Here is a 144,179-nt window from a genome sequence, read left to right as displayed (position 1 = left end):
ACATAGATTCATTTTAAGAATAGGTTGAATTAAAAGAACTCTAAAAAAAAGAGTACTCAATACATAATTCCACTTATGTGAGGTTCAAGAATAAGCAGACTTATCTAAAACTGGCTATTATTAGTAGATCAGTATTCTGTTGAATCTGACCTGTATTCCCCTCCACAGAAGCTGAGGCAAGAGAGTTTCTAATTCAAGGCCTGACTGGGCTCCAAAGTGAGTTCAAGGCCAACCAGAGTAATTTAGAAAGTTCCTGGTACAAAATTTTAAGAAGGCATGAGGCTGTAACTCCAGGGTTGAGTTATATGCATAAAATCCTGGGTTTAATATCCAGTGCTGCAAACATAAATAAATACACGAATAAATAAGCAAAAACACTTCCTGCCCTGTGGGTAGAACTGATCAGAAAGAGAGTGAGAGATAATTCTAGGAGGTGAAAATATTCTATATTCTCAACTGGTTCATGGTCGTGTGGCATTACATACTTATTAAAGTTCTCTATACTGTATACATAAGATTTTGTGCATTTTAATGAATGTAAATTAGACCTCAATAATATAAGAAAATATCTGGATTTTGACAGAAAGAAAGCAGACAAGGGTGCTTCTAATCTGGTCAAACCCATCTGTCCAGCTTCATACAAGGAAGCAATACCAGCCTCCATGTTTCCATGTTGCCCATAGGTTCATATACTGGGCTGATTACACACAGAAATGATGAAGCTTGCATACACAATGCCCCAAAGAGAAAATCCTTCTGTTCCCTGAAGATTTCTACTATACAGAGAGGCATTAAATGCTACCAGACAAGAGAAATGACTTTACTAATATGCATTAAAATTCCAACTCCCCCAAACATTAGCTGAATGACCTTGTGCAAATTACTGTTCTAGGTCTCCTATATCGTATAAAATGGTATATGAGGCTGGGCAGTGGTATGCACCTTTAATCCCAGCACTGAGGAGGCAGAGAAAGGCAGATCTCTGAGTTCGAGGCCAGCCCGGACTATAAAGTGAATTCAAGGACAGCCAGGACTACACAGAGAAACCCTGTCTCTAAACATCAAAATTAATTAATGAAATAGCATCTGAGTCCTTTACATGAGGCCCAGGATTATGGGCAGGGTTGGTGTCTTAAGTTCTTTTCATGTTGTGGTAAAATATCCTGACAAAAGCAAGTTAAGGGAAAAAGAGCTTATTCTACATCACAGGTCAAGGGTACAGTCCATCATGGTGGGGAAGACAAGTCAGGAGGTGCTGAAAGCAGCTAGTGGAGAAGCAGGGAGCACTGGATATATGCAAAGCTCACATTCTCCTTATATTGTACTGTGTAGGAGCTGAACCTGCAGAATAGTTCTAACCACAGTGGCAGGTCCTTCACTTCAATTAACCTAATCAAGATAATCTTTCACAGGCATGCCCAGAGGCTATCCTAAATAACCTTCCAGTGTGCCTAGAGATTTGTCCCCTACATAGTTCTGGATCCTGTCAAGTTGACAATTAACACTCAATATCAGATCTGACCTGGAGATGGAAAGATGTAAGGAAATTTTATAATAGTTATAATAACAATCTGTTTGAAGCATTATCATGAGGGGGTCATATACTAGCACAGCAACATGCACAGATTGAAATATTCAATATATTTTAGCATTGCACCTTTTAGTTATATAGGGACAAAATGTCCAGACATCTCCCATTTAAAACTTTTCTACTGCCATATTCTTAAATATCCTTTCACCAATGTGAGAGCTCTTGGAAGAGTAGCATACTGAGTTGGCACGTGCGTGCGTGCGTGCGTGCGTGCGTGCATGCATGCGCGTGTGTGCCTGTACATGCAAAAACTATTAGTGAAAAAAGAAGCTATGAGTTTGAAGGATAGTGGGGAGGCATTTGTTGGAGGATTTGAAGGAAAGAAAGAGAAGAGAGATGTGTTGTAATATAATTTGAAGAATAAAACAAGAAATGAAAAAACATTGAGCAATTTACATTTACCAATACATGATATCCTTAGAGATAAGCAAGATGGAGAGGTTATAGGGTGATTTACTTAGGGGGATCTAGGAGAAAGCATTGCTAAAGGAGGACATGTCACACAGGGGTCCCTTTTAGCAAGTAAATAGAAGAAAAATATTTTGCTTAACTGAAGATAGGAGTTTAGAAAATCAGATGCCTTAGGGCTTCTATTCTGTGATGAAACACCATGACCAGAAGAAATGTGGGGAGGAAAAGGTTTATTTCAGCTTACCATTCCACATCACAGTCCACTATGGAAGGAAATCAGGGCAGGAACTCAAACAGGGCAGAAACCTGGAGGCAGGAGCTGAAGCAGAGGCCATGAAGGGGTGCTGCTTACTGGCTTGCTTCCCATGGCTTGCTCAGCCTGCTTTCTTATAGAACCCAGGACCACCAGCCCAGGGATGGCACCACCCACAATGGGCTGGGCACTCCCAAAGTGATTACTAATTAAGAAAATACCCTAAGGGCTTGTGTGCCTACAGCCTGATCTTCCGGAGGCATGTTCTCAATTGAGGCTCCCTCTTCTAACTTGTGTTCAATTGACATAAAACTGGTTAGCACATCAGGAATAGCTTCTGTCAAATCCAAGTAACTCTCTAGGCCTAATGTGCAGAATTCATAGTCACCAAATCAAAGCAGGAAACAACTAATGAGTGTGTTGTCTTCAGGTTGTCTCTTTGCATCAATTGCTCCAGATTCCAGTTCCTCCAGTCTCAGCTTTCCAAGTGGAAAAGACCAGATAGATGCCTTTGCCTTCCACGGGATCAAACAGGAACCTAGAATTAGAAGTATCTTACAGAGTCTATCGAATAGACTTCACACTCTGAGGGAGAGGTAGTTCTCAAGGAAACTTGGGAAATAGAAGTGGGTAACACCCAGCTGAAAAATAGCAAAAATCGACTGAAGAGAACCCAGGGCAGAGTAGCACAGGGCTACAAAATGCTTCTTTTCTCCTTATTAGGTTCAGAAGTGACTTTGTATTTGGAGCTCAGTGACCTTTTCTGTGATCCCATTATTAAGTTCCTCTCAACAGCATCTCAGGGCAGCAGAGAGGGAATATCAATTCATTTCCTCATCACTGACCTCTTCTGTCTTGTGCTGTATTTCTCAATAGCCCCTGCATTTTCTGTGGAAGTCAGCAGGAAGCTAGAGCAGATTCTTAAGGACATCGTTCTGTGATACATTTTTTTTTCACTTATAAAAGTTAAGAGATAAGACTGGCTTCTTGAAAAAAATGTGGAAAAGCAACTGTTATCTCAAGAAACACATAGGAGTCATTAAGACACTGAATAGCAGAACTGCCACAAAAAAAGTGTACTTGGACATAACATCACCTTGCTGGGGAAGAAGGAGGACCGAATACCAATGTGAAAATTGTTACATGCCTCAAGTTGATTTTTGAAATTTGCCAGTCTCTCCTATATGTAGCTTCCCTAAGTTTGAAAGAAAATATATATTTCTATATTCAATATCAATGTTATCACAAAAGACTTTTTTTAAATATTTCATCTAATTTCTTTGCATACAGTCCTTGTAAATTTTGACAATTGCCTTTTTCTATTTTGATTTATATCTTTGGAAATCAGGGTGTTGTTTGTTGTTTGGGTTTTTGAGACAAGGAACTAGCTCTGTACACTGGCTTCAACTCATAGAGATCTGCCGGCCACCACTGCCCAACTGGAAATCAGTTTTTTAATCATGTTTGCCTGTCAATCAGTTCCAAATATTCTTCTGCTGTATACACATCTTTATCCAGTAAAATTCAAACAAAAGCCTTTGTTTTTGCCATGGCACTGTGCTTGTACAAAAGTTATTTTTATGTTATATCATAAAACAACTGTATCCTCAATGGTGACCTTCTCAGTTGAATTTTATAGGATTAATAGTAATATTGTATATTCCTTTTGACAGATGAACTTCTAATGACTTCATAGTGAGACTATGAATTGGGCACAAATAAAATTAAGTAATCATTGAGATTAACAAATGTTTCCCTTATTTGAAGGATCCAATGTAGCTTATATAAAATCTATTTTATTTATTGTTTTGTGATATCCTTCTGCTGATGGGTTAAATATGTACATATAAAAAGTTTGGAATAAAAGTAGAATTATATTAATTTTTGGAAAATGATCATTCTCTCTAAATTAAAGGCTATACTTTAAATTGGCCTTTACAAACACATCTATAATCTCAACACTTAGGAGTCTGAAGCAGGAGGATATGAAATTCAGGCTATCCTAGGCTACCTAGCAAGTTCTAGGCTTTCCCAGGCTCCACAAGACCTTGTCTCAAAAAAAGCTAAACAAAAACAAAACAGGTTTCTCTTTCTTTTCCTCTTCTTTGCTTGCTTTCTTTCTTTCTTTCTTTCTTTCTTTCTTTCTTTCTTTCTTTCTTTCTTTCTTTCTTTCTTTCTTTTTTTCTTTCTTTCTTTCTTTCTTCCTTCCTTCCTTCCTTCCTTCCTTCCTTCCTTCCTTCCTTCCTTCCTTCCTTCCTTCCTTCCTTCCTTCTTTCTTTCTTTCTTTCTTTCTTTCTTTCTTTCTTTCTTTCTTTCTTTTACTGAGGGACCTCTAAATACACCTTCTGAACATACATATGTTAAACTGTTGTCATCAGACATAAGTTATTAAGATTAATAAGTTCAAACTATGCGCTGCTCATGCATCTGCTCATTGTATTTCTTTATTATCAGTTAATGCCATTAGTTTGACTCCCAAAGCAGATGGTAAATGTCTCTAAAATTTTTGTTCAAATGACAAATTCATAAGTAACTTTCATAAGAAATGGAACATGGGTAATTTGTTAATAATCATGCATTTAGTTTTTAGCTTGTGGTGAAAGGGTTCTATGAAAAACAAATGTATTATAAACAATAAAACTATTGGGCATTCACATCCTATAATAAGTGACAAAATGACACCAGCAAGAACATTCAAGCTACTCTCCACATGGAGGACTGGCAACCTACTGTCATCAGGCCAAGTTTTATTGGAGCACTCACATTCTCTTCATGAGTATTGTCTATGGTTGCAACAGAAACCACACAGCCCACAAAACCTAAAATATTTCCATGTGGCACAGCAATTATTTAAATATTATTAAAGACATTGTTCACTAAACCTTGCTCCACAGGCAATGTAACAAGGCTTTGGAGGCCTTCCTTTTCAGCACATAATTTATAAACCCAGCTTTCACCACAGCACTACTGATACTTTGGGCCTGGTACTTTTTATATCAGAGGAACTGGCCCATGCACTGAGCAATGCTTATCAGCATCTGTGTTCTTTATTCACCAGGTACCAGGTTTATCCTCTCATGTGCAATGACCAAAAGCATCTGTGGATATTGCCAAGTACCTCTTCTGGGCAAAATTACCTCTAGCTGAGGATCACTTACCTAATTTTTAATTCCCCACTATCTCATATATTGTGGCTCTTTAAGATTTTGTTATTTTATAATTATATATCTTTGGGTATATTTGAGTGTGGTTAGGGGTTACCTGTGGAGGAAGAAGACAGCTTGAGATCCATTGAAGCTGGAGTTACTGTTAGTTGTGAGCCACTTTGGTTCCCACGGGTGCAGGGAACCAAACTCTTAAAGAACAGGAAAGATTCTTAATCACTGAGCCATCTCTCTCTAGCGCCAATTCTATGCATCTTGAGGCTGTGACTTAATGCTCTCTGAGTTCAGTGATCAGGAGGGATGAGAGTCTTTGAGGAAAAGCATAAAGTTCCTGTTGCTTGTTTTTATCTTGAGACAAGATATTAAGACTTTCAGGTTGCTTTTCTCTTTTAACTGAGTGGCCAACGTTCTTAGTTAGGGTTTCTATTGCTGTGACTAAACACAATGACCAAAAGCAACTTGGGGGAGGAAAGGGTTTATTTGGCTTACACTTCCACACATAGTCCATCACTGAAGGAACTCAAACAGGGCAGGAACCTGGAGGCAGGAGCTGATGCAGAGGCCATGGAGGGGTGCTGCCTCCTGGATTGCTCCACATGGCTTGCTCAACCTGCTTTCTTCTAGAACCAAGGACCACCATCACCACGTACACAACAGGCCGGGCCCACAAATATCAATCGTTAATTAAGAAAATGCCCTACAGTCTTGCCTACGGCCTGATCTTAAGGAGGCATTTTCTTAATTGGAGGCTCCCTCCTTTCAGATGACTTTAACTTGTGTCAACTTGCCATAAAACTGTCCAGCACACCAAGTTCAGCTAAAAGCAACCAAATTATACTTAAAATTTTCAATTCTTTAATTCTTTAAACCTTTCATAGTATTGTGGTTTGGATATGAAGTGTCTCCCCACAAGGCTCATATGTCAAAGACTTGGTTGTCAGCCAGTGGGCCATGGGAAAAACTGAGTCATAAGGGCTCTGAGTGAGTCAGTGGGTTAATCCACTGATGTTTTCACTTGATGGCATTGCTGGGAAGTGGTGGGCACTCTTAGAGGTGGAGCACATTTGGAGGAAGTAGATGTTGGAGTGTGTCCTTGGAGGATATATTTATTTCCAAGCTCTTTTCTGTCTCTCTCTTCTTCCCACGCAACCACACTCCTGCCATGTGTTCTGTCTCTCACAGACTTGGAATCACTGGAGCCAGCCAACCACGGATAATAACCTCTGAAAACATAAGACAAAATAAATCCTTCCTCCTTTAGGTTATTGTCTCAGGTATTTGTTCAAATCGATGAAAATCTAGCTAACCTACCGCGGTGGTTTGAAAGTAATTGGCCCATGAAATCTCATAGGAGGTGTGGCTTTGTTGGAGGTGTGGCTTTGTTGGAGGTGTGGCTTTGTTGGAGTGAGATTTCCAGTGCTCAAGATACCACCCAGTGTCTCAGTTGACATCCTGTTGCCTGTAAGACTTAGCACTCTCAGCTCCAGCACCATGTCTGTCTGCATGCCACCGTGCTCCCCACAATGATGATAATGGACTGAACCTCTGAAACTGTGAGAGAGCCCCAACTAAATGTTTTTCTTTATCAGAGTTGCTGTGGTCATCGTGTCTCTTCACAGCAACAGAAACCCTAAGATACCCACATATTATTCTATGACAATTATCAATAGATCCTTTAGAGCCTTGCCCCAAACAAACACACTACTTCTGTGGAGCATAGATTATAATTTAATTGCTGTTTCGTTGATTGATGCTTGTCTTGGACTACGTCTGTACCACTTGGAATTTTAGAGGCATGGAAAACCATTTGAAGTGATAATATGAGATTCTCCTCTATTTTCATGGGGATCTGTTGCTTGCAACCACTTCTACCACCAATTTTTTGATGAGATTGATTGTTGAGAAAAGTAATTCATAGATAGTTCTTATGATTACTCATTGGGCTTGAGAATTTGGCTTGAAACTAAAGTTCCAGGAGCATAAATCAAAACGATTTCTTAAAACAGACTTGATGAATTATTGCCAGTAATTACTAGAGGAAGCTCACAGTGCCAATATCCTGCATGGCAGTAACCCAGTTTCGTAGTCACTGGGAAGCTGCTGTCATTATCATGAATCTTACAGAGGACAGCATCTCATTCACAGGAATTAGGCATTTTTGCACAGTAGCCCGGAACAGTGCTACTAGTGCATTCTTACTTTCAATTTGGAATGCTGGAATCAGATGTGGAGATTTTCTTACCCCTGTTTAAGGTGTTTAGAAATCCACCTTAAAATACTTTATTGTCTGAAAACAATGTTTATTTTACTCCTAAAGATGACATTGGGGAGTATTGGCAAGATTCAGAAAGGACTCTGATTTTGTGTTTCATTATTGGCATCACTTCAGTAAGATTCTCCCCCCCCCCTTTCCTTTTCTCTATAGCCCTAGACAGCCTGAAATTCACTCTATGCCTTAAATTTGCAGCAATCCTCCGGCCTCGGCCCTCCAAGTGCTGGAATTACAGTCATGAGTTACCACATCCAGCTGTTATTCCCCTTTCTTTTAGTCTGTAAAGTTTCTCCCAGTCTGCACCATAAATTTTATGTTATCAGTAGCATAATTACCACTAATTAATTGGCTTTGCTCATGGAAAACACCGAATTTGAGGCTGATTGGATTAAATGAGAAAATTCTGATTGGCAGCTCTTTTCAAAGTTTGAAGTTGAAGCCGGGTAGTGGTGGCACACACCTTTAATCCCAGCACTTGGGAGGCAGAGGCAGGCAGATCTCTGAGTTTGAGGCCAGCCTGATCTCCAGAGCCAGTTCCAGGACAGCTAAGGTCACACAGAGAAACCTTGTTTTGAAAAGAAAAAAAAAGTTTGAGGTTGATGAAAGGACAGTTAGAGTTTGCCAACAGGCTTTAATAATTTGAGGGCTGGAGATATGGCTCAGCAGTTAAGAGGGCCTGCTATTCTTCCAGAGGACAGGCACCGAGCACCCACAGGAGGCAGCTTATACCTCCCTGTAATTCTATCTCCAGAGCATCCAACTCCTTTTTCTAGCATGGGTGTGCAAATGCATGTGGGCACACACCAGAAAAATAAAAATAAAACAAATATATTTCTAAAGTTTTCATCATTTATTTTAGAAGTCTTCTGAAATGATATTTTTACCTTATGCATTAAGTCATGGGAAAAATTAAAGAAACAATATCCAATAAATTGAACATAATCCTGAAACACATACATTTAAGGCATGTCTACCGCTGATTTTAATTTCAGTTGCAATGAAAATGATTTTGCCTTATTAAAGAATTGGAAATCAAAACATAAAAATATATTTTACAAAATTATAAACCATTTCAGACAAGCATTTCTCATTTGAAGAGGAAAGTAGTAGTTGTGGATTTTAATTTTACAACTGGGATGTAAATCATTTTTAACATTTTATCTACAAGAGGCTGGTTTCATCACCATGAAATAAAGCAGGTGGTTCAATTCAGCAAGCGTTTATGGGACATCTATGAAATGCATGCCTGTGCTAGGTGTGATAATGAATAGAGATAGAACAATCGTAGGTTTGTGCTTCACTAAATGAAATAACCAATAACCTAAGAATATGAATTGCTACTGGTAAGCTCAAGTTCATGTTCTGCTAACCAAGAGAAAAATGTTGTAAGAGGATATGAAAAAGAAATGTGCTTTGTCTCAGTTTCTAGCTACGTCTCCATGGTGGTTAAAAAAAATAGTAAAATTAAAACAACTACACATGTCTAAATGAGGCACTGGAATACTTGCAAAGATGACAAGAAATGGTAATGTTTTTCAATTATTATGTATTTTGAAGATATCAAGTCAGGTGCACACAGAGCTACTTTTAGAGAGAAAGCTGAAAGGAAGTTACCATGGCCATGGTGATCCTGTTAGCTATGTGAAAGAAGACTACATTGGAATTGAAATGTGCCTTCCTCTTTATGAGGCAGTGGACAAAAGTATGTGCATTTTCCCAAGGGCTGATGGAAGCATGAGGTGGTATTCTGTTTTGTTTATTTTCTTTATTCTAGAGCCTTTCCACACTTCTGTCTGGAAGCTGAGCCTGCCGCTTTTCAAGTTGTACCATTAAGTGGACAGTAAGTACATTCTCTCTTTCTCCAACCTTCCAGGGGCCAATGAGTCACAACTGCTAGTACGTTTTGATATTTATAAGTGGTATTAGTTACTTCTCTTAATGCTGTGACAAAATACCAGCAAGAAGCAACTTAAGGGAAGACGTGTTTACTTTGGTTTATAGTTTGAGGGGACGTTGTCCACCACGGCAGGGAAGGCATGGTCTCAGGACCTAAAGGCTGCTGGTCTCACTACACCCAGAATCAGGAAGCAGAGAGTGAACAGGAAGTGGGGCCACGCTATGAAACATCAAGGTCTGCCCCCAGTGGCCCACTTCCTCCAGTAAGGGGCCACTTCAAGCTTCTTACAACCTTCCCAAATAGTACCACCAGCTAGAGAGCAGAAATGAAACATATGGGGGGATTTCATGTTCAAACCACAAAAATAAGCGTATCAGCAAAAATAATGCCTAAACTTATCATTAGAGCAGGCTGTTGTCCAAACATCCTGGCAGTCACTTCCATCATCTTCAGTGCCTCCCTGGAGTATCCCTGGTTAATAAAGTTTACTCATAATCTAATGGGTATATTTCTATATATTTCTCAGGGCATTGCCTGCTTCCAGAAATTTACAAAGTATGATGCATAGCTTATTCTGTCAAGGTGTGGAGGAGATTTTGAAACTTCTTGTAGATATCAAAATCACCATCTCCTTGTTTTAACATTCCTGATTCTTGAATTTTTTGTCTGTTAAAATGGGTTCCACTGGGACTTTCCCTGCCCAACATTGTATTTCCCCACTTAGCAATTCTATTCAGTCCCTTTCCCCCTTTATGTGCAGTTCAGTTATTTTTCTCATTACTTTGACAAGAAGCATGACAGAAGCAGTATAAATGGAGACGAATTTATTTAGGCTGGTATTTTTAGAGGGCTACAGTCCATTATGGCACGGAAGGCCCATGCTTCAGGAGAAGATCTGTCTGTGGCATCCAGAGCATGGCAAAGGTTCTTCATATGGGCAGGCAGGAAACAGAGAAAGCAAACTGTAAGCAGAATCCAGTAAAATCTCCAAAGGGCCTATTCCCTTCAACCAAGCCCCACTTCCTAAAGGCTCCACACGTTCCAAAGGAGTGCCACTAGCTAGGGACCAAATATTCAAAACCAGAGCCTGTGGGAGACACTTCAAATACATGGACACAACCATGGGAGGGGCAAAGCCTTCCTAGGATGAGACTCAGAAGGATAGCAATGACTTCCTCTGGTTCGAGCGCAAACGATGATAGTGTGTGCAGAATTTGTTTATCGCACCTTTCTGTGTATTGGTATTTTTGATAACTATTAACATTTACTTTCCATTGAAAATGTATCTACATTTGTTTTTTTTACAGAGGTGGGCATAGTTTTCGAAGTACTTAGGATTTTTTAAATTTTTTTTTTATTTAAGAAAAGATTTTCTTTCGTTTTATATACCAATGCCAGTCTCCTCTCTGTCCACTTCTACCTCTCCTCACCCCACCTCTCCTTATCCCACCCTCCCCCATCCACTTCTCTGAGAGGATAAGGCCTTCCTTGGGGAGTCATCAAAGTCTGGCATACTAAGTTGAAGTGGGACCAAGCCCCTCCCCCCTGTATCAAGGCTGAGCAAGGAATCCCTAGGGAATGGGTTCCAAGAAGCCATTTCATGCACCCAGGATAAGTCCTGGTCTCACTACCAGGGGCTCCCCAAACAGATCTAGCCACATAACTGCCACCCACATTCAGAGGGCCTACTTAGGTCCCATGCACGTTCCCCAACTGACAGGGGGAGTCCATGAGCACCCACCAGCTTGGGTCAGCTGTCTCTGTGGTTTGCCCCATGATGATCTTGACCTCACTTGCTCCTATGATCCCTCCTCCTTCTCTTCAACTGAAGTCTAGGAGCTCAGCCCAGTACTTGGTTGTGGATCACTGCATCTGCTTCCATCGGTTACTGGATGTAGGTTCTATGATGACAATTAGGCTAGTCGCTAATCTGATTATAGGGGAGGGTGATTTTATACTCAGGCTTTTTAAACAAACAACCTATCTAACTAAAAATCAATCAAATAGACAATCAAAACCCCCAATTTTTTTGGTTTTTTGACACAGGGTTTCTCTGTGTAGCTTTGCACCTTTCCTGAATCTCACTCTGTAGACCAGGCTGGCCTCGAACTCACAGAGATCCGCCTGCCTCTGCCTCCTGAGTGCTGGGATTAAAGGCATGTACCACCACCACCACCACCAGGCTAAAACCCCTAATTCTTATTCACTCACATAGAATCAAGATTTCTTCCCTTCCAACTCTCCCCACCCTGTCTATCAGTCTCCCTTGCCTGAACAATTTTATTCTTAGAGTTTGCAAACAAGTTCACCTATGTATAAATAGCTTTTTGTTAAAAACACAACAAAACAAAAAAACTATGGTTTTTAAATTAGTACATTTTGAGAAATGTTTTCGTTGGTTGATTTCTAGTAAAAGTTCTGCTTAAATAACATATTTCTTTTCAACTATTACTCCTTAAAATTTTGAAATATTTGATCCAACAGGTCAGAGAGGTTGTAAGTTCCAATGGTTAAATAGGCTGATGTCAATATATACTATAAAATGAATTAATTTCTTTACACAATGAATAAGGGTCTTTGGGTTAACCATCATCTTATTTACTATTATTATCAGGAGTTCTCCTCGGCAGGGACACCATGACTGTGGCAACTTTTAGGAGGAAAACATTTAATTGGGGTGGCTTGCTTACAGTTTCAGAGGGTCATCACGACTGGGAGTGTGGTAGCGTGCAGACAGACAAGGTGCTAGAGAAACAACTGAGAGTTCTGTATCTTGTAGACAACAGGAAATAGACTGTGAAACTGAGCAAAGCTTAAGCAAAAGAGACCTCAAGGCCTGTGCCCACAGTGACACACTTCCTTCAACAAGGCCACACCTCCTGACAGTACCACCCCTGAGCTTATGGGGGCCAATTACATTGAAACTACCACAATCAGTTATGTATTTCATGTCAATGAAATATTTATTATAAGTATTGTAATCTGTGTTAAAGCATAACACATAATAAAAGACCCTCAGTAATCCCAGATTCATATGCCTTTAGAATGAATTAGTTATAATTGGATATAATAAGATATATACATCCAGAGGATGTTTATCTGATTGTTGTCTGGTAAGGAGGCAAGGGGGCTTGAAACAGAGCTGACAGGGGAAAATGTTGGAGGTTCCACTTCAGATAGTACTATGAATTATAGGATAATAGGAATAGCTGTAACCTAACCTGGAATACTATTAGCATGGAGAAAGCCATCTTCTCAGGCCACTTACTTTTTAAAAAAGAAACTATGGTTTTAAAAATATTTGCTTAAAAGAGAGTTACAGAGGGTTTTATGGCTCCCCCAAATCAAATATCAGTGCAGACGTTCTGGAGATAATCACAAAAACCAGATCTTTTCTGATTATAAAAAAAATCACATGCTCAAAAACTATTTAGAAAATGTAAAAATAAAGGCTGATAATAAAAGACAAAAATCCTAAAATGGTGAAGGATTTTCTACTAATAATCATGCACACACACTGGAGTTATACTATAGATACTTTGTTGTTTCTTTTTTTTTTTTTACTTATAAATAGGATTTTAGATATTAAAAAACCACCATGCCATGCATTTAATGGTTGTATAGAATTCCATTCTGAGGACATAATATGTGTGAATGAATTTCCAGTCAGGCAAGCAGAAACCAATTTATAGATTTGATGCAGGAAAGGACTTGATGTTAGTGATTTGCCACAAAGATATAAAGTCTCAGAAGATTAGACAAGGGTTTATATCGGTTAGTTATTAGCTTGTAACAAACCATCCAAAACTTACTGAGGTGTAACAAACTTACTTAAAACCAACACATTTATCTAAGAGACAGTTCTGAGGTCAGAAGTGTCTGCTGAGCTCTTTTGGACAGTTCTCCGGTCTCCCTTGAGCTCTCTCCTTCATCTGTGGTTGAGGAGATGTTGGTTTTGCTGATCTAGGATAGGCCCCTTCCCTATCTGAAGCATCCCCTGCTGCACACAGTGAAGTCATTCTCTACAAGGCTGTCCTGTGCTTCTTCTCATAGGGTTGGGAGACAGTGGGCAGAAGCGCCTGAGTTTTCTGAAGGCCTTAGCTTGGCAGTCCCACAATGTCACTTTCATTACATTCAGTGATTCAAAATAAGGAACAAAGCCATCCCCGATTCAAAGAGAGAAAAAATAGATCTCACTTTTATGGAAATGCCTTTATCATCACCGTGGAAACACATCATGAAAGCGGGGAGGGAGTAATAATCTGGGAGGCAGAAGGGAACCCGTAACCAGAGGTCAAAGGGAATACAGGAGGGCCATGGGGGAGGGGAGTGAATGAGGAAAAAATATGATGACATATACATATGAAAGTGAAGAATGAAATCCATTATTTTGTGTGCCAACTTGAAAATGTTTTTAATTGACACAGAGAGAAATAATTTTCTAGTTTTGTAAGCAATTGAGCACAGTGTATATTGCCGAGAGAGCAGAAAGCTATACCACTACTGTGCTGGGGCCCACTAGGCTGTATTAAATGGTGCTGTGGCTACTCCTTTTAGAGGCAACTGTTAGCACTGAGTGGGAGCCCCGGGATCTAAAGGCTTCACTGTTGTTAAAACTGCCACAGATGCTGTGGAGAATAAAGAGCTCCCTGTAGTCTTGCTGTTGCTTCTGTTGGAAGGACCCCAGAGATGGGAGAAGAGGCGTCTTTTCCCCCCCATACTATAGTCTGTCTACCAGTGCTTCTCATTGGCAAACCTAACAGGAAGCTAGTTGGGAAGGGAGCCAGAAAAATGTACTGTGTAGGTTTCTTTATTTCTGTAATACTGAAAAGAGTATCAAAAGTAATAGTTGAGAGCCAAGTGAGATTCGACTATGAAATAATATCATTTTTAAACTGATCCTCTATTGCTAGATATTTAGATGGCTTCTTTAGAGATACAACATAAATACAGACAGCAAACACATCAATGGGAGTTTCCAAACGCACTGAACAATGACACCTCGGTTCTGAGAAATGCATTTAAGCATAGTCATGTCCTCCTTGACCACAGCAAGAAACGGATAATGGAAAAAGCAGGGCAGCCCACCTGGATTGGTGCTCATTTTCAAGGCCAAAGCACTGGCGTCCTGCCCATTTGGGGTTCCAAAGGCTCCGAGTTTACCTCACAAACTCTATCCACACGTCCTTTGTCCCATAAACCATGCTTGAAATAAAAGATGTCTATAATAATTTTTAAAGAAGGAAAATAATTTTATTACAAATGCAATGCAACTTAAAAATATCAAATGAGTATTTTACACAGGTAAAATTTCCTCCTAAGAACATTGACTTATGCACACTAATAAATTTCATGACTGTAGTCACTGAAGCACAGTTTATATTTTTCCACTCTAACATCTGTAGAAATTATTTTTGGTATATTTCATCTTAATAAGCCTTTATATACAACTAAATATTTAAAACAATGAGTCCTTGCATTATACATTCTATAGTATGTATACATTAAAATTTACTCCTCTGTTTTTCTTCCCAAATGGAGGGTAAACTCCCCAAGGATAGGGATCTTGTTTATTTGACTCTTAGTTATAATCTCTTGTAGTTACTCACAGATAGTGCATACTTTTGTAGAATGAATAAATGTACCTAAAGTCATGATTGACAGATATTTTTTAAAGATGGGGTCTGCTTATGTAGCCCTAGCTGGTTCACACTCAAAATCCCCATCTCTGCCTCCTGAGTCCTGGGATTATGGGTATGCATCACAACACTTGGCTTTATGGGTTGTTAGTTCCAGTATTCCATAATGAATTCTGAAATTGGGATTCTTATAAATACATTTTGTACATGTGTTTACTTTTGTACCACAAAATCATAGAAGAAGAGTTGATGGATCAAAAATCAAAAACAAGAGCTGGAGAGATGGCTGAGCAATTTTTGCTCTTCCAGAGGACTAAGATTTGATTCCCAGCATACAACTGGTGGCTCACAACCATCCAGTTCCAGGTAGTCCAACACTCTCTTCTGACCTCTGAGGTTCCCAGTCACATACATGGTACACATGCATATATTTGGGCAAAACACTTCCATATATAAAATAAATTAAATTTAAAAACCCAAAAGATACACACACACACATACACACACACACACACACACACACACACACACAGAATCAGAAACCAAAACTGAAGAACTTCTCTCTCAAATTCCTTCCCAAGTATTCAGGAAGTCCCTGGTATGCAGAGAGGTGACACTGTATTTTCAATCCTGTCTCCCTAGCTATCAGCGACTACTCTCATTCTGAGTCTCAAGATTAGAGCCCTCTCAGTGCTGTTGGCTTTGTACTTCTGTTAGGTTTGTTCAGTCTTGAGGAAGTTGAGTCTCTTACCTTCCCAGCCATGTTCAGAGCCATTCAACTGTCATTCTGGTCAAATGAGAACAGTATCTTCTGTCCTGCTGTTTTGTTGTTAAGCGGGCTATATTTGGTACAACCCTTTCTGTGCTTCCAGTATCTTCATGACTTTTTTTAAATGTAGGCTTTAAAATACTTCCTTTCTCCTCTAAGTTCATGAGAAGCCTGTGGAGGAAAAGTGAGGGCCTGCATTCCATGTCTGTGTCAAGCCTTTGTCTGTACAACTGTACCATCTGATATGTTTACCATGTCCCCTTGAACCAAGTTTCCCAAGCTTCATCTCCCATGCTCTTTGGTTGAATGCTTTCCTGGGTGCTTTGTGCAAGAAGACCCAGTTTGTCCTGAAGACATTTCTGAATTCCAGGGTAAAAGTCATTTGGGAAGCTCAGGTAGGGACCCTGGAGACACACAGATAACAGTAATATAGAAATGTAGATAAATGAGCATATATTGGTAGGTTGTGTGTGTGTGTGTGTGTGTGTGTGTGTGTGTGTGTGTGTGTGTGACACAACCTAGAGTCAGCTTGGGAGGGGGTTCTCAGTTTAGAAAATGCTACCATCAGGTTGGCCTGGGGGCATTTTCTTGATTAATGGTTAATGAGGGAGGACCCAACCCACTGTGGGCAGTGATACTTCAGGGCAAGTGGTATTTGGGGATGTATAAGAAAAATAGTGTACATGGGTCTGAGGGTAACCCAGTAAGTAATGTTCCTCCATGCCCTCTGCTTCAATTCCTGCCTTCAGGTTCCTGCCTTGAGTTCCCTCAGTAAAGGATTCTAACCTGTAAGATAAAATAAACTCTCTCCGCCCTAAGTTGGGTTTGGCCAACATCTTATCACAGCAATAGAAAGCAAACTAAGAAAGAAAATATGTTCAAAGTTCACATAAGAAACTTTGCAAAGCAGTTAAAAGATTTCTCCCTTGAAGTCCTGAAACTATAATACTGTAATCTGTTCAGCAGTGGCTTCTTTTATAAAATATTATTTTCTGATTACAAATATAAAATTTGGGAAACTAAAAAAAAACATTTTAAAATGTGTAAAGTACCTATAACCACAACTCTGAAAAATACATATACACACTTTGTTTTAGGTACAAGGTTTTGCTACATAGCCTAGGATTATCTCATACTACACAGTGGTGTAGTCCAGGCTGGCCTCAAATTTGGGGCAATACTCCTGCCTCAACATCTCAAGTATGGAGATTAATAGGCATGCATCAGCATGCTTAGCTCATTATGCACTTTCTTCTAGTATGCTTCCAACAAGTCATTATACAGATAGTTGAGATGATATTGCATATACTTTACTGTTGTTTCTCAATAGTATACTAACAATTTCCATTTAAGACTAAAAAAGTTCATTTGTGTATTTCCAAATGACTGTCTGCTAGTTCATTGTTGGCATCTATGATATGCTATGGTTGCATGTGTTAAAATCTGACCTCCAAGTTTACTCAGACTAGAGGTCAATCATATTTTCTACCATCATCCAGATATTTTCAATTCTCAGAGATATCTATTGGATGTCAAGACAGTTTCTTGCTAGCCCAAAGGGTTTCAATGCCACAAAAAAGCAACTGGGGAGTGTAGCTAGAGTTTTCCTGCCTTGCCCACAGTCAGGACAAATCTTTGTCACCCACCAGTCCCACAGCCGCTCAGACCCAACCAAGTAAACACAGAGACTTATATTGCTTACAAACTGTATGGCTGTGGCAGGCTTCTTGCTAACTTTTCTTATATCTTATATCTTAAATTAATCCATTTCCATAAATCTATACCTTGCCACATGGCTCGTGGCTTACTGGCATCTTCACATGCTGCTTGTCATGGCGGCGGCTGGCAGTGACTCCTTCTGCCTTCTTGTTCTTTCTTTTCTCCTCTCTGTTAGTCCAGCCTATACTTCCTGCCTAGCCACTGGCCAATCAGTGTTTTATTTATTGACCAATCAGAGTAAATTGACATATAGACCATCCCACAGCAAGGGAGCTTTCTAAAATAACGGCCAGTACCCATCCCCAAACCAAAATGATCAGAATCTGAGAGAGGAAGCCCATGCTTCATAAATTCCTGAGTTCCCAGTGAAGTCTAATGGAGTTGGATTTTTTTCTTACTTGTTGGGTGCCTGATACCCAGCTCCCAAACAAACACATGGAGACTTATTCTTACTTATGAACGCCTGTCCTTAGTTTGGCTTGTTTCTAGCCAGCCTTTATAACTCAAATTATCCGGTTTCTCTTTAACTATGCTTTGCTTCTGGGCTTTTTACCTGTCTTTATTCTATATATCTTTCTTTCTTCCTTATTCTGTGGCTTGCTGTGTGGCTGGGTGGCTGGCCCCTGGAGTCCTCCTCTCCTTACTCCTCAATCTTCTCTTCCCAGATTTCTATTTATTCTTTCTGCCTGTCAGCCCTGCCTATTTCTCTCTCCTGCCTAGCTATTTGCTGTTCAGCTCTTTATTAGAGCAATCAGGTGTTTTAGACAGGCAAAGTAGCACAGCTTTACAGAGTTAAACAAATGCAACATAAAAGAATGCAACACATCTTTGCATCATTAAACAAATGTTCCACAACATAAACAAATGTAACACATCTTTAACTAATATTCCACAACAGTCAAATGCAGGCAGAACTGAGAAAATGCTCCAACCTGTTCTTCCCAGCCCTGCTACCATTTCCTTAGGTCCAGACCTTCTCTGCTTTCAGACAGACTGGGTTTTTTTTTTGTTGTTTGTTTGTTTGTTTTTTCGAGACAGGTTTGCTCTATGTAGCTTTGCGTCTTTCCTGGAACTCACCCAGGCTGGCCTCGAACTCATAGAGATCCACCTGCCTGTGCCTTCCGAGTGCTGGGATTAAAAGCGAGCACCAATACGGCCGGCCAGTCAAGCTGTTATAATTACCTCCCTACTCCTCTCCCGCTTCTGCTCTTTTCTTTTGTTAACTTCTCATCCTTCATAGTGCTTCCCAAATTACTGCCCCAAACCATGTCAGATTAAGTCATGCCACTAAGGGACTGCTCCACTGCTCCGAGTGCCTGCACCAGATCTAACTCAGAGCCTTAGCCAGAGGGAGGCCCACTGCCACCACAGCAAAGCCAACTTCTTTTGCCTTCCCTGGGTCCTCTAGCTACCTTGTTACTTCTCGGAGTGAGCTGTTTGCTTTTGTTCAAGCTGCCTTTGTAGCTGCTTTTGTAATCCTCAAAATAATAATCATCCCCCACAATTATGTCATTGATGCTTCAAGACCCATTTCAAATGTTACACCTTTATTCAACCAGTCAACAATTATCTATTGAGTCACTACCATGCACCATCCATTTATTTAGCAATTTCCATTGCTTTCCCACTGTATCTATGTGCTGAGGATACACCGGTGAACAAAACACACAAATTCAGACCTAAAACCCAAATCAAACATGTAAACAAGAAAATGTTACAGAAATATTATGTAAAGAAATAAAACAGAAAATGACTAGGGTGACTGTTTTCAACCAGAATAGCCTCTCCGAGGAGGTGACATTTGTATTGAGATTAAATGACAGGAAGAAAGGGACTAACCATTCAGGTGTGTGTGTGTGTGTGTGTGTGTGTGTGTGAGAGAGAGAGAGAGAGGGGGGGGGGAGGGAGAGAGAGAGTGTGAGAGAGAGAGAGAGAGAGAGAGAGAGAGAGAGAGAGAGAGAGAGAGAGAGAGAGAGAGAGAGAGAGAGAGAATGCTTAGATAGTGGGAAAAGCCCCTGGGTTGGGTATGAAGAAATCATACCACTTTGTTTATGTGAAAGCAGCTGAAACACAGGGCTGATGAGAGAGCAGTAGCAGATAAAGTTGGAGCCAGCTCAGTTATGTTTTCCAAGCTGAGGTAAAGTGACAGAAAGCCTTTGGAGGCTTTTAGAAGGCAAGAGAGTGACATGCTAAGGGTTGTGTTTGAAGGTTCTGCTGCAATGTTACCTAGTCAACAGACTGAAGAGATGGCAGTAGGAGCAGGGACCAGAAAGGGGCTTTGGTGGTGGTAGTGCTCTTCACCTTCAAGTACTTGCCCAGTTTTGACATAACAAAAAGGAAAAGCTTCTGTCATTTTTAGATAAACAGAGAACATTCTTATTATCGTGTTAAAAGGCCTGGAGAAACTGACTCCTCTCTAGCCTCCTACACTCCCCTTTGCTTCCAGAAGGTCTTTCCATTCTCCTAACACACCCTTTCTTCAGGTGGCAGAACCTTTGGACTCGCTGTGGTTATATATTATTTCTGTATATGGTAAAGTAAATACAACATAAACGCTACCACTTTACCTATTATAAAGTACAATTTATCACATGAATGGGATAATGAAATCTGTGGCCCTTGTGTCTGGTTTCTTTCACTTACATAAAGTTTTCAAGGTTCACCCACGTTTTCACATATAGCAGGTTATCTATTCCTCTTTATGAGTGAATAACATTCCATTGTATACATACGCTACGTTTTGTTTATCCATTCATGATCTGATGAAACACTTGGGCTATTGTGAATAGTGCTAATGTGAACATTCATATGCAACTGTTTGTGTAAATGCCTGCTTTCAATTCTTTTTGATGTGTACCTAAGGGTGGGTTATATTTTCTTTGGCTGCCACCAGAAAGCATGACAAACTATGTATCTTTTTTAAAAGATTATTTTATGTTTAATTATGTGTATGTGAATGTGAGTGTAGGTGCCCAGAAGAGGGCATTGATACCATGTAGCTAGAGTTACAACAAGTTGTGAGCTACCCAATGTGGGTACTGGGAATTGAACTTCCTTCTTCTGCCAGAGCAGTAGGTACTCTCAATCACTGAGCCATCTCTCCAGCCCCCAAACTGGGTACCTTAAAGCAATAGACATACTTTCTCTCACAGGTGTGAAGGCTAGAAGCATGAGACTAAAGGGTCAGAAGAGCCTGCTCTTGCTGATACTTTGGGATGAATCATTACTGTCCTCCTCATAGCTTATGTAGATGACCATTGATCCTTAATGTTCTTTGTCTAGAAGTTGCATTACTCTCATGTCTGCTTCTGTTGCCAGATGGCCTTTTCCGTGTGACTCAGTCTTTACATGGACTTACCTATTTATCATTGTTTTCAAGGACCCAGTCATTGTTGATTAAAGGCCCCCAATAGTTTAATATGACCCCATATTGACTTAATAATCATATTTGCAACCAAGGTATTTGAAATGAAGTCACATTCTGAGGTCATGGAGTTAGAACTTCACTATGCCTTTTGGAAGTATACAGTTCATCAGTGACGCCCTGCCAGACGCTTCTGTGTAGCTAAATCCTGGCAATTTTACCACAGAATTGCAATGTGGCCTTGAGGTTTCACATTTTGAACAGACCCTCCTAATGGTGCTAATGCTACTAGTTTAGGGATAGGGTTGACACCAGATGGCAGGATCTGACATTGGGCCATAGTTTGCAAATAAGACAGGCAAAGCTTTATTAGGACACAGGTCCAACATCACCTGTAACTGGAGGCAGACCACAATGATCAAGAGGAGAGCCAAACTGCTGCTTGTTGGACAAACAAGAGCATCAACTTTCATATATTTAGTGAGGGAAGGGATAGAATTTGGTAACTGTCCATTAGTCATGGGCAGAGTTTCAAGAGATATTTCCTGTCTTGGGCATTGACATCCTCGATTTGTACTTGGTGGGCTAAGGGTCAGGGGGCTCATTCAGGAAGAAGTGAGCTGCAAGTGCTATCATCATGCCACATAAATATTCTTGCTTTATGACAGAAGTGAAGGATTCCCAGCACTTGAGCTGCTGAGAAATCACAAGGGCAGAACAGAAAAAGTCTGTCTGCCCCAAGAATCAATAGGTTGAGTTAACTCTGTATTACAGTCTTGGACAAAAAGCTTCTCAATTAGTCAACATGTCCACATGCAGAACTGAGCAGAGTCTGATGCACAGGCTGAGGCAGCAAAGGTAAGAGAATGATATGGAGACAGAATTACCAAGCTTATCATCCCACTCCCATGGGATATATGTGGGCTCTTTTAAGGAATCAGTTTTTTAGCAAAGTGTTTGTGAGTTGACCTAGCCAACTGTTAAAATTCACATTCCAGATGTGTTATCTCCAGCAAGTCAGTGGAAGCTTTTATATGAAAAACATGTATTCAACCTCTGAAATCAGTGCTATTTAGATCAACTAAGAAAATGAAACCAGAGGGCTTAGTTAGATTTGTCCTCAGTGACAGTTCCTTCTTATCTTTGTTTTTATTTGTGTTGCTATCTCAGACCACACTAATTTTAGCTTGGTTCAGTCTTAAGGGGCTCATAGTTTGTAAACATTCTGGCCTTCTGGCCTCTGACAGAAGAAAGTTGTTGACAAAGTAGGAAGAAAAAGGCAGAAGAGAATAGACGATAAGTTAATGGCCCTGAGACTGTCTGCCTTTTGTCCCTATCTGTTTCATCAAGACCAGCTTGTCCTCTTTTGGGCAAGACTTTTCTGGATTTAGCAATGAAATTTGTGGATGCAAGGAAATTCCTCAGTCCTTGTAAAACTAGAATGATCTTTTTAACCCCAAATCGCAAATCACAATTTTTAGCAAGGCTGGCTACAAAATATTTTAATTTACTTATTAGCTATGTTACTTATTAGATATGTATATATTTACCTCTACATTTAAATAGTTTATTTGGGGTAGAATAATCTAAGTTTTCAAGAAATTAGATTTAATTAGACATTCCAAAATAGAGCTCCAAATTGAAATGATGAGTTAGTTTAAGATGATGTTTTTCATCCATAAATATCCTCTAGTCTGTATAAACTCATCAAATTATCCTTGAGGGGATGTTAAGATTTTTTGACTTTGTAGAGTCACTTATACATGGCCAAGGTACTTTTCAGCTATGAGCTTGAAGTCATTAGAAGCAGATAGGGCCAGAGAGTTGTAGGAATCAGTCTGCAACCTCTCAAGGTGAAGAAGGAATCTCTTTTGTCAAGATGAATTTAATTTCATCACAGCAAGAACAATGGCCTTCAACTCTTGCTTAGTATTAGAACCACATGAAGGGCTTTACAGACTCTGAGCCTCCAATTCATACCAAATCATTCAGACTAGCTAGGACTGGGCTTGGGCATTTGCTGTCTCTTTTAAGCTCTGCAGGTGGTACAAATGAACAGCAATCATTGAGAATTGCTGCAAATCTCCTGTTCTTTCACTGAATGGTGTTTCTTATGAATTGGCCAATTTATTCACCAAGTCTTCTTTCTCATATTTGTTTCTTGTTTGTACAATGTCCTTTACTGACCTGCAACCATGTCTAATTGATTGCAGGTAGTAATTATACTAGCCACATCTGTTCTTGAAAGGCTTTGCCAAGCTTTATTGACTCTATTATTTTACTCTTTCACAGAATGTATTCTTAACAATGTCCACATGGAGTTAGCCTGTGATGATGTTGCTTCCTATTGTTACTGTCTCTGGGGAATAATATTAAATCTCTGGCAGAATCTATACTATGTGTTCCTCTTTGAACTAGATACAGGAAATCTAGGTATAGTGCATATTATTTTCTATTCTGAAATAAATCACATGCCATAAGGGTCATTCATTGGTTTTTACTATTCTCACTAAACCATGCAACCACCACATTATGTAATTCTGCAACCTTCGTCACTCCAAAAATCAAAGCAACCCCTCAAGCCATCAATAGTTACTCCTTATGGAGTGAGATTGTCTGTGCTCACTAGGTGAGGCAAATGATTTTCTGGTAGTTTAAGGGATTTTTGTTGTTGTCTGTTATGTGTATAAATGTTGCTACATCTTGTGATTTAGTTTTGTCATTTCCAAATATGAGGAAATCTAAAACTATGGAGTTCAAAGGGAACTTAGAGATACCAGTGAAGTAGCACGGATTTGGGGGTCTCTGAGCTCTCTGGTTCCTTACTATCTTTCCAGCTGTCTCTCTGGGTGTCACAGTCTGTTCCTGGCACCGACAAGGTGTGCTTATTGCCAAGGACATGACTCCTGAGTGTCCAAACGCAGCAATACACTACACAATCTTTATGTAGCCAGGGGCAGGCCCTGCTTCTTACAAAGCCGAAATCTTAGTGCTTGGATGGTCTGAAAAACGTTGCCCTCACTTCCGACCGGGCCTCTAGGCTCTCGGGTTCCTTTGGTCCAGGACCCACTACAGCCTCCACCTTGGCTGGGGGTCTGGGCCCGCTCAGGAGTGCAGGCTTGGGCTGCATTTTCAACATGCAATCAATCGCCACCCGGCCTGCTCCTTCTGCCCAAGCCCGCAGGGCGCGCGCTAATGCACGCGCGTCTCCCAGCCTGCGCGCGCACGGGAAGCTCGGGGAGCACGCGCCCCCCGCGCCCCGCCTCCCTTGGCCCCGCCTCCTCCCCCTCCCGCGCGCCCGCCCCGCCGCCCGCCGCCACTGCCGCCGCCGGAGCTCTGTAGTATGGCATCGAGGAGAATGGAGACCAAACCTGTGATAACCTGTCTCAAAACCCTCCTCATCATCTACTCCTTCGTCTTCTGGGTGAGTGCCCATGCCTGGCTGCTGGCCGGACCACGGTCCATCAGACCGTGTGATGATGCTCTTAGAAAGAAAGGTGGAAGGAAAACCCAAACCCTAAACCCAGTCTTAGCCAGTGGATAAGGAGACAGGCACAGAGTGCTAAGTCGGGGCTGCGGGATGGTGGGGTGCAGGTCTGGGTTGCTGCGACCCTCGATTTTACCTGACGAAAGCTGTAGTGATCTCCGTGGTGTCGGTGGTTGCAGATTTTTGACCCTTCCAAAAAAAAAATTTTTTTTTTAAATGCATTGATTTCTTAAGCTTCTAGGACAGGGTCAGCCCCTGGGGAAAGTTGTGAATTCGTCTGTTTTCTCTTCTGGACTCCTCTCTCTACCTTAACAGCCAGTTTTGGAGGCCTGTTGGATCTAACCTGTGGCGGGCTGGGAGCGGGCGCAGGACGGCGGGATCTGATCCCCATATTCTGACTTAGTCCCAACCCGGTGGGGCTGTGGGAGAGAGTTGCCGTGAGCCTGCCTGGACAAGGACGATCAGTCTCCCAAGCGCACTAATGCGGGACAGGCGCCGCCACCGCGTGGAGGCGCATGGAGAGGGTCTTACATAAGCCAGGGGTATCTTTGAGCTTACTCAGCGACTGGGTCTTACGACCCCTTTTTGGTTCCTTTCCACCCTTTTCTGTTTCCATTCGGTCATTGTGTTTACTGCGTGAACCCAAACTGCAGTGCCTAAGAGGAGGACCCCTACCACCTGGTGGCTGCGGTGGCGCCCCAACTCTCTTCCCCACCTAATTGGTACTGCTACTAGTCCTTGAGCTCAATGCAGAAAGGTGACGTCAGTCCTTCAGCCCCGGCCGGCGATGGGCTGCATGGTGCACCTCGCTGAGGGATGCGCCCTTCTGTGCGCAGGAAGAGGGAAAAAAGGGGAGGAGGGGGCTCCGGGCTTATGCCTTACCTCATCCTGTTTGGCAATTCATGGAATCAGTGCAGGGCTGACACTGCAGTGATTCATTTGCAGAGGTGGGTGGTACCTAAAGACCATTCCCAGTTCTTTCTCTCACCACGTAGATGCCCCCCCCACACCACCAGATCCCTCTTCCCACCTTAAGCCACAGCCACCCTGCAAAGGAATGAATACGTGCCCCCCAACCCCACCCCCCCATAATCTGGGTCATTCCAGCTTCCAACGCAGTCATTTTGAAATGACTCTGTTGAAAAAAAAAATCTTGCCTTTGGTTGTTTCTTTCTTGCTTTTCCCACCCCAATATTAGGTCTGTTTTTGCTTCAAATGTGGAACACAGTATTGAATGGGGTACCTATATTCGGACTGATGGTAAACTGGATTGTTTGCAATAGCCAAGACAGGAGCTGAGATTTATCATGTATTGAAAAACATCCCGAATGTGTCTAGGCTTTTCTTTGCCACTGACATTGGTGATACTTCAGGTCTGGAAAACCATGGAGTGTGGCGACAACACATAGCAGGGCTCTGCAATGAGATAAGAGTAGCATGATCGAGACAGCCCACCATGTAAGAGAAACATAGGAGCTGACGTCTTATGGATTGGAAATGACACAGGTTGAATCATCTCAGTAGTGGAATTGTGGGCTAGCTATACATTCAAGGATCTTGTTATGTATGCCTGGAAAAAGCAGTACTGCTTGGTGACTGTCCAACTTTGCAGTAGCCATTGCTGGGGACTGGTTTAGCTCTTTATATATCTCCTTCAATCTGTTTTTGTTTTGCTTTTTGATGTACACACTTCCTATTTGTTTCTGGAGTAAATCCATGGATGATTATCTTAGGCTCCTGAAAAAGAAGGTTTATGGTGCATGGGAAGTAAGAAAGGTTGTTTTCTGAGCATCTCTGAAGCCTGGTAAAGAAGGGGTTGTTCCAGGCTTCCACTTTTCATCTGGATTATTTAACTCTTTTTGTTTCACAGCACCCCCACCCCCACCCCCGCACGCCTCCATGAACCCAATTGCTTCCTGCCTTCGAAAACATCTTAAATGATCACTGTGCTTTCTGAAAGTTCCTCATGCTGGCATTTAATTTTATATTTTGTACTTTCAAGATTTTCATATTCTTAAGTATTTACCCAGAGTATTTTCAGTAGTTTAAATAGGATTTAATGATCATTTCCTACTTTACAATAAAAAGAATGAGCTTTCTCCAGATAATAGGTCATTTTAAAGATGTTTTTCTTAATAAGCCGTAATCCAAATGCTGAGTTTTTTTTAAACTGTACCTTGAATGCTATTTTAAACAAAGCAGCTTTATTCAGACGTAATTCATATGATGTCACCCATTTAAAGTATGCTGTATAAATATATAATTAACATGTAAATAGTTTGCATTTTAGTGTGTTTGTTATCATTCATTTTAGTGTTTTCACGGATACAGTCATTACTACAGTTAATTTTCGATCGTTTCATCATTGAAAATGATGAGAAGGAACCCTGTTCTGTCCTTTAGCTCCCATTTTCTCTCCCACTTGTCCCTCTCCTGGTGCCAGCCCTAGGCAACCACGAATCTACTTTCAATTGCTATAGATTTTACTATTCTCAACATTTCATATATGTGAGCTCATGTATTTGCCCTTCTGTGACTGATAGGTTTCAGTTAGCATGAGATCTTCATGATTCATCCATGTTGTTTGTGTGTGTCAGTACTTCAGTTTTATGGTCAAATAGAATTTCATTTTGTGAATATACTATATTTTTGTTTATCCATTGATGAATATTTGGGCCATTTGACTCTTATGGATGATGAAGTTATAATGATTTATGTGCTATTTGTTTGTGTGTGTGTGCCTATATTTTCATTTTTCTTGGTTATATACCTGGGGGTCTGTATGAAATTACTAGGTCATATAACTCTATGGTTAATTGTTTGAAGAATGGCCATACTGTCTTTCAGAGCAAGTGTTCCATTTTATATTCCCTTCGACAGTTAGGGTTCCAGTTTCCCCATATGCTTGCCAGCATTTGTTACTACCTGGCTATTTAATTGTTACCATCCTTGTACTTGTGTATTTATATATCTTACTGTGATTCTGATTTGAATTTCCTTAATGAATGCTAATGTTGAATATTTTAAAATGCTTAATGCTCATTGGTCATCTCTTTGTATACTCATATTCTTTGATCATTTTATTTGGGCTATTTATCTTTTTATTACCACATTATTAACCACTCATATATTCTAGGTAAAATCTCCTGTCAGTATGAAAATTTTGCAAACATTTTTTCCCATTCTGTGGCTTCCCTTCTTCTTAGCTGTCTTTTGAACTGTGAACATCTATATAATATATATATATATATTAATGAAGTGCAAATGGATTGGCTTTTCATTTGTTGCATTGTTCATGCTTTTGATCTCATATGGAAGAATCCTTTGCTAAAGATCACAAGAATAACCTGTTAAAAACTGTTTATAAGAGTTATTTCTCAATTCAGTAAATATAATTGATATATGACTTTTTTGAATACCAAGTACTATGTCTGGCACATGGTAAGTACTCCATTTTTTTTTTGCATTTCTGGAGTCATGCCATGTAATATAGAAAAGGATGACCTTGCACTCTTTTAAGGGGAATGTGGAGAGATGACTATTCAGAATTATTTCCATCATGTTCCTGGTGAATTGTTTTAATTGGACTTCTTTTACTTCAATTTAGGTTTAGGAGTAGAAGGTGTTTCATCTTAAAATGGTGATAGGTTAGTAGCATCAAGAAGTGCTTTGACCTATACCAAACCAGAAGACTACTGTTATGAAAAAGAGATCAATGTTTTTATTTGTATTTTTTTGTTTTCAACCACTCTCCCTGGCTGCCATATTTTGCTAAAGTTCTGATTCTCAACAGGGGACAATTTCTGCATATTTGGCCATGTCTAAAGACTTTTTTTTTGTTACATCTGAGGTGGGTTCCACAGGCATTTAGTGGGTAGAGACCACAGTGTTGCTAAGCAGCTACCTGACAGCTGATGACTCTTTGTTGGGCTTGAGCCCTGCCCAATATCTGGCTCAAAGGTTAATAGTGCCAGTAACCTTTACTGTATTGAAACTGAGCGGTAGTAAGTGCTGTGAAGAGAAGGAGAGCCTGATGTGAAATTCACTGTATTTACCATACCACAGCATGCTCAACACAATTACCTGTCAGAAGAAAAACATTCGCTATGATGTGCCATAATTGTTTGTTTGAAGATTAAAGGTAAGTGACTCTTTACAGATTGTGTTCTAATGGATACTTCAATGACGTCACCTGAGTGCTAATAACCCATTCTTATTTCCCCTGATTTGTATGTTTTATTTTCAGGTTTGGAGTTAGAGGGAAATAAACACCTAGGAGTAAGTTCTCCTGTGTGTGCTTTCAAGACTAGAAACAGTATTCCATGGTAGTTTACTTGGGAAATATTTATATTCTTAATAAAGGAATGAAAACTGAAATTTAGTGATTACTCCTAGCTTAATTATTTAACACAGCACAGAGGAGTAGAGCTTTCAAAGGGGTACTATTTTCAGTCTATCTGTGGTGGATTAAATGTGTTCTTCCTATTCACATGTTGGTAGATGACCAGGGGTCTTAAAAACAACTGGCTTACAATAAAGACTGTTAAATCATTATATCTTTGTGATTTCTTTTGTCAGATATTTTAGTGAATTGTAATTTATCTTAGATTTGCATAAAATATGTCTCTTGATCTATATATATAAAACGAAGGTTCTAATTTTCATGAGAAATGTAATTCAGAAGCAAACAAGAAAACCTGAATATGTTACTTACGAAAAAAATGTTTTGTTTTATAAATTTTTATGGACTTTAAGTACTCATCTGTAAGTACTCATAAGTATGCATTTCAAGGTAAGATTTAAGTTGACTACTTCTGAACAGTATTTGTAGAGAAACATCCTTTGCTTCATTCTAGTGAATATTGAATTTGATTATTTTATTGTATAAGAATGTAATTAGCTTACTAATAGTATTGTTAAATCTTTTTATGGTGAAATACCAATGATTTCTCTTTTCCTTTGTAAAACATCATTAATCATTTGGGTGTAATTAAAAAATAATATTTTTCTCTCTTTTCAGCTGGGAACTTTCAGGGATTAGGTTTAATAAAGAGGAGAAAATCTAACATTTACAGTGTTTTGAGAAAGGCACATATTCCTGCCAGATTTTTTCATATGTCAGTTCAGTTCAACAAACATTTATTGAATACCTGTCATATACCAGGTATCATTTATTCTGTAAGATATTATCTGCTCACTGCATGCTGCATTTGACATCTTAGTTGGATTTATCAGTAATAGCCACTTTCAAATTGTTCATTTTTAGGTATTATCTAATTGTTGTCATACTATAAAAAATGAAAATGTGGTTTCTTTGTGTGTATGTGTGTGTTTTCAATACAGGGTTTCTCTGTGTAGTTTTGGAGCCTGTCCTGGAACTCTCTTTGTAGACCAGGCTGGCTTTGAACTCACAGAGATCCGGCTGCCTCTGCCTCCCAAGTGCTGGCATTAAAGGCATGCGCCACCACCGCCCGGCGGAAATGTGGTTTCTTTGAACTCTTCTTTTTCTCCCAGTTTATCACACATCATTTTGTGTAAGCAGTGGGCTGTGATGAGCTGACTAAGAAAGTCTCTTTATAGTAGAGCCATGTAGTATGGATATTATGAATACTTATTCAAAATTTTGTTTTCCCTGTAGTTAGCAACTACATTGTTTTTTCTTTCGCTTTTAGTATATTTAATAAACTTCATTTCCATATTCTTTTCAAGAATTATACGTCTTTGTTCAGTGTATTAAAGCACTGCATGTATTGTTTATGTGGCCTAGTGTTAGAGACATTTGTCTTACATCATTTTGACTTTCAACTTGGACTAATGTTCTCTGGCCTTCTGCTATGCTGAATCCTCAAAGTTCCTAGATGTTTGTTTCTTCTCTTTCTTAATTTTTTTCTCTTCATTTTGGTAGAGCAAACTTTCAAGTAGTTTTCTTTCTGGAAAAGGGTATATGGGAAGTCATATAGTGAAGCCTTTACAAATTCAGAACTCTTATTTGATGATTAGCTTGATAGTTTGGCTGAATATGTAATTGTAGTTTAGAAAGCATTTGCCCTCAAATTTTTACTATCTACTTTCTACCAAAGGCTTCTTGTTATTAATGTTGAAAAATTAGATATTACTATGATTCTTCTTGAATCCTGTTTTTTCCCCCTCTGGGAGTTTTTTTCCTTGCATATTTACAATGCTCTGAAATTTTTCTCTGAAGATATTAGAATTTTTTAAAAGTTTTTCTTTATTTCTTCATTGTTTCTTCCAAACAGATGTCTGGGTGTTTTCTGCTAATTGTTTTACATATATTAAAGGGGGGGTCATTTAAAACAGATTTGGGAGCTGTTAGCATAAGCTATTCCTATGTTTGTTGGTTATAAGTTGTGTGACTAGATGATCTTTAGAACCAAGATCAAGATTTTTATGCCTTTGATTTTTCTGTTGGGCTGATCATATGACCTACAGAAAAATCCTTTCCTTTCTCTCTGAACAAGAAGGTAAGGACACGAAAGAGACACCACGTGCAGTATACAAATATCCATTGCACTCCTGTCCTGCTTCAGAGATGTTCTGCTTTACTCTCCAGAGAATACATCTCTGAACCTATGGTAGAATGAGAGAAACCAGACACAGGAAGTTGGAGGTTTCCTAAGTGCTCTTCAAAACGTGTTTTACTAGCTCCTTCTTATTTCATCCTCCTCTAACTTCAGCTGTCTATGTCTTCTGGAGGTGCTTGAGTGTAAATACTTTATTCTAGGCTTTTCCAAAGCTGCTGCCATAGTTTTTGTTAGCCCTCAGGATATTAATATGGCTGTCTTTTCCACTCTCTTTATTATTGTGGCTTTTAAAAAGATCCTTTTAGTGTCATGTTGGTGGAATTTTGGGAGTTAGCCAAGATAAATGGATATGTTCAATCCATCATCTTTAACTACAAGTCCTTTCTATCTATATCTCTACTTTGCATGCTATTAAATAAGCAGTTGATTCTGAGTGATTGTATAGAAAATCTAAAATGGTAATAGTTGGATTATCATAGTAAGTATTGGTATAAACACACACACACATGTGCACACACACACACACACAGAGAGAGAGAGAGAGAGAGAGAGAGAGAGAGAGAGAGAGAGAGAGAGAGAGAGAGAGAGAGAGAAACTGAACCTAGAGTTTTAGGCATGCTAGGCAAGCACTTTATCCTATTAATGTATTTGGGGAAAAAAATCCTTTTGGATGACAAGGAAAATATTCTGTGTTGGGATAGGCTTACTAAAGCACATCCTCTAAAAGGTCATCTGGTTATCAGGGACAGAACAAATAGGGATGAAGCCCTGAAGGTTTCTGGTATTTTGTCTTCACGTCTCATTTCTTCCTACTAGGAAACAACTCAATGTGGTGTTTTCTGACTTAATTCAGACTCTACTTGACTAAATTAATGTGCTTGCATAAGAGTTTAGCATATGATATGTGTGTGGTTGGAGACTTGATGTTAAATCACTATTTTTATGCTATTATGGTTATGGGGCATGCATATGATAATCTGGAATCTTCTCTTTTTTAGTCAACTTATTTCCTGTATACAATGTTAAGTTAGGACATGTGTATTATCTTCTATACCATTTGGGGAACATTAAGCCATTTTTACCTAGTAGTTGCTCAGAAACTAGCTGAATTTTTATCAAAACCAAATGAAATTCATTTCATTTTAATCCCAGCAAGAGTTATTGATTTGACCTCATTGTGTGAGACATTATGATGACTCATTGGCTCTTCAGCATTATATCCTGTTTTAAGTAAGTATCCCAGAAGGTGCTGAGAACTGGAAGTCATTGTGACTGTTTCTTTGTTTAAACACATTAAACCCTTGAGATCGATGACTAATGTACTGCCAAACCAACTGGAAATACACTTTAAAAATATATTCTTAAATTTTTCCCCTTTGATTCCATTACAGCAGGTTCTGATATGAGTTATCATCTCATGGTAGAAAGTAGATCATTGGACTGATGTGTAAATTCCTGCTGTGACAGAATGCTTTTCATTCTTGGCAGAGCATTTTATTCTTTTTTATATAGTGCTTTAATATTCATCAAGAAGTGGATGAAGGAGAGGAGAAATAGAAGAGGAGTTTTTCCTTTTTATTGTTTTCCATTTGGTTTTTTTTGATCAGTTGAATATGTAAGCATTTTAAACAATCTAATGATAAACTCAAGGATCCTATTCTGCCTTGATATATTTTCTGTAATGATTTTAGAAGGTGAGTATTTCCCATCATAATCATCTATTTTATTTTAGGAGAAGTTTGTAGGTGTTCATATTGAGATGATTGGTTGGGTTTGGAATAGATACTAATTAAACAAACTTAAATCGGTGACTCTTAACACATTTTGTCAACCAGAAGATTTGCCTTAAGTTTCCCTAAAATAAATGTCTAAACTACATCCTAAAACACCATGATTCGGTTGGTCCAGATGGGGTTCCAGCATTAATAGTCTAAAAATAAGTGCCTAGAGATCCAACTGTGCAGTTGGGATTGGATTGTAAACCCCTGATCCCAAGAACACATAGTAGCTAACAGCAGGCCATTTCATCTTGAGTTTCCTGCATTTGGAGGTAGCTAGGAAGTATCCAGAATAGATTTACTAATTGAATCTTCTTTGTCTGGGGCAAGATCTATAGTGCCTCCCTCAAAACTAAAATAGCTTTGTCATCTTTGAGAGACCATGCTTATCATTGCTAAATAAATCAATGCTTAGCTAGTCATCAAGGGTCTTCTTTTTGGCATTTATTTATTGGGGGTAGGTGTGCATCACAGTTTGTAAATGGAAGTAACTTGCACAGGTGACTTCTCTTCCATCATGTAGGTTCTTGGGATCAAATTCAGTTATCTATGCTTGGTAGCAAGTGCCTTTATCTGCTGAGCCATTTTCCTGGCCCACCAAAAGTTTTTTTTTTTTCCAGACAGGGTTTCTCTGTGTAGTTTTGGTGCCTGTCCTGGATTTCACTCTGTAGACCAGGCTGGCCTCACACTCACAGAGATCCTCCTGTCTCTGCCTCCTGAGTGCTTGGATTAAAGGCATGTGCCACCACTGTCCAGCTCTAGATATTAAATTTTCCTTTACAAGCTCATGAATATCATGTGATCACCAACACTTGGCTATGGTGGGTAAGCATAGATATTCTAAACTCTGAAGAGAGAACAGAGGCTCAAAGAGATTATGTGATTCACTTAATGTTATAAAGCACATGTCCAAAGTCCAAATCAAGACTTCACATAAATATGGTTTGAAATCCCCTTCAATAGAGGGTAATAGTCAAAAGAATTACAAATGAGTGATAAGTAGAATATGAAAAAGAAATTAGGAATGGGGAATGCTTAAAAAAGCTTCATCAGAGCTGGAACTTGAACCCAAGCAGAGACGGGGAATATAGATTTCCATTCAGTCTCAGTTTTAGGAAATGTTGGGTTCACTTTCAATCCAAACGAAGTCATTGTCCAATCACTGGAAACAATCAACTCTCAAGTGGTGTCTGTGGGCCAAATTCTAGCTCTGTATTCTTGAGGATGGAGTACCAACTATTATTTTTAACAGAAACGATTTTCTTTCACACAAATATACTAACAGTAAAATGCTAACATGATTTTAGTCAATCAGGAATTAGAAAATAATTTTTGATTACATGTATTTATTTACTTACTTTGGATTGGGGAGACATGGTTTCACTGTCCTGAAACCCCACTGGCCTGGCTTCAAACTTCTGTCTCCAAAGTGCTGAGATTACAGAAGCAAATCACCTTGTACCACTATTATTTATGATTTATCTTTCAAATGCAGAACTACAAAACATTAAGATAGAAAAATACAAAATTATCTTTTTATGGCTATACTTGTTATATACCAAAACTTCCAGAGAGTCTAGTAAAAAGCTAAGAATTTGATATCCTGGCTAGATAGAAGGTAAGGATAAAATAATAACTGCCTTTCATTAGTACATCACACAAGCCTTAAAAGAGCAAAAGAGTTCATTAGCAATACCATCAAGAATCATGACTGTTGCAGAATAAAGTAAATAGGAAATGCAAAGAAGTCTCTGATATGATGGTATGGAACAGAAATTTCACTGAAAATAAGACCTGAATATATTCTTGAGTTGTATTATAAAATTACCAGTTCTCTAAAGATATGTTTTTAATAAATAAATATTTTTTATATAGAATCCTGGTAGAATTTGGGAAGAGAATGGTAGTGCTTGATTAAATTATATTGTTTATATAGGAAACAAATAACTGAGAAATTTAGAGGAAATTGGGAAGTGTGTCCCTCACATGTTAATGGAATATACTGTTTGGGGAGATACGAAGACAGACCTATATAATCCTCAGTTCCTGGCATTCATGCCTTGTGCCACCCCTGTTTCGGTGTCAGGAAGGTGGAAGACCTATGACTAGCTTCTCATAGAATATAATAAAGGTGATCAAACGTGCCATACAATTACACTATGTAGAATTTTTACAGTCAGTCTTCCTGAGAGGCTCTGTCTCTTTCTGGCCTTGAAAACTTCGGCTGCCTTGTTGAGAGCTGCCTTCTGGAGAGGGCCAGAAAGTAGGGAACTCTACCTTGGCAACCAGCAAGGAAAGGAAGCCTCAAGTTCAGGAATACATGAGCAACTGCCAACAACTGGGTGACCTTGGAAACAGATTCTTTCACCCACTGGAGCCTCCCATGAGACTGCAGCCCGACCTGAGGCTTTAATGGAAGTTTTGTAAAGCCAAAGGCAGATGGTATCACTTAGACTAAAGACGCCACAAAATCTGTGGAATAATAAATGTATTTTGTTTCCAGCATCTATATTTTGGCATTGTTAATATTATCATGAAATTAATATTATTATAACACAACTAGAAAGTCACTAATCAATTCAGTATCATGTTGGTTTAGAGAAAGGTAAATAAATTAATAGAACACTGAGGAGTCCAGAAATAAGGACGTGTGAATATTACTTAATCAATGAAACAGTATGTTCTTCTTTCTAGTAGGAGAAAGCTAGTTTTAAATGCTGCTCGTGCTACACAAAATTTTCAGTTAGTTTAAATATTCAAATATAAAATAAAGCAAAATTACATTTTCATATATTTAATATAAAAATATTTTTATATAGAAGTAATAGGTAGTGTGGTGATATTTTATTTGTACTGAAATGTTATTTTAATTTTATGTTAATAAATAAAGTTGCCCTGGGGTCAGAGCTATTAGAACCATAGTAAGAGCGTGGTGGTTAGAAGAGCTAGGTAGATTTCTGTGTGTTCAGGGATACAGCCAGTATTGGAGACATACGCCTTTAAGACCTGGAGGGCGGTACTTACAGGCAGTGATGAGGCAGTCATGTGGTTGGGTTTACAACCAATGAGAAGGCAGAACAGAAAGATTATTTAAACAGGGACACAGGAAGTACCTCCCTCTCTCGGGGAAGCTAGGAGCACTGGAGGAGGTAAGATTTTATCTTTGAGCTCTGACCTCTCGGCTTTTCTCTTTTACCTTGGCTCTGTGTTTCTTATTTTAATAATACGATTGGTTACATCTACATCTGGCGCCCAACGTGACAAGAATCCATTAAAAACTGCTTGGGGCCGGCTCCCTAGCCGGAGCAGCCGGCTCCCTAGCCCCAGCCCAGGTCTGCTTGGGCTCAGGCCGGACTGTGAGCTGCTTGCTTAAAGCCAGTGCTACAAACAGCTCAGGCCTGCCCTGCTAAACAGGGCCCCTGGCTGTAAAGCCAAGCCTTGACTCGGCTCAGAGGGAACAAGTGGCTGGCTTTAAGCTTTAGCCGGCTACCCCTTCCCTTTCACTTTCACTTTCACTTTCACTTTCGCTTTTGCTTTCTCTCTTGCTTTCTCTCTGTCTCTCTGTTCTCTCTCTCTCTCTCTCTCTCTCTCTCTCTCTCTCTCTCTCTCTCTCTCTCTCTCTGGATTTACACCTAGGACTCTAGGTGGCTGTTTTGAAATTCGCTCGGATTTCTACTGTTCTACGCAGATTTGGTAAGTCATAAAGGAAACTATTTAAAAGACAAATTTTTTCCACATTTAAAAAAATGGGTTTCCTGTGTACATTGGAAGAAAATTGGGTTTTGTTTGAAATTTTAGGCAGTCTGACAATGGAACAACTATATGAAAAGATTAGTATTATGGGAATTATGCAGTTAATCACCATGCTTATTCTCATTTTACTATTTAAAAAGATAGTCGATTTAAGTGCCAGGATAACAGCTTTAGAAAAACCTGTTAATTTTAACAGTGAAGTTGGTTCAAGTTTGGATCATAAGGTTACAGAAAGAAAGCCTGTTTTCACACAGTCATCCTTAATTTATCCTGTAACCGTACAGCAGATGCCTGATCAAATGGCTACACAAAATATCTGGGCTCCAATTGAACTGATGGATTTTAAAAGGTTTAAGGAGGCAATAGTATCTTATGGCATGCATTCCCCATATGTAAAGCAAATGTTAAACTCTTGGTCAACATATAATAGGATTATACCACAGGACTGGCGGGACCTTGCACAAGCTGTTCTAGAACCCAGCCAGAGACTTCAGTTTCTAACGTGGTTTAAGGAGGAAGCTAGAAACGTAGAAACACAATGGAGGGATAAAGGAATACAAGTTTGTCAGGATCAGCTTATTGGAGAAGGCCAATATGCTTCAATACAAACACAATGTTTATATGATGTTCAAACCGTAATTTTATGTCGAATGGCAGCCTTGAATGCATGGGACAGAGTTGATGAACCAGGAAAAAAACCTGAATCATTCACAAAGGTTATGCAAGGCCCAAAAGAATCTTTCACAGATTTTTTAGAAAGACTGGCTTCAGCAGTAAACAGAATGGTCTCAGGATCAGAAGCTAGTAAGGCAATAATTGAAGCTTTGGCATTTGAGAATGCGAATGCAGCATGTAAAAGAATAATCAGGCCGTTAAGGGCAAGATCTGCACCTTTGGAAGATTGGATTAGAGAAACAATTAATGTTGAGGTTGATGAGCATGATACGTGGGTAGGAGAAGTAATTTCAAAAGGTTTGAGGAGTGTTAGATGTTTTGGGTGTGGACAGCAAGGACATTTTAAAAGGGACTGTAAACAGGTCATTCCTAGAAGCAATGTTTCTTCAAGGAACAATGGCAACAGAAGGCCCCTTCCTTCTGGAGTATGCAGAAGGTGTGGTAAGGGAAAACACTGGACCAATGAATGTAGATCGACAAAATGGACAGACAGAACACGAAACAAAGGACTACCGATTCCTGCCAAAACAAGTATGGTTATGGCTTTATCAGACGGCATCTTCTGAGGCCAGGACAATATGGCACCATCCCTGAAGTCGCCTTCACAATCTGGAAAAGGTGCAGTACCCTTTTCTTCGAAGGCAGCTGAACAGGCAGTGGGCCGATGGCTTCTGTTGTGCAATGGAACAGCAACTGAAAGCTCACGCCTCTCAATAGTAGACTGGCATTTAATAGAGGGATGTGGAGAAGGGCATGCTTAGATGAAGCCATATATACACAGCCAAGAAGAATGGACAGCTGAATTCAAAAACCATCAACAATTTCCAGAATTTAAAATCCTGAATCATGACATGACACTAGTGGAATTCAGGTGTTTCTGGTACATGGACTGCTCTCACCCAGTGTGAGGTTGAACTGTTGACCTTGTGTACAACCTACTTCACAAATGAGTCTGTCAGATACGCTAAGCCTATAGGCTGAAGATGATGCCCCAACACTGCAGAGAAACCTCAGGTGACTGTCCAGGCAGCTGGCTGTTTCTGTCGACTCACAAAATTTTTGGAAGTTGCTTTTGTGCACTTCCTGTTTTTATTTTTGTTAGCTAATATTATTTCCTTCTTGGATCTCTGAGGGAGTTGAAGATTAGTTAGTTATAGTTGAAGATTAATTAGGATAGAAAGTGAATTAGATACATTTTGGACTTACTAAAATAGGATAGATAAGGGAATTATTTTCTCTGATTTGTCAAATACAAATGGACTAGACATCGTTTAGGTATTTGTTACTTGTATATATTGTATATAGTTATTGTACTTTTGTATATAGTTTTTCTTTTGTTAGTTATAACCTTTTGCCTTTTTTCTTTTTATTAAAATAGAAAAGGGGAAATGTGGTGATATTTTATTTGTACTGAAATGTTATTTTAATTTTATGTTAATAAATAAAGTTGCCCTGGGGTCAGAGCTATTAGAACCATAGTAAGAGCGTGGTGGTTAGAAGAGCTAGGTAGATTTCTGTGTGTTCAGGGATACAGCCAGTATTGGAGACATACGCCTTTAAGACCTGGAGGGCGGTACTTACAGGCAGTGATGAGGCAGTCATGTGGTTGGGTTTACAACCAATGAGAAGGCAGAACAGAAAGATTATTTAAACAGGGACACAGGAAGTACCTCCCTCTCTCGGGGAAGCTAGGAGCACTGGAGGAGGTAAGATTTTATCTCTGAGCTCTGACCTCTCGGCTTTTCTCTTTTACCTTGGCTCTGTGTTTCTTATTTTAATAATACGATTGGTTACATCTACAAGGTAGAGCCAGGCTTGTTGGCACATGACTTTAATCCCAGCACTCAGGAGGCAGAGGCAGGTGGCTCTCTGAGTGTGAGGCTAGCCTGGTTTATAGACCAAGTTCTAGGACAGCCAGGGCTACACAGAGAAACCCTGTCTTGAAAAACAAACAAACAAGCAAACAAGTCATAAGTATAATATAGGTGTGAGAGAGATAGCTTACTAAATTAAACACTCTAAAATATTGATTTATTTGGTTACCATTTTTTTAAAGTATGGAACAAAATTTGTAATAAAGTCAACTAAATTGTGGTGAGATAAAAAAAAAAAAAAAACTCGTGTCGAGTTTAGACCTCTACACAAAAGCTCTAATTTACCTTCTAATTTAAGATTTTTTCCATATAGACCAATGACTAAATTTTCTGACCAGGACTAAATATACTTGAGCAATCTCTACTTTAGAGAAACAGTTGGCACAGCTTCTCTGTACAGGGCCAACAGTAAATATTTTCGGTTTCATGAGCCATGCATCTAATTAGCACCAGCAATGTTAAATGAGGCCTGTGCAGCATAGATGATAGTGTAGATAAGTGAGTAAGGCTCCTCCATCCCAAACCAACTGTATTTACCAAACTAGATGGCCAGCTAGACTTGACTGAAATTGATTGACTCCTGCTCTATAGGATGCAGATATAAGGGAGGTCCAATCCTTACCTTCAATAATAATTATAATGTAAATTTTGCTATGGGCCTGTGAGAGTGGGAATGAAGCAAGCCTCACATTTTCTACCTTGAAAAGGCTACTTATTCCCTGTCTAACCAAGTAACCACTAAATTACTTCAGATATGAATATTCCAAAGTAAAATTCTTTGTTAAAAAAGCATGCTAGAAGTGTAAAATTCACATTAGATTTTGAAGATTTAGTATAAAATGCAAAGCATCTCATTTTGCATTAATTGCATATAGAATAGATAATATTTTAGATATATCAGCTTAAGAAAAATTTATTAGTACAATTAATTTCATATGTTTCTTTTTTACTTGAGTGTCATTCAAATATTTAAAGTTATAAATGTGTGCTGGGTGTGGTGGTTTGTATCTATAATCCCTGCATTCATGAGATCAAAGCAGGATTGCTATGAATACAAGGCCAGCCTAGGCTACATAGGGAGTTCCAGGCCAACATGGGCTACAATGTGAGACCCTGTCTTAAACACATACGGCTTGCCACTCTATCTCTTTCAGATAACTAGAAGTGGTATAACGAGTACTCCTGTTTGGTGGCACAAGAATGAGTTTGGTTGTACTAAAGAAAAAGGTGTGTGTGGTAGATCAGTTAGGCATAGGCTTTATTATGGGTCAACTAGGACTGCTGTTTGGCTGGCACAAGGGAGACTCATCCATAGTTTGGAACATGGAGATGAGAGCTACCCTTTACGGGTCTAGCCTGGAAGTAGTAAGTTGTAATACAAAGGCAAGAGGAAGTGAAACCAGGTTACCTAGCTCGGAACTGAGGTCTAATGTAGGGTGACAAGAACGAGCAGTGGAGAACTGCAGGCAGCTTCTTTAGGATATGGCAAAGACATTTTAAGAATGAATGCCAATGTTCTGTGCTTAATGAACCTTGCTGATGTTGATACCCTCATGACAGTGCAGACCCTAAGGGGCTGTTTCAAGTTTGATAGGCTGTGCTACATTTTGTCTATGTTTAGTTTGAGAGAGTAGTAACTTTGAAGGTAGGTTGAGTCTCAGAAGTTTGCTGTTTTTTTTCTGGCTGATACTGGTGAAGTTCTTTATCTTGGCTGTTTCTGTACTGTGTGGCACTACTTACCGCCCACCCTCCATGGTCACAGTTCGTTGATTATTTGTATGTTGGCTGGTCAGTGGAATGTTTGATTGAGCAAGCAGAACAGAACAGCTCTTTTGATGCTTTTGAATGTGCAATAGAATAGAGAAAGCTCTGCTGATGTTGGGCAGGAGGCGGAAACCCATGGCAAGGTAATAGTAGACATATGCATGCTGGAGAGCTAGAATGGACCCCATGAAGTCCCAATCAATAACTCATGTAGGTTCCTGGACAGCCCAGGCCTTTTCCTTCCAGCCTGGAAATGGCTTTTCACTTTTCTGGGGAGGCCTGTCCAACTTGGTTGGGAGTGACTCCTGGGCTCCTCAGCTCCTCTTGTCTTCAGTTTCTTGTCTGACCAGGAAAGGTGATGAGGTAGATGCTTGAAGTGGTTAGAAAGACAGGTGTGGAATTACAAGAGCATTACAAGAGCAACGTGAGGTTGTCGGACAAGGTTGGGAAAGCCCATAAGGTCATTTAAGAGCCATGAGATAGTAAAGTGATCCTTTGCAAATGTGTGGTCCGCCCAGAATTCTAAGCACAGTTAATGCTATGTTGCTCGCTGATAATAGGTGTAACAAAGTATTGCGCCACCAGTGCTAAAGGAAGCCTGTGTTTCCAGTAAGTCCTGTCTAAGGGATAAAGGTCCTCCTTCATGTAGCAAATTATTTGAACAAGTTACTTATTAGGCTCCTTAATAGCAGCTGCTCTTTTTGAGAATTGAGCTTTGCAGCTCTTTGAGTTTGTATTCTTCAAAGATGTTTCAAGACAAACAAGTAACTGCTTTGTGTGGTGTATTTTTCAGAATATAAAGGCCTAGAATGCAATGGGATTACCCACCCTGATGGGTTTATAAACAGTTTCAAAAGGGCAACTTTGAGTGGTGTCTCCAAGGCTCCTTGCACTTAAAGGTGGCCTGTGGTAGAAGGGACCTCCTTAAAGTCTATATGACCAATGGACAAGAAATGCACTTCTCCATGCTTTCAGGAACACAGGTCAGAGTCTGAGATGTGGGAAGTGACTCTGAATTAGGAGCATGTCAAATATCTTTTAGACAAATATAGAAAAAGAGGGGTTCGGAAATGAATACTCTGTTTAAGAAGCTATTCAAATGAGGTGTCTAAATGAACAGCATGTGATACGATTTGCCAATGTTATAAAGAAAAATAAGTGCATGGAACAATTACTGAAGAGGTCTCGACACAAAACGTTATCAATTATGGTTAAGAGGCAGAAGAATTTTAAATATATATTTTTATTTATCATGGAGCAGTTCATCAACCCAGTCTGCTTTTGTTTTTGGTTAAGTTAATGCAGATCAAAACCAAATTTAACTTCAATATTTAATACTTCTTCAAAATAAATGCAAATGTCTGTTCCTATTGTGCATTAATTTTTGTGTTAGAAATAATATAATTGCTTGTTTGTCTACCAACTAACTGTATCAGATCTTATCATTGTGCTGTTTTTGGCTTAAGCAATTAGTTCTTAAAGAATATGAAAAAATTTACAGTTGATGTCCTATTCTGTCTTAAATACAGTTCATCAGTTCAGTCCATTTTTGCATATTTAATCATATTTATATCCATAATTACTATAAAGTATTATTTTTATATCTTTTAAACTCCACATGAGTGACTCATTCTAAGCATATCATCTTGAAACTTGTCATTTTCTGGTGTGTTTCCATGGTGATAGATGTGGCTCAACTGTAGGGATTTTTAAACTATGCCTCATGGGCTAAATTTACAGCCTCCTCTTTTTGGAAACAATCTTTGTGTATTGTCTATGAATGCTTTCACACCACAACAGTTACCTCAGAAGACTGTTTTAGGGGAGGCTGAACACACAACTTAGCACATCCTACTTCAATAATGTGATCTTTGGCTGATTAACAGGAGAATATATACGCATTGTGTTGACTTTACATATATGTAGGGACCTTCGCAAGAGATCAGCAATCTGAAAATAAGACCAAAGCTTTTAGACTTTTAAAACAAATACCAACAAATATGTGAATAAATGATGGAACAGAGAGATCTAGACAAGTGACAGTGAGTTCTTGTGATGTCATTAGGAGACATATGGGAGAATGGAAGATAAGGGCTATTTCACTAAGTTTATTTGTATGAGTCCATTGTGGCATCAATTCCCAATCTCTAGTGATTATGGGTTATTTCTTATCCTGGTATGAGGATACATTCCCCAAAAGGAATCTTTATACTTTGCTACCTGTACAAAGAGGCAGACAGTTCTTCTGAAGCTACAGTTTCTCAGATGTTTCTAGATTGAAATAATCAGTGGGCATCTTTAGGATGGTACAGTCTCTACCCCTTCACTGTGTGCTATGGAAAACCTAAAATATTTACTATCTGTCCCTTACAGAAGTCTGCCAAGTCCTAATTCTTTCTTTGTGTAGATAGGCCATTGTTTATTCATTCTTCTCTCCATTATTTGTAAGAAGTCATGTTTTGGTGAAATTTTAGATACACACACACAAACACACATGTATGTGTATACTGTGTATCTCCTTATTATGTGAGTTAAGGATCTCCAAAATAATATATTGAACATTAACATTAACCAACTCAACTTTTATGCATCTTGATCCTATTTTTCACAGTTAGAAATAACGAATCCAAGATAGATACTGCCCTGTTAGCTTCTAGGTGTTTTATTTAGCCATTTGGAAGGACACAGTATCTTATTGTTATTTCGATTGTTTTTGTTACCAAGTAGACAATTACCACTTGAAGGGAGAAGAGGGCTGTTGTGTCCATAAGGAGCAAACAGGAGAATCATGACTGGTCCTGGCAGCAACAAGGAACTATCTGCTGTATGCAGCTCACTGGATTAGATCAAGGTGATATTATTGGTCTGAATCAAGGTTACTACTGTATGATTATTGACCATTAGGGAATGTCAAGGATAGGGTTGACCATCACACAGGTATTATCTTGTTTACTCCTCATACCAACCTTCTGAGGTGGTAATTACTGTTCCTCATTTTGAGAGGAGCCCCCTGAGGTCCAGAGTGTGGCCCACAGTCATGTCTGAAATAGGGTTTTGGTGTACTTTTTCACCCCAACTGGGCCTAGTGCCCTGTGTCCAGGAGCACATTTCTCCAGGGAAAGCCTTTGGAGGTGGCTAGAGGGTACTCAGAGAATCCTTCCTACTCACCAGTTCTTTTTCCTGCCGCCTTGGCTCCTATGAGCTGCCCACAGCTTCCTGCACAAGAGAGGATCCTCTGATTTCCAGGATGGTCCAAAGTTACAATTCTAATGACTCTAATTATTTTGATTTATGTTTCATAGAAATATTCATATATTTTTCTGTCCTTTTAGCTCTAAGCTTTAGTTTTCCTAATAAGAACAATAATGCAGTACAGATTGGGGATACAGGCCAAGGGACTCGAATACCAGCAACTGAGCAATAGCTACCGGTTCTCTTCAAAAGTTTGAATCTACAATGAACCTTTCTTTTTCCTTTTTAGTTCATGGCTGATACTGGTAGGTAAGACATAAGAAGTCCTGAGAATTTCTATGGGGCTAGACGATATTCTCACACTGTCATTTAAGATAAAATTATCTTATGCCTAAAAGATTCAAAATTGTTGCCCCAAAGTACATGAATATTATTTATCCTGCTGCTATGAAATATGGTACACATGTGAACTTGATTACTATGGCAACAAGCCCCAGACCACTTTGAACAAGCCAGAAGCCAAAGCATTAAAAACTGCTAGAGATGCAACTTTTCCCTCTGTCTTTGCCCTGAAGAATGCTAAAAGCATTGGGAAGCACCACACATTTTTCTTGGGGCTGACACTAGCTAAATGCTGATCTATTCCGCACATGGACACATAGATAAGGCTCCTTTGCACAGCGGCCAACTCAGGGTTTGTCAGTTTATGTGATCTTGTTTCCTCTCCCTGAATCTGCTTTTAGGGGGAAAAATCTGACCATTCATAACTTCTGTGAATATTGATGGGAATTTTTGCCTGTATAAAGTTAATTAGCTGTGTTATCTCTGGTGAGAAGAATGTAAGGCACTACAGAACATTGAAGAAAGTCTAATTCAAAAACAGAAATTTCCCAAGGCTGTTGAAGTCTAGCTTTAAAAAAAAGACATTTGTTGATAGACCTTTCCATTTTCTGCTTTTAAGAGCAACTCTACAGTAGCAACAATGATAATAATTCATGATGCTTTATAAACACAAAGCTTGATAGCGTGAATTATTCTTTAAAATATTAGTAATGTAAATATGTTCATCACAGAAAACTGGGACACCACCCTCCTTCTCCAGTTCCCACTTCATAGATGGTAAAAAGAACTTCTGAAGACCTTAGGGCTTGTCAGCTTGGGCCTAGCTTCAACAGATCTGGCTTGAGTCAAAAGTTCCTGTGTAACCATGGAATATATATATATATATATTCTCCTTTGTGCTTGGATCTCCTGACTTCCCTCTACATCAAGTCTCTGTAATTGTAATAGGGATTGTGGAATATTTGTATTTTTTTTTTAAATCTATCTGTAGGGCCAGCTGAATGGCTCATCTGGTAAATGATCTGAGGTTGATTCCCAGGACCTATAAGACAAAAGAGAGCTCACTCTCAAAAGTTGTCCTCTGACTTCCACATTCATGCTTGGCATGTCCCCACCAACACACGAAATAAATACCTGTAAATTAAAGTATTAACTATTTGTAGACTGGGCTCATGGCCAGAGACAGAATGCTACATTCAGAGTAAGCCTGAATTGAACAGAGTATATAGAGTTGTATTGCTTTTTTATGTAAAGTAGGTCCCTATGCTTATTTCCAGCAATAAAAAGAAGTGGAGTTTTTCTTTATTTCCCACCCCCATCTCATTTCTAGCTTCACCAAATCTCTCTTGTGTCTTTTGTATCCAGTTGCCTTAAACCAGTGGTCATGACCCCTTTGGAGGTCGCATATCAGGTATCCTGCATATCAGATATTTGTATTATGATTCGTAACAGTAGCAAAATTATGGGTATGAAGTAGCAACAAAATAAATTTTATTGTTAGGGGTCACCATAACATGAGGAATGCTACAAACCCTAAACTTTTGTTTGGCTGTCCCCTCATTCATACAGCACAAATAACGAAGCCCTATTGAGTCTGTCTGTCTGTCTGTCTGTCTTTCCATCTCTGTCTGTTTCTCTCTTGCTCTCACTCTCTCAAGATTTGAGAGATTTTAATTAATAGAAATAGCTGTACCTAGTCTTTATTTCTGTCCAAAGTAAATGGACTGAAAGCTTTTTAATCCTGAATTTTATCTGGCAGTGACCTCAGAAAGTCTTTGCATCCCACCCCTTCTCTCCATCTCATTGCCACTGGCTTTAATTTTTTATTATTCATTTTCATTTATATTGTATAAAGAACATGATATTATTGTATAACAATATAATCAATGCTACTAAGTTTTCTCTTGGGCTACTATAGCAACTTGTGTTCCCTACCCCAGTCCCTCATTTTACTGCTATCTGTTCTGTTGTGAATTTTATTCTAAACAAAGCATCTGATTTTTAAAAAAGCCAAAATGAAAAAAAGCTATGATTTTTATATTACCTATGAAGTTCAAATATTTTTGTGTGCTGACAAAACACTAGGATCCCTACACAGCCTCCCTCTCCTATTTTTAGCTTCCATTCCAGTCACTGTCCCCAGTTCTCTGGTTACTAACTCTTACTAGTCTTCAAGGTTTCATTCAGTTGTCACGGTCCCTGGGAAGCCACTGTGTAACCTTTGCCTCCCCTGTGGAAGCAGTCTGTTCCTTTGACCTTTGCCCAGCTATTATATTGCTCTTGTTGTATAGTAATCACTTGTTTGCTTACCTGGGAGCCTTCCCCATTCGTTCTCTGCTTTTATTTGCTCAGTACCTGCTAAATGCTAAGTGCTGGGATTCAACTGAACAAAATGAGCAAGATGATCCCTTGCAAAGGGGAGAAATAGACAATAAACAAGAAAGTAAAGGAGATAATTTCAAGCAGTGATAAGTGCTCTAAATGAATAGTTCAAGAAGTGATGGTATAGTGCTCTACTTAGTAGAGACATCATGAAAGGTCTCTCTAAGGACGTGGCATTTAGGATGAGGGGTGAGGAGGCTCAGAATGGAGATTTAGATGTTTCAGAATCCTATGTGATTTTTGTTATTTGCTGTCCATTGTTAAGCTGATTACTCCAGTTATCTGCGCTGAAGCAAGTAATTTAGAAGTCAATTTATGGTTTGAATTGCTATTACTTGACTCCTATTGACAGCTGGGCTAGATTTGCCCTCCGAAAGATTAATTCTTGTAACATGGAAAACAAAACAGAACACATGAACCTAATTTTGGGTAATTGGTATCTTGCTTTGTAATAGCGAGAAAAACATTTTGCCATGAAATAGAGTTGTTACTCAATGATTGTTTATGGCTAATGTTTTTCATTTGTAGATCTGGCCCACATGGAGGCTTATGTACACAGTCTTAAGTCTCTCAAATCCACCTTGCCTGTTTGCCATCTGAAATTGCCTATTAAGCATCAGTTCAGGCTTTAATTATTCTAAACCCATTGTCAATTGAATCTTTTCCATATATTGATTTTTTAATACTAGCAGCTCTACAGTTAATCTGTTATGTGACACCAATCAAATTGCTTTGAAATTATGAACTTGTGCAGGAAAAGCACGTTGTGAATTTGACCACCAAAAGCACTTCCAATTCTCTTGTGGTCTTTGTTCTCATACTTTTCTCTAGTAGTGTAGTTAGACTCATCCTGAACACATGGAATTCTGCTTTTCCTAGTGAGTGTTATTCAGCTATGCATGTGCATGAGTCTTGTTTTGTGTCTGAGATGAAGTCTTTATTTTGTGGGAGAAATGTAAAATATTTATGCCTACTTTTAAAACAATTAAAAATCAAGTAATAACGTAGTTAACTTACTAGTGCTTCCAGAAGCCATCTAAGTTCCTGTGATATATCCTTCTCTTTCCTCTATCTGGTGTTCTACGAGATTCTATGAAGATGTTTTACCTTCTTCTTGACTTTCTCTAGAATTAGACCTTTTGTGAGATCAGGAGGCATGGAAGACTATTTAGTTTTCATAATGTTCAAATATACGCCAAAGAGGAAGGAAGAACCAAGAAGGAATCAAGAAAAGAAAAGCAAGTGAAAACCCCTGATTTTGAAAGTTTTATATATATATATATATATATATATATATATATATATATATATATGATAATTGTAGTTCTTCACCTGTTCTAGCAGATGGGAAATAATATTGTAGTGTTGCTGTTGTCTGTCTTGCTGGTTGAAAATGAAGTTTATTTTTCATATCTTTGCTATTCATTCTTATATCAATTTAGGTCCATATTTCATTTTCCTCTTAGAGACATCTTATTTTTTCTATAAGTATTATGATTTGAAAGGTTTTTCAATAAGAAGTTACATTTTTAAGAAAGAATGTTTGAACTGGGCATGGAGGCACACAGCTGTGATCCCAGCTGAGCTGAAAGGATCATAACTTCAAGGCTAGTTTATCAAAACAAACAAACAAACAAACAACTCCCAAACCAAAAAGGGCCAGTGATTCCATTATTCTAACTGTGTATACAATGTTTGTTTAAATGCAGCTGTGCTCTGTGTAAACTGCAGTGTCTGTATGGATAGACAACTGTTCATCAGGTCATCATCTGGCTCTGCTTATTTGCCTGTAGCTGAACCTCATAACCTGGAGTGTTGGCCTGTTCATGTCTGTGTAAAGTCCTAAAAGTGCCAAATGTGTTGCCTTCTACTCCATTCAGATCTGCTCAGTGGTACAGAGACCTATCTTGGGATTACGTGGTTTGTTCAGATTATTCTCAACCACCATTTTGTGTTGCCTTGTCTCCACCTGCAGAATTGGGAGTTGTAGAATATTTGATAAGCAGTAATGCTTTGAATATTTTTGGTCTTGTTTTGAGGGAAGGTTATTTTCTTAAATAAGTTTCCAAATGTGAAGTTATGTAGCAGTTTGTTTCTTTAAAACTGGTATGGTATATGTTAAGAAATAAAAAGATGGATTAGCTATTTACAGAGTCTGTCTCACATGAGGCCTTATTTAGTAGGTGTTCATGGCACAATTAGTTGTTAAGAGTACCATGGATTTTTCTTAATTGGACTCTGCGTTGAAATTAGAGGTTAAAAATTAAAAAGCCAATTTCATGAAAGTATATTTATTAAAACTCTAATATATACTATCATTCTCTCATCAGAGTAGGGGATAGGATCAATTCTTTGAATTCCTCTGTGTTCTGCTGGAACAAATGACCAGTCTATGAAGCTACTTGGGAGAGGTAGTCAATGACAGTGATTAATGGTTATAAAATTTATCACATGAGCTTCATGACAGCTCTTGGAACAGTGAACTTGTGTTTCCAGACTTGTATGTTCACATTAGCTGGAGAAGAAGCATGGACTACATCTATTGCCTGTCTTTGAAGTTGTCCCAAGTGACAGTTAAGCCATCATCATTCTTCATTTCTTCCCCTTTCTCTGAAACACTAACATAAACATGTACTTTTGTAATTAATGAAAACAGCCACAGGTCAGTGTGGCATTTTCACTCTGTCTTAATATTAACTTGATGCTGCTTTATTGTATTAAAGGGTCACATTTAGACGTCTGGATGATTAGCCGAGATGAGGTTTCACATTATAAAATAGAAACTCTACATTTAGCTTATCTCAGAAAGTGCCAAGTTTTATGGCCACAACTTCCTGGGTTCCAAATACATTTTCTAGAGCCAAATGGTTTTCCTGCAAGTATAAAACAGAACTATGTATCTGATGCAAATAGCAGAGTATATATTTCTTTCCTAAAGAATAATTTCTGGAACATTGGCTGTTTGGGAGGCTGAATTTGGCTTTGATAGGTAGTAGCAGCTAGTTGTCTGTTGTGAAGCAGATGGGAGCTCATATTTCCATGGCTGAAGTGCTTTCTTAGAGTGAGGTTTTCCTTGACCACTAAGCACCGTAAATACAGTTGGGGAGGTGATATTACATGAATCTTGAAATGGTAAGTGAGTCTGCTTGCTTGATGGGTGTTTTCTCATCCCCTTTAAGTCCTTTTCTAGTCAATGTGGAATTTTCTTTCATGGTTCCAGGGTAAGCTTGCTAATGTATCTCTAGAAGAAAATACAGACAATTTAGAAGAAAGATGGCTGGCAGTTATTCTTGATTTATGTTCTTCTATTTGTGTTATAATGAGAATACACCAATTCTCCTATGGTGGGGAAAAGTGAAGTGAACACCAGAGCATCGAGACTCTTAGAGGTATTTAACTACATGCTAACACTATTAGCTATGGCTAGCAGTAACTATGGTAATGTTTCTGGTTTTATTTGGGTGGCTTATTGTAGGCCAACTATTAACAGTACTAAAATGATACTCTCTGAAAACGAAAAAAAAGAATGTGCACACAAATTGAAAATATTGTGCTTGCTGGTTTTTTTTTTTACCCCTCTTGAACTTACCTAGCAATCAAGAACTGCTGGAGAAAGAAATCGTACTGGAATAATCCTGCCAAATCCACTATGTAATCTTGGGATTATTTGTGTGGCTCTACATGGTAACTTGAGTATTTCAGAGCATTCCTGATGAAAATAGCCTTCTAACTTGACAAAACCAGGGCTATTGTAGCACAGTGTTTCAAATGGTAAGAAAAGACTTTTGAGGCAGGGCCTGGAAAGATAGCTCAGTGGTTAAGAGCATTTGTTAACCTTTCAAAGGTCACGGTTTATTTCTGAGTACCCACATGGTGCTTCCCAGCCATTTGTATGCAATTCCAATTGCAGGGGATCCAATATCATGACCTCCATGGTGCACATACGTGTGTGCTAGAAAACACTTAAACATAAAATTAAATGAATAAACTTCATAATTTTTTTTAAAGAAAAGACTTTGGGGACTAATGTTTGCCCTTAGTCCCCTTGTCCTTTGTCTCTGAGCCACAGCTGTCACCTTTCCTAGGCAGTTGAATTCCAAGAATGACTGTCTTATTCAGAGGAAGTGATCATTTGAAAGGACCTTCTTAAAAAAAATAAACTCCAAACGAAATGATTCCAATTGTTTTCCTGATAAGAGGAAGTGGGCACAAAGTCCCACACCTAACTGAGAAACTATTTGTAATAGATAGGTGCCAAGAGACGGAGAAATCAGCTTTCTTCAATGGAGTGACACTGGGTATACCAGCCACACTCCAGGACAGGCCTCATGCTCAGGAATAGTTGTCCAGTACAAAATGGACTTCATCTTTGTGATTTCTTTTGTTATGGCTTGGTGAATTTTTGCCTTTTGGGGATTTTGTTTGTTGTTAGATTTTTTTTTGGTGGGAGTAGAGAGAAAGAACATGAAGTTGGGTCATGGAGGGATTTTGGTGGAGTTGGATCAAAATATATTGTATGAATTTTTTAAAAATTAAAGAAATATCATTATCATCCGTTTTTTATAATTGAAGTTCACAAAGCAGTTTCCCTGCTCTTTCATATATATGCAATGTAGAAATAAGTATGTTTTCAGATGTTGAAAGCTTTAACTTTAGCAGGAGCCTTCTGAAGGGATGCTTACTAGTATCTTTCTATTAAGCGCATAAGGATATCCCAAGTATAAGATTGTCTCCCCATTGACCAAAGTCTTTGAAACTTTCTAATTCACAGATTTTAAAAGTGGTAAATTACGTATGACTTCATAATTATAGGATGAAGTTAGACAATCTTTGCTATTATAGGTTGTCTATTATGTAGCTCTCACTATTGATGGTATTTGATTCTTTTTCTGACTGTGTATATAAATTAAAGTTAATTGTCTAATGTTTTATTGCAGATTAGTGATTTTTTCATTTCCCTTATAGTTTACAATATAGATGTTATTTAAAGTGCATTGGATGGACAAGGGCATACATAGATACATACATACATATGTTCATATATATCTGCAATATTTAAGATTACTTAGGAATTAATGACTATTAACCTTCATATAAAGCCCAAACTAGGCATACTATTAAGACATCATGGCTGGGAATTGTGGTCTGCTTTTGATTCAAATTTTTACTCAAAATTTTTGTGATTCTTTTTTCTACTGAATTCCTGGAAAAAGAAAAACTACCTCATTCCTTTCTACATATTGTGAGATTCAACTCCCTAAACTGTGATTAAAATGCATACAACCAGGATATGGCCATACCACCCTGAACTCAGCTGGGCTTGTGTAATCTTGGAAGGTGCACAAGGTTGGGCTTGCTTAGTACTTGGGTGGGAGGATTTGTACATCCTTGCCTCTGAGGGTTGTTGTTGAGTAAGTTCCTATCTTTGTACTGGCCTTACAAACTGAGTTGGTAAGCATTTCCTTTTATACTATTTTATGGATGTGATTTGTAGCATTGGTATTCATTCTTCTACAAATGATAAGTAGATTTCACAAGTCAAGTTATTTAAGACTAGAGTTTGCTTTGTGAAAAAGTTATCAACTATAAATTCAACCCCTTTAATGGAGCAATCCATATTATCTACATTTTGTCAGTATGGTATGGTCATTTCTGTCTTTCAAGGAATTAGTTCATTTTATTATAATAGGTTATTAGATGTATGAGCATAAAGTGTTGACTAACCTAATATTTTGTGATTATGATTTCAACATCTGTAGAATCTGTCGTAAATTGCCTTTCTTAATCCCCATATTGGTAATTTGTATCTTCTCTCTTACAAATTATGATGAGGACACTTCAAATGCACACTTTGCTATTTTTTCCTGTAAATTATAAATTATTTCATATTGCATCTAAAGATAGATCTTCATTATTTTTTATACAAGCATCTCTCCATCATGTGGCTGTATTATAATGACTATTATTCAATGACTATTATTCATTTTATGAACAATTTTGATAGTTTCCAATATTTTATCATTTCAAATGAATTTTCAATGAATAATTTTGCATATCTACATTTTCATATTGAGGATATTTCCTTAATATAGCTACTTTCTAAAACACAGTTTATTCATCATTTGTGTGTGTGTGTGTGTGTGTGTGTGTGTGTGTGTATGTTTGTGTGCGTGCGTGCATGTGGTGCAGTTGCCTGCAGAGACCAGAAGAGGGCATGAGATTCCCTGGAGCTGAAGTTTCAGGTGGTTTTGGGTCACCGTGTGGGTGTTAGGAACCCAACTCTGGTCCCCTAAAGAACAGTACAGGCTCTTAACCACTGAGGCATCTCTCCAGCTCCTTGTATGAAGATTCCTGAAGAATTTTTTATTTGTATCAGAAAATAGAAGGTTCCTCCCATAATTCTGAGTAAAGCAAAACCAAGTTTGTATGGGGCTATAAATAGGATTCTTGTAGTATTCTTCCTAATATCTATCATTTTCCCTTTGAGATTTTTAAATTATTTTCTCCTTCTAATCATCACTTTTCATATAATTCTCTTACATTCTGAAATGTTCTCAGTTGTAGCTTGACCTGAGATTTGCTTACAGTTAGCAAAAATTTTGTTTTTTTCTTATCTTGTCAAATAAAAATTATATAACAGCAGCAATGTTATATTATTGAGATATTGGCAAGTGCAAACTGTTACTCTTTGTGGGACCACATGTGCAGAAAGAAATTCAGTGTAAGGGAAAAAGACAGCTGTGGAGAGTTCTCCAGTAGGGTGGAAAATCAAACTGGCTTAAATGGTGGAGAAGCCTTATGTTTGATCTCTAATTGAACTTGGAGTTTCTCAGTTATTAAACACAAACTATCAAGTTGGATTTGGTGATCTGAAAGGATGAGTGTTAAGCCTTTCTTAACCTCAGCCTCCCTCAGATGTCTACCCATTTGAAGTTCCCATGAACACATTCTTCTTGTCATCTGCTTTGTGTTTGTTTTTGTAACTGCAAATCTTTGTGTTCTTCTGAATTTTATCTTATAGATCAAATTTCCACTGGGGTGTTTGCTTCCAACTGCCCTTCTCCCAGGCTCTTTGGTGCCAGACTTCCTTGCAAAATGATAGGTCGCCTGATCTGCACTTTACGGCACTTATTTCCCAAAGTTTACTGTGTGTATCTCAGGGTAAGAGCAGGGAGGCAGGGAGAGTGAGAAGCAATGTCTTCATCTGCAGATAATCACCCCAACCCTTATCTGCATATTAAAACAGACAAGGGGTGTTTTGCCTGTTAGTGTCAGCTGCTTGCAAACTAAGCATTTTGTGCCATTCAGATGGTTGGGTCTTGGCTTTCTTAATGCTGGTAATGGTCTGTTGGAAGAAGATGAAAACTCCAGATGGGAGGTCCTGTTTGGAAAGCAATAATGAAATCCTACTATACATTGTTTTATCTTCTTTACAACATTGACCAATATAGACAGATATCATTGTCTGTTATAGAATAGTTTACTTGGTTATCTGTTGATATTCTCAAAGCTTATTTTCAAAGTAGTCATGAGCAGAAGAGATTTTGTGTCCCCTAAGCACTTAGTGTCAGTGGGACATACGCCCATGCTGGCACTGGTAAATTTCTTGAAGGAGCTTGTGATCTACACCCTTATTACTCAAAGCATGTGCACCATCAGCATTTACTGGGAGCTGGGTAGAAAGGCAGGATCCTCAAACATCACTTGAGACCTCTTGAGTCAGAAGTTAAACTATCTACAACATCCCCAAGGGGAGTGAGCATAGCACAGTGGAGACGGAGAACCTGCTTAGGAATCAGCGAGTCTACATTCTCTCTCTCTCTCTCTCTCTCTCTCTCTCTCTCTCTCTCTCTCTCTCTCTCTCTCTCTCTCTCTCTCTCTCTCTCTCTCCCTCCCTCCCTCCAACAGCAGTATGTTTCACAATTTTCTAGAGCTTTGATTTTTCTCATTTAAATTGTCAGCTTTTTTTTTTTTTCAGGCACATGGAAAAAGAGTGGAGGGGCCTGAGGTCTAGAGATCCATTGTGAACTCACTCAAGGAGAGCATATACCTAAAGAACTGATGTTGTTGGCACGTCTATTAAAGCACATTTTGATGCCTCAAGGCAGGTCATGATTTCTTGAAATGGAATCAATCCTCACTGTTCACAGATTGTGTATTTGAGAAGTTGCCTACTTGCTAGAATTTATTTGTATCCCCAAATCAATATTTGCAATGTGTTTTTAGTCACTTACAGATATACATAGAGGTGAACAAAAATTGGATCGCCTAATAAACACATATTTGAGTAAGGTCAAATAAGGCAGTACTGTGTCTTATTGTTCTGCCTTTCATTATGTAACACATACTCTTTTCACAGCCTGTGTAGTACCACAGTCTCCATAGTTTTGTTTCTGGCTTTTGCTATTTACAGTAGCCTCCAAGCCTAATGTTAAAGAGCTGTTTATTGTTTCTAAGTCGAAAAGGGTGGTGATATACTTTACAGGGAAAATATGTGTGTTGCATAAGCTTCCTTCAGGCATAAGTGATAATAATAGTATCTGTGAGGCAATGCCAAGGAACTAACAATATAAACAACATATATTAAATAAAGTATGCTTCAACAGAAACATACATGCAGGAAGGCTTGTGTACTGATCACTTAATGCGGTAACCCTAGTTCAGCATTTTCCCAAGGAACAGTGTTTTCGTAGACACTTCAGTATTTGAAGTGACTTTGGAGAACCTAAGTGCTGCAGACAAGGACAGGGGACTTTATAGAAAGCAACTGGACTAGAATTTCAACCCACAATCTTTTCCTCTTTGGTGCTTGACATTGAGATGTGCTAGAAGGTTTTGCTTGTATTCTGAGCACAATGACAAACTTTGGAATTTACAGAAGCACATTTCAGTATTTGTGGATGTTCTTGTGATAAAGCAGTGTTTCAAGGAGGGTCTTATTGTCCTGTGGATGAAATGACATTCTTACGGGCATGGTATTTGAGACAATTATATCGCTATTGTACTAGAACAGCCAGTTTCTATGTTAAGCCCATTTTTTTACAACTAGGGATTCATGTTTAGAAGGTTATATATCATCTCTTACTATGGCCCACTCTGCACTGGCACCCATTTTTTTCTGGTACACATTATTCTACCCCTCCTCTATGTGAGATCTGAGTGCCCCTGTGGGATAATATTACCTTGGAATACAGTTCCAGATAATCTGAGATTTGACCCCAGGCTTGCTGCTATGCTCTACGGCCTCTGACTGCTTACTACATCTCCCAGGTGTGTAATTTTGTACAGCCTGTCCCTCCACTTGGTACATCATTTCTTTTTCACAGGTCTGGAGGTGGCCTCACAGGCTAAGACTGTAAATTGCCTATTGTACTTACTACTGTCGGTTTCTTATTGCAGTCCTGCATTAGGCAGTGAGGGCTTTGAGGGACAGGTATGGTTTTTTTTTTTTTTTTTTTTTTCAGCTTGGTTTCAACAGTCCCTTTTACCTAGTGTAGGAGTGTCGGATTATGACATTGTAGCAGCTGCTTCTAAATTAGAATTTAGGGGTAAGGCTAACTTGAGTTGTAATGAACTTCCTGTATTAGCAGCTTTGCGTCTGTTCCATGGTATAGAGCATATAAGCGTTTACTATTGGACAGTGTAAAAACAGCCGAGGTTGAAGACATTAGCTGTGAAGGCCAGACAAAACAGGGGTAACTTGTTTTCTGTGGCCAATTATTTTCCAACTAATGATGTGGAGTGTACCAACTGTTAAGATGCCAAGAACATAGAGTAAACTCATGCAGTAAAATCTTAGTCTGTTAATATTCCTCTTCTTGTGTTTGTTTGTTTATTTCAAGATAGGTTCTCAGTGTGTAGCTCTGGCTGGCCCGAAACCATTATAATATGCAAAACTGTAGATGAATGCAAAGTAAACCGTCAGGGTTACGTGACTGGAATGCATGAAAGACACACACATGATTCCTGATAGTGGTGTCTTGGGATGAAGGTAGGGTGACGAGATGGAGAGGATTACATAAAGGAAGATGAGGTATTTTCCATGATCTAGTCTCTGTTGAACACTGGATTTGTGTATATGGGTATGTTAACATAATAAATACAAGTAAACAAGGTCATTGTGAATGGATTATGCATCAGAGATTTAAGTTTAATATGATTTATTCAGTTCTCACCACATTTCAAAAGCTCCCTCTCAGGGACTATTAAGGGAGCTTCCACCCCTTTACCCTATTGAGATAATGACTTAATGACATCCATATGAATTTTGTGTGTTTTGTGTGTGCAGTGGGAAAGAAACAAAATGACCAAATATAAAATGTAATATTAGTGGTGAATTCAAAGACAATAGGCTTTATGAAAATAAGAAAATAATGGGGTACTACACAAAGAGCTGGCCTTTTTGAGTCAATCAGAGACTGAGGGTATGGAGATGAATTGCAATCAACTGTAATGGAGTCCCATTTTCTGGTGCTTGTATTAGCTTGTCCTACATTTTCTTGGCAGCAGGGAGGAAGCAAAGAGCACTATTCAGAGAAAAGCAACTGTGCAAGGCTTAAAAGGAGAATGTTCATCCTATTCTACATTCCACATCACAGAAAGAAACCCTTGCTTTCTCATTTGATGAGAAATATCCTTTATTGGGAAGTCATTCTCCTTTCTATTTCTTCCAGCAGTATTCGTTCTCTGTTTTTTCAATTTCCTGTCAATCATACATTCTCTTTTCTACTTGCATCCTTGAGATTGCTTTTTAGTATCAGTTGGTACAAGACAATGTGCATTTATTTTGGTGACAGCTTTTTCTAGTTACCATGCCAGAATGTCTGCCTTCACAATGAGCTGGCTTTAAGGCACTTCAGATTTCTGCTGGTTCCTAGCATCAGCTGCGAACAGACAAAATTCTGTCTGGGAATAAACTTTCTCATTATGAATCAGGCACTTTAGTTAACCTCTTGACAGAACCAGAGAACCAGAGAGAAGAACTGGGTATTGTTTGGAGTCCCAGGTCATTAAAGACTATCATAGCTCTTCCTGTCTCCGTGGAGATGTGCAGCCATTTTCTTCATAGAACAGCTAACCCATGTATTTTTAGTAGCAGCAGGGGAGGATGGCTATTTGGGTGAGCTATCTACCCAGCTGGAAAACCTAAACATACAAAGGGTCTTAAGTTTCCCTTGATCTTGTTTTCCCCAAATCCTCTACTCCCCCCCCCCTCCTGCCCTGGAGAAGCAGACAAAGGGAAGGCGCACTTGTAAGCATCACCCTCCAGCCTTACTGGCTACAGTTCTCTGCGCCTTTGTGCAGTTTCTTCTATCAGTGGAAGAAGCACATAAGCTCTGCCAGCTGTTTGTCACTTTCAGAGATATTATGCTGTTTCTGTCACGTCTGTCTGGCCAAGCGAAGAGGAGAGTCTTATGATTTGACCAGCTATAAATAGTCTGAGCAGGGGATAATTTCACTTGGCTTTTATGTTTTCCAAACTCCTTCCTTCTTGCTTAGTTGGAATAATTTCTAACTAAATGCAGTGTTGTTTTTTTCTTCTGATAAATAGGAAACCCAGTTTGTACTCTAATTGCATTTGGGCATGATGTCTCCAGATCACATGCAGGATTTGGAGTAAACTGGATTTTGTTTTTTGTTTGTTTGTTTGTGTGTGTTTTTTTTTTTGGAGGGGTTTGGGTTTTTTTTTGGTTATGTTTTGTTTAGTTTTTGCTGTTGTTGTTTTAATTTAAAGATGCTAGTAATGGTGTTTTTGTTAAAGGCATCTTCCTGATGTAGGTTAACGTGTCTATTTGGGGCCAACTTGAACACCATAATCAATGGATTCAGCATCAAGTTGTGCTTTTTGAATTTCCATTCATTGGAGTCAGGGAGAAGTGCCCTGAGTAGGTCTTTGGTTTGTCATTCCCATATCTCTTTAGCAGAAGGTGACTTCCCACGAACACCCTAGGAACTGGGTCAGGAATAGTGAGTAGAAAATGCACAACATGCTATTCTGAAGCAGATTTGGAAACTGGAAGTGAATAATCTATGTAGTTGTTAATTACTAAGGCAAAGATATTTCTCTTTGTGGAAGTGAATGCTGTACAGGATGTGTCATGTAAATGAACTCACTTCACTTTGGGCATTTCTAATAATATAAACCTGATTAAATAAGAATGGCAGGATTCATTCCTGAGGATACACTGATAGAGATGATGGCCCATGTCATAAAATAAGGTGTAGTTATAGGAGAAGCCATAGATTACAAACACTGCAAATCTATCTTAAAATGGTTTCTCTAAAAGAATTTCAGTTTACAAACTGCAGGATCATTTTATACAAATTGTCCTAAGTATATAGCCTGGTCAGGTCTGTGTATTCTTTGGAAGACAAGGCACCAGAAGTGGTGAATAAATTTAAAAATAGACAGACATGCTACCAAGGAAATGTTAGAAAGCAAACACCATGACTTGAATAAACAAGGAAAACACAAACTGGAAAAATTATTGATGGCAGACAAAATGAGCAATATTCTCAAAAATTAATGCCAGTGAGAAGGCAAAGGATATGAACAGATATTGTACTGAAATGTGTCTGCAAATGCCAATGAACACATGAATAGTACTTAGTATTATTGTATTGTTAATCATTAGGAAAATGCAAATCAAAACTACATGATTCTAATATCTATAATAAACCAAGTGTTTCTAGCAAGGATATGAAAAAATTGGAACCCTTATGCATTCCTGGTGGGAACTTAGAATGGTACAGATGCTCTGGAACACAGTCTGGCATTTCTTTAAATGAATGACACACAGTTTCCCTGTGCCAACACCTACTGTTAGAGACAGATCCAAGAGAATTGAAAACACTTTTATGGGGCTAGAAAGATGGCTCAGCGATTAAGAGCCTGTGCTGTTCTTCCAGAGGACCTGGGTTCAGTTTCTAGCACCCTTGTTGGGTGGCATACCTATAATTCATGTGATCCAAAGCCCTCTTATAGCCTCTGTGGGCACCCACACGCATATGAACATGCACATAGACCAACATATACATATAAGCAAGTCTTTTAAAACACTTTGGGGGGGAAGGAAGGGTTTATTTGGCTTACATGTTCTGATCATAGTTCACTGTAAAAAGAAGTCAGGGCAGGAGTGTTAGAAGCCTGTTCTTATTGTTTTTTCCTTTTTAACTTTTTTTTTTTTTTTTTTTTTTTTTTTTTTTTTTTTTTTTTTTTTTTTTTTGGTTTTTCGAGACAGGGTTTCTCTGTGTAGCTTTGCGCCTTTCCTGGAACTCACTTGGTAGCCCAGGCTGGCCTCGAACTCACAGAGATCCGCCTGGCTCTGCCTCCCGAGTGCTGGGATTAAAGGTGTGCGCCACCACCGCCCGGCTCCTTTTTAACTTTTAAAATTTTATGTGTGTGGTTGTTTTGCCTGCATGTATGTCTGACCCACATAGAGGCTAGAAGAAGGCATTAGATCTCCCCATGACTGGTGTTAGAGGTGATTGTTAGCCATCATGTGGGTACTGGCAATTGAACCCAGGTCCTCTGCAAGAACAACAAATGCTCTTAACCCCTGAGCCAACTCTCCAGCTCCCAAAGCCTGTTCTTTTCTAATGAGAAAAGGAGTGGATCCAGAGAGGAGAGGAGGTGGGGAGGAGCTTTCTAATGAGAAAGGGAGTGGATCCAGAGAGGAGAGGAGGTGGGGAGGAGCTTTCTAATGAGAAAGGGAGTGGATCCAGAGAGGAGAGGAGGTGGGGAGGAGCTTTTAAAACACTTTTATATAATCACTTGTTATAGAAATGTTTGTGGAATCATTATTCACAATAGCCCCAGAGTGGAAACAATCCAAACATTCACCAATTGATTATTAATAAAAGTTACTATATTTAAAGTAAAATGTTATTTGAGAATTTAGAAGAATGGAATATTGATCTATGCTATGTCATGGATGAACCTTGAAAACATGCTGAGTAAAAACACCAGTCATGAAAGTCCATACCGTTTATGACTCAGCTAATATAAAATTTTCAGATAGGCTCTGTGGAACCAGCAGTAAGTAATAAGTATTTGCCTTAGAGTGGGGGTATATGGAGGACTGGGGAACAAGAGCCAATGAAAGAGTTGGAAAAGATGCAAGATAAGGCAGTTGATTTGGGCCTGAGGAACTAGAAGAAGCAGAGCTCCCCTCTTCTTGAATTCATTAGGTCATAGTTTCTAGGCTGGTAGCTGGTGGGATGACTATACTCTCTTGGTCTTGGATCCTGAATCTTAAGTCCCATAGTATCATTGCTCTACAACCTGGAGGTTATGCTTGGAACAGAGGGTGCCTTTCCCCACATCTCTGTCTTATCAGAGTTATTGCTGCGACCCCATACCTAGCATGTCTCCCTGTATATGCTGTGCCTTATCTGGAGCTTGAACATTTTCCCTAAGAAAATGCATTTTTTTAAATGATTCAGTTTCATTAGCATGACAGTTTATTGCAAATCTAGTGTGATTTCAGATCATCTATTACATGGTGTAAAGGATGTGTCCAGGCTTCAAATACATGTCTCACATAGAATCCTTTTGATGAGATGGAACTGCCTGTATTCAGTTAGGGAGGTAATCTACAAAAATAAGATGAAGAACTTAGGTTATTTAGGTTAAAATATAGTCACTGTCAAGTTCCCATTCCTAACTTTCTGGGAGTTAATGTAGAGATGTACACTGTAGCTTGTTAGATGTAATTAGTATGCAGCTGACATCCAAGAACATCCATGTGTGATGAATTTCATTAATCCAGTGATTTACAAAAGGAGCTTGAATTAAGCACTTCTTCATGCTCCAGAGACTTCATTGAGCTGCTTGCTATTGGTCACCAGTTTCTCCAAATACAGTGAAGTAACAAAAATCAAAAGACAGCTAGGAATGCAAGATGACTCAGAGACATATGGACATGGCATTGCAGATCGTGGAATAGGGAAAAGAATTGTAACTTTATTTAGCTGTCCCACTTAGAATAACTGCTTTTCTTATTTAACATTCATAAGATAAAAAGTTATACCCCTACTTGGCTTCAGTTTTTTCTTGTCCTGAAGTAATAATCCTCACAAGATGTAGAACCCAAGCTCCTGGAGAACTTGTAGACATATAGATGCATAGACCTAACACTTGGTCCTGTGGTGAGGCCATAAAATGGACATTTTAAATAAATGCCCAAACAGTGCTGTGGCTGATCCTCCTGCAGCTGCTAAACCAGCTGCTCATCTATCAAATTTAGAAAATTACTTTCAACTCTAGAGTCCTTTAGTTTGTGACTTCGTGTTTGGATATCTGAGGCACATGCTTGGGACTCAAGATGAGCGCTGATCATCTAACTTACTCTGAGGGTTCATTGTCTTTCTGACCCTAGAGACCAAAGCATGACCATGGGTTACTGTGTGCAGAAAGGCTGCTCTCTGGTCTAATTTGGGCTGTGAGTGGGGAAGAAGTAGGTGGGAACCAGAAGCTGCTTTGAACTCAAATTAAGATTCTCAAGTGAGTTCTGAATATCTTGCAAGGCTCTCATTTTTCTATTTAGGCATCACCTGGAATCTCCTGAAATGACCCCTCACTTACTTAGCTGGATCTCGGATAGGGAAGTACTGAAACCACGAGGAAGTTTGGGGAAACAGGGAGAGAAATAAAGCAAATACTGAGGTTACAGGCAGGGCTGAGAGTTGTCGTCAAGGACATTGGGGCATCCTTTGAAAAACATGGGTTTCCTTTAGTTTGAACATGCAGTAGCTTTCTGGAGATGATGCTGTGTAAAAAGAACAAAGGGAGATAATGGAACTGATAGCTTTGACCTCAGTTATGATCTAGGCAAACTAACATACCAAACAGTGTGTCTGCCCACCAGCACTGCAGCAGAATCAAACCATGGTAGGCACCTGCCCTTTCAGAAGACATGGTTTGTTTGGACATGCTCAGCACTGCTGCTTTGCTTTCTTGGCCCTTTCTTAGTGGATGAAAGGTAGCACGTCACAGTTACACGGCTTGAGCTTGTTGCAGGTAATTGCTGAGAAGTGTGAGGAAAGGGGGATGCTTTGTTACATATAATATTATGCTATGTATTTGTTATAACTAATTTAACACCTTGGTATATATTTAACATTTTGCTGCACACCCATTTTCTTCAGTGCTCACAAAATGGGGCCCTGCTACTCAAATAATGTAACCACTCTTTCCTGAAAATAATATTGTATGCTTGCATTTCTTGCATTATTATTGGTGACATGCATGGAGACTGTTGCATAAATACGTTGTCCCCTAGGTAATCAATGTTCTCTGATAGTCTTGGTCCCATTTCCATTTTTGGCCATTATGCTATGTTGGAATGGTCTTCCCTGAAAGTGCATTTTTCCATGAGTGTCTCCTTATTTCCCCAGGAGAGCACCCTAGAAGCAGAATCTTCAGTTAGAGATATACATGCTTTGGAATTGCTTTTGGTGTCCAGTGCTTCATTGCCCTGTAGAAGTGAGGGTCCTCTCATAAGCTCTTAGTAGTGTCTGAAGCAGCCTGCATGCTACAAAATGAGTGCCTGTTATTTTTAAGACGGGCTGTCACGGCAGCAGAGAGCACTGGGGTTGGTTTTTTGAATGAAAGTGTTAGGAAGCAGAACGTGTCTGAAGTGCTTCTGGGGAGTATTATTGGAGCTTCCTGTCGTCATTTGTGCACTGCTGGGATAAGGAACAGCTTCTATTCTTAGTGGAAGACAGTGTGAGAGACACCAAATGTTTACCATCAGGCTTCCGCTGTGTTTAGAGCTTCATCTATGGAAATAGTTTTCCTTAAATACTATTTTATATTTATCTGTAGTTAGTTGAAAAGCTTATGCAGCCAACTATCTGCTCACACATTCATTTCAAGACTGCCTTCAGTTTTGATCGCTAACTTTGATATCATTCAGAATTAATGAACTTTTGTGCACTGTATTTGCCTGCAGGGTTTTTTGGGGGGTGTGGGGGTGCTTAAGAACAATTACAGTAAGGAAATTCAGGAACCTCTGTTTCTTAAAAGAGTGCAGAGAATCCTTTGAGGGAAAAATGTTCCTTTATTTTACAAGTGAGTCTGTGGCATACACCCTTGAAAATAAGGCTCATAATTCTAAAGCGTATGGTCTCGCCAGTCTTTGCAAATGCCGTATTCAGATTTCACAGCAAATTATTAACAAAGACATGGGTGCCTGAAACAAGGAAGAGAAGGGTGGATACAGCAAGAATGTCTCTGTGTAATGTTAAATTCCCATCTTGGATCTCAAACATGCCTCCTTCACCAGAGCTAAAATTCTTTTGTATGAGGTTGTTCAAGAACTTTCAGAGATTTTTATGCCCCATGTATGCATATAGTATCTCTGAGACAATTCCATTTGATTTTATGATTTGTTGTTAATTCGATTGCTGGGAGTTTTGCATTTTTTTATTTGTGTTATTAGTATCTGTCTGCATATATAAAAGCATGTACATGCCTGATGGCTATGGAGGTCAGAGGAGGGCATTAGATGCCTGGAACTGGAGTTACATATGATTGTGAGCCACCATGTAGATTCTGGGAACTGAACCTGGGTCCTCTGCAAAAACAGCAAGTGCTCTTAGCTGCTGAGCCATCTCTAGTCCCAAGTTATTTATTTTTAATGGTTTCTTTTTCACAGAAAGTAATGACTAACTAATAGTCACTCATTTAACAAACATTTCTGTGGTATATTCCAGATATTAGTCATTTTTTTTTAGAGTTTTATAAGAATCAACTAAGTTCATAGTTACTCATATTAGCCCATTTCTCTTATGAGGAAGCAGAGGCACAGGGTCCTTAACAGATTATTCAGAATCACCCAGCCAATGAATGAAAAAGCTGGTAGTCCAAATTGTATGGCAGCCTGAACTGCCTGGCATTTATATAGTTTGCTACAACCATGACAGTTTTTTTAAAAAAATACTAATTTATATAAAGAAGAAAAACTCATTCTTAGAAGGTAAAATCCAGAAACGAGTTTTGGGAGTTCCCTGGATGATTCTAGTGGCAGCCAAGATTAAGAAACTCTGATCTCAGTAAAGAGACATTTTCTGACGGCCTATAATTTACTAGAAACTTCTGATGAAAATTATCACTGGGCCTTTGTCTTGGTTCACTTTACTGTATCTTCTAGGAGGTGAAAACCTGTTCTCAAAGGACCAGTCTTCTTCAAGCACGGGTAGTTGAAGGTTGGGAAAAACCATTCCTTCTGAAGATTCTGTTCCTGACAACATTGTAGAAAAGTCAGAATGTGGATTCATTTGCGTTAGCATACATCAACTAGATGTTTCCTTTTATTATTTTGGTGACTGGATTATGTTACTTTTATTGAAATGAGTAGCCATGTTGGTTTGAATTTTCCACATCTGAACTTGGAGATGAATCTCAAAAGAAGAGAATTCCAATGGTGGTAGAATAGATACAGGAACAGTATGAAGTATGAGCATCTTCAGCCCACCATGAGTGCTGTTCAATTGTCCATTCCTTTTTTTGCCTGGCCAAACATTCAGTACATGACAATTTGAAAAGAAGTTTTCTATTAGAGCAACTCAGTAAAATTAAACAGCAAAACAGCTCTGAAGACATGTGACTCTTGGTCAAGGTGTGTGCATAACATATATAGCATTTAAAGAAACCCATCAAGCATGGCTCAGTAATTAATGCAAAACACTTTTTCTCGGCTTCATCTCAGTCATGCTGGGAAAGTGAATTTGTTGTTCAGGGAATTTATTTTGGAATTACCTTTTGTTCAAACAAGACTAAGTCATGTTGGGGAAAATGGTAAGAGCAGTCCCTTTTGAACAGACACTCGTCTGTTGTTCTTAGAAGCCTGTCAGCCTGCTGGAATCCTCTGGGTTAAAGAGCGTGAAGGCATTTTTCTCGTTATGGCTGTACATGAAAACTAATTACAGAGAACCCTGTTTCTGTTTGCTGCTGCCTGAAGTGTCTTCTAGACTTGCATTTTGGTGACTGCTGTTTCTGAATTTATAGTGATAAAAATATACTACCCCCGCTGTTTGTGGGGAGAGCAGAGACAAATAGCACAGATTGTGACATACTCTCTGACTCAATTTATTTTTAAATTGTGAAATGTATTGAAAATATAAAAAAAAACATTAGTGAAGATGCAGTATAAAGAATAATAAAACACATGCTCATGCATCCAGCACTCAGTTTACGAAATGAAAGAAGAATAGTTATTTCAAGGTGTCTGTCCTGTGTCCTTGCCCACTGGCATTATCCTCCCTCCCAGCACAGATAATCCCTACCTTGACTTGTGTTACTCCTTCTGTTGCTTTTTTATTTTAGCTTCTGCTGAACAGTATGTTGTTTGATTTTGAGAACAGCATCCAACATAAATCTAGCTTTGTAAGGAAGGGGAGAGATTGCTGTATTCAATAGAAAGCCCCAAAGGGAAGGGAAAATAAACTCAGTCTATGAGAGACTCTTGACTTCAGTTTCCATGAGTTTATGTGTGGGATAAATGCTGTGTGAAACTCTGGGTGAATCTGGGGAAGATGGGGTTCCTCACAATCAGGACATCTGACTGGCACATAGAGTGAGCTGTATATCAAGTGTCAGCAAGAATGTGGTCACAGGCACAGGTCATTTCTCATTCCCTCCTCTTGGAGCTCACAGACAACCCTTTCCAGCTCTCAGGAATAGGCTAAAGCAGAATGCTGCCATGAAGTAAAATTAGGGCCCTTGCTGGTCCAAACAGCACAAAAGAGCAGGAAATCACATCAGCCTATAGCCCCCCAAAAAAGCCAAACAGAAAAATCTGGATCCAGTTTACTTGGTCATTGGTTTTTACTTCAAAGACAGCGGACATATAACTTGTGCTAAACAGTCCTCAGGGTGCCTATCTTTTGAGTGACAATGCTTCAATTCGAATTGTCTCCCCTACTTTTGGCTCAGGGGTCCATTCTTTACTTTTATGCATAGCTCCCCTCAACCTCTATCCCATGTTAAAGTTAATTTTATTGTGTGTTAATTCTTTTTTAAATTTTACTGGAATACATCCTCCAGTAACTTTCTGAGAAAGTATAATGGGAAATATATTTTTTGAGTCTTTACTTACTTCAAAATATTTGGTTCTGTATTATTTCATGAGGGGTTAGGAGAATTCTGAAGTAGAAACCTGGGGACTGAGGTTTAGTGATAGAGCATGTCCTTATCCTGTGTGAGTCCTGTGCTCATCCCTAGCATCAAAAATTAAGTAAAAAACAAATTTCTAATGAAAGTTCGCATATTGCCCTCTGTTATTTTCTGTTTTGATTGTTGTTAGTTATAGGGGGATGTAAAGGCATTTAGATTCCTTATGGGCTACATATGACCTGACTTCTTTTTTTTGTGTGAACATGTGAAGTCTTTTGACACCAAGGCTCTTAAATGCTACACTAAAGGGCCATGGTATGGCTTTGATTTCATCCATCCACTGTTTGGAGCTTTCTATGATCTACTGTATGTTCTTTCATTCTCACACCTCAATTCCTGAAGGATTAGAAAAATTTCTCAAATTATTTTAATTTTTTTCCCGCTTTTCTCTTGTCATTCTGAAACTCATATCCAGAAGCTGAAGTCTCCATAGCAATTATATTTTGCAATCTAGGCTGGTCTTAACCCCCTGACTCTCTTGGTTCTACTTCCCATATTCTAGGGCTATAAGCATGTGCTACCATACTCAGCCTTTTCTCCTGTTTTTAAGCTCTTTATATTTACGCTAGCATTCTCATAGGGGGTAGCTGTAAATATTTCTGTTGTTTTTTATTTCTCTATATTTTTCATTTCCAAAATAGTTAGGTTTTTAAATGTTGTTCTTTTTGTTATGTCATGGATACCATAGATTATCTCTTTGAGACTATGATTGATGTGTGTTTGTTTGTTTTGTTCTAGCTATTCCATTTAAGTTGTTCTTTTGTGCACTTGTTTTGATCTGTCTTCCTTGGCAGAGGCTTTTCTCACATATCTGATAATCCTGGGTTGCTTGGAAACCAGATAGCTGCTGAAGCTCTTAATAGGTGGGTGGAACTTTGAAAATTTGATCTGGCTTGGGCACTTATTGGGAAACTTGAAGGTTAGTATCTTTAGGTCATTCTCTTACCTTAGGTCACTTACATGCCCCAGAGAAGCTGAGAAAAGTTGGGTCTGCTGTCCAGTCTGGGAGACTCTTGGGGCAAGAGGCCTTGGAGAATGTCTCTACATTCAGGATTTCTCACGCATTTGATCACTTCATGCCCATTGTTCTAGTAGCACGTTCATGCCTCTGCCCTCCAGGCGTGGATGCGGTCTTGTGGGGGGAGGCAGTCCCTCCATGGAATACAATGGGGAAGTAGGTGTAACTGGCTTGCTTTCCAGCCCCTATGCTTTTGTCAGGTCTTCAGCCCAGTTTCAGAGGCTCATTGTCCAGTTCCCTCCCCTCTGCTTTGAGGTCGTCTTTCCGCGGTGCCTGCTGAGCTGCTTATTGTTTACCTTTCAGCTTCTAAAGCATTGTTGCTGTTACCACCCGCTTTCACCTCCTGAGTTTATCTTGTGGAAAAAGAAAAAAAGACAAATAATTCCTTTTGGTGATCTCGGTGTGGTTTCAAGGGAATGAAATTATAAGTATATGTTCTGTCCATCTTGGTAGTTGGGGTTTTGTTTTCCTTTTTGTATTATATGAATCTAGTTCAGTTTTGAAGATTCAGAGTCAAAGGCTTCTGGGCCTTTATGGAATGTCTTTAGGCCAGATACTGTGCAGCTCTTTGTGCGTGTAGAAAGGCCTGTTGAATGAATGCCATCCTTATTTTACAAAAGACAAAATTCAAAATGGAATTTCCAATAAAGCACTGCCCTAAGGGTGGATCTAAATGTAATTCAATGGACTGGAGAGGTGTCTCAGCTTTAAGAGCACTGGCTGTTCTTCCAGAAGACTCAGGTTCAATTCCCAGTCACCAACATGGCATTTCACCATCACCTGTTGCTTCCATCCCAGAGGATCTGATGCCCTATTTTGGCTGCTGTATGTCCCAGGTACCCACTTAGCACACAAGCATACATGCAGGCAAAACACTTATACACACAGAATAAAATAATAATGAAAGTTTTTTTTTTTTTAAAGAATATAGAGACAGGCAGATCTCTTGAGTTTGAAGCCAGCCTGGTCTACAAAGCAAGTTCCAGGACAGTCAGTCTACACAGAGAAACCCTGTCTCGAAAAACCAAAAAGAAAAGAAAAGAAAAAAAGAGAGAAAAGAAAAGAAAAGAAAGAAGTAAGGAAGTAAAAAATTTAATCTAAGATGTGGTTCAAAACCCTGTGGAAGCTTTGGACTAGTCCGTTTCCTTTGCTAGGGGCTGAATTATAATCATGCCTGTGAAGCCTATCAATATGAGCATGAGTTAACTGACTAGGTCTTGAAGGAGAAAAACATTCCAATATGTTTTGAGTTGACCAAGCTTGCTTCCCCTTTCTGGAAGCAAATGGGGTCCCCAGAAAGCATGAGAACTATCTGCTTTCGCCAGCTGCAGGAACACTCTTCCTGCTAGCTTACTGTGAGGCTGAAGGTCATTCATGGTCGCTGTTCCGCTATCAGTGCAGAGAACAAAATACACATGATGTTCTGGCCCACCCAGTGGAATATATATCCTATAAGTGAGATTGTGCTGTCATGAAGACCTTGTTTTCTATATGAGTACAAGACTAGGTATCTCCTTATCCATTCAGTGTCGTGGGCATCAGCATCTCAATTCCCTGGTGAGGCTTTTGCTTTCTTTGTGCAGCAGTAGGAAGCCATTGATCCATAAAATGAATACCACTGTTAATGTGATCTTCAGAGTCTTGGCAGAGCTAATTACTTGCTATTAGGTATTTTATGCAGACCCTTTGTCAAACTGACCAAATTATGTATCAAAAATACTTCAGCACTGAAGAGCTTTAAGTAGGAGCAGATAAGTTTTATGTTAGAGTGTTAAAACTATTGACAAATACATTTTCTGAGTACCAAGGATTTAATTCTTAGTTTTCAACAGCAGAGAACTTTCTATGCATGGCTGCTTAGTTATTAACAGTAAGATTCTGTCTATATTCTTTCCTATACCTATAGATAGTCTTTTGCTTAGAATTATATAGTGTAAAATATGGTATAAAATAGTTATACATAGCTGAAAATATAAACTATTATCACCCTACTGCTGCCTGTGAACCCTGGACCTGAGCTGGACTTCCATTTCAAAACCAAGTCTTAAGACAAATTATTTTTAGTGCCTATAGAGAAAACCCTTTTCAGTTAAAAGGATTAAACAAGTGTTGGACCAGTTTGATCTGTTCTGAGATACACATTTGGGTCAAGTTCTAGCAAAAACATTATAAGGACACGTGGTAAACTGCCTTGCTCTCTTTAACTAGATCTTTTATCTTGGAGAGACAGTGATGGAGTATGTATGTCTTGAGTATTTCATTTGATAGCTATGACTTGAACTTGTATTTTAGTTTGTTGTTATTGTTATAGGGATGATCTCTACCATTACCCAAAAGAAAAAAAATAAGTCTTTCAAACTAGAAAAATTTGCTATCTCGAAAGCAAATTCTGAATTCCAGAGTACTTTAGAAGACTCATGCCTGTTAACCTGGGGATTTTGAGAATTTGATTACTTCAAATCTCTCACGAGAGAGTGCACATTGGACTTGGGAGTTAGACTTAGGTTTTGAGTTGGCCTCCATCTTATATTCTAAAAAAAGTTCTTTGACCTCTATAGACTTATTCTACATCATGAAATGAGCGTAACTGGCAGTTTGAATGGTTAATGTGAATTTAAAAGAAAAAAGACATCCCTGATGGGTATAGTCGAATACCTATAGTGGAATTGGGGGCTCTAACCATAGTCATGGCATTGATCACCAGTACATTGTGCCTGTTAACCTATATTGTAAAAACACTGTATGTTATGAACTTACCAGACCGTCTCTGTGGTAGGCACTATGTTAATATTCCCACTCTACAGAGGAGAAAGCTGAAACACCGAAAGTGTAGGTCACACTGCCTGTGAGTGGGAGAGCTGGTCTTTCCACTCAGGTAGTCTGCCTCCAGAGCCTGTCTTTACTACTACGCAGGAAGTGGTTAACAACAATGTGCTTGTTTGTGTTCATCAGTAGGACAGTGTTCCTGTCCTGTTCATTTGCATATTCTTGGTAGTAATAGGTCCTCCACAAGTGTATAATGGATAAGTGGGTGAAGGCATTTCCAGAACCTACTGAGGCCACTCTGGGTTCCCCAAACCTGATCTGCTGTGTTCAACTTCCACACACCTCCACAAACATCCTCTCACCTCTGAGTGCGGTGTCAAACATTGTGTTGATATTTTTACTAAGCATTTCAACCTGGCCATAACCACCTTGTGGTGGCTGTGAAAGATTTGCTGGATAGAGACCTTTAAAAGCTATTTCCTAAAAGCATAGGTGAGCCAATTTCGTCTAGAAAGTACCAGATAGTAAACATTTTTGGCTTTGCAAGACATAAAGTCTCTGGTACTACTCCACTAGAGTTGCAAAACAGCCGCAGACAGCCTTTGCGGCTTTGTGCCAAGAAAACTTTATTGACAAAGAGCCTGGCTGGCTGCCATCTGCCTGAGAGCTGTCTTTTGCTGACCCTGCCTTACAGTGCTGGCTTTCTCATTTTGTACTGCTGAAGAATCACCTTTTAAAAATAGAGTTTCCTGGACTTGTCCCTGTTCAAAGATAATATTCATTTAAAAAAAAGCAAAGTCATTACTTTCATACAGATAAAATTGAACTTGAGTTAAAGATTTCATTTTATTCCTGTGAGGAAATCTGGCTGATGCTACAAACAGTTCAAAGGGGGAGAAGTCAGAATGCACAAATTTATGTTGAGTAAAAGAACTGAATTGCAAATGAAGGCAAAACTGATTTTTTTCCTTGCAGGGGGAAAATGGCACTTTTTGTATCTGTTGGTGGACTATAACTTATAAAGATGCAAGGAGGGCTTAGAACTTGGAAACATGAGTGTATTCCTTGTAGTGTCCAGGTTTTTCTTTAAAGTGAGCAGTTTAGAGAGCCCAGTTTTTAACGCATTGAGAAAGCAAGACTTGCCACACTTGGAGCAGCATTGTGTATGTCTCCCTTGCTTACAGGGTCTTCTCCATCTTTTGTGCCCTGAAAACTTCTCCTCTGACTTAGGGAGATCAGCTCTTTGTTGTGAAGCTCACCCTTCCATTTTACCAAATGGATGACAAATGGTTTGCTCTTTTCTTTCTTCTTTTTTTTGTGGAGGTTAATGGAGACAGAGGAAGATTGGGTATTAGAGGAAATCTCATTGTTTTATTTTCCCATTTGCTCGCGTCAAAGATAAGGACCAAAGAGATATAACTTGTATTGATCATAAAAATATTTTACATAGACAAAGAAAAAGACATTTGCACTGGAGAGAAACCAAACCTGGAAGTTCTTGGTGCAGTTATAAGAAGGAGAAGAAATGGAGATGGGGAGAAACAGATGACCTCTGAGCAGGACTGTCATGTTGCACAGGGATAGGAACAATCAGGAATTGGGGAAAAGGCCAGAAGAGAGAGGCTTCAGTAAATATGTCATCAAGGAACCAAAACTCCTTGGCTTCTCAGCCCCATATACTTTTGTGTTCCTGGAGAACTTGGATTGTAACAGCTGTCCCGTTATGTTGAATACTGTTCCTCCCTGGATAGAACAGACAATCTGACTTGTGCATTTCTAAACAGAGGATGTTCAGAAAGCTCCTTCCTACCCATACTTCCCTTTACACACATTGCTTAGTGTGAAAATACAACAGAATAGACAGGTGGATAACTAGCTGTTTATGATATAATATTTGTAAATTCTTGGTTAAATTAGGGTAGAGGGAGCAAAATTTGCACCTCTGATGTTATTTCATGTGGGAATGCTGGCAGAATGGTAGGGAAAGTTCAGTTCCCCCCACAAATCTTTTGCTAAAGTACTTTGCCTTCTCCAAGTCTACCCACTGTCATGGAGCTGCCTTGAGACTGGTGCCATTTCATACTAGGCCAAGAACCTTTGTGTGAATCTCCTCGCTTGATGAGCTTACAAGCTTTTAAGGCAGACATTTATTTCCCCATCCTGTTCTGAAAGAGGTCATGCTATGTCCAAGAGATCCAACAAACCATCGATACAGATGACAGGTGTGTAGGCTTGGGAGTAGAGTGTCTCTGTGGAGAGACAGAAGAGGGAAGGTATGCCAGGGTGGCAGACTGTGGGCCAAAGCAAAGACTGATAGTTGGTGTGAGCAAGGGGGCTTTTCTCTCTGGAAGTGAAACTGACTGGAGTTCATTGTGCTACTGTGTACCCATGACTTGCTAAGGATTCCGTCCCAAGTGGGTCTTTTCCCAGACATGTGATCTTAGGACCTGCTAGTTTTCCTGGAAATATCAATTCATTATTCATTTTGAGATGTTAGGCCAGAGGTGCAATTTTTGGCTAGGGTCAAGATCCTAAAGAATAAGGCTGCCCCTTAGCCACTGCTGGCCACTGCCATATCTCAAGCCTCTTGCTTAGCGAGAGGCAGAGAAAGCAGCAGTTGTAGCAGCTGTTTGCACCTCTTGGGCCACCAGGAATGAACACTGGAATCTGGCCTGCTGGGATTTGGTATGCAACCCTGCTGCTGGGTCCAACCAGCTCTGAGTACTTGGTGTTTCCTAAAAGAGCACAGCAAATGTGCTATATTCTTTTTCCGCACGCAGTGTGCTGTCATCTTGTTTAGATGCCAAAGTCTGTCCCCAGCATAGGGTGGTTATGAGTATTACTTAGGTAAGGCACAGGCTTGTCCTTCAGTCCCTCTCTGAGCACTACAGGAAAGGCCTTCTTCTTGTCTCTGAAACAGTCATTTGCTACAGGTTTTTAGAGTTGTGGTCACAGAACTTGTAAGGGAGCTTGGAGCTGCATGAACCTGTTTTCGGGTGGCACCTGTTGCCATTTTCGATTCATAACACTATGGTCCTAATTTAGACTGAGAATCTGAATGGCTCTGTGGCTACCATAGCATTGACATTCTTAGTTTCGTGTCCATGTGTTGCCTGCGCAGAGCATGATGAAACCAAATTGAATCTCTCTTTCACTATGTTTTTTAAATTTTATTTTTTGTTTTGTTTTTAATTGACAGCTAATTGTGTGTGTGTGTGTGTGTGTGTGTGTGTGTGTGTGTGTGTGTGTGTGTGTTAGAGTGTGATGCTTTGCTACATATGCATATTGTGGAATCATCAAACCAGGTCAGTTGGCATATCTGTCACCTGGAGTATTTGTTGTTTATGACAAGGGCAGATAAAATCCTCTTGACTCTTTTGAGATATGTGATGCATTTTGTTAGCAATAGTCACTGCTGTGTGCAATAGGGCACTGGAACTTATTCCTTTTATCTAATGGAACGTTGTCCCATTAACCAATTATGTCTCTCCCTGTGCTGTCTATTTTCAGCCTCTAGGAACCTCCATTTTATTCTCAACTGATATAAATATGACTTTTTGATTCTACATCTGAGTAAAAATATAATGTATCTCTGTCTTTTTGTACATACCTTATGTCTTTTAGGTGTATCCATGTTGCCACAAGTAACAGCATTATAACAGGTTTTATAGCTGAATGATACTACTCCATTTTTGTGTGTGTGTGTTTGCATGTGATAGTTTTTTTAACCCATATTTCCATTGATAGACACTTAGCTCTATGTCTTAGCTATTATGAATAATGTTGCAATTAATGTGGGGTTTAAGCTGCAAATCTTTATCTAATATACAAGTGAATTTTTAGGACTGATGGGGCTTTCTAATATTGCACAAATTATCTTTTATTTTGTAGGTAGATATAATAATAAGCAAAAAGTTTTAAAACCTTATATTGGGAATTGGGCATGATGGTGCACACCAGTAAGCCAGCAACTGGGAGTCTGAAGCAGTAGGATTGCCATTGAGTTTGAGGCCAGTCTGGGCACTTAGTAAGTCACTGTCCCCAGCCTGAGCTACATTGTGAACCTGTCTAAATATAAGACCAACAAGAACAACAACAGACCCATGTGTTGGGAGATGAATTTAAAAAAATCACTAAAGCATTTAAGCTATCCCAACCACTGATATGTGATATAGCTACTCAGATCTCTCTCTTCTCTCCACCCCTCGCCTGACCATCTGTCTGTCTGTCTGTCTGTCTGTCTCTCTCTCTCTCTCTCTCTCTCTCTCTCTCTCTCTCTCTCTCTCTCTCTCTCTCTCTGTGTGTGCTCATGCTTACTTATACTTGTGTCCTGGAGCAAACACCCATGACATTAGGAAACCCATCATCAGGCAGAGCCTAGTCTAGGGCAGCTGGGATTGGCTGGATTTTGGTACCCCATTTGGTAAAGAATAATGAATGTGGGAACATGTGTGGCTAGTCTCTGTCCCTTGGCATTCAGAAATTGCTGACTCATAGGGGCGGGGTCATGTGTTTTTTACTGCTCTATTTCCAACACAATACTTGCCACACAAAAAAGCTCAATAAATATGTGCTTGGAGCCTGTCAGAATTAGGGATGCTTTCCCATCTGAATAGATTGGATCATATGGATCCTCTTGACAGGCATGATATAAGCAACATTATACTACTTCACTTTTTTTAAAGGTAAGACCTGCCCATGATACAGAATTTTGTTTTTTATTGTTATTTTTACTGTTATGGACAGTGTTGTTTTTTGTGTGAGTTCTTTTAAATATTTGTTTGGCACGGTAGTTAAAATAAATCTGTCTCAGCTTTTGAATAAGATGTTATCTATTTTGTAGGTATATAAAAACAGTGATAGACCATAGCTAGTCATGGTTCTTTTTAATAAAATATTTAAAATTAACAATGTAACAAAAGTGCTGCTAGGCAAAAGAAAAAGAGCATTGTAATGTCTATATCTGCAAGGAAAAGAAGAGAGGACCAGAGAATTCTCATCTGAACATAAGCTGGTGTGGAGTTTAACCTAAGGGAATAGTGAGAACTCAGGGCACTGGATGGAAGGCAGATCCTCTTCAATATCTATCTCATTGTGTCTTTTACATGTTACATTGCACTTATTTCTGATATTTCAGAAATAAATGAATTAAGAGCAACCCTGCTATGACTTCTAGATAAAAAGACAGAGTAGTTTCTGTGTCGCTTTGCCTTTCAGAAACATACCAGGCAAACTGCTGGTAGCTGTGCTGAGCCACCTCACCTGGCTCTACTGATGTGATCAGTAAGGCTGGACCTAGAAACAGATGTAGACATAGGATTTTAACTCAGTATATGCTGAAGAGATAAGAAACTTCTTCCTTTACAACCCACCATCTGCCTTCCTATAGCTAACAGTCTCCAAGATAAAACTAACTTATTAAGCCAAGAAGAATCCATTTCATGTAGTACATACATTAATTACAGAGCCCTGAAGTGAGTCAAAAAATGTTCTGGTTTCTAGATCTTCGCCATGCACATTATTGGCATGGAATTTAGTTCTTTATGACAATGTGAAACTGTTGATGATTTGTTATAGAATATAACATTCTTTGGTTTGTCTAGGCTTGAAAAGCTCAGAATTTCTTGGCTCTAAGTATGTTTCCATGCCTTTGATAAGGAGTCTGACTGACTGGCATGTGCTATCTTGATCATGATTGGGCACTGTTAAGAGTGGACTGATTATAAGGTTAGCCATTCCCCCTCAACTGAGAGTAAATTAAGACCATGAAAGAAAAAAAACAGTGCTAGATCTTATGTCCATCATTAATTTTAGTTCTCCTAACTTGCTCAGTTCAAACTTAGTTCTCCCCCCCCACCCACTAATATAATCTGAAAGAGCATATGCAAATATTCCTTGTAGCTAGCCATGGCAGCAGGTGTAATTACAGCATCCAGGAGACTGAGGCAGGAGCACCATAAGCTTGAGGCCAGTCTGGGAATCATGCTGAAACTCTATCTCTTAGATAAAACAGAACAACAGATTTTAGTTGTGTGCTTATTTCTGTGTTTGAGATTTTCTTAATTATTAAGGCTAATAAGCAGAGTTTTCATCATTTGTATAACAACTCAGGACCAAAGATCTAAGGTCAGAAGATCCAAATGCTAGTCCATCTTCTCAACAGTCTGTGGTTGGTCTTAACTCTGTTGAGTTGTAGGTGATGAAGAGTTTTTCATCTTCACGGTTGAAGCCAACCTTTCTCCACCATGGGGACGTTGTGGAGATCCAAGGAAAGCTCTGTGAGGCAGCCCTTTGTCTACACTGACGTGTGGGCATTGTCAGTTTTATTTACTCTGATTCATGAGCTCCACCAGCAGAGCAGGCCCTTTGGTTTCAGACATGGGTTTGATGGCAATAATGAGATAGGCTGCTGATGCTAATGTTATTATCGTGTGGTAAGATCAAAGGTTCCAGGCCTCCAAATAAGCCAGAAGAGGATGCAGTTTCATCCCTGAAGCTCGTATGTGTCACCCTACATTCTGGACCTTTCTATTCTTGACCTTCCAGAGTATTCTGCCCACTTAGTTTTCTTCTTACATCATTTGTTGTTCTTTCTCAACCTCCTTTCCTAGCTCTTCCCCTTTGCCCTAATTTCTCACAGTAGGGCAGGTCCCAGACCTCAGCTCCTTGATGACCTCATCCAGCCTTATGATTTTAAATATCATCTCCATCTTCAAAACTGACTTTCTCTTGCTATCGAGGCTTGCAGCCCACGCCTTCCCTGCTTTGATATCTGAAGCTCAGTGTGTTCCCAAGCTCAAATGGTCTTTTCCCCTCAAAACCAAACCAAATGTGTCTCTACCTATAGCAGCACCCTTCCTCACACCTCCACTTCTTTCTCTCCAAAATTATATTCTGCATCCTTCTTCTTCTCACACTCTCATTCGGTGCCAAGGGCAAGAAAAGCATCAGAACTGAAACACAATACACGTTTTTGCCTATTCCTCAGATTTTAAGGAGGAGGAAACGGACCCGAGGTCAGATAGCCAGATTATGTAGATTCTTCTTCTCTCGGAAAAGAACTCTGCGATGATTTGGAGGATGATTTTATGTTTCCAGAGCCATCCAGAATGATCCTTTATAAAGATGGGATATCCCAGGCTGATTCCAAGCAAGAGAGATAACCAGTGATATATAGCTATAATTTTCTTTTCAGCATTTTTCTTTCTACCTGCTAAACTATAACCTCCAGCCCACAAAATTCTATTATTAAAGCACTGAATCATAGAGTTTAATCAAGCCAACCTATTGGAAAAATGCTGCCAGATTGGCTCTGAGGCCTTTGAGTCATGAGGAGAGGTGCTGTGGAACAGCAGATTACTGTATTGCATTTAGGTCATCAAGTTATTCTCTGCTTTTTGGCCAATAAATATTCAAGTCTCCTTGTAGGTTCTTTTAGTGCTTAGTAATCTTATAGGGCACATAGAAATGGGATTCAGTTATTGATGTTTACTAAGCACAGAAGTATTATTTATAAATAATTCCTAGAGCCTAAAGGATTAAGAAACAAATATTAAGGCAGGATCAACCAAATCTGGTCCTAAGTACCATATTTGGCTTTTCTGCATGTTGCTCACTTGAATTAAAAGGCAAACATATCAGATTGAATGTACTTATCTCTGAGGTTGTGATTATCTACATTGGCTGCCTGTTTGCATCCCTGGAGGCGCTTAAGGAGTGCTGATACCTAGGGCTCACAACCAAAGTCTCTGCTTTTATTGTCTTTCAATGTCCCCCAGTTTTAAAAGTTCCTGGGGTTATGCTAATATGGAATCAATGGTAGAGAATCTTAGAAGTATGGGACTGAAAACGAGACACAAAGGAGACAGTAGTTGGTGGTCAGTGCCAGTGATCTAGTCTATTGGAGATGGGATTCGTGTGAATTTGTCACTGCAAAGACGTTCTTACTCGATGCTGTTTCCCCAGTGCTTTGTGTGATGCCAGTGAGTGGCCGGTCATGAGTAAATGATTGACTAACTGATTAGTAAATATAGTGGCACTGAAGAAATGAGAGCTGGAACAAAGTGAGGAGGGCAATGGACAAAGGGTGTGATTTGTAATTGACTATTCTAGAAGTAAATTATTCCCAGGCGCTAACAAATCGTATGTTGTGGACATGGGGCTAGCTGCCAGGTATGGAGTGGAGGCAAAGATCATTGCCATTGGAAGCACTTTGGAGTGAGGTGCCAAAAAAAAAGTTACCTGGATGATAGGGCATGGAATGGAGAGCACAATTAACCAGCTGTCAGTGCTTATAAAGTCCTAAAGGGATTGGTAGTTGAAGCTAATAGAAAAGGATAGACTGTGATAGATGGTATAGGCAGATGGTCTGAGCATCAGGGGAGAAGGCTGGCTGTTAGCGAGTGGAAGGACAGTGGTCTAGAAGTTGTCCCAGGGCACCAGAAAGAAGCCAACTGTGTCTGATGGCAATGAATATGCGGAGGGTAAGAGAAATGTCATAGAAGATGCTGAGGAGAACTAACTGTGTTCCATAAAGTGCTAAGAAGTAAGGGACACTTTCAGAAGACAGGAGCTTATTCGTCAACAAAGGAACGGATTTCTACTAGAAAAGGCTTTGGATGGGGGTTTCGGTATGTACCAGTATTCCTTGCCAGATTACTGCTGCATAACAAGAAACCATAAAACCCCAGGGGCATACAACAGTAAGTGTTTATTGCATATTTATTGTGTCAAGTTTTGGAGTTCAATGGGAGTCACTTAAGTGGCTGTGGTGATGTTTTGGCTGGGCTTAATCACATGCCTGGGAGTTAACTAGCTGTCAGATGATCTCTACTGGCTTGGGCTGGAGGCACTTGAATGTACTCTGTGTGTATCTCATCCACCCCTTGGGACTTGTGAACTTGTCTGGACATGGCCTTATCAGAGTGAAGATGAGGGCAAGGTTAAGAACGAGTTCAACTACTCAGTTCCTTTCAACTCTCTGCGTGGGTTACATTTGCTGCCATCCTGTTGTCTAAAATTGTGGCTAGGCTCTGAGTAAATAATATGGCTGTACAGCAAAGGGTAGGAACAATCGGCAAGGTTGAGAATTGAGGCCATTTTTGCCATCTGCCACATGTTGGGAAAGTGGACAAGGAGAGAAGCTGAAGACTATAACTGAGAAAGTTCCCACCTATGGATGAGCAGCAACTTGTATGTGAAGCAGGCATGCTATTTTGCTGGCAGGAGCATAGTTCCATAGTCGTCTTAGCAGAACATCGGATCTACTTACCCTCTTTGCCTTTGTTCTGTGGTAAATAAGGATTTTGACATTTTTCCCCAAATTGTTGGGTTACACCGAGATAATAATTTTGCGTATTATGAACTTAATACCGGGAGTAGAACATACCTCTCCCTCTTATCCCATATAGATCAACTGATAATTGGCTGACACCCAGGTATGTAAGTATGGCCAAGATAAGCACAGCCACTTTAAAGAATGTGGCCAAATTACTATCTTATTTTCTCTCTAGTGGTATCAAAATCCTACTAATACTGCAGTAACTCAAACCACAAATGTCTTGAAAAAAATTCTTATTTTTAGGCCATCAAATTGAGTAGATTTTGTCCTTGGGATGAATTACATTAGTGATTCTATATTAGTTTGTTCTGTTTTACTGTAACAAAAATACTTGATGCTGAGGGTTTTTTTTTTTTCAGAATAGAGGTTTAATTGCATCATAGTTTTAGAGGGTAAAAGGCCTGAGCTGCTTGTTCTCTGGTGAGGAGGCACTTACGGCTCTGACACAGCATGAGTGATAGGAGCATGACACAGGAGCATGTGTAGGTGAGAGTAGGGAACATGGGGAATAATTCATATAATAAGAATCAAAACACTGGGGATGGGCCAGGTTAACTCTTTCATAACAACTCACTCTCATTGGGCTAACCTGGCCCTGTAAGAACTACATTAATACCTTCTGAACTTGATAGCCCTAGAACCAAATCACCTTCTTGTAGGACCCCACATATTCTTTTTTATTTTAACTTTTATTTTGTATGCATTGGTGTTTTACCTGCATATATGTCTATGTGAAGGTGTCAGATCCCCCGGAACTGGAATTACAAATGGTTGTGAGCTGTCATGTGGGTGCTGGGAATTGAACCCAGGTCCTCTGGAAGAGCAGCCAGTGTTCCTAACCACTGAGCATCTCTCCACCTTGAGACCATATCTTGAACATCTGTTACTTTTCAAAATCATTACATTGGTTTGTAATTACATGAACTTTTGAGGGACACACTCAAACTCGTATCCACATAGATGTTACAGAGTAATACTGATTCTAAACCTATAGTAACATCTATTTCCTCTAGAGGGCAGTGCTCTCTATACAGCCTCTGGGGGTCCATGGGCCTCTACTCAATTTCTTCAGAGAAACTCCTTTGAACTTGAATATGGATAATAAATATATCTAACTCCCAGAATGCTTTGCTAGGCTGGCTTTCTAACTTCCTATGGCTCAAGAACTATTTCCTTGCTGTCCAGACAAAATTTTCAGATGCAGGAATCCTGAGAGTTGTCCCAGAACAGGGTTCCATTGACATTCATATTAAGTGCTCTTCCCGTACCTCATTGCCCACCATGGTGTATGGGGGCTGTGTTTGTAACTGGACACTGAGCCAGATGTTCAGGTGACTGGAGTCATCACAGTTACATCTCTGAACAAGGACAAGCTTGTAACTATGAAGCACTGTGCCAAATACGGCTTTTTCTTTTTTAACCTGGGATACACTTATGGTGGCCATTCTGGCAGTTTGGTGTTATAGTCTGTCCTCTTTTGCTCAACAGGGAAAGAGACCTTTGCTGTGTGCTGTGTGGTCTGGTGCATGATGTCCACTCGTGCAGGCTTGCCAATGAATGTCATGCATTTTGCTTAACTGGCATAGTAAAAATTGCACATGCTCACTTGTACTGTTGCCTTGTTCGTCTGTGAGTCATTTCAGGTCAGGATTGGAGTTGGATGTGAAAGCTACTTGTTTTCTATTCAGCTGGCAGCCTCTGATTTCTTGGCCATTTGTTGGTGGATTTTGAAAACTGGGCTACTTCAAATATTCATATTTATCAAGTTATTGACTTGATTTTCCTTCATGATTACATTTGTTTTCTGAGGTTTTATGATATCATCTTAAAGAGGAGCTCCATAAACTAGCTAGTATGTGTTTAGATTTGCTTTATGAAACTGACATATGGGGTGTACAGAAAAACTGGTATCTATAAAGTGAAATTGCTGCCAATTATTTTAGAAATAAATACGCAACTTAATATTGGCCTCAAGTTGATAATGTGAATTCATACTTTGAGGATTTATATTTTGACTACCATCCAACCCATTTACAGATACACTAGAACACAAACATAGAAATCTGGCAAACAGTTCAGAAACTCAAAGGATATTCAGCCTATTCGCTACTTGTATGTTTAAGAAAAGGTATCTGCCATTGAGCACTGTGGCCTAGAACAGGATTTAAGAGAATTAGGGCAGGGAGTACAGTCCTCTCAGCCCTCCAGAGGCACTAAAGTGTGTTCACAGCTTTCATGGTCTACAGTCCCCAGGAGGAGTGGTCAGTCCTAGGCTTCTCTCTTGCTCTGCCACCATGCTCTGCTAGGATTGATGGCTCTAGTGTAGCCTGATTTGGGCTGGGGCATTTTCTTCACAAATTATTTAATGCACTCTATTTCTTCCAGTCCTTTATTTTTATACCACCTATCTAGTTGTTTTCATATCATAATTTGGAGTTATATTGACAGATACCAAGAGTGTTTCCCTTACTTGTAAGGAAAATGGAGAAACTCTGACATCAGGATAGTGCAATGTGGAGGGGGGGGGGCTTTGCATTTTGACAGCTACTTAGAGTGGTCAGTAAGTTTTAGACCTTAAATAGTATTTGAGCTTGTACTAAGTAACAGATATATTGTATGGTCAAGAATCACAGTATAAATTTCAGATGTATCTCTTTCATATTTCTGTTTTCTTTTTAAAGAAATCTGCAGAAGTTTTATTCAATAGGAATGTAATATATGTCTCATGTTGAGTGTTCTAGTACTCACATTCAAAATAAAAAGTAGATAAGGTGGATTAGGTGTTTTTCACTCTTTTTTTTTATTTGCTGTAATCCATGGTCTATTTTTACACTTACAGCACATCTCAGTTTTCACCAGCCACATTTGACGTGCCCAGTAGCCCCTGTAGCGAATGGTAGTGTCATGGTAGTACCATGTTATGAAATTGAGAAGGTATGTGTGTCAGGAGCATTGGCACACAGCTGTAATCCTGTCTCTCAGGAGGCAGGGACAGAAGAATTTCTGTTTTCAAGGCCATCTAGGGCCACAGAGTGAGATCCTGTCTTAAAGAGATTCTGTGATACAATGTGGAGAGCCTTTTGCCACATTATTATACTAATGTATAATAGTATACTGATCAAAGTACATGCTACTTATGTATCATGTATGCTATGTTGAAGCCCACTCTTCCTATAGTGACTAAATAAATAAAATAGAGATCTAGATGGCTGACTGGCAAACAAAGGATTCAAGTGGAAACATGTGTGCTTCAAGGTTGATAGGATAAAAATTTTAGAGCAATTTATTCAAAAGTAGTTCATATTTTTAAAAATTATATCTCTAGTTAATGGAAAATTTTAGCGAATTGATCTTTTGCTAATATATACTTGTATAATACTATTATTAGTATTATGGTATTGTTTTCTCACATTCTTTGTCATTAGTAGCAGCATCTTGGTTAAATTTGGGAGAGTTCACCTGAAGTACTTCAACTGCACCCTCAAGTATCTCACCACTCACCCTTCAGCACCATCTTGAATAGCATTTGAGAAAAATGAGAACTAGTGTGATCCCTAACAAGGCTTTTTTAATTAATATTTTATTAACATGCAAAACAATGGGTTTGATTATGGCACAGTCATCCACATGCATCTTTATCCTTTGCTCTTAGCACTCCCCCATTGCCCTCTCTGCACCTTCCTGCTCGTCCCTTTCTCCTCTCCGCTTTCATATCATTTTTTTTAAAATCTAAATTGCACATGAGACATTAGCAATTGATCTGAAATGTCTCCTAATGGAAAAGCTAGGCTGAAATTTTAGGGACAGCTGTAATGTGGGACAGCACTCATGTAGATAGATACAGAGACATGATAAAAGTTTCACTACATCAGGGAGAGGAGAAGAGGGCCAAAATGTCCAGGCACATTAGAGCTGGTTCAATGTATTACCACTTTGACTTGCAGCCCTCCAGCGACCTGAGGGATGGCTCCCACCACACATGTAAATAGGAGCATATGGGACTTCCAGACATTTGTGCCGTCTTCTGACATCTATTCTACTCCAGACTTGTTTCATCTGAGGTCTGTTCAGTTTGGTATTTGCTGTTCTTCAATGGTAGAGTGGCCTTCAGAGCCTTGGGTGTCAACTCTGGAGATTAGTTCCTTCTTGCCTCAGTACCACTGGTTCCTTTGCATGCGCTCTAGAACGGGCAGTTGGATATTTATGACTAGAATGTTCAGCTTCTAACAATCTGATACTCTGGAAGATTTAGGACTCTTGTCATTATCCTTGAAAAGGGACATTTTCAATATTCAGAATGTTATTAGGGGAAAGGGGACAAATAATGATAATGCTAATTTATGAGTTTAGTTTATTTTTATGTTAAGATATATTCCAAAACATTTTAGGACATGATTGTATCCTTCATGTAGACTATAGAGTGCTGTCATACACTGCTCACTATGATTTGTAGTTTTGATTTATTGCCAAATATGTAACTGTTGAGAGTAGATGATGTCTCTTTTCTAGTTATCTTTATATTAATGCTTTTTGAAAATCAACAAGCCATAGGCTTACAGTAATAGGGACCACAGAGGCTTCTCCTAACAGTGACTAATCTGACAGATTTACATTTTAAAATTGAAATTGAAATATCCCATAGTATGACTGAATTTATCTCCATCTAGATTCATTGTTGGGCCTATTTGGTCTGGAGGTGACTAGTTTTGGAAATCGCAGCATCCTTGCTATGATGTCATTTTAAAAATACATACAAATGTGGACCTAATATACATAGTATAGCACTTTTGTATAGTCTGCTACTGTTAATGCTTTATTTACTGTATACCTTCAGGTGATTTAGGGAGCTAGCATGCCGTTTTCCTCTTCTTCCTATTTTTCTTCCACCTTTAGCAATTTCTTTTTTTGTTTCTCTGTTTATTGGTTTGGGGATGTTGTTTTGTCTATTTTTTTCTTTTGTTTTTTGTTCTGGAGACCAGGATGCTCATGTAGCCCAGGTATTCTTCAAACTCCCTACCTTTCCAAGTGCCGAGTGGGATTATAGGTGTGCACCACCGTTCCCACCTAGGGCTTTCCAGATGATCTCCTTCTGTGTGTCAAATGCCTAGAGAAGACTCCTGCGACAGAGCAACAGAACGCCATAGCAATGGCCATCTGTAATGACAAGTGAGTCCAGATGATGTTTTCTGTCCGTCTGCCCAGTGGGAGAGCAGGACTGACAGACAGCAAACCCTAGCCTTCTTGCTTGGGCTGCCCACTCACACATTCTTCAGGAGAACAGACGATTTTCCTCTTATATTAGACAGCAAAAGATCAATTCGCTAAAATTTTCCATTAACTAGAGATATAATTTTTAAAAATATGAACTACTTTTGAATAAATTGTTCTAAAATTTTTATCCTATCAACCTTGAAGTACACGTTTCCACTTGAATCCTTTGTTTGCCAGTCAGCCATCTAGATCTCTATTTTATTTATTTAGTCACTATAGGAAGAGTGGGCTTCAACATAGCATACATGATACATAAGTAGCATGTACTTTGATCAGATGTCCCTCCCCATTTGCCTCTCTTGACCCCCAATACCCTTTTATCCTTCCTAAATAGTCCCCCTTGTACTTTTAACACACACACACACACACACACACACACACACACACACACACACACAAACATACATTTTAAATCTTGAAAACACATATGAATGAAACATTGATACTTGTCTTTCAGAGTCTGCCTAATGGCCCTTAACATGGTGATCAACAGTTCTACTCAATTCAAAATGACACAATTTCAGCCGGGCAGTGGTGGTGAGCACCTTTAATCCCAGCACTCAGGAGACAGAGGCAGGAGGATCTCTGGGTTCAAGGCCAGCCTGGTCTATAGAGTGAGTTCCAAGACAGCCAGGGCTACACAGAGAATCCTTGTCTTGAACCCTCACCCTCAAAAGACACAATTTCAATTTTCTATGTGGCTGAGTAAAGTTTCTTGTGTATGTATCATGGTATCTTTATCTTTTTTTCTTTCAGTACATCTTGGGATATTAAGTTCATAGAACACCTTAAAGCATTTGAGATTGGTGTGATTGTGGTTTTGAATTACTGCATTCCTTTGGGAATTTTGCATTGCCCCCATTTACATAAAGAGTATTTTAGTAAGCATAGTTTTACTGTCTTATTTTTATGTTTTTGTTTTTCCACCAGAATTTAAGGTTTAGAATAAAGTCATTGTTATTATCTAGTTTGAGGGATGTGGATTGACAAAAGAAGTAATTGCTTCTTGACTGTTTTTCTTTCTCAGTGTGACATTGTCCTATGAAACCATTTTTCAGTATGTATAAATTTTCTGAAGGTTTTCTCTGCTGTTTTGCAAATTGAATATATCATTTGTAATTATTTTTATATTAATAGCTCTTATGCCCTGCCTCATGGTAAAGTATGAAGACGACACATTACTTAGAGAATATGCTCTGGGGGATTGGGTCTAAATTTAGACCATCTTTAATTGGTGTAAAACGCTCACCTTCTAATTGTGCTAATGCTAGTGAAGTTTCAAGAGCACTGAATTCCAAAGCTGTCCCAGACAGTTAAGCAGAATTTTGTACCTGTGGCAATGACTGCACTAATTAGTAAAATGCCCTGGACTGGGCTGTAGGCTTCTTGGCCAGTGTATTTTTTGTTCAGTTTGCCTAAAATTCACCTTCTCTTCTTAGCTGCTCCCAAAATCCATGTCTAATTGACTTTTTCAAAAACTACAAAAGAGAAATTTTATTACCAAGTGATGCTGTGCTGTGGTTTTAGCTGAGGGGTAGTGGGACAGAAGAATTGTGTTAAAAAGAAGAAACAGAATTCATTGCAACTGCTAAGTCTATTGAGCTGTTCTACCTTTCAGGGTTCACTCTTACATGCCTGCTGGCAGCCAGAAAGGAAGACTTGAAGAGGTTAGCCTTGTGACATTTAATTTATTTGGGGAAAAGTTAAAGTTTATTTCCATTCAAGATCCATTGCCATCGTGTTCATTGACTGTCATTTGCTCCCGTTACATCAGGGAAGGAACTCTACCAAGTGTTATCCAGATATTATACACCTATCTACAAAATAGCGGTTGGCAGGGAGGGGACCATACAAGGCTTAGATATTCACTGTTTGCTTTCACCTCTTAGAAAATATGTGTGGTATATGTTCTAGAACTCAAGAATATGACCAAGACTAATAACTGAAAAAGAGGAAAGAAGCTCTGTCGGAGAGTAAACTTAAGGAGAACATGTAGCCATAGGGTGAGAGCCAAGGCTACCTGGTGTTGATTTAACTTCTGCACAGTGGCTGTGCCTTAATCTACTGCTATCTCAGCTGGCAATTACAACTCTGTAGTTACTGGCCTGCTTCTCTGGCAGGGGCCAAGCTGCTCAGGCCACAGCCTGGTAGAAATTGTTTCCACAGGCACAGGCTCTGCCACTGCCGCTAAAGGTAGCTTTAACTAAATCTCTATCCTTCTGTTTATAAAAAAAGACTTGAGATTCAAAGGCTGGGGTAAAAACTTGCTAGCTCAGAGAGGTTGAGTAGCAACTAGCTAATGCTGGTGTCTCTGAAAGAGAGTATCCTTCCACTCCACCAAACAAACAAACAAACAAACAAACAAAAGGCACCACTCCAAATCCCTCCCCCACTGCCTCTGGTGCTTCTCTCTATCTCTTCCAGGTGCCCTCTGGTATTCTATGATTACTTTCTGTCAACTAGTTGTTAACTCAGCCTCCTGACCCAAGGTTAATTTATTTAATTACCACAAATGCAAACTCGGGGTTCACAATGTGATCGAATATTCCCCAACACCCTAGTCCAGTCAGTAACTATGGAAGTATCTTTTACCATTTCCTAGTATCCAACCTCCAGAGATGGAGGGCACACCATCTGCTTTGTAATTTTGAGGCCCAGTGTCACAGATTTATTTACCTGGATCTCTTCTTAAATATGTCTTGAAATGGCGATCTTTTCCATCTTGGTTTTGCATAGAAGAACAAAGCACAATGTGTATAATCACACTTATATCATAAACCTTTGAGAATATTTAAAGAAATTGAAGTTAAGTTATGTTAAAGTAGTCATCAGGGAAAATATTTACATTTGTTTTTAGGGCCTTACTTTTCATCCACCATGTAGTAATTGAGTCCAAACTTTGATAAGGTCTTAGAAACTTAAGCAATGCCTGAATTTGGCTTTAAGAAAACTTGGCTAATAAAAGTTATAAGCACAAATAACAATTAAGAAAGACCACAAAACAAACATTCTTACAGAGGTTTTATTATATATAATTCTTGATGACATCTGCAGTTCTTGCAGCAAACAAAGTACTTGTTACTTCCAAACATCCTGTTAACTGTTGTGTTTGCAGTGTTGACTGAAGTTGTGACAGCTACTTCCTCAGGGAAGTCTACCATGCTAACTAAATCATGAACGTTTTCTTCAGTGGTAGACAGTCACAAAGCAGCACTTGCTTTGACCTTCAGTTGTTACAGAATTGAAATTTTTGATACTTTGTTTATATCTACAAGAACTTCTATGAAACTAATGATTTTTTAAATTGTATTTGTATGTTAAATTTCCAAGAGTTTCCTCAAATTGAATGAAGTAGACCATAAAGGGACTATTTTAATAATTGTAGATCATGTTGATTTTTAAAAAGATTTATCTTTATTTTATGTGTATGGGTATTTTTCCTGCCTATATGCCTGTTCACCATGTGCATGCAGTACCTGCAGAGGTCAAAAGAGGGTATTGGATCTTCTGGGAATGGAGTTAGAGATGGTTGTTAGCAGCCATGTGTGTGCTGTGAACTGAACTCCGGTGTCTGCAAGAAAAACAAGTGCTTTTCACTGCTGAGCCATCTCTCAAAGCCTTAATGTTTCTTTACGTTTATTCTCTGGCCACATATTCTATGTTCCTCAATATGCACTCATCTGCTAATTCGGTTTTCTTATTGTATTATTTTAGTAAATATTTTATTACAGTTAACATATTAATGGTGCTGATTAATGGATTTCACTGTGATATTCCCATACATGTATGGTTTGTGCGTTGATCATGCCCATCTTTCCCTTCTTGCATGTAACTTCCCCTTTGCACAGCTCACTCCAGCGTCCAGTGGTTCCTCTCCAGACCTCCTTCCCAGCCTCTCATAAACATGAGCAGCTACAGTTCAGAGGTACAAGAACAAGTGCTTGAACCTCAACCAACTTGTCCTCCTAAACTGCTGCTTAAGTGCAGAGACTGATAAGAAGCCACACTCAAGTGGGAACCAGGAAGTAAGCTCTCTGCAAAGCATAAAGCGAGGCCATTTCTCTAGGGCAAAAGCCGCAGGGAAGCAGGATGAGGCACTCCAGGGAGAGGCCAAAGGTCTGGTTCCCAATCCATGCTGAACTTCCAGGCAGTGGCCTTGAGTGCTCCTGCTTCAGATTCTCCTTCCTGCCCATGTCCTTTCACAGCTGTGGATTGGAGGGAACATTTCTGTGACTTATGACTTCCCTTAGCAGAAATAGATTACCTCTTCAACTGAAATTCTGAAGACTGTACACAAGAATGGCCAATCCCTCCATCCTGAGATTAGTTTTAAATAAAATAAAGTCTAAAGGAAACACACACCATGATTGAGTTTGCATTTTCCACATTAGCTTGGGAGCAAGGGGTTCTAGAAGAGGCCAAGAAACCTTCAAAAGAAGAAAATGTTATGAAATGTCTCTTCTGTTAAATGTTGGTAAGACTTAGGTGAACAGAGGTGGTGTCAAAAAAGGATCTTCGGTAATAGTTTCATTTCCTGAGGAAGATTATGTAGACATTGGGTGACATTTCTTAAGAAATAGATACTATTTCCCATCTCTGTTGGTGAGTACTAATATTTTGTTTTAGGGAAGATGGAAATAAAGTTCACTCTAATAATCTAAAGTGATAATGACAACACTATCTCTTGTATGTTTACCACATGCCTCAAAGGACCTGGACATTGACCTTGGAGTGAGAACCTCAGTTGTCAGTATATCTTGCTGGAGATCACAGTCATGGTAGTAATGTTGCCATTTAATAGATGAGAACACTAAGGCAGAGAAAAAGTCACTTGGCCTAGTTTCCACACTAGCAAGCTGTGAGGTGAGACTTACTGCAGCTCTGTCTGCACAGCTGTTAGTAGAGCTGTGTAGGTTCCTTTGGTTGAGGTGGGCTGTGGGTCAGCATGGATACTGCACTTGGAACTTCAGAGATGCAGTGCAGGCCTCCATTCATGAAGACCACACTGTAAAGTTCGTTGCAAGCATCTCATTTCTACCAAAGAATTTAATGATTCATGTTTAGACAGTACTTTTGAAATTCCATAATGGCAGCACTAATAAATTTATTTATGCTCACTAATTAGAACTGACTGACCTTTCTTTCTTCCTTCCTTCCTTCCCTCCTTCCTTCCTTCCTTCCTTCCTTCCTTCCTTCCTTCCTTCCTTCCTTCCTTCCTTTTTCTTTCTTTCTTTCTAGAAATTTAAGTGGGTCACAAACTCAGAGTCAGTGAGTAGACATGGGTTTGTCCCCTACAACTTCTCCAATAAAGCTATAGTCCTATTGAAAAAAAAATGCAGGGCAGCTAGCCAAGAAACGACAAATCCTGTGACTGTGAGAAATAACTCCTTCCTAATCCCGGCTCATTGTTTCATCCTGACTTTCTGGAAGGTGCTTCCTTACCCTGTCACACTGGAAGTTCCTGCGTCTGGCTAGGATTTCAGCTTACTGCTGCATTTTGGTATCTTGAAAACTGGCCTTTGGGTGTTCGGATGGGACAATCTCCTTCCTGTAAAATTCCAGAAGTGTTATTTCAATTTCTTGTGACATGTGTGTTCTTATGAATGCAGTTACTCAAAGTCACTTTAATCTTGTGACCCCTGGCGATGTTTGCTTACTTTAAGACTCCCTCCAGGGTTTGTGTCTGGTTTATGTGCTCAAAGCTGGTCTATTCTAAGCGATGTATAAGCCGATGTCCTTGGTCTAAGACTTAGAAATGCCCTGCCAGTTGTTGCTATAGTTCAATACCAGATTCCCATGGAGGGGGTCTGGTCCACAGGGTTTCTCTTCCTTCATGTGTTCCTTAGTTATTGGTGAAGATGCTGAAGTCAGTTTTTCCTTCCCACTGCCTTTTGAAACACAGCCATCTTTCCTCACAGGACAGAAGGCCCCTGCTGACAGGAAATCTTGCTGTGTGCACATGCACACAGCAGTTTGCCAGCATGGGTGGCCGCCAACAGTTTTCTCCTAGTTGCAATGACTTTATTTTCTTTGGACAGCAGTGCTGTGCAACCCAGGTGGCCAGCAACACAGTAGGCTCCCAATGATAGAAGCTTCTTTATGGCCAAGTGCCTGAAATAGACTCGGGGTTCCCACAGACATGGGTGATGCTTGAGTGATGAAAAATGTTTTCACAATGCAGTGATTTTTGGTTTTGTTTGTTTGTTTTATTTTTTGCTTATTCTGAGGCAAAAGGTGTGTCAGTGTTACAATATGCTGCAGGTCTCTCAAGAGGGAATGGGTTGCCCCAGATCAAAGAAGGTTGTCTAGCTCTGAAAGCGGACTTGGAGCCACTAGAGAGGCCCTAATACCTATGATGGATCTATTGAATGGTGCTGGTAAGAATTTGCCATTCCTACCGTAGAAGGCATTGCTTGGCCAAATCTGTGAAGGGGAAAGAAGGAGCAACCCTAAACTCTCTCTTCTTTCTTCCCAACTTGGCAATTTGGGAAAATGTTGCAGCTTTTAATCTTCCTGTCATTGTTTTTTTTTTCCTTTGAAGTAGCCTCTCCTTAAGTAGCTCAGGATAGCCTAGAGCTCCTTATGTAGCTCTAACTAGCTTGGATTTGGGGATCTACCTCCTTCAGCCTCCCTAGTGCTTCAGTATCAGGTGTGTGACTACACCTGGCTCTTCTTGTTTCTCTTAAGTGAACTTGTATTGACTTGCCTTCTTTGCCTCTAGAATTACAGGTAGGCCCCCTGTGGTCCAATCCAGGTGCTAACTATAAGACGGTTTATCAGGCTCTGGGATACTAAGATGGATTTAGTAAACTATAACCAGCCATTGAAGACTGAAATACATAAAGTAGAAAATGCATACATGTTCATTGTGAAGCTAAGTATAGGTTTAAGAAGCCCTTTAGTACATGTGTGTATATTAAGGGATTCAGTATGTCTTTATTTCTTTTTTGCTGTTTTTTTTTTCAAGTCAGGTTCTCATACTCTGCCCCAGGCTGGCCTGGAGTTGGCTAGTATCCCAGACTCATCTGAAAACTCAGTGATCCTCCTGCTTTAGTCTCGTGAATGCTTGCATTACAGACACATGCCAACATACCCAGCTAAGCCTTATTTCTTATGTGGTTCATAGTCAAGTCTGACAGCCTGACTTCAAGGGCCCTGTCTTCTTCCTTTGTCTCAAACTGTCCCCTTCACCCAGCAGTTCGTTTCTGCAGGTGGTCCGGATCTTGATCTTCAAAGTGTCAATTATGTGGACTAGCATTGCTAAATCATCACAGACAGATGAAATTATAGCCACTTTGCATGTTACAAGGCAATGAGTATACACATTGACTTAAGGGATTTTTGAGTTAAGACAAATTGGTTTTACATTAATTCTTGGTTACTGAGATAACTCAGTGGAGTCCCTGTAAATATTTTTTCTCATTTTTAGCTTCTTTCTAGAATACAAGACTTTAAAGCCAAGGCCTTGCTGGAAAATGGCTTGGCGCCTTTTGTTTTCATGGTTTAGTGGATAGAAGCTCCCTAGGGCACGTGGAGAAATAGCTTCAGCTGTCTATAAACAACATCTGCCAGGAACTAATGGCATGGGTTGGAGAATTATTGTAGCTAGCTTGTGTGTGTGTGTGTGTGTGTGTGTGTGTGTGTGTGTGTGTGTGTTGTGTACATGTATATAATCATGCAGGGGGCACACTTGCCTGGTGCATACATGTGGAGGCCAGAGGGTGGTATTGAAATGTCTTCCCTAATACCTTCTCCACCTTCTTTTTCTGAAATAAGATCTCTCACTGAATGTGGAGCTCATGGCTTTGGCTCCACTGTGTGGTCATTGTGCCCATGGGATCTGCCTATCTCCATCCTCCAGAACTAAGGTTATCTGGTCATGGTTCAGGTGCTTATGAGATATAGGTTATTTTATTAGGCACATTAAGTGAGGAAGGTTTTGCCTAAGGTCACATGTGAGGGATTCATGGGAGATGGGCTTTGTAGCTCCCAGTACTTGGTCTTTCTCTGAGAGAGTTTGTTTGTAAATTTATTTTGGGGGCTAGTGTAGAGCCTCCCAGTGGAAGACCTCAGATGTGTCTGTGGTATGACTGATGCTAACTGAGTAGAGTACCCCAAGTATTTCTTCCCTCTGCCATTCCAAAGAAAGGCTTTAGACTTCTGCAAGTGAAAGTTGGTCCTTTCTGAGGTTTGTTGGTAGTTGAGGAACAAAGAAAATTGTGTGACATGAGTCATGCCAGTTCCCTTGCCAGTTTACTTGCTGAACCCGAATTCTGTCTTATTTGTACCTTCAAAGTGATGGTTCTAGAGTTAGCTGAAGGAATGAGTCCAAAAGCCCGCCCCCGCCGCCGCCGCCGCCGCCGCCGCCGCCGCTGCCGCCACCACCACCCAAAGCAGCAGCTCCATGCAGAAGCAGGGCTCCGGTCATTGTGTTGTCCATGCTCTACTAGAAAGGAAGAGACCATCTGCCCTGCCATCCGCCATTCCTTGTGTTCCCCTCTTCCTTCACCTTTTGGTCCTTTCTTTCCATTTCTTTCAGAGACTTCTTCAAGCCCCTATGAACAGCAAGTTTTGAATTTTGGTAAACTTCAGGAAGCCCTCCCATGTTGTTCCCCACTAAGCAAGTAACTCTTCACTTTACAGATTGAAGGTTGAGTCAGCAATGTTAGCCAGGATCACAGCAAGGAAGTGACCAAGGTCAGGTGAAAGGGAACACAGTAGATAGGAGCCAAAAACAAAGAAATGCCTTTCTCCCTGACCTCTTCCCCTAGGCAGTTCTCATCATCTCATCTCCACAGTGTGAGCGGTCTCCACTCTTCAGCCTCATACTGCCACTGCCAGCTTAGTGTCCATTCCAAACTGTGAGCTAGTGGCCGCTCAGGTGGGAAAAGTCCCCTCTTTTCATTTCCATTGAAAAAAATGGATTTCTTCTTTCTCAACTCCTCTCCATCTCCCCACCCACTCAAATCCAGGCCCTTTCTTCTCTCTCTCTCTCTCTCTCTCTCTTTTTCCCTCCCTCCCCTTCCCTCCCTCCCTCCTTCCCTCCCCCCTCTCTGGCAAACAAACCAGAATTAAAAAAAGAAGAAGAAGAAACACATACTATGAAAACACAAAATCGGAAAACAGAATATACAAACAAAAGACCATTTTTATCCTAGGTAGTTGTCATGCCTTCCTGGGAGCCATTAGCAGTTTCTTTTGTCTGTCTATGAGGTATGTTGGGTGTGGGTGTATTTTGAGAGCAGATCTGCCGTTTATCTATAACGCTCTTGGTTCTGACTTGCGGGTTCAAAGGTACACATGTTGAGTTTGCAAGTGCCATTATGGAAGGAAGATAGCTATTGCTAGGCATGTCAAGACTAAGTGTGGCATTCATGGTGACTGTAAGTACCTGGGAAACTCAGAAAACATGTTCAATGAGGGAAAGTGGGGAATGTTACCATGGCACGGTGAACACCATCCCATCTTCCAATGGGTATTCATAAAATAATTGGCTTCTCACTGTGATCGGTGAGAATAGTCCTGTGATGGGGACTGATGGGGAGTTATTTCTACCTGATACTTCTTAATGTCTAGGCCAACAAAGAGAGAGGCTCTGTTTGGATATTGTTGTGCTATCAGATTTCAGTGCAGGACATTTAAATCCTGGGGAAAATGTGACCCTGGTTAAACTTTAAAAGATTAATAGAATAGTTATTATTTCAGATTACGGAGACTATATAAGCAAATATATGGTCAAATAATTGTAAAGAGTTTGTCCATACAACAAAAGAGGTCAAGAAGGGTTGTGTGTTTCTGCAATCTTTGATTGCTAAGACTTAGAAAATATTTAATACTGCAACATGAAATTTGACCCGTAATAAACTAAAACTTCCTCTGTTCTGCTAAGGGAAGCAAAATTACTGCCTAGGAAGCTAGATATGAAAGGAAAGGGGTTGTTTACAAGGGGACAAAGCCAAAATTAAGATATTTAACGCAAATTGGGGATTTATACCCATTTTCCTATGGTGGTAAGAAATGAGAGATGATGGGAATGAAGAACCCCGGGTCTTGTGTATATTGTACAACTGGCTACCACTGAGTAACCCTAAGAATGCTATCTTGGCTGTGAAAGACCAATAGGTGTGCGGTTCATGGGAGCCTAGCAATAGGTGCCTGTGCTTCTCTGGCTCTGATGTGGTGAGTGTTGCTCTCGGAATGGGACAGTTAGTTCCACTGGATGTGAAAAGTTAGCAGAACCCAACTCCCACCCCTCAAGCCACACACTTTCCAGACTCCGCTGACCTCTGTAAACTATGCTTCAGAGAGAGGGTTTAATTCCAAAGAGTGACCTATAGGCTAAAATTATTTTCAGCTGTCTGTTTGGAGGAACATTTTGCTGACAAGAACTGATGCTTCTGACCTTGTGTTTAAGAAATACCAGCACTATTGTTCTGATGCTATTTCCTGATATTAATTCTTATCTCAACCTTGTATGACCCACCAGATAGTGATTGAGAATAGAAGGCACACTGCTATGAAAATAAATATTAAAGCAACATACTCTAGTTTTTCAACTATTTCATATATCCTTTTGATTTCTATTTTTTGCATTTCCTTGATAAAATGAATCTCAGATTATTTTCACATAATATTATAAATATTATCACTACAAATAGTCCTGATAACTCTGTTCAGGCAACCCAGAGACTTTATAATACAAAGCACCTAAAATCTTAAAGGCAACATTTTGATAGCATCTATACAGATTCATGAAAGGCTTGGGCTCTAGCTTTGGCAATGTCTCTAACTCACTGTGTGTTCTTGGGCAAGTACTTTGTTTCTCTGAACCCCAATCTTCTCATGTGTGAAATTTTTAAGGATTAAGCTAGATGTTGATGTTGACAAAAATGGTGGCTGACATCAGTCAAAAGCTGCCGATGCACGAAGTATTGAGTATATGAGATGCATCAATCCCTTTAATACTCCCACCGACACTATCAGGTAGATGCTGGAGCCTAAGGTTAGCCTGCAGCTGAAGATGACGACAAACTCCATTCCCTTTCTTAGAGCTCATTTTTAAAACAGCTACCTATCACTGATTAAAAATAAACAGTGGCAGGCTTTCTCTGGAGGCAGTGAGCTAGAAATGCCTGTGCAGAAAATGGGGCCCTCAGTATCCTCTAGCTGCAAAACAGGATGGATTATTTTCCATGAAATCTAAAACAGACCTCTGGATGCATAACTCTCTGGATATCTAATAACTAAAGACTTTTCTCAAGAAACAATAAAATAGAAAGGGATTCTAGGTAGTACAGGTTCTCAGTAGTAGGCATAGCTATGAAAATATTCAGAAGTGTTCAATAATGTCAGCAGGATAACAGGAAAATGACAATAGGAAAACTCAGCTTCCATTTAAAATTTCCTGCTTCCCAAGCCTAGGTGCCTGCTGAGTTGGGCAGCAGTTCTATCTAGCTAAACTGCACAGCAATCATGAGAAATATAAAGTCAAGCTAGTTTGCCCATCTGAAATTTGAACTAATAGAGATGTGGGGCAGCGTTTCTAGGACGGTTTTTGGCATCTGCCTAACTTATATTTAAGTTGGTAGAATTCTTGCCAATCCCTGCTAATGAGTTACTGACCTGGAAAATTCCTGACTTCCGTTGGCCAAACAGACTTCAGATTCTGTTTTTCATTAGTAACAGTTGCTGTGCTTTCTAACAAAGCCTGTAAAAACAATGAAATGTTGGGGAAAGGCACCTCACAATGAATACAGAGGCAATGGCACTGACCTGCTGCTGCAATCCCGTTAGTTTTACGTATTTGCCTAAGGAAGAAAAAGCTGCATGGCTGTGTGGCAGGTGGGATGTGGCAATGCCTTTGGTTAACATATCGTGTGGAAGTTTGCCTCATGCACGTAAGATGTATAGCCCTGATGGTTAGTGTTGCACTTTCCTGGATATCAGTGTAATCAAATAGAACGATGGAGAGGGATGAATAGCTGTGAAAACAGGAGATGTTCGAAAGCACAGGGGAAAGGTGGATATTCCTTGTGTCATTTCTTGGAAAAACTTCTCAAGTTCTAATTGATCTTCATGGCGGACTGGAGCCATGATGTGTTTGCCAAAAGGAGAAGCTTGGAACTTAGAAGCTATAGTTGTTTCTAGGTTCAAAGGCATACTGTATGAATTAGATGCTATAAATATATGCATTTCCACGGGGTGAATTGATTCTGAATCTCCAATTTTACATTAAGGTGATGGGATTTGGAGGTCTGCTTCAACTTTTCAAATTCAGCCCCCAAGAGAGAGAACAAGAGCTGGGGTAGCTATACTGCGGTTTCCACTGACTTCTGGGATTTTTGTGTCTTCCTGATGCCAGATACTGGTGGCCACAGGAGAGCAGGTTGTTTTCTTAGTTCCTTATCCCTCACTGAGCTCGGTGTTCAAATTCCCTAGTGTTCTACTTAGGAAGAACAGTGCTCACAAGCCTTTTTGAGCTGGTGACTCAACCTGAAAGCCATCTGTGCTGCCATGAGAACAGGGCTGCACTGTAGGAGAAGGCCCCCATCATAGTCCAGAGGGCACCACCCTGCTTATAGACATCCTCGTTATGACACTCAGTAGGAAAGGTGGCCATTGAAAAACTCTTCCTTTCTATTGTGCTTCAGTACATTTCTAAAAGTTGCTTTTGCCAATTGCACTGCTCCAGTTAACCTCTGCAAATGATTCCCCTCCTTGGATTAAAGGGGACGAGCCTATGCAGTGAATATATAACCATATAATAACATTGCCCTGACTTTTACTGAAATTCTTTTTGTTCTGTGATATTGTTTTGTGCCAGAGAACTGTCTTCTTGACACTTGTACTGGGAAGGTACCAAATATTGCAAATACATTGCAAAACAAGCATTTATTGAGTATGTATTGTATGGAAGAAGCCATGCTGCATGCTCCTGGAAGTATAAAATGTTCAGTCCCTAACTTCAACTGAACATGTTCTATTAGGAGGACCATATTGACATTTTTGAAGCTGTAACAAGTCGAAACTACTGTTTACAAAGAGACATAGTAGTGGTTTAATCTAATAGAATCTGTTTTAACCCAATGAATATCAACTTTTAATACTGTAGTTTGATTACTGGATAGCCTGTAGTACTGAATGTTAGGCCCAATGGAATGCAATAGTTTGTAGACTTGATCCATGTATATTTAGGTAATGATGATGTTAATAAACTCATTGCTCCAGGGACCTAACCACTTAGAGAAAGGCAGATCAGTGGAAATCAGATATACAAAATGCAGTGAGTTAAAGCAAGTAAGCAAACTGAATTTATAAATATTTCCAGCAGAGTATAGTCCAAAGGACTTGGCCTAAGAGGCAGAGTATTAACTTTTTATTCTTCATCCCCTAGAGACTTGGAGTAACATTTAATTTTCTCGGAGCTTGCTTCCTTGTCTTATAACCAGGCATGTCAATAATTTGGGCTTCATGCAGGGTTGTTGTGAGAAGTGAAATTTCCTGAGTGAAAATACTGTACAAATTGTAGAGCATCTTGCAAATGCTCTGGGATAGTTTAAATTGTCAAGAATCCAAGCCATTTGCTTTCTCCAGCAGTCAGTGATCATGTATTAACATTTTTGCACTCACTTTCTCTTCTTGTATTGTGAGGGCCTTCCTTACAGCCCCACTTGAGCAGACTTTTTGCTTCGTCATTATTTCATGAACATAATAGCTATTTACACAGCATTTGCTTTATATTAACTAGTACCAATAATTTATGGATGTTTCAAGGTATTCAGAACAAGGCGTGGGGATTGGAAGGGAAACTACACCTATTATATCAGAAACTGGAACTTAGGAAACTTTGGATTTCCACTGAGGTTCTAAGGACCAAGACCCTAAGTAACTACTGTATTTGCTTGGTAGTTTGGCCTTTTGACTTCCCAAATGAATACAGTAGCAAATTGTGCATAATGTGGCATCTTTCTATATACTATGTTCTTTTAGTGTGTGTGTGTGTGTGTGTGTGTGTGTGTGTGTGTGTGTGTGGTTATTTTGCTGACATGTAGGTCTATGAACCATGCTGAGTGCCAGGTGCCAATGGAGACCAGAAAAGGGTGTCAGATCCCCTGGAACTGGAGTTACAGGTTGTTGTGCATCACCTGACATGAGTGCGAGGATCAGAACCCAGATCCTCTGCAAGAATGTCTTCAGCCCCTATACTATAAATTCCTACCCCTTCTATCAGCCAAGCCCTTGTTCTTATGTGCTCCAGTAGTGCCAGCAACTGTGGGCTAAACTTGCAAGTTAGAAATGGGTAGTATCTAACCAGCTGGGAGAGGGTTGCTGTGAGTTAGAGGATGTCCTTAGAATCCCACCAATGACATCGGCTCATTTAAGAGAGACGTTCTGTAAATAGTACATAGAGTATGGTGAGTTTGGCAACAGACCAGTTCTTTTAATGTGTCTTGATTTATTTGTGATCATTTGACATGGAGCCTCATATAGATAGTCAAGGGTCGGAGCCATGCTTTGGAAGAGGCTGAGTGAAGGGAGTGTGAAGGGAGTTTTTAGGAGTTGCCTGTGCTGCATCTTCCCTCACCCAGTCTGGTTAACAAGCCAGGGTTTCCACTCCTGCAGACTGATCCTCACTACCTGACTGGGGGCGCCCTAGAGTCTTTTCTGATCAAAGACTTCTTCCAATAATTGGTCTGACACTGGAATTTTCTAGTTATACATAGACTACAGACTATTTCAGGTCAACACTTACCTATATTGCTTCTTAGTCTTTGTACTCTATTCCAGGAGGGAATCTCATGTAGCAGGCATTTGTGAGATGCCTTGATCACAGCATGTTCTGGGCCACTGTTTTCCCAGCGCTTACAGATACCATGGTGTCTTGGGAAAAGGTTCTTCCTGTGGTACCAAAAAGGTCACCTGACTTGAGATCCCTCAGTGACTGTCTTCCCTGGATTTGAAATTACTGTCCAAGGTCCCTCATTGGTCTCTGTTGGACATTTGGATTGGGAGGTAATCTAATAAGAAGCTTTTGATACTGTATATAGAAAGATGATCTGTACATATAGGGAAGAAGATGTCAAATATATAAAAAACAGGGAGCATGTGAAAGGTGCTTGCTGTAGAGGCTTTAAGACCCAAGTTCAAATCCCCAGATTCCATCTAAGAATGAAAGGATAATTCCACAGTTGTCCTCTGATACACATCCGTACACATTACACACACACACACACACACACACACACACACACACACACACACACACAAATAAATAAATAAATGAAATATAAAATGTGCACAGCTTAGACCCTTGCAGGAAGAGATTACTTTTACTTCCCCAGCAGATAGGCGCTTGTGGCCCCTAGGAATCCCTCCCTGTGGTCAAGTTAGCTTATATGGCTTCTGCTTCGTATGGCTTCCTGAATGAGCAATGAAAGACAAGCTGTATTCGGAGGATGATGAGTTAGTGAAAACAACAGCCATTGATCTCAGAGTCTGCTGGCCCAGTACAGTCCTGTGGCATAGTTACCATGTGAACCACAGCTCTAGGGGCTCTTGGCTTTGAATATGAAAGTAGGGCAAGGCCCAGTGGCTTTCTTGTGCTCAGGGAAGCATGCACTTGGTCAGTAAATTGTGTACAATAAGATGCTTCTTTATACAGAGTGCTCAGTGCGGCAGTCTCTTTAGCTAACACCACCAGAAAAAAAAAAAGACTCCTGATTTTTTGCAGATCAGCTAAGCTTTCTATAATAAATTACTCATAGCATCTTGTTGGGGAAAGGATGCTTACATCAGTGGCCTCTAGGTTGAGGACCTGTTCACTAAGTTGTATATTTCTGAACTACTGAATTGCCCAGAGCACAGTAGACATTGTATTTTTTAAGCAAAACATGAAACTAGTAGCAATAGCTTTAATACTCATGCCACACTCGACTATCATGTCTCTCTAAAACACCCCCGCCCCGACACACACACACACAGACACCACCTGTCAGGCCATATGATCCACTTATATTCCATCCCGTTTCTTTTTAGCAACCTAGGAGAGAAAGTGGAAATTCATTTTTCTGGGTAAAAGCTACTTGCAATAACAGCCCACTTGCTAATGGTGTTTCAGTATCAAAAGCAGACACCGGATGTCACAAAATATATATATATGTGTGCATGTATTTATGTTTAAAAATATAGTTCCTGTGTTCTTGAGGAGAAGGTAACTGAGAATGCAAACAATATTTTCATAAAGTTTCAGAATGCGAGGCGAAATACCATTCATGAGAGATAGATAGAAAACCCTAAGTGTTTTCAGAGGAGTTTATTGTCTTTGTGTGTCAGAAAAAAAATTCCAAGTGGAACAGAGTTTACTTGTGTTTTAAACAGAGTGCATTCTGTAGGAGTTAGCTTGGCAGCTGTGTTACTGACCATTAAAAACTACAGCTGGATTTGCTTCATAGCCATCTAAAGAACTATATAATTGTTTTGAAGGAATGGACCTCTAATAAAATAGACCATTATTCATAGGAGCCCTCTAATTCAAGTGTATATGTTGGGTTTTAAAAATAGAATCCTTGTATGTATGTTAAAATTATGCAAGTTGCCTCTATGGCTTTTGAAAACTTACCTTTAACTCGCTTGGCTGATTCTTAAATTCACACATGATTTCCTACTATAGCTGAGAAATGGGAAAGAGTGTGTTTGCCCAGGGAAAAGAGAGGTTTTAAGATAACAGGGCAAATGTTCCTTCAAGTACAGAATACAGCTCATTTTAGTTGCAAGCTCATTACACTGAGCAGGTATTTCTATCGCTCTTCGTGTGACAGAATTATGTGGTCTATCGTTTCCTTTGGGATTTCAAAGGAAATGAAGCTCAGGGCCTGAGAAAATCTTCCAGTGGGTCTTCCATTGCTACAGTTCCTGCTCGTTCATGTATGAAAACTGAGGGAGCGAGATAATTGGGGGAAATCATATGGCTCCCTGGATGACGAGAGGCTGACAATAGCTTCTGAGAATCAGTGCTTTTCGGCGTGGACATCTTACCTCTGTAGGCTCCGTGGAGATACCAGAAAGCCGTTTACTTTCTGTCATAACACTTTCAAGGCAACCCACACCATTTTGGGCAATGTCTATTATTTTAAAAACTTCATATTGAGCTGAAAATCTGTTTCACTATAGCTTTCCCTAATACTAGCTTACATATAGACTTTTGAATACTGGCAGAGAAACACAGCCACCATATATAACACTATTCCCCAAAGAAAAGCAGTTGCAGTTCCAAAGAAGTCATGTATAAATAGTATTCTGGAACACAACCCTGCTGATCCATTGGAGCATGCCCAATGGAGAAGAATGCCCAAGGAAAGGAGAAGGGACCAGATAAGTGGTCATCAAGTCAGATTGTAGAGGTACGTCTCCCTACTCTGCCTTACTTTCCTGGTATTGACAATTAAAAACTGCCTAAGAAAATTATCTATGAGAAATGGTTCAGAGGGCTGCCTTCCTCATAACACACTTTTGGGAAGACCTAAAACAAAAAGTATGGGGGGAAAAACCAGGGCTTTCACTTATGGCTCTTATTTAGTTGTCAGAGTGTGGGTGACTGGGAAATGCTGAATGAAGAGGAACTTAGCCCTCCACTCTGCCTGGGTTTCACTACTGGCTACAGCAGGCAGAGTTTCAGAAGGGCTTGGAAAACTGCCTCCAGTTGGGCAATGAATTTGACTGTAGGGTGTACCCTATATTAGCTCCATGACTTTGAGCAAGTTGTTGACCCTGATGCCTCAGGTTTGCATCTGTGAGACAGTGATTGACGTACATGTGACGAAGCTTAACAGGAGCACAGTTTGCTCACTAAATGCCATGTATCACACACATACTCCGTGAACTGTATTTTTAGATTGTGTACCCTTAGTTGGGAAACAAATCAGATTGCACTCTAGGGCATAGGGAGAATAGATTTGATGCGACTCAACCCATTACTTTGGATGAGAGCTTCCTTGAAAGTCAGATGGTTCTGCTTATTCAGGCTTTTCTTTCTATTTTTTCAGCTATGATTCCTTCTTTTTCTTCTCAGGGCTCAAACCAGAGTACTTTAGTTTAACATGTTTTTTCCCCCAGAATATGTTTGATGGAAAACAGTACTCATGACAGTTTGGTTTTTGTTTACATGTCAAACTGGACTGAATCTTCAGATTGATTATTCCATAGGTTTGTGCCTGCTCCTTGTAATGTTTAACATCTCTAGTTTATCCCCACATATACAAGAAGGTATTTTCTCTTTAACCGGGCTTTTAAAAAATCAAACTATATATAGCTTGAAGTGGAATATATTTCCATTTCTGGAGATGTGTGTACTAACAGATTAGTGCCCATGCCGGCAGATCTTATTTTTTAGTGGTGGCAGTCAAATTCTCAAGGTTGTTTTCATGATAAATCAGTACCAAGATGGACCACACTGGCTTGTGAGTGCTTAATATAGAACTATAGTAGAGAGACGGGGAGAAAGAAAGTCCTTGAGACAGGCTAAAGAATACATTAAGGATTGAGGATCAGGAGTTTTTGTGTTCCTGTTTTCCTATTAATGGTAAATAATGTAGGGCAAAATTTTCTGACTTATCCAGCAGATTGGCCAAAATTTTGGGTTTATCAAGCAGACTGGGCCAGATGAAACACATAATGCCCAGCACTGGTTCCTGGTGATGCAAATCTCCACTGTTATAAACACTGTCCATTCTCTAGGCTCCTGCCCATTAATTGCTGCCACTGTAGAGGGTGAAAGATATTAGAGTTTCAAATTACTTTTTCCATTAGTGGGAATCAACCCTTCCCATGCTTTGTCATTTAGTCCCCCTTGTGGCCCAACGCAGACATTTAAAAAGCATTGTGCTGGACTGGAAACAAAAGAACAGGTTTGATATTTTTTATTTTTGTTGTTTTGTTTTTATGTTAAAAATAGCTACATGGGTCATATAAGAGTCAGGCCTCATATTTGGCCCCCTCAATATGGCGCTAGTGTAAATATAATTCATGGCCTCAGACCCTACCTATCATCTTGTATTCCAGCATTTAGCAAATACATACTAAGCATCTACTATAAACAGACATCTGTCTTGGGCCAGGGGAATAAACCAGCAAATAAAATCAAATCCTGCCCCTGTGGAGTTTGGATTCATTTTTGGAGATAAATCAGTGTTCAAGGTAAGTCCAGTGGTATAAAATAAAACAGGAGCCCTTCTGGAGGGAAGGCTTTAGTTTTAAATATGGCTGTTAGGGAAGAGCCCATAGAACAAAAACATGAAGAAACTAGAGATCTCCAAAGTCTTCTGGAAGGGACAGCAAATGTGGAGAGAATGAGTAGGGAGCTTGAAGGGTAGCTAAGATTAGATCTGTGAGGCTGGATCAGGGAAAGCAAGGGGAGGGTCCCAAGAGGCCACACAGAATAACCAGTGAAGGCTGCATGTCAAGCAGCAACTTCCCAGTCAGAGAAGAGCGTTGGCTCTTCTTCTAGGAGATGAGACACCATGGAAGAGTCTTTAATGATGCAGGAGTGGTATTGTTGAATGTAGTGTTCATTGGAATCACCCTTGCTGCTTTGCTGAGAATGGAGTATGGGGACAATGGTAGAATCAGAGGGCGATAGAGTCTACTACCAGAGACTAGTGGTAGAGATACAAAGTGGAGTGCTCCATCACTTTTTTCTCAAACAATCTATTTGTTTTAATTAATTCATTTGCCAAAAACATATTACCTTAGAATCCATTGTTTTCATAATACTTATTATTAAAGGTCAGTATTAAATTGTGAACTTTCCTTGTACAGTCACACATCACTTAACTGGGATCTATCCTGAGAAATGCATTGCTGAGAAGTTTTATACTATCAGAGCATGTGTATGCAAACTCTGAAAGTCCACATGCCATAGCAATGTAATCTTGCAGGTGATGTAAGTAGTTCTTTGTTAGTGAAATGTTGTCATCCAGTGCAGGACTATACATCTTACTTGGTGGTATTATCACATATGTATGCACTATGGACTTGTGGGAAACCTAATTAAATCACTGGGGTTTGGGGTTTGGTTTTTGTTATGTTTTGTCTCCATTAAATTATCTCAGGAGAGAATTAAGGGAAAGCTCTGCCTTTTTTAAAAAATCAGAATCTTTCTTGGAATCCTGCACATGTACTTCCTTTGTCTGGTGTTGCCGCTTTTAGTAGCTGATCCTCTTCTGAAAGCATGTCTCCCCAGCCCAGTTTCACTCAAAAGGAGACAGGAAGTTCCCATCCCACATACCTCCATCACACTCTCAATATACATTCACAGAGAGTATGGGAACTAAATAACTGCTGTTTGAGTTCTCCTTCCTATTTCCATATGTACATATACTATATATATATTCAGTTAAAGTTTTATTTTGTGACTCAGCAATGATAATCCTGTCAAAAGACTATGCAAAACACAATCTCCCTTTTGGAAATAATGAAACCCATAACAGAAATGTGTTTAATGACATAATCATAACATGCATGGTACTGTCACATATTATTGATATCATATTTATGGGTTCATCATTGTTAGGATGAGCTTATTCAGGTTTGTTCCCATCTGATACCTCCCAAGGATGCAGCCCATGAAGGGAGCATTGCTAAGATTCATCCTGTATTTATCAAATTCTCATTATGGGCCCCAGAGGGGCGTTGCACTATAGGCAGAGTGATTTTCAAATGGGAAATTTGGACTCCTAATCAAACAAGCAGTGGTTTTGCTGCATGGCTTTTAGGACCGAATGAATGGCATGTTGTCTTGGAAAATCAGACACAGGATGTGGCTGAGACGTTGAGTGCTGTAAAGAGGCAAAGACTTTATTCTCCTTCACATGACCATTAAAACCTTGATGTGTACACAGTAGTAAAGAATGGGATAAACATGTGGTTACAGACATTTTCAACACACAATACCATTGTAGTTCTCGGTTATACACTTATTTGATGTGATCTTTTGAAGAAGTCTCTTTTTCTCACTAATGTGGGACTTGAGCCATCGTCATCTCACAGGGCCAGTCCCATGAGGAATGGGAGCCAGGGAAGTGGTTTCTCCCACAAGGCTTCCTTCAGTAGTGGTTGGCTCCCTGCCAACATCACTAAGCCTTTTAGTACTGCTGGCACTCATGTGGCCTCTTTGTGTGTTAAGCTCCACCAACAGATTCTAAAAACAAGTGATCAACTTAGGAGTTTCATGGGGGAGGTGTACCATAGAGGGAATTCCCCCAACATTAAGCTTCTGCCACTTTAACCACTACAGCTGGTCCTGGATTCTAAGTACATAAATCTCCTTGTAAGTGGCTTTGTTAGTTACAATGCCTACTTCATCTGTATGATTTCTATTTATGTATCTGGGTCATCATGAAGCCAGAGGTGTGAGCTTATTCTGGATAGTCTTATGCTCTGGTATGCTCATTTTTATACTTCCGAGTGTTTCTGGACAGTTGAGGAAGAACAATACACTCTCATTAGTGCAGGTCAAAAGGCTGAGACCTCTTTTTAACTTTTTCAAGTACTCAACAGTGCTTATTAATAAAAAAGAATCGTGCCACACAGCTCACAATGCCTCCCTGGTGTTTCCAGTTCACCCCTCCAGTTTAAATACAGAGCTGGCTCAATCCAGGTCCTTGGCAAATACAGTTAGCAACCCAGAAACAGTTTGCTTGATCTTGGCCTTCCTTCCTTCCTTCCTTCCTTCCTTCCTTCCTTCCTTCCTTCCTTCCTTCCTTCCTTCCTTCCTTCCTTCCCTCCTTCCTTTCTTCCTTCCCTCCTTCCTTTCTTCCTTCCCTCCTTCCTTCTTTCCTTCCCTCCTTCCTTTTTTCCTTCCCTCCCTCCCTTCCTTCCTTCCTTCTTTCCTTCCTTCCTTCCTTCCTTCCTTCCTTCCTTCCTTCCTTCCTTCCTTCCTTCCTTCCCCCTTTTACTGGAAATGGATTTTTTTCTCACATAATATATACTGATTACAGTTTTTCCTCCATTTATTCCTCCCAATTCCTCCTCACCATTCCTCCAATACAGATCTACCCCCTTTCTGTCTCTCATTAGCAAACAATGAGGCTTCTAAGGGATGATAATAATAAAATGAAATAAAAATTAACACATTGGTATAGGACAAAACAAACAAACAGAAGAAAAGGGGCTCAAGAGAATGCGCAAGAGACAGAGACCCACTTGTTTGCACACTCAGGAATCCCATAAAAAAAAAACCACTAAACTGAGCCAGCCAGTGGTGGTACATGTCTTTAATCCCAGCACTTGGGAGGCAGAGGTAGGCGGATCTCTGTGAGTTCGAGGCCAGCCTAGTGAGTTTCAGGACAACTTGGGCTACACAGAGAAACTCTGAAAAACAAAACAAACAAACAAAAAAACAAAAGAAAGAAAAGAAAAGAAAAAAGGAAGAATATTTGTGGGGCTGGAGAGATGGCTCAGTGGTTAAGAGCACAGCTGCTCTTCCAGAGGTCCTAAGTTCAACTCTCAGCAACCACATGGTGGCTCACAACCATCTATAGTGGGATCTGATGCCCTCTTCTGGCATAAAGGTGTACATGTAGATAGAGCACTCATGTACATAAAATAAATAAATAAGTCTTTTAAAAAAACACTAAACTGTAAGCCATAATTAGTATGCAATGTACCTATAGAGTAAAAGAGAGAGAGAAGAAAAAATATATAAATAAAATTAAATTAAAATAATAAGATAAAACTAAAATTAAAAAAAAGTACCCACATGACATTATGAGACAAAGAACCTCCAAAGATGCCCTTAAGTTCATTTTCTGTTGGCCATCTACTGCTGGACATGCAGCCTACCCTTAAGTGTTTTGTTTCCCCAGTGAAACTCCCTTGGAGGAAACTAACTTTACTTGCAAGTAGGTATCAATAAGAAATTACTTAAGGGTTAGGGGTGAGGGCACATGTTTATTTCTTTCAGCTCTAGCATCCCATCTGATACACATCCATGCAAGTCCTGTGCATGCTGCCTTGGTCTCTGTGAGTTCATATGTGTTTGGAGGATTGGAGAAGGTCTACATGATCCACTGGAGATGGGGGTGAGAGGGGAAGGAAAGACCACAGCAGGTGATCTGTTGCAGAGCTGGGATGAGCCTGGGAGCACTGGATTTAGAGGAAAGAAGTGAGAGGTGAAGATCTGCAGTTAGTCTAACTGCCTCCCTGGCAGGGATGACATGAGGGCTCCCAGGGAATGCCTGCTGGAGTTCAGTGCTAAGATAAAGCAGTGATTTGGTGGGGGGGGGAGTTTAGAGGGGAAATCTTTGTGATCCACTGGAGGTGAGGTCAGGGAGGCTGGAGATACGATGGGAGATAGGATTTGGAGAAGCTGAGGAAAAGGTGGCGGTCTATAAATAGCCTACCTGCTTCCATAACTGGACTGGCCAGTGGTTCTCATGGGATGCCTGCTGGAGTTGGGGACTGGAATAAAGCATTGGGTGGCAGGAAAGGAAGTTTTGAGGGGAAGATCTGTGTGACCCACTAGAAGTGGGGGGGGAGGGTAGGGAGGGGAAGCTGTAGCAGCTGTTCTGCTAAGGAGCTAGGGATGAGACTAGGGGATTGGATTTGGAAGAGCTGAAGGAGGTGAAGATTTAGAGTCAGCCTGTCTGCTTCCTTGACTGGAGTGCAACCTTGGACCTTATGATGACCTTTGGGCACTTCAAAGAAGAGGGTGGAAAAAACCAAACTGTAGCACTATAAGGAACCATGTAGATGTCACTGGGTCCAGTTTTGTGACTTTATAGGTGACCAAACTAAGGCACATATGTGCATCCTGACTGATACAAGCTGATGGCTACAACTTAAAAAGATAATTGGAAAAAGAAGCACAGCTTGCTAGACTTACAACATGCCCGAAGCCATTTCCTGTGAAATGATCACCTGCTTCTCTAAGCACATGAAAAGTCTATGCTGGACGCACAGCCAGAGCTCAATTTCTAACTCTTTGTAGTGTCTTTCAAAGCTCTTTCATATCTTCAAAAGGATCTGTAACCTGTTAAGAAATATTCTCTATAGAACTTGGCTATATGGTCACTGATAAAATCAAAATAGTACTTAGAATTTGTGACAAATTATTCTATAGCTCTGGAAATTTGAAGTCCATTGAATTGGTTTTGGATGAAGTGATATTTTAGTGTTAAGTATTGTCTTAGTGGGCTATGATGGTATGAATGAGAAAGGCCTCCATAGGCTCATATATATACTTGGTCCCTGTTTGGTAGAACTGCTTGGGAAGGATTAGGAGGTGTGGCCCCATTGGTAGAGGTGTCACTGGGGATGGGCTTTGGGATTTCAAAGGCTTGTTCTCTCTCCTCTCTCCCCCTCCTCTCTCTCTACCTCCTACAATGGATAAGGATGTAAAATCTTAGCTACTGCTCCAGCACCATGCCTGCATGCCTGCATGCCTGCCTGTTGCTATGGTTCCCATCATGATGGTCATGGACTCTAACCCTTTAGAATTGCAAGCTCCCAATAAAACTCTTTCTTCAATAAGTTGCCTTGGTCACAGTGCCTCTTCACAGCAATAAAAAAAGTAGCTAAGACACAGGCTTTTCTGAATGTGTAAGAGTACCACAGCTGTTATTGAACATCCCTGGAGTCAGGGAACCATGCTGGTGTTTGGTTTCCCACACACCTTTAAAATGGGAGGGATCCCTCTCTTCCATAGCTTCTTCTCATATTAAGATCCACCTTTATAGGCATGGCTACTTGCTTCTGTGTTCTCTCACCATTTTCCATCTTCCAGCATTGTCTTCCAATGTTCTACTGCTCATCTTCCTCAAATCTTCCTCCTTAGCAGCGATTAAGGTGGTCTCATTTCTCTCATTTCTCAGCATCCCTGTTCCTTTGTAATGAAAATGTGTCAGCATCCACATGTGTGCTCTTACATGAACATGCATGCAAGCACACACACATATACACACACATGCCTGTGCATGCACAAGGTAGCAGAAGAATTAATTGAACTGGCCAAAATAACTTACTTAGAAAGAAGTAGTTTCTAGTAGTGTCTTATTGCTGTTGATATAACAGCTATCTTCATATAAAAAGGAAAGCAGTGATTATAAGCCTATAGATTTGGGGATATAAGTATAAAAATGTAATTCACTGGGTTTTCTCTTCTCTCTGATCTAAGAGCTTGATGGCTCATAGAAAGTTGCATCCAGAAATGAACTGACTGGCTTGTCCTGTGGCTAATGGTTTGTCGAGCACAAAGAGAACCTTGTAAACTTTCTTTTGTTTATTTTTCCCCAAAAATCACACATATAAATTTATTGCAGAGTTAGTAAGCACCTTAAGTTTGAGACTCAAGTTTCTCAAATTGGAATATTAGCACTAGGTCACTGGAATGCCAGATTTGTCTACCTCCTGGGCTCACTGGAGCGGGAACTGAGACCCAGAAAGCTTTGATGATCTGCCCAAACTCATACAACTACATACAGAACTGCAATCCTTTGTCTCCTGACCCCTAGTCAGGAACTCTAGCATACACCTGCCTTTTAAATACATGGAGTCCCTTTTTGTTGCCTCTCCTCGATTGGGTTGCCAAGCCTGCTAGACACCCCTATACAGTCTACTTCGTAGTCCACTTCAGTGTACCTGGCACACAGATACATACCTAGTAAGAAAAAGCAGAGCTGTAAATATAACAGACATGCTTCCTTCTCACAGTTCAAAGAAAAACATCCTAAGATAATAGAGGCTTCTGGTTTCTCTGCCAACCTGACTCCTTTCAATACTCTCCAGAGCCATGTCCCCAGTGTCCAAAATGCTGTAGAAAACACAAACACATTCACCTAAGAATTAAGTACAAGAACACTTTCTTGCCTACTTTTCCTCTTAAAATCTGACACCTGGGGGAACTGCATTTTAACTATTGATAATTGTCATAGACTTTCTGCACCATGCAGTTTTCGGAGTTACAGAGCCGTGGGAGTGGAAGAAGGCTAGTCTACAGTACCTTTGTGTAGTCACCAAGAACAAATCAACCCTGACATTGTGGGATGGTTGAGCCATGGCTTTCACCTAACATGTGATCTAGCTGAGATTTCCACCTGCCATCTCTTTGATGTTTCTTTTTATTAGTGCTTAGATACAGTGCCTTCTATGCCACACAGCTTCTTAGGATGCATCTCCTAGATGTAGCTTATACGCCTATAACTTAATTCTCTTTTGCCCTTTAAAGTGTTCCTTAACTGTTGATATGCTAAATATGAACGCATGTCATCATTGGAGGGATTGGGCATGTTCATTCAGAAGGTGAAGCTCCCAAGCTAGATGTCGGGAGGCAGAGTGAAGAAGACATGGGGACTTGACCCTTTCACACCCACACTGATCAGATCTATGCTCTATGCACTAACAGAGTGGGAAGGTGTCACATGGCTCTGGACTCCTTAGAAAGATTAAGGTAGTGCAGGATTGGCAAGGAGCCTATCCAATATTACCTGGAATGACCTGACAGGAACAAGGAGAATCATTTATGTCTGCGGGCTACTCCCCAAATAGCCAGTTTGTGATTAAAATGAAGCCTAGCAAGTCTCTTCCAGGAGCCTTTGGGAACACTGTGGCATATGGCCAAACCTCCCCCATGACTTTCTTTCACTATAATTTTAAAGTAACATATGCTATTTTTTAAGTCTGATCTAATGTTCTGGGTTTTTTTCCTCCTGTACTAGAGATTGAACTTGGATTTTCATTCATGCTGGACTGTGTGACTGAGCTAACATCCCCAGTACTGATAGACGTTTTCTAATGCTACTAATATAGTTTTATTTAGCCTTGTTCCAGAGCCTGTATTAGTAGCATCTAGTGGTATTCTGTTCCTCACAAATTTGAGCTGTTCCCAGACTATACTGACACTTTCCCTTCAGATGCTCTCTCTCTCTGTCTCTCTGTCTGTCTCTGTCTTTCTCTGTCTCTGTCTGACTCTGTCTCTCTCTCTCTGTTTGTGTGTGTGTGTGTGTGTGTGTGTGTGTGTGTGTGTGTGTGTGTGTGTGTGTGTGTTGCCTGTAGCTACCACTGCAGCCCTCCAACACACACTTCAGCTGTCATATGTACCATACCCAGGCCTTGCCCTTGCTGTTCAACAGCTTAGGATTCAATGACTGTGGAATTCTTTGTGGCTAATTTGAGAGTGGAAGGTTGGTGGGCAGGGATCGTATTTTACCAACGTGGTCTGCTTTTACCCCTGGGAACGTAAGAGTTGATTCTAGTGGGTAATGATCGTTTTAGGTTTGTTTCTATTTGGCAGGGTATGGCTAAGGAAACTGTTTGGGGGAAGGTGCTTTTTCAAAATGACCACCAGGTGTCAGCAGAGGATGTGAAATTCTTGGCAACATCTGCATTCTTGGTTTTCATTCACAGAAGCCATTCCCATTGGCAGTCAGCTTCTACTGGGCCTCTCACTCCTCAAAATGAGTGTCAAATGTTTTCTCCTCAAGTCTGCATCATATCTTTCCTCATTTCTCATATAACATGTAATTCTGTCACGTACACTGATAGATCTACAAAGTAGGCTATTGGGGCAAGACAGGTGTTAGTACCATAACAAATCTCATATGCATTTTATCAAAGTCCAAGCAAAGCCTAATTATACAGCATACAGTGTTAACACTACTTTATGCCTTTTCATCTTTCAAAAAGTAATTTAGTGTGTGTGTGTGTGTGTGTGTGTGTGTGTGTGTGTGTGTGTGCGTGTGTGTGTGCGCGCGCGCGCGCGCGCGCTGATTTTCTCAAGTTTCTCATCTGGCCTCTTCATTGGGTAGATGGACAGAAATCTGAGCTCTTTAATATGGAACATTGAGCTGTAGGGAAAACACTTCAGCCTCAGTTGGAAAAGGAGTGGTGACTTGAAAACTGTCACTTTTGAACATGTCACCAAGCTATTAGTGAATCGAAGGAAATAGCAACTATGGGATGGTGGGGACACAAAGCAACTCATGGCTTCACCAGCCACAATTGCTGGAGCCTGGGACCTGCAGGGAATGGAAAGTAAGGCCTAACACACAGCCCTGAGCCAACTACCTTAAGTAAGGGCCTGATAAATGCACAGGGCTAGAGTTTAAGACATGTGAAGCTTTTGGTTGGAATGTTGATGATATTTGACAAATAGCATTATAAACAATACCAAGAGACAGATATTAGACTCTTCTGTTGCTTTATAATGAATAAAGCATTGTGAGGTGGCTCATTAATAGGGATTCAAAACTATCTAGACTGTTTTCTTTATAAAGATTTTGATGTTAATGGACAAGGAGAATAACATTGTTAAAATGTTGTACAGGATGGCCTTAAGACCTGCTCTACCCTCACACACCATTAAAGAAAGGAGCCCGCATTCTTTCTTGGATCATGCCTAGCTCAGTGTCAGACAGATACACACTGGAGGAACTGTCTTATTATGTTCTTTAAGCAGCTTTTTAAAATTGTCCTTTATTGACCTGATTTCTAATTAATATAAAAACTACATTCAGGATATGTAAGGGGCAGGTCTAATTGCATACCAATCAATGTGCCTTTACTCTGTGACAGTTTTGGCTAATGGTCTCTGACATTCTTTGCTGTTCAGGGAATCCTTCATTCAGCAAGTGCATCTTGCTCATAGAAGCTTGATTCTTGAAGTATGGTCACATTGCTCTATGTCTGTGGTGGTTTGAATGAGAATGGCCCATGAATTTGGATGTTATATTTGTATATATTTGTACTCCCTCTGTTGGTGAAACTGTTTGGGAAGGATTAGGAGGTGTGGTTTTGTTGGAGGAGGTGTGTCATTGGGGGAGATTGGGGTTTCAAAGTCCCATGCCATTCTTAGTTAGTTCTTTCTCTTTGCCTGTGCTTATGGGTCAGAATGTAAGCTCTCAGCTACTGCTACAGCACTGTGCCTCCCTGCCTGCCTCCATGCTCCCCACAATGATGATCATGTACGCCCTTTGGAACTGTAAGTCCTGAGTAAACTCTTCCATAAGTTGCCTTGGTCATGGTGTCTCTTCACAGCAACAGAAGAGTAACAAGGACAATGTCCATTCTCACCTCTTCTGGCAATAGCTTCATGCTATCTTCTCCTCCTTTTTCAGATCACTGGAGTGATCCTGTTGGCTGTTGGAGTCTGGGGAAAGCTCACTTTGGGCACCTATATCTCCCTTATTGCTGAGAACTCCACAAATGCTCCGTACGTGCTCATCGGAACTGGCACCACTATCGTTGTCTTTGGCCTCTTTGGATGCTTTGCTACATGCCGTGGTAGCCCATGGATGCTGAAACTGGTAAGGGTATCTCAGCATAATGTGCTTTCTCAATTATTTTTGTAAAACAATAAATCCACATGATGGTTAGGAAGCCCTTCTTGAAGCCACCAAAAAATAAAAGACTTTAATATTCATTGATTTTAGTTTTACACCAGACTCTTAACTGAGCCACTTTTCAATCCTCCCAGTGGGAAAAACAACCCCAGACACAACCTGCACAGCAAACATAGTCCCAGCTTCCCGAGGTAGATTGGTGAAGCACTGGCCATCGATTCCAGTGAACAATCAATATCTTCCTGGCAAGATGCCCTGTGCTAGTCTCAAACTCTAGCTTGGAAATCTCCTCAGGCATTCCATGTGCAGCTTTGGTGAGCAAGGGATCATCCTGAACACAGGCAGCCTTCCATATCCAAGATCCCATTGGAATAGGCCTCCCTACATCCTTGAGTCTTATCACACGAGGATGCCTGTGTATGCTTTTCGATCTACTCGCACTCTCTGACCCATTGTTGTGGGAGTTGACCTAGGCTAGAACCTGTCACTCAAAGGGCTGATGCACCGATTGCAATTGGCTTCCAAGACCACTGCAGAGGCCTGTATAGTGTAGACAGAGCAGTGATGTGTCCCCAGAGGAAAAGGCAATCTGCTGAAAGGCTCTTACTGTGCTTTTAACAATCATTAGAATGTTATGGTACTCCTTAGCTTTAGCCTTAATAACTGAAAAGTCATGAACAATAATAATTTGTCCTATATGGAGGCCCAAAGAGGATATCCTTTTCCCTACTTGCCTCCTGATAGTTATCTTCCCATAGAACTTTCGGGTAGATTGTATGAGACTCTCTACAGAGTAATGATACTTCTGACCATATTTTCTATGAAGTTTAGAGAGAAATTATGTACATAGGGCATCATAACCTCATGCTTAATATTTTAGTGGTTGTACTGTTTGTAGAGAATTTCATTAATATTTAGAAAAATGAATATTTTAACCTAGTGCTTCCTTATTTTAAAGTATGTATCACTAAGAAGAGTTATATATGATCCTATGTGTATTTGTATACTTGTAAGTCATATGTACACATGATAAGTTATGTGACATTGTGTAATCCATCCAGATCATCATTTAAGGTCATTACAAGCATTCAGAACTGTTATATTTCATTTTGAGAGGAGAATAGGCAGGTTATAAGACATATGACTTGTTGGTAAGGAATTAATTCCTCTTCCTTTTGTTTGTTTTTCAAAGTCAGAAAAGTCTTCATAACTCATAAATACTGTGTAACATCCTTGAACTCAGATGTTTGCCTGCATGTGTACACACAGAGAGAAAAAGAGACACAGAGAAAGAGTGTGTGTATATTTCAAATTAGGAAGTGCAGGCAGAATGAGATGAGAAACACTTGGGATTAGTAGTAGTAGTGTCTTTCTTAGAGGCTATAAATTCCACTCAGTACCCAGCCCAGAGGCAAGCATTCCCACAAGAACCTGCTGAGGCTACAATGTTCAGGGATAAGCAAAATAGTGAAGAGGCACATTCTGGTCTCTGACAATAGATAAGAGGGTACACTTGCAAATAAAGTGGATTTGTAGTCATTTACTATGAGATGTGGCCAAGAAAATGGAGAAGTTTGCCCAAATGCAAAGTGCAGCTGTGCATCCTGGCCATGTTCATCCATGCAAAAGGCTAATGTACATATTACTTTCTGAAAGCAGGACCAATACTAGCAAATGGAAATTCGAAGTAGGTAGAACTATGGCCAGGGGCAAAGAAGTCTTTCCAATAATTGGAAGTTATAAAATAGAATAGGTGGGGTTGGGGTGGCAGCTAAGTGGTATAGTACTCAAGGCCCTAAGTTCCATGCCCAGCACTTTAAAAAGAGTGTAAAAAAGAAACAAAAGTCATCTGCATAGATTTGCAGGTGCTAGCTTGCCATAAAGAATACGTTAGTTGAAAAGTCTCCCAAACAGGACAGAACCATGCCCTGTGACCTGCAGAGCAGATGCATTTTCTAGCTTAAATATTTTCATATTGAAAGTAGATAAGACTTTGGAGTGGATGACCCTTTCAGGTTTCTCCTGATTGGTCTGAGCTGATGGGCACAGTGTCAGTGTTGGTTGGGGTCTCCTCCGCATTCACACCCCAAAATGTTTGTGCATGTTAAAAAGACAGGCTACTACATTTTTAAACTTTCTCTAGGGATAATAAGGACTTGTCTAATTGCCCCTAGGAGAAAGATGCTTACCCTTAAAAGGCCCTCTTTTTAAGGTTTATTTTATCTGTCTGTCTCTCTCCCTCTTCCCCTCCCTCCCTCCCTCCCTCCCTCCCTCCCTCCCTCCCTCCCTCCCTCCCTCTCCTCTCCTCTTCTCTCTCTCTCTCTCTCTCTCTCTCTCTCTCTCTCTCTCTCTCTCTCTCTCTCTTTCTCTCTCTCTCTCTCTCTCTCTAGCTATCTTTGTCTCTGTCTGTGTGTGTGTTGGGGGGAGAATCTGTGACTGTGTGTAGGTATATCCATGTGAGTGCAGGTGTCCACAGAGGCCAGAGCCATTGGATGCCCTTGGAGCTGAACTACAGGCATTTGTAAGTCACCTGACATTGATGCTATGAACTGAACTTGGGTCCTCTAAAGAGCAGTATATGCTCTTAACTGATGAACCATTTCCCCAGCCCTTCCAAGCCCTCTTCTTAATGCTGCCTTGTGACTTTGTCCTTGTTTGCTTCATTTTTAGTATGCCATGTTCCTGTCCCTGGTGTTCCTGGCTGAGCTTGTAGCTGGCATTTCTGGATTTGTCTTTCGTCATGAGGTGAGTATGCTCATGGTGGGAAACTCAGTTAAAGAGTCTTTGTGAAGAGGAGTTTTGAAAATGAATAGAATATGTAAAGGGTGCATACAGGCTAGCCAGGAACTTCCTCACTTGGATTTTCTCTGCAGCCCTTTCATAAAATGATTTTCTTCTCTGCTTTAAAGCATTGACTTCCAATATGGATTAAATATTCCTTTGAGGGTAGCTATTTCCACAAAACACATATGTGTCTCTGTCAGATTCTGACACTAGAGGCAAGCTGAGATAATTGTCTTGCTTATAAATCCATTGTTATACCACATAAAGACCAGAAACACTGCAGTAGATAGGTGTGTGGTAATGGAAAACGTAACAGCACATAGGCTGAATGCCCTGAGGAGTAGTGTGGCTGTGGCGTGAGTGTCTAGCAGCATGTTTTCCTAGGCTCTGTTTTTGCATGCTGAGTTATATTCCCTGGGAGCTTGCCTTGTGTGTGTTCTGTTCTTTCCCCTATTGACCTGACTTTGCCCTTGACTGTAGGTAGTATCCCAAATGCCAAAGCTAAGTTCCAGAACCTGTTCCCTATGATGGTGCATCTAGAGGTAGACTGCCCATTCTTACTAGCAGCTGAAGAGAAATGAGGTGAAGTGGCGACCTCAGAAGCCCTGATAGACTGCCTAAGTGCATGTGTGAACACCAGAAGTCCTCTTCTCCCCTTTCATCATAGTCTCTAGGGATTGCAGTCTCACCTTGATCACAAACAAAGGTTGACTTTGACTAAGTGGTGAAAGTCATGGGGTGACAGTAGGTTGCATTGGTACCATTTACTTGGACTGATGTTGTAAAGAAGCCTGGATTGCCTACAAGGCAGCCGCCATCTTGTTTCTTGAGTGTATGTCCTCAGGGTGACACAAAGCCTGTTCTGTATACAACTCCCCACCCTGACAGACAACACAGGAGTGAAACGAGGTGACAGAGTCACTTAGTAGCCACTTTGGCCTGTAGCTAAATGTCCCATAGCTAGTGTCTCTTCATGTCTTAGAGCAATCCCATGGACATTGCTTCCGGGATTTAGTAAGGACTATGCATAATTGGGAGAGTTACCATATTTAGCTTTGAGCTTGCCACCGGATAATTATTGCTACTTGCTGTTCTCCTAATTCAGAGGCCTTCCTTGTACCAGTCAGGGGTTAGGGTTCCCATAAGTCACGTGACCTAGTCATATACCTAACACCACACCTTCCTCAGCTTTTCAGAGGGATGGGACTTAAAAATGATCCAAGGGTGAATGTGGTCACTGACAAGGAGAAAGGGTTTCGTGAGCTTTCTACTAACAAGAAAAGCTCTTGTCCTTTAGCCTGTTTTCTTTTGGACTCAGTGATTAGAGTTAAAGTGACTGATAGTTTTTGTCCCACTCCAGTATGGTAGAATAGAGGTCAGTTTGGGGCCAAAATAGCTTTCCCATCCTGCTGGTGGCCTGTCTGTTACAATTCTATCTGCATAAAGTCAAAGAAGGTTAGAGGAAGGAAGTTTTCTTTGAATCAATTCAAAGAAAAATAACTAGAAAAACCACGCCTGAAGTTTGGCCGGTCACCCTTACAGACCTTTCAGAACCCACCTCGCCACTTCAGCGAGTCAGCTCAGGCCTGGTTCCCTCTAAATTGGTGGTTGAAACCAACTTTTTTTTCTTTAAATTCCTCAGCTAGTTAAACCTTTGGTGGCTTTTCTGAGCTCCTTCATCTCAGAAAACAGGGCTTCCCCTCCCTAGATAGCACTTACTGAGAAAATTTCAGAAGTGGCGCTGGGGTAGGAACTGATAGGACTCTGAGTCAGTTTAGGCTCCGGTGAACTGAAACTGTGTTCCCATTGGTCTTCCGCAGATCAAGGACACCTTCCTGAGGACTTACACGGATGCCATGCAGAACTACAACGGCAATGATGAGAGGAGCCGGGCAGTGGACCACGTGCAGCGCAGCGTAAGTTTCAGGAAAAGAGATGAGCGTGCAGCCTGCACACAAAGTTCTGGGCTCAGACCTCTAGGCCTGGTGGGTTGGTCGGTTAGACAAGATGCATATAGTATTCATTCCTGTTCTCTAACTCTTGGTTCAGTTCTGTTCCAAAGAGTTGGTTCCGAACATGTGTCCAGGCTTTGCTTTTCTAGGAAGTTAGTCTCAAGTGTGTCTTGCACTAGTAAAAGTGCCGAACATGCCAAGAATACCCCATTTGTCCTTAAAAGCTGAACTGTTGGGAAGGAGTTAGGTGGTGGGGATGTGTCAGTCTCGCCAGCAGCTGAGTCCTGAAGGCCAGACAGAGAAGTCAGGTGAGCAGCATGCACTTGTTGGGGCCCTGTAGGAAGGGTAGAGAGTGGACCAAAAGGGAACTGAGGATCTGTCAGGCAGGCCCACAAAGGAGAAAATGATGTCATTATATTTAAACTTCAAAAACATTTAATTTAAAACAGTAAGATTTTAAATTTTATTTTGATGATATTTCAGACTTCTGGAAAGTTAAAACCATAAGGACCTATATACTCGGTTTTACCAATCAAAGAGGTCAGATAACCTTTTCTAAGAAGGGAGAACTAGAAAATGCTTTAGGCTATGGAGGGAAGGCCTTATACACTGTGTCACAACCAACTCTGCCAGCACAGCACTAAAGGAGCCGTGGGCAATAGGCAATACATAAAGAGGCATGGCCAGTTCTCCAAACACCTTTACAGAGACAAGCAGGTAGTGGGCTATAGTTTACCAATACCAGCTTTCTATCCCATATATAAACCATTCTCTCTAAGCTATTTACTTATTATCATACATCCAGTGCAGAACTTTGAGAAACCATTACCTGCCTATCAGTATTCTGGGTGTAATTAATGTATGCATCTGCATGTTTCGTATACTCTTACGCAACTGTGATGTTTAGCAAGGGCACAACTGTGATGTTTAGCAAGGGCAGAGATGTACTACCTCACCGTGGAGACGGTATGAAAGCCAATATAATGTAGACTCAGCTTCTTTGTCTGAGTTCCAATGGGCACCAAGAAAAGGATGATTGGTAGTAGAGCTGAGTTCATTTTTCCACACCAAAGATAGGTATGGTATATTGGAAGCCTGGCTGCTGTTTTGCTTATGAAAGTTTCAGGGCAGAAAGTGAGGAGGCCACTGTGTTTGCTCAAGCATTCTTGAATTCTTTTTCTTTTTTTGTGAATAGCTGAGCTGCTGCGGTGTGCAGAATTACACCAACTGGAGCAACAGCCCCTACTTCCTGGAACACGGCATCCCCCCCAGTTGCTGCATGAACGAAACTGACTGTAACCCCCTGGATCTGCACAATCTGACTGTGGCCGCCACCAAAGTGAACCAGAAGGTACCTCTTCCTCCCAGCCCTAGTGGGACAGGCAGGAGCTGTGTGCTCACGAGGACAGTGACTTTTGGGAAATGAAGACAAATAGGTTAGAAAGGGTGGTCTCAGAGGGAGTTGAGCTTCTTCCTTTGTGGTGCTTACTTGTCTAGGAGAAGCACTTGAGGCTGCTCACTTCTGAAAGAGGAAGCTGGGCCTCCAATCGGTCTCACGTGGCTCTTCCACAGCAAGCAGCTACCAGGCACAGCTCCGAAGGGTTAGCAAATGGTTTCTGTTAACCTTGATGCCCGTGTCAGACAGAGAGAGTTTGCTTTCTTCTTTCTGGGTGCCTTTCTTCTACTTAATATACCGTCGAAACATGAAATTATTCACAGCTGGGTGCCAGTCTTCGGCAGGAAGAAGGGAGTAGAGTTGACAGACAGCGTCTGCTTCTGCTGGGAGGGTGGCCTTTATTTTAGGGAGTTCACTGTTGTAGGAAAAGAAATGAACAGCTCCAATTCAACTCACTGTCAACATCCTGATTCCCAAAGAAGCAGAGAGAAAAAAAAGGATGATGGAAAGAGATGTGCAAGCCCGTTCATAGCGCAAAAGGGAGAAATGAACTTCCAGTAGTCAGAGAGAAGAGAAGTCAATCCTGGATTACACTTTACAGAGAATACAATGAATACCTGGTACAACTGGGTGTGAACGATATCAGCATTCTTAAACATTTAAAGAAGTGCCCTATATAAACTATGATTTGAGAAACAAAGGGGAAGAATGTACTGTTGGGTTTGCCTATAGTTAATCAGCCATGGGGCAAATTTTCTTCCCTTACCAAGGAAACATTCTATTCTTCTAATATCTTCTCAGTTCTGTGTTATCTGGGCCACCTACTGAATAATTCATCAAGAGATGCTAGCCATTCTCTCAAGATTAGAATATTATGAGGTCATTTCTGTATTTTACCCATTTTATATTGGAATCTGTAACAGGAGTGCTGCAAGGCATTGTTGCTGCCCTGGGAGCTCATTTTGTCATTCTGAAATTTTTACTTTGCTGTTGGTATGATTCAGGAAGATTGGGTACTGACTGTCTCAGCTTCAACAACACCGACTCCTGTTGGAATATTCTTATGAACTCAAACTGTGAGGCTTCCTTTGCCTCTCATAAGAATGTGTCTGGCTTTTGCATGGGTAATCTCCACTGGGTAGCCAGCCATATTTATCATTTTGCTGCCTTTTTATGAAGTGTGCCTGCACACTCAGCATATGAGAGACTCTTTGATTTATAGATGGTAAGAAGTCATCTATGAGAGTGAATGCTTTGGTTCATGTGGCTTGTAAAAAGAACACCCACCAAATTTTTAACCAAATTTTGGTTAAAAAAATATTTTTTTTCACATAAACATTCTTCTTTGTGAAAATTAAGGACCTAGAAATCTGAATCAGAGGCTAGAGTCGGTTTAAATTCTGAATCAGGCACTTTCTGGTTGTGGGATCTTGGTGAAGTTATTTAACCTTTCTCAGGTTTGTTTTTCCCATCTGTAAACAGTAGATTGTAATAGTTCTTTTTTTGTTGTTTTTGTTTTTGTTTTTCAAGATAGGGTTTATCTGTGTGGTTTTGGTGCCTGTCCTGGAGATTATAACAGTTCTTGCTCCTTAGAGTTAATATGAGGAATGAATGACTAAATTATCTAGAGCATATAGTGCCAAGCACAGACTAAGGACACTCTAGCTGTAATGCAAATGTGACCTGAGCAATGTTGAAATTACTTTTCCTTTCTCACAATGGTCCTTCTAGGGAATATCTTCTGTTAGCATCTGAAAGGAAGGCTAGGGGCTGGAGAGATGGCTCAGAGGTTAAGAGAGCTTGTTGCTCTTGCACAGGACAGGAATTCGGTTCCCAACATGGAAGTTGACTGGCCCACAACTGCCTATAACTCCAGCTCCAGGAAATCTTACGCCCTCTTCTGGCCTCTACAGGCATGTGCACATGTGAATACACACATACAGACACACACACACACAGACACACACACATATTAAAAAATAAAATACATCTTGAAAAAGTAAAAGAAGAAGAAAAAGGAAAAAATAAACAGGATAAAAAAAGAAAGAAAAAGTAAAAGAAAACTTGGGGCCAGGTGGTGGTGACGCACGCATTTAATCCCAGCACTCGGGAGGCAGAGGCAGGCGGATCTCTGTGAGTTCGAGGCCAGCCTGGCCTACCAAGTGAGTTCCAGGACAGGCACAAAGCTACACAGAGAAACACTGTCTCAGAAAAAAAAATAAAGAAAAGAAAAGAAAACTTGGGGGCTATAGTGTGTTTGTAATTTGTAAAAGAAAAGGTAGGTAGCATTTTTGCCATTTTGATGACAGCCTATACTTTGACCTCACTCCCTATCCCTACTACAATCCTAGTTTGTAGTTCCCCAAGTACCTCAAAGACTTGGGAGAATTATGTAACTACTCTGTCACTGCCTTCATACCTCTCTAACCTGGATCCTAGAGAGAAAAGGTGAATACAGAAGACATTTGTCTGCTGAATTTCATTAGACTTTCTCATTTAATGCTTACATGAACCTCTGGTACAAATTATTTCTCCTTTCAGCATCTTACAGATATCCACATAAAGGGGAGATGAGAAGGGAATGGAGACAGTAATAATAGGTGCTCATAAACATCAGCATCCTCCCGTTAGGAGGACTTAATTACTGCCACGTTCTAGATCTATGGGATCCTGCAGTTTAGAATAAGCAGATCATCCCCCTAGATCATTTGGTATTTTGAATCCTCCCTGCTGATAACACCAAAGAATGAACTTCGACTTTTACTTGGTAACCTGGGGAACCTCTATGATACAGATTGTGGGTAGGGAGCAGGTAGGAGGAGGTGTGAACCGTTACACAGGGTATTGCTTGTTTGGTTTAGGGCATGGGATTTATTTTTTCTTTTGCTAGCGAGATGAGGAAATGTCTGCAGGTTCAGTTAGCTAATTGCACTGGCTGAGCCCCTACCACAGGAATTTCTTGCCAATTTGTAAGAACAGGAGGATGAAGGACTGACTCTGCCTAGCAGCTGTAGAGATACCTCCAGAACCTTTCTGGAACTTGCCTTCTCCAAATAGTTAAAGTCTGCCACTGGCAGATGCTTTTTCATTGGCGACTGTTGATTTAGACACACCACGAGGGTGAGGAAATTAACGGTTCTGTTTCTTGGTGTTTCCTAGGAGACTTAAGCAGGCCTCTCGATTTATCTCATGCTTGACAACCAGGCTTTCATATTAGGAAATTGAGAGAGATGGTTGTGGGAAGATAAGCTTGTGCTTTAGTGCAGGACTTAAGGTTGAATGCAAACATGACCTGTGGTTGTAGTATCAAAGCAATTCTTGCATCCACAGAGCTGTGCTACTTGGAAAGTAGGCTTCAGGGCTGAAAGATGAACCATAGAGAAAAGAAAATCAGGGGTGGAACCAAGCATCCTCATCTTGTCATTTTGGTTTACTATATTACTGATAGGCTGTATTGATCTGGTGTCTTGTTTGTAGTAAAACTAGGTAACTTTTGTTTTTGTTTTTTACAGAAGAGTAGTTTCTTTTCAAGTTTTAATGGGCATATGAGACATCTGGACAGCTTGTTAAAATGCATTCAAATTCACTAAAAATTTATTGAAAAGGAATATCCCAAGCACATAGCAGATGCTGGTTCCACAGGTCTGGGGTAGGACCACCAGTTTGGCGTTTCTCACAAGTCCCTGGTGTAACAGGGAGAACTATTTTTGCCACAGTTGAACTCCTGCCGTGCAGTTACTCGTGTTTGTGGTTTCTCCTACTGGTTGACATGAGCAAATCAAAAATAAAGTTACTCTTGAAATGTCCGAAAATAGAGCTGGGATGTGACTCAGTGATACAGTGCTTACCTAGTGTGTGCGAAGCCCTGTGTTACAGCCCTCTCACTGGAGAAACAAAAACAACCCACCCACCCCCCCAAAAAAGAGTAGAAACCATACTTGTAGAAACACAGGTTTAATTTAAGTGCAAAATTGAAGCCATGATGGAGAGAGCAGGAGAATCTCCGCTAACTAGTTTACAGAATAAAAGATGGCCCTGTTGCTTCTCTTTGTGTGGGATTATCAGGTTGTGTAATCTAATACTGATGGTATGGAGCTCATGTCCCCACTTGGACATCACTGTGTGGAGAATGGCTGTGATGCTGACCAGCTTGGAGAAACACCACTGGGGAGAGCATTAGAATAGCTGCTTATCTTCCTGCCTGTAGAAGCCTTCCCAACCCAGGGGTTTCTCCCTCTCGCTACCTTTTGGAAAGTAATGTGATGTATCATAGCACTAGGAAAAGTGAAATCAACAAGCTTCTAACTGGAAAGAATCAAATTGGATAGCTCTCCATGAGCCAGCATGTACTTCCCTTCATATTTATATCAGATAGTAAGGAGTATGTTTTGTAAATTGCATTGAAACCATGTTATAGCACTGTTCTAAGTAAATGTACCCTCTCTGTAAAGATGCTGTGAATATGATAGATCATTTAGAACAGAAAGCATTGGTAGAATTTATACTTGCTATGAGCTTTGTTAAATGAAATTGGAATTTAAAAATAAAATACAGTGGGGGGATTGTTATTCAGATGTTATTATGATTTAGTATGACCTTCCAGAAAAACAAGAACCACTTTGATTCTGTTCATTAAATGTCTTTATTGTCACACAATTTGTGTATTCAAGTCAGAATCCTTTATTGGAAAAGACCACCGTGTATTCTTTGCTGAATAAGTCAACTTGGAAATAGGTTGATTTGGTTAGTTCCATATAAATGTACATTTAAACACACACATGCCTGTACATGTATACACATGCACACTTCTAGTCCTGCTGTTTGATCTAAAAGTGAGGAATTTAGTAGTAATAGTCAGCTTTTGCCTTTCTTTGTATTATGAAGGATGCGAAACAAGTGGGTGTTTCCTACCTCGACTAGGCTGATAAAATATAATCTACATCAACAACATTTTAATTTTAACATAAAAATGCTTCCACTTGCTCTATTTAATCATGATATTTGAAGATTGGCAATGAAAAGGAAACTGACTTGGTCTTGTGGATAAGGTTAATGACATTCTGAAAGGTAAAGTGACTTATTCAAGGTTGCATAGTAAATGTTGACAAAGCTCATTCTAGAATGAAGATTTTTGTTATTAAGAAAAAAATTTTAAGGGATTCCTTAGGAGTAACTCAAACTCTGTAAAATTTCCAGCTATTTGAACACTTTCATCAGACCAAGTAATTTCTCTTTATCTAAGAGTTCATCATTCCCTGATGAAATGCTAATGGTGGTGTTTGTTTTTTGTTTTGAGACAAGATCTCACTGTCTAGCCCTAGCTGGCCTAGAACTTGGTACATAAACCAAGCTGGTATCAAACTCACAAAATCCACCTACCTCTGCCTCCCAAATACTGAGATTAAAGACATGCGCCACAATGACCAGCCTAATGGCTATTCATGAAATTTTCAGTTCAAAGTTTTCAAATAACTTTTTATCTTTACATGTTTCCATTTATGTCTCTAAAGAGTTTACGTCATAGAACTTTTATATTTCTTGATAGATTTAATCCTACTAATGACAAGTTCATAGGTGAAATTATGTCTAGAATTTGCCAGGAAATGTGTGTTGGGGAGGTCTCAGTGAAACATTTGACTATATATATATATATAAATTATAATATTAAGGGAAGTGTCCTATGTGGGTTCATTTTACTACCATCTATATTTTTGGTATGTTTGAATTCTTCGGTTGGTTGGTTGGTTGGTTGATTGACTACTCATATTCTCTTTGCAGGGCTGTTATGATCTGGTGACCAGTTTCATGGAGACTAACATGGGGATCATCGCTGGAGTGGCGTTTGGAATCGCATTCTCCCAGGTATTCAGATGATGATGGCTTTCCAGCCTCCCAGTCTTGTTTACCTCCCTGGCCTCCAGATTCTCAGCCTGTCTTCCTGTGTTCAGGGGAAGGCTGATAGATGGGGTCAGAGATCCTTGCTCATTAGGTCTCAGGTCATCTGTTTATTGATTTTTCTTTTTCAACTTAAATGAAGTTTTGCTGTCAAGAGAATATTGGTTACAGTTCAACTAATGACTACCTCCAGTAAAACAACTTGCTTCTTCACAGGTCAAATGGAGGGTAAGAGAATGGCTTTATTGGACTGTAAACAACTCCAAACATCAACTGGCTGGTCTAGATTTGAGGGAGGCTCTTTCCCCAGTTGACCTGTCCCTTTTTTGTTCTTTCTTAGTTTCTATGGATTATGCATGGCATTTCTCCCTTTAAAGAAAGCTCATTTAGCAATCTCCATCTTGTGAACATTATTTTAATGTTTGGATTCGACTCTTCTGTTTCTTAAGAGGAAACTTAATTATTTGTGTATTAAACTGTCCATCTTCTTATCTCCATTCACCTTTTACATACCAGTGGGAGATATAATCATGCCAGTTAAGTAAGTTATACATACTAAAGGATAGAATACATTTAAGCTAAATCTGTAATGTAGCCTTCCTCTAGCCAGTAAGGTCCTGTTTTACTGGCTTCTGATCTCTTGAACAAATGGTATATCCTTGGTATGATATTGCTGTGGGTACAAGGACTGACATGTATACTTAGCAGCTCAAAAAGCTCGGATTTTTTTCACACTAGCAGATCATTTTCACAGGAAAGCCAGTTGATGGCTCGGTAGTAGCTGTAAAGTTCCATGTCTATAGAGGCCATTGTACAGTCTAACTTTCTCCCTCTGCATCTGGTGTTCTGCTTAGCAATGCAAATTCAGTTTGGCTTTATTCAAGCTTGTTCCCGAGATGTTTTTATTGAAATATGAAGTTCAAAGAAAAATAGCTAAATTCTAACTTTATAGTTTAGTAAATTATTACTGTGGCCCTTAAACCAGAGAATAGATCCTTAACTTGTTAGTATGTCTCTGCCAAGTAGAGCTGAGCATTAGAGAAAGTGAAATGCTTTTCTTCCTAAGCGGTTATCAAAACCTGTGTGACACGTCATCTCCCAAGAGCATGTGAAGTAAGTCACCGTGTTGTCTTTTGTTGCGATTTTAAAATCCTCCTGAAACACACGTCATTGTTTTCACACTCATTGAACGAATTAAGCCCCCAACATGCCAACACACAGACAAACCAGAGTTGGATCACAAACACTGCAATTAACTCAGTCTCCGGAGACTTTTCAAAGGCAGTTACTGCCCTGAACTTTCTCCCAATTGCTGTACCATTTTAGTAATAACACTTAGTAACATTCTGTAATGGCCTAGGGACAATTTCAAGGATCCCAAACCTTGTGACTCATGCAAACGTTAGGATACACTTGACAGCCTTGAGCATATAGTTACCTCAACACAGGTTGTTAACACCAGAAATATAGAAATGCGGTTGGCAGATGAGTACACACATATACACACACACACACACACACAGAGAGAGAGAGAGAGAGAGAGAGAGAGAGAGAGAGAGAGAGAGAGAGAGAGAGACTTGAAGTCTTCCTTTATGGCTTCCCTAAATAAATAAAGTGACCCGATGCCAATACACTACATAAAGAGAAGAATACCTCATTGAGCCTGGGATCTTGTTGATGAAGCTTCTCATCTAAGAATATGCCTGTGTAGTCATGGCTATGAGAGTGAAAGGATAAAAAGATCCTGTTTTCATCAGTGAGATGCATCAAGTGTTGTCCACACTTCTCTCAAGCATCCCTGTAAAGGAATTTATGCTTAGACAAATAGCTAGCTAACCTGATGATCATTAGTCTAACTGTACTGTCTTAAAGAAATATGTGGCTTGGGAATGGTTGAAGATGCTTTGTGGCACACTAGAACAATGAAAGGGGAGCTTTGACTCTGAGCAGCATGGAAACAGAAACACTGTAGCAAGTTTGGTTCTCACCAGAGAGCCACACAGATGTTGAGATAAGAAGAAAATCACAAATCCCAACTGCAGTTATTTATACATGTCTCCATCAACCTCCAAATTCCTGGAAGATAAGGAGTGGTTTCCAGATACCAGGTACCCAGGACCTCCCTGGGGCAATGGTAGCTAACCACTTACAAGATGCCTGTTCAGGAAGAATCTCCCCCACAGAGCCTAGTCAAATATCCCAGTGGACAAGCTTTATCAAATTTACTCAGATACTGTAGAGCCAAACCTCACAAATACTGGTTGATATGAATGAAAGTGTTATGCCTTGGCTCTCCTCTGCTCAATAGAGGCCAGAGTGTGTGGGAAAGCTCAGCACCACCTCCTCCCCGCTTTTCTCTCTTCTTTTTCCTGCCTCTCTGTGTCCCTCTCTCCCTCTCACTTTTCTTCATCTACTTTCTGTCTTCTCCTTGCCCCCTTTGCACACGCTTTTATGAGAACTGGCCCATTGCATACCTCTTGTGTCGGATTGTAAAGGTGGTGGAAAGGTTCAAGTAAAACTGCGCTGAGTCCAGTTTTGGGATCGACTTGTAAGCACCCTGTCCCTTGTTAGCTAGCTTGACTTAGAGCTCTTGTTTGGGTGGCAGAATTTGAGCTAGCACTCCCCAGAGCTCCTATTACCATTATCCTGTCAAGGAAAAGCACATTTGCCTGAGCTTGATGGGCACATCCAGCCTTCCCTATAAGTTTACAGTAAGAAGTTGAGTGTGCTTGGATGGGATGTTTCTTTCCTCTTCTTGCGGTTTATCCCGGACTCTCCTGGGACTCTCTGTGTAACCCAGGTTAAACTCAATTTGAAGCATACCTCTTGCATGGGCCTGATCTTCCTAATGCTTAGGTTATAAGCAGAAGCCACCATACCTATGTGTCTTTCCCTATGATTTTGATAGCTACCATCTTCAGGAAGGGAGCTTGGGCAGGAAGAAAGGACGGGGATAAGTGGGGAATAAATAGGTGGGAGATGGAGGGAGAGGTGATATATGTATACCCTTTCTTCTCTATATTTCCATCTCTCCTCTCTCTCTCCCTTCTTCTGTCTTTCCATTCTTTTATTGGGAAGATTAAGTCCCTTAATTCAAAGGCAAAATGTATTTACCAAAAAATAAAGGACTCATTCCTACCAATTCATCTCCTGACCTCTCCTCTCCTTCCAGGACCTTCCTTGGTGCCTACAATCTAATGGGATGATTTATTCTGTGCCAATAATTCTTTAGGAATCCCTTAAAAGGACGTGTTCCCTTTTCTATATACAAGGCAGAAAGAGGTGGGACTAATCTCAGATACAGGAGTGGGTGCAACATTAATCTTTATGAAGACTACCTGTGTAGTTTGGGGGAGATAGCTCAACATATTAAACCCATTTTCTTATCTGGAAAGCTGAAGTTAAAATATTACAAAGAGTTGTGGTAAAGAATCAATATTTTACAATATCTGAATGTGTTATATACTTATTTAGTTTTTTCAATACTTATTTAGTTTTTTATTGGAGTATAATTTTTCACACTGTGAAATATATTCTGAAATTTGCTGATCTTGGAAAATATCAGTCTTTTAGAAAGAGACACACTGAAGGTTTCAAAGTCCTTGCCCTCCTAGAGGAATGTAACCAGAGGCAGAATGTTCTGTCCCGACCGCCTGGTCCCAAACAGAATTGAAAGCTCGCCTTTCCCATTTCACCCTTCCCCATCCACCTCTTACAAGTGCTAACTTGGTTATCTCACTAACAAATGGACCCAGTCAGGAATAATGTCTCTATTCTTGTCTCAGGGAAAAAAAAAACACTGTTCCATCAGCCAAGTATAACTAGAGTATCATACTGTGTGGAGAAATCAGCCAAATATATGTAGCCTTCCAAAGAATTCAAAGCTTATGTCTTTGAATTAAAATTTAGCCTTTCCTTTATATCACACCAATTCCATGTTGTTTTATTATTTTTTGCATTAATCTCACAGATTAATCACACATGATCGAGTTTTAATACTAGTTGGTATCGAAAGTTGTTCTGAAATGGCCAGAGTGAGCTACTTCTGGACCTTGTAGCCAGTTTTAGAACTTCCCCCTGGCCCCACACTTAGACTGCCTCAAGCTTAGATACCACAGTTCAAACCAGTTTGTTCTTCACTCCTGACCTTTCCACCTAAGGAAACCTCCGTTTACTGAAAGTTCTATTTCAGGATCCATGGGTACTATGACAGCTCTTTGTGTTGACAGGTAGATATATACAGTATCAAAACTAAATACATCTAGAGTTGAAAGAAGGGTATAGCTTTGTAATGTGAAATTCTTTTTCATTTGTTTTCCTTGGCAACAGTTGATTGGCATGCTGTTGGCTTGCTGTCTGTCCCGGTTCATCACTGCCAATCAGTATGAGATGGTGTAAAGAGAAGGTAAGTGGCAGTGGGGAGCATATTGATCTGGGTGTTTTTCCCTTTGGTGCCCATACTACCCTTCAAGTGGGCTGGAAGAGGGCCCAGCCACTGAACTACCTGGGGTTAGCCATACATGGAAATCTCATATCCATACGCTAGGGAAGAGGTGGGGCGGATGCCACTGCGAAAACGTGGGAATGCTTACTCTTCACGTTGCACCTTTTTGTGTAGGCTGCTTGTGATGGCGAATCACTCACATGTCTTCTTTTTCTCTTTCTCTCAGTCTTTCAAGAACTATGGAGTAAGAGGCCTGTTTTTAAAAGGAACTGCCGCAATCTCTGAAAGACTTCCAAAGAACGTTAGAGCACAGTACATAATATCCCTGCCCTGCTCCCACCACCCACTCCCCACAACCCCACCCCCTGTGTGCAACTGACACTCCTACCCAGTCTCTGCTCTGCCTTTCAGCCCACATCAGTGTAGTGTCCATCTTGTGAAGCCCTGTTATGCCACACAGTGTAGCCAGGCCCCCTGCAGCTAGTCATAGTGAACCCCACCCTAAGGCTCTGTGAGTGCCAGCTCTCTCACATGTACTTGGTCCAACTGTAGGTGACTGGTTATCACATCATCACTGGCCCTGACCTTGTGGCCCTGCATGTAGTAGGGGAGGCTTCAGTCAGCCCCTCACTGTGGTCCATGAATGCCACGCAACTTCCCGTAAATAAGCAGATGTTAGTTCTCTTTTCTTTTGGCTTAATCTGATTTGGTTTGGTTTTCTCTTTACTGGGATTATTCCCTACCTTCTTTAGGCTGCCTAGGACATGTGGAGAGACACAGTGGGAGTTATTTATAAGGGAAAAACACAGCATGTGGCATGCATGGTGGAAACTGTTGTTAAGCATTAGGTGGCCTCCTTGCTCACAATTGTTCCACACATGGGTGTGTAGAGACAGCTTAGTGTAGGATTTCCTCTCAGATGAAACCTGTATAATCCTGTTACAAGGCTATGTTGTTACTCCCCCTTGAAGGCACAGATACTACTTTTTATTTGCCCTAACTAATTTCTATTATTTTACTTTCTCTTTATTTTTTTCCTTGCACTGACATTATAGACTTTGAGGACCTCATCAGATCAATTTAAAAGTGAGTGTAGAGGGGAAATGAAAGTCAAGATATTTTTTAAAGATCTTAAAAATAATGCCTCTGTCTAGCATGCCAACAAGAATGCATTGATATTGTGAACATTTGTGATAATATGTATTAATAAATAGAGCAATTAAAATGGCTGTGTTCTCTTCTTTGATTGTGATTATCATCTTTGAATACATATTCCCATTCCCTCCTACTCTTCGCAGCATTGGGGGAAAGCCCCATCTTATACATGGACAGCTACCAAACCAAAGTGCTGGAGGGTTGGGTTTTTTATCATGGATATTTCAGAAACTTAAATGGACTGTCATGAACAAGAGAGACTGTTGGCCACAGAGTAAGGGCCTTCGTAGTACTTCATGCCTCTGCAATTCTTGAAAGAAATACAAAGAGTTCAGCAGAGTTTTTTAAGTCTCAATTCCATTTGAAAATGAAATGAGTATCTTTATTTCTTTCATCATTTCTATAAACATATTCTCCCCTTTTTACTTTCTCCTCTAGATCAGATTGAGTATACATGATCTAAGGAACAATTCAATGTCCCAGTGCCCTAATTTGTATTAAAGTATGGGATGCTCACATTTGATTTAAGTGCCATTTACAGTATGACACATTAATTGCAATCATTGTTTTTTTCGGCAGATCCTACTGGCATGTGCCACCACAACCAGCACCAATCATTGTGGGTTTTTTTTTTTTGATGAGTTATCAAAAAGAGAAGTACCAGTAAAAGCATAAATTAATTAGTTAGCAAAGCAGTAGATCTGAAAAATCTCTTTATTCCCTGCAGAGCAGCCTGGAATTAGGGCAATGGTGGCTTTCCAGCTAAGTGCATTGATGAGTCTGAACTCTGCACACCATCAACCCTACAGGTTATACAAAGGACATCACCCAAACATTCACATGTTCCCTTTGGAAGGTGTCTTCGAAACATATGCCTCTCAAACCTTTTTCACTATTTTATTTTTAAGTTTGCAATGTATATTAAAATGAGGCTTTTCTGTAAAATCTTAACCATATCTGAGCCCATGGTTCACCCTCTTGAAAACTATAGTTTTTTTTCTTTTTTAGTGTATTTTGGTAAGAAATCTTTCTAAATTAAATTCAGATCTCTGCATTACATACTTTTAATATGAAACATTTGGACTGAGATTGATTTTACTTTATAATTTAAAGTGTTCACATTTCAACTTTGAATAACCCATATACAATGCACATTACTCCTTTAAGTAAGATTTAAAAGATACAAATTTAAATATCTTCCTTGAGTCATTAGAAATATAATGGCAGACAAGTTGCTAAATATACAGCTCAAACTTATACATAATGGAAGCCAGTATACAAAATATTCTCAGCACTCCCAAAGTTTCTTCTTTTCTGTTAGCAATCGCAACCCACATCCCCACCTAGGAGCAGCCACTGCTCTGTCCTCTATCACCAAAGGTTGGTTTTGCCTGTTCTTAAACATACAGATAGAATTGTGTATGTGGACTGTTTCATGTACATTCTCTCATCTTCATTGCCATATAGGATTCTGCTCCATAAATATGCTACCATTTGTTTTATTGTGGCTATGCATTTGCATTGTTTTCAGGTTTGGGATAGTATGAATAGAGCTGGAATAAACACTGTGGGACATCCTTCTTTATGGCTATGAACATGTGTGTAGAATTACTTGAAAATAATGTATGTTCCAAGTTAGGAGGTATTGCTTAACATTTTTTTTCTAAAATAGATGTAATAATTTATAATCCCACCAGCAGTACAAAGAACTCTCTAGTTCCATATTCTCCCTAGCACATACTATTCTCAATGTTTTATTTTAGACATCCAGTGGATATATAGTGGAATCTTATTTTAATTTGTCTTCTCCTTGTGACTATCAATACTGAATACCTATTTCCCTCCCATTAGCCATTTTGATATCCCCTTGGGAGGTGTTCAAGTATTTTTGGTTGTCTATAATTCAGCTATCTTGATTGATTTGTAGTAGTTCTTTATATATTCTAGATACAGGTCCTCTCTTGGATGCATGTGTGGCAAATCTCTTCTGTAGCAGGTCTTTGGACTGCCATCTCTGAAATAAAGACACAGGAACTTATTATCAAGTACAAAATCTTGGCCTTAGCTTAGGTTTGCTCTCAACTAGCTCTTAAAACTTAAATTAACCCATTTTTATTAATCAATATTCTCCATATGGCCCGTTACCTCTCCTCAATACTGTACATCCCACTTTCTCCATGTCTGGCTGGCAAATCCTGTTTCTCTTCTTCCCAGAGTTCCTAACTCTGCCCGGAAGTCCTGCCCATTTTCTCCTGCCTCGCTATTGACCATTCAGCTCTTTATTAAGCCAATCAGAAGGTGCCTTGACAGAGACACATCTTCACAGTGTACAAAAAGATTATCCCACAACGCTCTTCTCATGTGGGACTTCCTGTCAGAGAACAGTCAGTTCTTGATTATAATTTGAAAGAATAAACAGTGATACAGATAGTCTAAAATAGCTAAAGGCCTTTCTTCTTAGCAAGAACAATACATTACGCCACTGTACTGATTGATTTTAGATGAAGCTTTACCTTTTATTTGTTCTGTGCTTATTATTATGAAAATAGTTTTTTCCCCTTGATACACAAAGATCTGAATCTGGCAGGAAGAAGTATTTCCTATTTGTTGAGGTCTGCTTTGTACCCTAGTGGGTACAAATGTTTGTTTCATATGTTCCTAACAGTACATATACTCTGATTATTGGGTTCAAAGTTAGGACAAGCCTGCAACTACATTTAAATAATAAATTTTATACATCTTAAAAGATTTAGTCCATGTTCCTATGAAGGGTTCATCTTTTTAATATATTTCTGTGAATGTATATTAAAATTCCCCACTAAGACTGTGGATTTTAGCCAGGCTAAAATAGTGGTACACACTTTTAATTCCATCACTGGAGAAACAGAGGCAGACAGATCTCTGTGGGTTCAAGGCCAGCCTGGTCTACAGAGTGAATTTCAGGACAGCCAGAGCTGTTACACAGAGAAACCTTGTCTCAAAACAAACAAACAAACAAAAAGATTGTGCATTTTGTCACATTTTGCTTTATTTTTAAGCCATACAGTTAGGGATGTGCAAGTTTCATGTCTCCTTGGTGAACTTACTTCCTTTTACCACTAATAATGATTTCTCTCTAATGTTCACTTTGTTTGAAATGACAGTTGTTCTAAACACTTTCTTTGACTTGTATTTACCAAAAGAAGTGTTCCCTATCCCTCTATGTTTAGTTTGTTTCTATGTAGTTCAGATATGCTTCTCAAGTGCCATATGACTACATATTTAGGTCAGTCTGAGGCAGCCTTAATTGACAGCTGCGTCTGGTTATATATTATTGTTACTGACACATTTGACTTTATTTCTACCATGTTACTTTTTTCTAACATTGTGTATCTTTTCCTTTGTCTTCTCTTGAATTGTGATGTCATCCTATTTCTTTTTTTGAAAAAAATATGCATTATATATTTATAGTATAAGATAATTTATACTTCAGTGATTAACATTCATTTCTTAAAATGCATATTTGAAATTTAAAGTTAATTAGAATCCCCATCTTCCTCCAAAATGACACCAAGACTGTGGAGTATTTGGTTCCAATCAACTGTCACGGGCATGGTCTTGTTGCCTGACACTTTATTTCTACAATGATGCAAAATTAATCCTATTAGTGGCTTCATAATTTAAATTTCCCTAAATGAGTATTAGTCTCATATTCCTTGTTGTTTCTTGCATCCAAAATCCTTTGGAGTTAAGAGGTGTGTGTGTATGTGTGTGTGTGTGTGTGTGTGTGTGTGTGTGTGTGTGTGAGAGAGAGAGAGAGAGAGAGAGAGAGAGAGAGAGAGAGAGAGAGAGAGAGAGAGAGAGAGAGAAATTATCTTAAGAGTGCTTGCTACTCTTGCAAAGGACCAGAGTTTTGGTTCCCAGCACCCAGGTCAGGTAGCTAATAAGGAACCTTAATTCCAGTTCCAGGAATTCAACACCCTCTCCGGGACTCTGAAACCACCTCACAAACACTTAATAAACACACACACACATACATATATATATATATATATATATATAGAGAGAGAGAGAGAGAGAGAGAGAGAGAGAGAGAGAGAGAGGAAATATTTTATTTTAAATGAAGAGAATGGAATGGAGCATTGTCTTAGTGGCTAAGTGCATATAACTGCTCTTTAGGAGGACCAGAGTTTGATTCCTAGGACCCACATCAATCATCTTACAACCACCAATAACCCCAGTTCTTGGGGATCCAATGCTCTCTACTTTCCTCCATAAGTGTACACACACACACACACACACACACACACACACACACACACACACAAATGGTGCTCACATGATTGGAAAATTATCCTCATTTGAAAATTTAGTTTAACATGAGTGACCCCATTCTGTATTGATTTCACCTTTTAGTACCTAGGACAAAGAAGGGCTCAGTCCCAAACAATGACCTGCTTTAGGTTTTATTTATAAATGCATATTGAATGGTCCAACATATTTTTATCCAGATTGTAAAGTTCTGCTTGTGTATATAGTTCTATCTTTCTTCAGGTTGTCATGTTACCAGGACATATAATTTACATTATTTTCAATGTATCATAGTCTGCTTTCTGGTTTCCCTAACTGTTCTCACGTAATTTCATTGACAGTTGATGGAGATCTTTGAATTGTGTTCTTGGGAACAAAGACCGTCTAACAGTACTTTTATATCCCTACAATGACATGCAGAACTGAGCACTTTTGGGTTTCTCAGATTCCTTTATGAATAATGAATGAGTGTGCTCCCAATCTTTAGCTATGTGCCAGAAGATTAACTTATCTTATGTGGATATATTTTCTTTGTTTAATTTCTTCCTTGAGTCTTACTTGTAGCTTTAATTCTGGAATTCTGAATTCTGTAGTATTCCATTTTTGTGTCATGGTCTCTTTACTAGTTAATGAACCATATCTGTATCTCATGGGTATGTCATAGTTTTTCAACATTGCCTTCACAATGAAGTCTTGAGTAATAGTGGTATGATCCAATCTGGACTTTCATGTAGACTTACGGTATATCCCTAGATTTGACTTTTTAGATTTTTGTTCCTTGAGTGAAGAAAGGTGGTAGGTTTTGCCCTCTAACAGAACCTGGTATGTGTAAAACTGGCTAATGGACAAGAAGAAAAGCATCAAAGTATTGACAAATGAACTATTGCTACCGGCTCTCTGCAGAAAATAGTACTATACACAGAAATTTTATTCTATATAGTTTCCAAGGAGTCATACCATTTAATTTAAAAAATGATTATTTGAAAACATCCTGAATTTAGACTGTGGGACATGTGAAAAAGAATAATTCATGCACCTTCAAGCAATGTTGATTAATTGTTGCGTGTAGTGCAGCTTGTGAATGCTAGTAGACTTTCTGCTAGAATAATTCAGAACTGTACAGTTGACGGTAAAAAAATCTAATACAATACCATCTATGATTACAACTGCATTAGATGTCCATTGCTTTATAACAGCACATCCCATCATTTATCAGATGAAAATAGCAACTACTTATTATTATAGGTTTGAGGGAATCGCCATCCCAGTATAGCTTAAGTAGAGGTTTCTGGCCCCAGAGTTCTTTGATAAGGTAATAGTGAAGCCATCAGTTGGGCCTGTGACCTACTGCGAAAGATCAACTTGAGGTGGGCAGATCAGCTTCTAAGCTCAGTCACTTGTTGACAGCCCTTGATCCCTTGCCGAGTGTGATTCTCCACAGGGTGGCCTTTTGACTAAACAGTTGCTTTGCCCCAGGATGAACAATCAAAGCAAGTGTATCTGAGACAGAAGCCACAATTTTCTATCCTAACAACACTTCTGTAATACCCATTTGTTAGAAGTCTTTGAATAAATGTAGCTCATGAAAAGGGAAGAGGTTGATACACTGTTGTAGTTATTAGGAGGTTAGGATCACTGGGCACCATCCTGAGAGCTAAGCTACCACAACTATACTTGGTTTTGCTTCCCCTTGGGACTTACTGAAAAACTCACGTAGATCCTAGATAATAGCAGCTAAACTAAGCAAGAAGCCTGTTTCATTCTAACTTTATACTCCATTTTCAAGGATCTTAATGTTTTCTATTTCTTTCATGATGAGCCAAAGCTTTTAAAATCATCTCAAATAATCTCTTCAGAAATTATAAGTCCTGGTAAACAAATAAAATGCTACAAGTTTCCAAAAATTATCAAAACTATTTTTCTGTTATCTTGGAATATTTTTTAATTTCTGGATATCTGTGTCCTCTTTTTTTAAAAAAATATAGTAATGATCTTAGTTACATACTCCCACACATGTCATGATAAGAATAGCCCCCCAAAAGAAATCATTAAAAGTAAATTATTTGGTATTTGATTTTACCCTTTCTTCTATGAGTTTTATTGCATTGGGACTAGATGATACATTCAAATAAATGTTGGAGTCACTTTCTCTGTAAGACCTTTGTGGACACTGGTAAACGATGTCAAAAGTATTCTTGTTGGAGTTGAAGGGATTTGTGAGTCTCATTGTACATGTTTGTGTGTATGGCCATAGGGCACATTAAGGCAGAAAACCATTTTCTTCTTAAACACCAAGTTCATGAGGAATCAAACTTTGGTCATCATCTCAATCCTCTCCTCCTGGGTAATTTTATCCATCCAGGTTGTTTCAATTACCATATAGATGGCAGTGTCTTCCATTTTCAGTTATCCAACTCATACTCTTCCTAGGAACTACAAATGTATATCGCTTAGCTGCCAACAGCTACAATGCAGAAAAGAACCCAGAAATGCAGAGTGCTGATAATGCTGTGACTAACAGGCTCAAATACAGGAGAGGTCCACATCAGTGTGATTTGAATTAAAAGACGGGAAAATTCCCTTAATGGAATAATTCTGCAGGCAAATGCTATATGCTAACCACCACTTTCAGTGTGGGACTATAGTGGTGACAAGACAGGCCAGGCCATTATCCATATGGAATTTATGTTTTAAGAGAAGATGGCAAGAGGCTGGAGAGATGGCTCAGTGGTTAAGAGCACTGGCTGCTCTATCAGAGGACCTGGGTTCAATTCCTAGCACCCACATGACAACTCACAACTGCCTGTAACTCCAGTTCCAGGGGATCTGACACCCTCACAGACATGCAGGCAAAACACCAATGCAGATAAAAACATTTTTAACTATTTTTTTAAAAGAAGATGGTAAATAATGTGTGGCCCAACAAAGTAGTGATAGACTTTAAAAATAAATGTAAATGGGCTGGAAGATGGCTTACAAATTAAGAGCACTAGCTGTTCTTCCGGACGTTCTGAGTTGAAGTCCCAGAAACATATGGTGGCTCACAACCCCCTATAGTGAAATCTAGTGCCCTTTTCTGGCATGCAAACAGACATTCGGGCAGAGCACTGTATACATAATAAATAAATAGATCTTTAAAAAATAATAAGTGTAAAGGAGTGACATCGATGACCCTACTTTAGCAGTTGAACTTTCAGTTTCATTCATGAACCTGAACAGTCAAGCTCTGTTTTCTCATTTGAGCTCATTTAAAAGTGGGCTGGAATCAGACGGTATATGCCTAAGGTTTGGGCTGAGACATTCTGGCTACAAGAGAATACAAGTATTAAAACTAGTCATTTACAGTAATATAAACAAGGCTAACAACTTCCCCAAATTTGGAGCCAGAACAATCTTCCAGAAAGACAATGAATCAGTAATTGGATGTCCTGTTACACAGAAGAATTGACTTCAGACAGAAAAGGATGAGTGAGTGTTCCTGTGAGAATATTAACAAAGGAGGTATATTGTGATCCTGCTTGATTAGCTTAGTGTGCTAGCCCTGGCCCTTCACTCTTGGACCAACCCCAGATGTGTTCTTTGTTATGAGGAGGATTTAAAGAAAGGATGCCAATGGCCTTAAGAAGAGGTGTGCTAGATTAGGATGCAAGCGAGAAGATTTGGAGCCACACAGATGGGGTCTTGAGCAGCAGTTTGTCCACCACCTGAGAGCCTGGTTAGAACGGCAGAATCTCAAGCCACACTCAGAATCAGCATTTACATTTTTTGGAAAGACTTTAGGGGATTCATATTCACACAAAGTTGAGAAGTACTTATTTAGGATTTAGGCTACTCTTTTCCAAACTTAGCTGTACTTCGCAATGACCTGAGAGTTGAGTAGTTGGCTAGGCATGGTTTCGTGTTTGTTTGTTTGTTTATTTAGCTCTCCAGAGAATTCTGATGTGCAGCCAAGTTTTAGAACACCGACTTAGATCACGGATTGAGTCCTAATGTGATTGGTGTCTAAAAATGTGGGCTGTGTGGTTACTCAAAGAAGCAAATTTATACTGAGTCTATGAGCTACAACCAATGAACGAAAATAACAGCCCCTCACCCAACCTCATCCTTTCACATGAAAGCTGGTAAGTAATGGAGAATGGCTATTCTGGTAACTGGGCGGGACAAGTGTCAAGGGCATTGAGAATTCCTTTCCAGCAGATGGAATCATTTATCAGCTGGATTAGACAGCAGCGATAGCTCATTTATATGCAGTGATTTTTTTCCCCTTCTTCGCTAGGGATTAACTCCACAGAAACACTCAGAAAAACTAGCCTGCCTGCTACTCACCCTATTCAGTTTAAATTTATTTTATGTAATTGTATGCAATAATTTATCTGTGAAATTCCTCCAGGGAAAGAAGCCACATGGATAGCTCAAGCTGCTGAAGACAGTAAATAGAAAGGTCTTATGCATTCATTAAGTCATAAAGCAAACTGCAGAGGATTGGTGGACAGGGGAAAGTAGTTACTAAACATTCATAAAGGGATACCTTTGAGTCTGAGCACCCTGCTTCCATCTCTGTCTGTCTCCCAGAAATGTGATTTGAACAATTAAATCTATATGAGTACTTCCAGGTTTCTAAATGAATATCAAATCATGGAAACACGCAAACCATACACTACTTTAAGAATTCTAATATATTAAATTCCCCATGGTCCTAAAGCTACATTAACTGAGACATTGTTAGAAGGAGGCGTATGTGATGTTTTATCTTGATGCTCAGAAGGCAGGCTGCAGTGAGCTTTTCATTATGATTCAAGCATGCACGCTTGTAATAACAAGTGAAAACGGGTATTCTGAGAGTAAATGGTCTTTATGTTACAGATATGGTAGCACTAACACCTCTGAGTACTGTGGTCTTCCAAACCGAATGTCCATGGTAGCTGAAAATGCCAAAAATGTGCTTACACTGCTACTCTTGGATTCGTAATTCAGATATGTGTTCCATTTTTATACAGATTTACCCACAGCAAGTCTACCACTGCACATGCCGGCCGTAAGTAAATGTAGCATAGCCGATCCACTGGAAATAGGCTATTACAAGTAACTTTGTTCCTATCTATTTTCTCCACGATCTTAGCATTCATTCCCACAACGTCTGTGGCTCTTGTTTAGAGGCAAGTGCTGAGACTTTTCATAAGCTGGAGACTGAAAGTCTAAACCCTGACTCGTCTCTCTCAAGTAACAGGTATTTTATGAGAATGTTTTCAAAGAAGATTTTTTTAAATGGGCCTGGAGAGGTGGCTCAGTGTTTAAGAATGTGTACTATTCTTTCTGAGGACCTGAATTTGGATCCCAACACCCAGTGTGGGTGGCTCACAAAAATCTGTAACTCCAGTTCCAGGGGATCCAATTCCCAATTCCCAATCCCCTTGCCTAACTTCCATGGATGAACTCTCTCTCTCTCTCTCTCTCTCTCTCTCTCTCTCTCTCTCTCTCTCTCTCTCTCTCTCTCTCACACACACACACACACACACACACACACACATGCGCGCGCATGAATGCACACACACTCCACAATTAAAAATAAAATAATCTTTTAAAAATAAAAATAATTTCAGTTTCCCCAGTAATATTTGTTTTATTTAATCCCTTCTGGACAATGTATATAGCATAGAAATCTCCTACGAAATCATGACCTGAATGGAAGATTTGTCACTTTTTGCCCTCCTGATTCTAGTGCCTTTCTATCTTTATGGTTGTGAGGAACCCATGCTTCCAAAGGATCAAAAGTGGTGATAGGAAGAAGCGGAGATGGCAACACCATTTTTTGTATCACTGAAAATAAAATTATACATGTTAATTATAAAAATTTGTATAAGCATTGCTTATTGATTTTTAGTATACTCCCTCCATGATACTGAATGAAAGAATTGGAGAGAAGACGCAAAGAAGAGACAGCTATGTTGTATAAAGCACTTGCCATGAGGACCAGAGTTTAGATCCCCAGCATCCATATAAAAAGGTGGATGGGCATGGAGGCCTGCCCTATCTCCCAGTGCCCTAGAGAGATAGAGGCAGAATTTCTGAGACAAGCTGGCTAGCCAAATCAGTGAGTTTCAGGTTCAGCACAAAAGCCTGCCTCAGCAAAGAGTGACTGAGGACAACACCTGACATGAATCTCTGCCCTTCTCATGGACATGCATGTGTACCCACACAAATGTGCACCCACACTCTTGTGAACACACACACATACATGCAAAAGAATCAGGAAGATTTGGGTGAGGAGAGATACATCAGAGGTAGGCAATCTGACCACTGAGGTAGATAGATGCAAAGTTAGGCTGTTTGTAGCCTTGTTCATATTTTAACATTAAAAATAAATTGCAAGACATTTTTGAACAATTTAATATACCAAATGTCCAAGGCTAGGTTGTGATCAATATAGGTAGAAAGAAAAATGAAGCCAAAGTTAGCATTGCCAATGGAAAAAGTCGGTTGTTTTTGGAATCAAAACAATTAGTCAGAAAGTAGGAATTTGAAAAGTCCCATCACATAGTCTATTATGTACCATATTCCAGGTCACCATTACCATTTCCTCATGAGCTTTGGTGAATTAAAGTTCTACTAGCAATCTCGAGGATGTAATTGTGCAAGTGAACCATTTTGTAGACTTCCAGATGCTGGGATGTTTCTCTGAGCCCACCATAGCCTGATTTCCAGCCCAGTTGAAATACAATGATGGAGTCTGAGCTGTCAGCCCAAGACTTAGCAATTGTTTCCACTCTAACATCAATCCTACCTACTGTACTTAAGTCCTGAGGAAAAGTATCCTTTCACCACAAAAGCCCAAATGTGGCTCCAAGCCCTTTCTCCTAAGCCCATTCACACCCACCTCTTACATTTAAGCCAGCACACTACTAGTACAGTGGGAAAAAGAGAAGGAGGCAATGGAAACACTTAAGATACATGTCTGTTACACAGAGAGTCCTGAAATCTAGGGGAAAGAACATTTAAAGTTCACAATAACTACATATAAAAATTAATCAAGATAAGCAAGAGAATGCTGTAAATTGTAAACAGATGAGCATCCTGACCACAGCAGAGTTGTTGATCAAAATTCAGTACTGTCTTCTGACCGACCAGTGCTTGATGAATTAATGTGGGACACACTCTGAAATGGAATCAGCAACTGTAGACCCAGCCTTGAGTGTTTTGTGTCTTCAGACAGGAAAACCATCATAACCAGGAGGCCAAAGTTCCTCAGGTCCCACGACTTACCATTCTCCCTACAGAGAAGAGATAATCATATTGATGACCATTTGCATTTGGCTTACTGTTTCTCTATATCTGGTTTATCTGAAGAAAATCAAGCATTTCCTTTTTCCCTGATGACAACAAATCAGTTTTGTTCACTGACATATTTTGAAGATCTCCTGTCATCCATCCCATTCATGTGAAAAAACAAAGAAACAAGGATTCATTTTAAAATCTCCAAGGCTGTTTAGGGGT

The 144,179-nt window shown here is 39.8% G+C and overlaps 1 protein-coding gene across 1 annotated transcript; it reads left to right on the top strand.

The window, feature by feature from the left end:
* Nucleotides 1-24,375: 24,375 nt before the first annotated feature.
* Nucleotides 24,376-132,472, top strand: Tspan7 (tetraspanin 7). The gene is made up of 8 exons (XM_006976902.4): nt 24,376-24,503; nt 114,548-114,736; nt 117,443-117,517; nt 119,377-119,472; nt 120,704-120,859; nt 126,683-126,766; nt 131,129-131,204; nt 131,470-132,472. Exons 1-7 carry the CDS (start codon nt 24,423-24,425, stop codon nt 131,195-131,197), a joined length of 750 nt encoding a protein of 249 aa, XP_006976964.1. The 5' UTR covers nt 24,376-24,422; the 3' UTR covers nt 131,198-131,204; nt 131,470-132,472.
* Nucleotides 132,473-144,179: the final 11,707 nt, after the last annotated feature.

This window comes from Peromyscus maniculatus, chromosome X (assembly GCF_049852395.1).
Source record: "Peromyscus maniculatus bairdii isolate BWxNUB_F1_BW_parent chromosome X, HU_Pman_BW_mat_3.1, whole genome shotgun sequence".
Taxonomy (NCBI): domain Eukaryota; kingdom Metazoa; phylum Chordata; class Mammalia; order Rodentia; family Cricetidae; genus Peromyscus; species Peromyscus maniculatus.
The sequence above is the reverse complement of the archived record's forward strand: the minus strand, read 5'-3'. Positions and strand labels throughout refer to the sequence as shown.

Bases quoted from the DNA above. Each gene is read 5' to 3' on its own strand.
- Tspan7 (XM_006976902.4), top strand. From the start codon at position 24,423: ATGGCATCGAGGAGAATGGAGACCAAACCTGTGATAACCTGTCTCAAA. The intron at 24,504-114,547 runs GTGAGTGCCCAT...CTCCTTTTTCAG, and splicing joins TCTACTCCTTCGTCTTCTGG to ATCACTGGAGTGATCCTGTT. The intron at 126,767-131,128 runs GTATTCAGATGA...CCTTGGCAACAG, and splicing joins TTGGAATCGCATTCTCCCAG to TTGATTGGCATGCTGTTGGC.